This window comes from Scyliorhinus torazame, chromosome 4 (genome assembly GCF_047496885.1).
Source record: "Scyliorhinus torazame isolate Kashiwa2021f chromosome 4, sScyTor2.1, whole genome shotgun sequence".
NCBI lineage: Eukaryota > Metazoa > Chordata > Chondrichthyes > Carcharhiniformes > Scyliorhinidae > Scyliorhinus > Scyliorhinus torazame.
In genome coordinates, this window is record NC_092710.1 from 232,325,863 (window position 1) to 232,470,041 (window position 144,179).

At 48.9% G+C, this 144,179-nt stretch overlaps 2 protein-coding genes across 3 annotated transcripts; both read right to left on the minus strand.

Annotated features, from left to right (window-relative positions):
• Nucleotides 1-597: 597 nt before the first annotated feature.
• On the minus strand, nt 598-78,855 carry LOC140410809 (trafficking protein particle complex subunit 3-like). 2 transcript variants are annotated; one of them, XM_072499436.1, is made up of 6 exons: nt 78,698-78,855; nt 61,859-61,906; nt 49,940-50,037; nt 41,069-41,168; nt 3,377-3,559; nt 598-1,313 (listed from the first exon to the last, which is right to left on the minus strand). In XM_072499436.1, the coding sequence occupies exons 1-6, from the start codon at nt 78,737-78,739 to the stop codon at nt 1,173-1,175; spliced, it is 612 nt and encodes a 203-aa protein (XP_072355537.1). In that variant the 5' UTR covers nt 78,740-78,855; the 3' UTR covers nt 598-1,172. The 2 variants fall into 2 exon arrangements, with proteins under 2 accessions (XP_072355537.1, XP_072355538.1); XM_072499437.1 differs by lacking the exon at nt 61,859-61,906 and having other exon boundaries at nt 78,698-78,840.
• A 15,149-nt stretch (nt 78,856-94,004) lies between these two features.
• LOC140411714 (calcium homeostasis modulator protein 4-like) lies at nt 94,005-102,535 on the minus strand. The gene is made up of 2 exons (XM_072500728.1): nt 101,981-102,535; nt 94,005-95,260 (listed from the first exon to the last, which is right to left on the minus strand). The coding sequence occupies exons 1-2, from the start codon at nt 102,527-102,529 to the stop codon at nt 94,865-94,867; spliced, it is 945 nt and encodes a 314-aa protein (XP_072356829.1). The 5' UTR covers nt 102,530-102,535; the 3' UTR covers nt 94,005-94,864.
• Nucleotides 102,536-144,179: the final 41,644 nt, after the last annotated feature.

The window sequence follows — 144,179 nt, forward strand, 5'->3', positions numbered from 1 at the left end:
CGCATGCGCGGGAGTGTCAGCGGCTGCTGATGTCATCCCCACGTATGCGCAGAGGAGGGGGTCTCTTCCGCCTCCACCATAGTGAAGACCATGGCGAAGGCGGAAGAAAAAGAGTGCCATCACACAGGGGGCCCCGATCGCGGGCCAGGCCACCGCGGGGGCACCCCCCGGGGCCAGATCGGCCCGTGCCCTCCCCAGGACCCCAGAGCCCGCCCGCACCGCCTTGTCCCGCCGTTCAAAAGGTGGTTTAATCCACGCCGGCGGGAGAGCGTTGACAGCGGCGGGACTTCGGCCCATCGTGGGCCGGAGAATCGCCGGGGGTGGGCCAGCCGACCGGCGCAGCGCGATTCCCGCCCCCGCCGACTGGGGGCGTGATTCTCGCCCCCGCCGAATCTTTGGTGGCGGAGAATTCGGGACACGGCGGGGCGGGATTCACGCCAGCCCCCGGAGATTCTCCGACCCGGTGGGGGGTCGGAGAATCGCGCCCACTATTCCAGACCCACAGCAATGTGGTTGGCTCTTAAATGCCCTCAGGGATGGGATATAAATGCTGACCCAGACAGCGACCCTCACATCCCATGAATAAGTAAATAAAAATTATTGGGAGGAAAGAAGAGTTATTTATTCTTCATTTATATTACAGTCCATTTTCTGTGCTTGACACAATTCAGTTTGTGCAGATTAATAACATTTGCATTATTATTCATTAAATATTATCAATTAATATTAACTCAGTCAACACAGTTTCCCTACAGTCATCTTAAAGATGCCTAAAGCGAAGACACAGTGAAATCAAGCTACAGAAAAATATACATGATTTTTGCAAACATTAAATAATGTTAAAATATTACTCATTAATATGCTTGAATTCAAGCAGAACCTATAGTTCGGGTTTTGAATTTGCTGTGCATACATTTGCCCACAGGAGCTTCTTCATTGTTACTTATGTTGCTAAACCACAAATCAAAAATCAAACCAGAAGACTATGAGACAATGGGCAGAGACTTCTTCCATTGATACTGTAAATCTTCATGCTTCATAACATTGTCCAATTGAAATTGCAAAAACTGGTGCTATGAAGAATAAATGTAAAAGCATGCTCCAAAGCGCATTAAGATTTTTTCTGGCCCAACCCAATCTTTTGGCATAGCAACAGACACATAAGCTTGGTTTTAAGTGCCGACGGGGTGTTTTTGCTCTTTCTCAACTGTGCGAACAGCTTTGTGTCTTCTCATTAGCTTCATTCTAATTTCTGTGACCTTGTCATCATTGACTGAGTCGTGAAGAAGTTGGATATCCACCTGCAGACGCACCTGGGAATACAGATGTGCAGCCCTGTCAGTTACCGTCAGATTCAGCTGTGGCTTTGTTATTCGTCATGGGAGTTAAACCGCAACGGCTGAGGTTATTCATGAAGGCCCCACCTTCTCAACCTTGCCTCTCGCCTGAGGTGTGGTGATCCTCAGATTAAATCACCAGCAGTCAGCTCTCCCCCTTAAAGGGTAAAGCAGCATATGGTCATCTGGGACTATGGCGACTTTACCTTGCCTTATTTTAATCTCCTTAGGGCATCTCCTGTTTTGCTGCTTAAACTTTGGCAGAAGCTCACTCCATTTGTAAATGGGTTTCTGCTCAAATTATGGTGGCAAAGCAAGAGGCACTTCTATGAAATTGACCTCTGTTGCATAAGACCTGAAAACATCATATACAATAAGTTATCAGGTTAAGGATAATGCTCTGGAGTTTGCTGAAGTGGGGCAGCTTGAGGCATACGTGGTTAGTTAGATATTTTATCGCATACTTTCTCTTGAAAATTGTTTTGCCCTGTAAATTGCAGGACATGTGGGCTGATTACAAAGCAGGAAGATCAATGATGGATCTGGAACATTGTTGAATAATCAACATGCTATCGCCTCAACCAGTCAAATTAAAGGATTAAAAATAAATGGAGGAAAGACTGAATAGGAGGGTAAATTACAGTTGGTAAATTCAATCTCAAATCAGGTTCAGAAAATAGAGTAAGAGAGAAAAAATAGACATGAAAAATAAAATATAAGTAAAATTTTAAATTTGACAACTTTAGAATCATAATTCACCACCTGAAGGCATGGGATGTCAGTTTTAATTGTTCATTTCCTGGACCAGCGAAGGTGATTAGTAGTTATTAACAATTACCATGTTGTTAAAAGAGTATTTATGCAGTTAATTACTAGTTTTATCTCTCTGTGGTGAGTTTAATGGACAATGAATGCACTAATGCAGCAACTTCATGAATGATAGGATAGTGTTCTAATTTTCTGCTGGAACATCAGACTGGGTAAACCTGTAACAATTCTGCAACTGTATAAAATGTGTATTCAAATGACCCCATTCCAGGGATTTAGAATTAGGTCTAAAATTGGGAAAAGTGTCAGCTGAAAATCCTGCTCTTCCCTGTTGCATTTCCCCTTGCACAGGCCTTCAGAATTTGAGCCCTGAGAGTTTTTTCTTTCTATTTTCAGGCGTTTTTTACACATCAGCAGGGTAGAATGAGTAAACATTTCCCCAGTTGACCTATTGTTTGCAAAAATTCTTTGCATTTACTAAGCATTCCCAAATTAAGAGTCAACATCTCTCTCTTTTTTAACTTCTCTCTCCAAATTGTCTTTCCTGAAGACAGAGGTTTTCCTGGGTCTGCACCCAGTAGCACTGGATCACCTAGGCACAGTAAATTTCATAAAATTTTGAGCTGGTCATTGTGCATTCCTGTGAAGCATTTTGCTCCATTCATTTAAATAGAGAAAAATTGGGGGCCTAGCCTGGCCAGAATCTTGATTCTCCCATTTTCCAATATTTTCTGGAACAGCTGAACACCGAACCAAAAGATCTCCTCTCAGCACTTATTTCAGGGCACTATTTCACAGTATCTTGGCCAACTGGCTACCCTTTACTTGTGAATTTGGACAGTGGAAGCTAGCTGGCTGCTTGATCATGGAATGTATTCTAGCTGTAAATCCTCTCCTCACTTCATACTCATGCACAGGGATTTTCCAGAAGTTGTTACTGAGTGACAACCCAAACTGAGAACTTTTTGTTGATTTCCCCTCCCTAATTGAGGAATCCACTATAACTCCAGAACGGTTCTTAAGTCTAGAGTCTCACATTCAACCAAAAAGCCTTTCGAGACGATAACATTTCAACTATTATATCTGAGGTGATTCTTTGATAAACCGTTCCCACTGCACTAATCCTTTCGCCTTCAAAATATTGAGCTAACTTTCTCTGTAAAGCTGGTGTGTGCATCAAACATTCTCTGGGATAAAGTATATCTGCTGCAAGCAACACTTTGTGTTAAAACAAAATCTCCTATTTTCATAACTGCGGGTGATTTTTGTACCATTTTCAGTGCCCCTCTCAGAATGCCACAGATCATATTGGAGTACAGCAGATTGGAGTGCTTCTCAGGTATTTCCACATAGCCCCTCAGTGGATTCTTCTCTAGGAATAGTGAACAATCATCTCCAGCTTGGTTCCAGAAGGTCACACGAGGGGTCACTCCAAGGTACATCTTGAAAGCAACCTGCGAGTCACAAAAGAGAGCAACTTTATTCAGCCTTGCACCACAGCTGGCGCTGTAAAAAAAATACAATCATAAATGTCTTATCAGCAGTGGGAGATTTCTGTTATTATTTTTATCTTTTTTAGACAATTATTTTCTCCTTGCCGTCCTCTCCTGCCCAATATTCCCTCCATACCTGGATAATCACAAGAGCAGCAGGCTCTTTAAGATGTAAATATGCCCTGCTGAATAGTGTAAGGCCTCTTCCTGTTGATTCCTTTTTTCCCTTTATTTTTGCTCGTATCATTTTGATACATGGATGCTTAATGGACATGTGCCTTTAAGCCGAGCAAGGGAAGTGAGGAACTCAAAACTTACAAAGGAGAGCCCTGTGCTAGCCTTTGGTCAGCAGAGCTCAGACTTTTTGCCACCTGAGAGATTGGTGCGACTCGGTACGATTGGTTAGCTGGTGCCAATGAATTGGCCAAAAGGCCATATTCTGCCTGGTAACAGGCGGTGATTGGATCACCTCTTTTACCCTATGTGTTTGTCTGTCTTGTGTGTGTGTAGAGGGTTTGGTGAGCTTAAGGGGGGGGGTAGGAATTAGATAGTATTGAACCTGTTGTATTTTCTGACCATTTAATTATAATTATTGTTATTAATAAAATTAACTGTGTTTACATTTACAAACCTGGTGACTGTAATTACAGAGTACCCAAGGGCTAAAGACTTGGGGTGTTTTTCAAAGAATCATTTATTAATTTCAATTGTGTTGGAACTCCGGGTCAAGTGGGGCTGGAATTGACCGCGTACTAGACCAAGCGGGTTGTAATAATAGCAATCTTTTAAAAATACCACAGAATACAAGATACATTGGGATGATTCTCCGTTTGGGAAGCTATGTTCTCCCGCCAGAGATGAATTACACCAGTTTTACTATCCTCTTGCGGTTGTAAAGCAGGATGTAATTCAGTGTTCCATGCCATACATATTTATGCATGGCGTGGAATATGAGGGATTCCCAAGGTCCACCTTGAGTGAGTGTCCTGATAGTGAGATCCTGCAGTCCAACCCCACCCACCCCTCCGCAACGCAAATCAGCCCAACCACCCATCACAAATTGGCCCTTCCCCCCCCCCCCAACTGCAAATCAATCCAGACCTCCCCCCCACGGCACCGTAGACCCTCCACCCTATCCCAGGATTGCCTGGTGTTCCCCCACCCCAAAGTACGGGGGAGTGACCCGACCCACCCCACCCACCCCCCCCGGGACCACTGTAATAGGGGATCCCCCCTCAGGGTCCATGTAATGGCTTGCAGATAATGGATCTGTGGGAAGAGATGCAGCCACAGCTTCTCTCCTTTGAGGAATAGACAGGTGGAGCTGCCTGCTCTCTGGAGGGTGGGTTCTGTGTGCGGGGATCGGGGGTCAGTGTGTGTGGGTGTGTCTGAGTGGACAGGGGTCTGTGGAGGAGGTTCCTGAGGGGGTTAAGTTGGGTCACCCCCGTACTTTGGGGTGGGAGGTGCATCCAGACCTCCCCCATTGGACCGCAGCCGCCCATTCCCCCATCCCCAGATTGCCCCCTTGCACTCCCAACACCATCAGGGGAAAGATACCAAGGACTTGGAATCATCCCCTATTGACATAATAAAATACCAAATAGGCAAAATGCAAAAGAAAACACATTGCAAACATTGTACAAACATATGAAAAAACAAAAAAATTCCAACCAATAACCCTCTTCCAAACCCTCCTCCTTAATAAAGTCATTTGCCTCCTCAGGCATTGTAAAATAGTGCTCCTGTCTCTTAAAGGTCACCCAGAGTACGACACTCGCCTGGGTACAACACCCCAAACCGGACCTTGTTTCAAAAAAGCACCGCTTTGGCCCGGTTAAAACCCGCCCTCTGCTCGGCCCCAATGCCTTGATATATTCGGATATGCTAACCCTCCCAACTGCAGTCCCACGTTGTCCTCACCCATCACAGAATCATCTTCTCCTGGAATTTATGCTTTCAGACTACCACTGTCCGTGGCGGCTTCCTCCGTTTTAGTGGTCGGTGTGCTTGGTCCACCTCCAGGGCCCTTGCATAGACCCTCTTATCCACCAGCTTCGCATACACCTTTGAAACATAGGCCTTGGTACTCGGTCCTTCCATCCCTTCCAGCAGACCCACGATTCGGAAATTTGTCCACCTGGACCAATTCTCCTGATCGTTCACCTTTTTTTTTATAAAATATTTTATTGAAAATTTTTGGTCAACCAACACAGTACATTGTGCATCCTTTACACAATATTATAACAACACAAATAACAATGACCTATTTTATAAACAGAAAATGAATAAATAATAAATAACAAAAATGAAAACTAACCCTAATTGGCAACTGCCTTATCACAAGAAACACTCTCCAAAAATATAATTTAACAGTCCAATATATAATTATCTGTAGCAACGACCTATACATATTATACAGTATATATTAACAACCCTGAGAGTCCTTTTGGTTCCTCCTCCCCCCCCCCTCCCCCCACCCCTCCACCCCCCCCCCCCCCCCCCCCCCCCGATCCTGGGCTGCTGCTGCTGCCTTCTTTGTTCCATTCCATCTATCTTTCTGAGAGGTATTCGACGAACGGTTGCCACCGCCTGGTGAACCCTTGAGCCGACCCCCTTAGAACGAACTTAATCCGCTCTAGCTTTATAAACCCTGCCATGTCATTTATCCAGGTCTCCACCCCTGGGGGCTTGGCTTCTTTCCACATTAGCAATATCCTGCGCCGGGCTACTAGGGACGCAAAGGCCAAAACATCGGCCTCTCTCGCCTCCTGCACTCCCGGCTCTTGTGCAACCCCAAATATAGCCAACCCCCAGCTTGGTTCGACCCGGACTCCTACTACTTTTGAAAGCACCTTTGTCACCCCCATCCAAAACCCCTGTAGTGCCGGGCATGACCAAAACATATGGGTATGATTCGCTGGGCTTCTCGAGCATCTCACACACCTATCCTCCACCCCAAAAAATTTGCTGAGCCATGCTCCAGTCATATGCGCCCTGTGTAATACCTTAAACTGAATCAGGCTTAGCCTGGCACACGAGGACGACGAGTTTACCCTGCTTAGGGCATCTGCCCACAGCCCCTCCTCGATCTCCTCCCCCAGCTCTTCTTCCCATTTCCCTTTTAGTTCATCTACCATAGTCTGCCCTTCGTCCCTCATTTCCCTATATATATCTGACACCTTACCATCCCCCACCCATGTCTTTGAGATCACTCTGTCCTGCACCTCTTGTGTCGGGAGCTGCGGGAATTCCCTCACCTGTTGCCTCGCAAAAGCCCTCAGTTGCATATACCTGAATGCATTCCCTTGGGGCAACCCATATTTCTCGGTCAGCGCTCCCAGACTCGCGAACTTCCCATCCACAAACAGATCTTTCAGTTGCGTTATTCCTGCTCTTTGCCACATTCCATATCCCCCATCCATTCCCCCCGGGGCAAACCTATGGTTGTTTCTTATCGGGGAACCCCCAAGGCTCCAGTCTTTCCCCTATGCCGTCTCCACTGTCCCCAAATCTTCAGTGTAGCCACCACCACCGGGCTTGTGGTGTAGTTCCTCGGTGAGAACGGCAATGGGGCTGTCACCATAGCCTGTAGGCTAGTCCCCCTACAGGACGCCTTCTCTAATCTCTTCCACGCAGCTCCCTCCTCCTCTCCCATCCACTTACTCACCATTGAAATATTAGCGGCCCATAAATACTCACTTAGGCTCGGTAGTGCCAGCCCCCCCCTATCCCTGCTACGCTGTAAGAATCCCTTCCTCACTCTCGGGGTCTTCCCGGACCACACAAAACCCATGATGCTCTTTTCAATCCTTTTAAAAAAAGCCTTTGTGATCAAAGCACTTCTCTTTGCAGGGGCAGGCCAGTCGATTTCGGCGGCGTGAGAGCAGCTGGTTAGTCAGTTTCAGCGGGAGCATTGCGGAAGGAGGTTGCTGGGAGGTAAGTCAACCTTCAAAAGCACTTCTCTTTGCAGGGGAAGGCCAGTCGATTTCGGCGGGAGTGGAGCTGGCTGGTTAGTCAATTTCAGCAGGAGCTGAGAATTTTTCTTTTTTTTTTAAATTAGTTTTTTAGGCGGGAACAGGAAGTCGACCCGCGGACGTCTGGGAAGACCCTCACCAATAAATTCTGGTGGAGAGGAAACCCGAGACACTACACGTGTAGTGTCTCCCACCCGCCCTCCTCCTCTAACCTAATAATAAAACCCTTTGGTCTGAGGTAAGTACCATATTTTTATTATATTATTATTATTTTTTATAAAAATTTAATTTAGTTGTTAGCCAGATCTTGGTAGAAAGTTAGAGGAATGGCAGGGAAGGGAGTGCAATGTTCCTCCTGCAGGATGTTTGAGGTGAGGGATGCAGTTAGTGTCCCTGCTGATTTTACCTGCAGGAAGTGCTGCCATCTCCAGCTCCTCCAAGACCGAGTTAGGGAACTGGAGCTGGAGTTGGAAGAACTTCGGATCATTCGGGAGGCAGAAGGGGTCATAGATAGCAGCTTCAGGGAATTAGTTACACCAAAGAGGGAGATAGGTGGGTAACTGTAAGAGGGACTGGGAAAAAACAGTCAGTGCAGGGATCCCCTGCGGTCGTTCCCCTGAGAAACAAGTATACCGCTTTGGATACTTGTGGGGGGGACGACTTACCAGGGGTAAGCCATGGGGTACGGGCCTCTGGCACGGAGTCTGTCCCTGTTGCTCAGAAGGAAAGGGGGGAGAGGAGCAGAGCATTAGTAATTGGGGACTCTATAGTCAGGGGCACAGATAGGAGATTTTGTGGGAGCGTGAGAGACTCACGTTTGGTATGTTGCCTCCCAGGTGCAAGGGTACGTGATGTCTCGGATCGTGTTTTCCGGGTCCTTAGGGGGGAGGGGGAGCAGCCCCAAGTCGTGGTCCACATTGGCACCAACGACATAGGTAGGAAAGGGGACAAGGATGTCAGGCAGGCTTTCAGGGAGCTAGGATGGAAGCTCAGAACTAGAACAAACAGAGTTGTTATCTCTGGGTTGTTGCCCGTGCCACGTGATAGTGAGATGAGGAATAGGGAGAGAGAGCATTTAAACACGTGGCTACAGGGATGGTGCAGGCGGGAGGGTTTCAGATTTTTGGATAACTGGGGCTCTTTCTGGGGAAGGTGGGACCTCTACAGACAGGATGGTCTACATCTGAACCTGAGGGGCACAAATATCCTGGGGGGGAGATTTGTTAGTGCTCTTTGGGGGGGTTTAAACTAATGCAGCAGGGGCATGGGAACCTGGATTGTAATTTTAGGGTAAGGGAGAATGAGAGTATAGAGGTCAGGAGCACAGATTTGACGTCGCAGGAGGGGGCCAGCGTTCAGGTAGGTGGTTTGAAGTGTGTCTACTTCAATGCCAGGAGTATATGAAACAAGGTAGGGGAACTGGCAGCGTGGGTTGGTACCTGGGACTTCGATGTTGTGGCCATTTCGGAGACATGGATAGAGCAGGGACAGGAATGGATGTTGCAGGTTCCGGGGTTTAGGTGTTTTAGTAAGCTCAGAGAAGGAGGCAAAAGAGGGGGAGGTGTGGCGCTGCTAGTCAAGAGCAGTATTACGGTGGCGGAGAGGATGCTAGATGGGGACTCTTCCGAGGTAGTATTGGCTGAAGTTAGAAACAGGAAAGGAGAGGTCACCCTGTTGGGAGTTTTTTATAGGCCTCCTAATAGTTCTAGGGATGTAGAGGAAAGGATGGCGAAGATGATTCTGGATATGAGCGAAAGTAACAGGGTAGTTATTATGGGAGACTTTAACTTTCCAAATATTGACTGGAAAATATATAGTTCGAGTACAATAGATGGGTCGTTTTTTGTACAGTGTGTGCAGGAGGGTTTCCTGAAACAATATGTTGACAGGCCAACAAGAGGCGAGGCCACGTTGGATTTGGTTTTGGGTAATGAACCAGGCCAGGTGTTGGATTTGGAGGTAGGAGAGCACTTTGGGGACAGTGACCACAATTCGGTGACGTTTACGTTAATGATGGAAAGGGATAAGTATACACCGCAGGGCAAGAGTTATAGCTGGGGGAAGGGCAATTATGATGCCATTAGACGTGACTTGGGGGGGATAAGGTGGAGAAGTAGGCTGCAAGTGTTGGGCACACTGGATAAGTGGGGCTTGTTCAAGGATCAGCTACTGCGTGTTCTTGATAAGTATGTACCGGTCAGACAGGGAGGAAGGCGTCGAGCGAGGGAACCGTGGTTTACCAAGGAAGTGGAATCTCTTGTTAAGAGGAAGAAGAAGGCCTATGTGAAGATGAAGTGTGAAGTTTCGGTTGGGGCGATGGATAGTTACAAGGTAGCGAGGAAGGATCTAAAGAGGGAGCTAAGACGAGCAAGGAGGGGACATGAGAAGTATTTGGCAGGAAGGATCAAGGAAAACCCAAAAGCTTTCTATAGGTATGTCAGGAATAAGCGAATGACTAGGGAAAGAGTAGGACCAGTCAAGGACAGGGATGGGAAATTGTGTGTGGAGTCTGAAGAGATAGGCGAGATACTAAATGAATATTTTTCGTCAGTATTCACTCAGGAAAAAGATAATGTTGTGGAGGAGAATGCTGAGCCCCAGGCTAATAGAATAGATGGCATTGAGGTACGTAGGGAAGAGGTGTTGGCAATTCTGGACAGGCTGAAAATAGATAAGTCCCCGGGACCTGATGGGATTTATCCTAGGATTCTATGGGAGGCCAGGGAAGAGATTGCTGGACCTTTGGCTTTGATTTTTATGTCATCATTGGCTACAGGAATAGTGCCAGAGGACTGGAGGACAGCAAATGTGGTCCCTTTGTTCAAAAAGGGGAGCGGAGACAACCCCGGCAACTATAGACCGGTGAGCCTCACGTCTGTAGTGGGTAAAGTCTTGGAGGGGATTATAAGGGACAAGATTTATAATCATCTAGATAGGAATAATATGATCAGGGATAGTCAGCATGGCTTTGTGAAGGGTAGGTCATGCCTCACAAACCTTATTGAGTTCTTTGAGAAGGTGACTGAACAGGTAGACGAGGGTAGAGCAGTTGATGTGGTGTATATGGATTTCAGCAAAGCGTTTGATAAGGTTCCCCACGGTAGGCTATTGCAAAAAATACGGAGGCTGGGGATTGAGGGTGATTTAGAGATGTGGATCAGAAATTGGCTAGCTGAAAGAAGACAGAGGGTGGTGGTTGATGGGAAATGTTCAGAATGGAGTACAGTCACAAGTGGAGTACCACAAGGATCTGTTCTGGGGCCGTTGCTGTTTGTCATTTTTATCAATGACCTAGAGGAAGGCGCAGAAGGGTGGGTGAGTAAATTTGCAGACGATACTAAAGTCGGTGGTGTTGTCGATAGTGTGGAAGGATGTAGCAGGTTACAGAGGGATATAGATAAGCTGCAGAGCTGGGCTGAGAGGTGGCAAATGGAGTTTAATGTAGAGAAGTGTGAGGTGATTCTCTTTGGAAGGAATAACAGGAATGCGGAATATTTGGCTAATGGTAAAGTTCTTGGAAGTGTGGATGAGCAGAGGGATCTAGGTGTCCATGTACATAGATCCCTGAAAGTTGCCACCCAGGTTGATAGGGTTGTGAAGAAGGCCTATGGAGTGTTGGCCTTTATTGGTAGAGGGATTGAGTTCCGGAGTCGGGAGGTCATGTTGCAGCTGTACAGAACTCTGGTACGGCCGCATTTGGAGTATTGCGTACAGTTCTGGTCACCGCATTATAGGAAGGACGTGGAGGCTTTGGAGCGGGTGCAGAGGAGATTTACCAGGATGTTGCCTGGTATGGAGGGAAAATCTTATGAGGAAAGGCTGACGGACTTGAGGTTGTTTTCGTTGGAGAGAAGAAGGTTAAGAGGAGACTTAATAGAGGCATACAAAATGATCAGGGGGTTGGATAGGGTGGACAGTGAGAGCCTTCTCCCGCGGATGGATATGGCTGGCACGAGGGGACATAACTTTAAACTGAGGGGTAATAGATATAGGACAGAGGTCAGAGGTAGGTTCTTTACGCAAAGAGTAGTGAGGCCGTGGAATGCCCTACCTGCTACAGTAGTGAACTCGCCAACATTGAGGGCATTTAAAAGTTTATTGGATAAACATATGGATGATAATGGCATAGTGTAGGTTAGATGGCTTTTGTTTCGGTGCAACATCGTGGGCCGAAGGGCCTGTACTGCGCTGTATTGTTCTATGTTCTATGTTCTATCACCACCGGGAGGCACTGAAACACAAAGAGGAATCTCGGGAGGACCACCATCTTAACCGCCTGCACCCTCCCTGCCAGTGACAGGGATACCATATCCCATCTCTTGAAATCCTCCTCCATTTGTTCCACCAACCGCGTTAAATTTAACCTATGCAATGTGCCCCAATTCTTGGCTATCTGGATCCCCAGGTAACGAAAGTCCCTTGTTACCTTCCTCAACGGTAGGTCCTCTATTTCTCTACTCTGCTCCCCTGGATGCACCACAAATAACTCACTTTTCCCCATGTTCAATTTATACCCTGAAAAATCCCCAAACTCCCCAAGTATCTGCATTATTTCTGGCATCCCCTCCGCCGGGTCTGCCACGTATAGCAGTAAATCGTCTGCATACAAAGATACCCGGTGTTCTTCTCCTCCTCTAAGTACTCCCCTACACTTCTTGGAACCCCTCAACGCTATCGCCAGGGGCTCAATCGCCAGTGCAAACAATAATGGGGACAGAGGGCATCCCTGCCTTGTCCCTCTATGGAGCCGAAAATATGCAGATCCCCGTCCATTCGTGACCACGCTCGCCATCGGGGCCCTATACAACAGCTGCACCCATCTAACATACCCCTCTCCAAAACCAAATCTCCTCAACACCTCCCACAAATAATCCCACTCCACTCTATCAAATGCTTTCTCGGCATCCATCGCCACTACTATCTCCGTTTCCCCCTCTGGTGGGGGCATCATCATTACCCCTAACAGCCTCTGTATATTTGTGTTCAGCTGTCTCCCCTTCACAAACCCAGTTTGGTCCTCGTGGACCACCCCCGGGACACATTCCTCTATTCTCATTGCCATTACCTTGGCCAGAATCTTGGCATCTACATTTAGGAGGGAAATAGGTCTACAGGACCCGCATTGTAGCGGGTCCTCCTTCTTTAAGAGAAGCGATATTGTTGCTTCAGACATAGTCGGGGGCAGTTGTCCCCTTTCCTTTGCCTCATTAAAGGTCCTCGTCAATACCGGGGCGAGCAAGTCCACATATTTTCTGTAGAATTCGACTGGGAATCCATCCGGTCCTGGGGCCTTTCCCGCCTGCATGCTCCTAATTCCTTTCACCACTTCTTCTACCTCGATCTGTGCTCCCAGTCCCACCCTTTCCTGCTCTTCCACCTTGGGAAATTCCAGCCGATCCAAAAAGCCCATCATTCTCTCCCTCCCATCCGGGGGTTGAGCTTCATATAATTTTTTATAAAATGTCTTGAACACTCCATTCACTCTCTCCGCTCTCCGCTCCATCTCTCCTTCCTCATCCCTCACTCCCCCTATTTCCCTCGCTGCTCCCCTTTTCCTCAGTTGGTGTGCCAGCAACCTTCTCCCCATATTCGTACTGTACACCCTGTGCCTTCCTCCATTGTGCCTCTGCAGTGCCCGTAGTCAGCAAGTCAAATTCTACATGTAGCCTTTGCCTTTCCCTGTACAGTCCCTCCTCCGGTGCTTCCGCATATTGTCTGTCCACCCTCAAAAGTTCTTGCAGCAACCGCTCCCGTTCCTTACTCTCCTGCTTCCCTTTATGTGCCCTTATTGATATCAGCTCCCCTCTAACCACCGCTTTCAGCGCCTCCCAGACCACTCGCACCTGGACCTCCCCATTATCATTGAGTTCCAAGTACTTTTCAATGCACCCCCTCACCCTTAGACACACCCCCTCATCTGCCATTAGTCCCATGTCCATTCTCCAGGGTGGGCACCCTCCTGTTTCCTCCCCTATCTCCAAGTCTACCCAGTGTGGAGCGTGATCCGAAATGGCTATAGCCGTATACTCCGTTCCCCTCACTTTCGGGATCAACGCCCTTCCCAGCACAAAAAAGTCTATTCGCGAGTAGACTTTATGGACATAGGAGAAAAACAAGAACTCCTTGCTCCTAGGTCTGCTAAATCTCCACGGGTCTACACCTCCCATCTGCTCCATAAAATCTTTAAGTACCTTGGCTGCTGCCGGCCTCCTTCCAGTCCTGGACTTCGACCTATCCAGCCCTGTTTCCAACACCGTATTAAAATCTCCCCCCATTATCAGCTTTCCCATCTCTAGGTCCGGAATGCGTCCTAGCATCTGCCTCATAAAATTGGCATCATCCCAGTTCGGGGCATATACGTTTACCAAAACCACCGTCTCCCCCTGTAGTTTGCCACTCACCATCACGTATCTTCCCCCGTTATCCGCCACTATAGTCTTTGCCTCGAACATTACCCGCTTCCCCACTAATATAGCCACCCCCCTGTTTTTCGCATCTAGCCCCGAATGGAACACCTGCCCCACCCATCCTTTGCGTAGCCTAACCTGGTCTATCAGTTTCAGGTGCGTTTCCTGTAACATAACCACATCTGCCTTAAGTTTCTTAAGGTGTGCGAGTACCCGTGCCCTCTCTATCGGCCCGTTCAGCCCTCTCACGTTCCACTTGATCAGCCGGGTTGGGGGGCTTCCTACCCCCCCCCTTGTTGATTAACCATCCCCTTTTTCCAGCTCCTCACCCGGTTCCCACGCAGCTGTATCTCCCCCAGGCGGTGCCCCCCTGCCCATCCCCTCCCATACCAGCTCCCCCCTCTCCCCAGCAGCAGCAACCCAGTAATTCCCCCCTCCCACCCCCCCCCGCTAGATCCCCCGCTAGCGTAATTACTCCCCCCATGTTGCTCCCAGAAGTCAGCAAACTCTGGCCGACCTCGGCTTCCCCCCGTGATCTCGGCTCGCACCGTGCGACCTCCTTCCTGCTTCTCTATTCCCGCCATGATTATCATAGCGCGGGAACCAAGCCCGCGCTTCTCCCTTGGCCCCGCCCCCAATGGCCAACGCCCCATCTCCTCCACCTCCCCTCCTCCCCCCATCACCACCTGTGGAAGAGAGAAAAGTTACCTCATCGCAGGATTAGTACATAAAACTCCTCTTTCCCCCCTTTTTAACCCCCCTCTTCGCCCCCCACATTCGCCCCACCACTTTGTTCAAACGTTCTTTTTAATAACCCGCTCATTCCAGTTTTTCTTCCACAATAAAAGTCCACGCTTCATCCGCCGTCTCAAAGTAGTGGTGCCTCCCTCGATATGTGACCCACAGTCTTGCCGGTTGCAGCATTCCAAATTTTATCTTCTTTTTATGAAGCACCGCCTTGGCCCGATTAAAGCTCGTCCTCCTTCTCGCCACCTCCGCACTCCAGTCTTGATAAACGCGGATCACCGCGTTCTCCCATTTACTGCTCCGAGTTTTCTTTGCCTATCTAAGGACCATTTCTCTATCCTTAAAACGGAGGAATCTCACCACTATGGCTCTGGGAATTTCTCCTGCACTCGGTCCTCACGCCATCACTCGGTATGCTCCCTCCACCTCCAACGGACCCGCCGGGGCCTCCGCTCCCATTAACGAGTGCAGCATCGTGCTCACATATGCCCCGACATCCGCTCCCTCCGCACCTTCAGGAAGACCAAGAATCCTCAAGTTGTTCCTCCTTGCGTTGTTCTCCAGTGCCTCCAACCTTTCAACACATCATTTCTGATGTGCCTCATGCATCTCCGTCTTCACCACCAGGCCCTGTATGTCGTCCTCATTCTCGGCTGCCTTTGCCTTCACGACCCGAAGCTCCCGCTCCTGGGTCTTTTGTTCCTCCTTTAGCCCTTCGATCGCCTGTAGTATCGGGGCCAACAGCTCTTTCTTCATTTCCTTTTTAAGCTCTTCCACACAGCATTTCAAGAACTCTTGTTGTTCAGGGCCCCATGTTAAACTGCCACCTTCCGACGCCATCTTGGTTTTTGCTTGCCTTCCTTGCCGCTGTTCTAAAGGATCCACTGCAATCCGGCCACTTTCTCCTCCTTTTTTCATCCGTATCCAGGGGGGATTCCCTTCTGGTTTACCGCACAGTGTTTTTAGCCGTCAAAATTGCCGTTGGGGCTCCTATCAAGAGCCCAAAAGTCCGTTTCACCGGTAGCTGCCGAAACGTGCGAGTCAGCTGGTCATCGCAGCACCCGGAAGTCCTGATCGTTCACCTTGACCTCCAACTCCTTACAGGCCACTCTGAACATCGCCACCTCTGCCTCCAACTCCACATTCCAATCACTATGATCTGTTACCGCCCATTCCACCTTGCGGATCGTTGCACTTTGCAATTCCAGGTGGATGTCCACCCGCTCAAAAGTCCTGCGAAGAGGGGCTACTGCTCCCTCAATCGCCTGAAACAGTCCTCTTGCATCTCCAGCCGATGCTGCCAGAGCTCTCCCTTGATCAACACCATCAACTGCTCCACAGGCAGTGCTGTGGATGACAACAACACTCCCGACTCCGCCACAGTGTCTGTAACTGAGCAAAGCAGGTCCTCCACCTCTGGAGAGGCCCGCTGCCTTATTCGATTTCTGCCGGGTGTGGTATACCGCCAACTTTCCACTTCAGAGGAAAATTCAACTCCCACTCCCAAAGTGCACCACTTGTTTTGCAGAATCTCCAGCAAAAGTGCCCATTAACCAGGCAGAAATGGCCAAAAACCTCCAAGGTGGAGCCATCTTATGTATGACCGATCAGCTCATGGCAGCCACTGGAACTCCCAACATTAGCAATCTTAAAGGGACCACACCATAAGAAAAAGGAAATGAATAGGGGTCTTTCTTCTGTCATAGCCAGATATGTCAATCTAAATAAATGTCAGTTCTTGTCAGTTTAAATTTCAAAGATAACACACAGCAATAAATAAGGATAACCTCTTTCAAGATTGCTGTAATTCACCTGATGTTAATCATTAGTATGAATTCTGACAAAAACAATGTGGATGAAATTCCACAAGGATATGATGGGCTGAATGGCCTCCTTCTGCACTGTAAATTCTATGATAATCTATGATTTCAGCAAATACATTGTGATAATCCCCTATTGATAACCTCTGTCATTGACCCAGCTTCTCCTGGGATTGACTCATTTGAGTAAATAGTCTGTGTACCAACAGTCTAGATATTTCCAGTGAAGTTTTTAAAGCCTAGAGTTGGTTTATCCTTCAGATAACCTATGGAAGCAATCATAGACTGCAAGTCAAGAACAATGGTCACCCTTAGAACTGCTTCCTAATGTCTCATTGTTACAAAAACCAGGGACTGCAAGAACAATTAGGAAATTAGAACTTTAATATAATATAAATTTTAATGTATTGTTAGGATATCGGACCTCAGCTTTTGTTGGGATAACGGATGGGAACACCAAACATTTTTCCTATTTGTAAAACTGTGAGGAAAGGACACTTCACCCCAGGAGTGATGCCTCTGACCAACAGGTGTCTTTTATGTTAAAACAAACTATAATTTAAACACATAATTAACCACATTAATATCAAAGAAATAGCTTTACAATCATCAGTTATCTATACTCTATGTAACTATAAGACTCTTTCTGGAAGGTAACTCCCTAATTCTTCCACATTTCTCATTACTGTCTCATTGTCCAATCTAATTTGAGGAATGTCAAATTCAGAATCATCTAGATTGAACTATTTTATCTTAGTTATAATTACTATAATAATAATCTTTATTGTCACAAGTAGGCTTACATTAATATTGCAATGAAGTTACTGTGAAAAGCACCTAGTCGCCACATTCCAGCGCCTGTTAGGGTACACAGAGGGAGAATTCAGAATGTCCAATTCACCCAACAGCACATCTATCGGGACTTGTAGAAGAAAGCCTGAGCACCCGGAGGAAACCCACGCAGACACGGGAAGGACGTGCAAACTCCACAAGGACAGTGATCCAAGCCGGGAACCGAACCTGGACCCTAGAGCTGTGTAGCAACAGTGTTACCAAAATTCACTAGACTCTGGGGTGGTCCCTCCAGATTGGAAATTAGCAAATGTGACACCACTGTTTAAAAAAGGAGGTAGGCAGAAAGCGGGTAATTATAGGCCAGTGTGCTTAGCTTCGGTAGTAGGGAAGATGCTGGAATCTATCATCAAGAAAGAAATAACGAGGCATCTGGATTGAAATTGTCCCATTGGGCAGACGCAGCATGGGTTCATAAAGTGCAGGTCGTGCCTAACTAATTTAGTGGAATTTTTGGAGGACATTACCAGTGCGGTAGATAACGGGGAGCCAATGGATGTGGTATATCTGGATTTCCAGAAAGCCTTTGATAAGGTGCCACACAAACGGTTGCTGCATAAGATAAAGATGCATGGCATTAAGGGGACAGTAGTAGCATGGATAGAGGATTGGTTAATTAATAGAAAGCAAGAGTGGGGATTAATGGGTGTTTCTCTGGTTGGCAATCAGTAGCTAGTGGTGTCCCTCAGGGATCAGTGTTGGGCCCACAATTGTTCACAATTTACATAGATTACAGACAACACTAAGATGAGTGGTAAAGGAAAAAGTGCAGAAGATACTGGAAGTCTGCAGAGGGATTTGGATAGGCTAAGTGAATGGGCTAGGGTCTAGCAAATGGAATACAATGTTGACAAATGTGAGGTTATCCATTTTGGTAGGAATAACAGCAAAAGGGATTATTATTTAAGTGATAAAATATTTAAACATGCTGATGTGCAGAGAGACCTGGGTGTGCTAGTGCATAAGTCGCAAAAAGTTGGTTTACAGGTGCAACAGGTGATTAAGAAGGCAAATGGAATTTTGTCCTTCATTGCTAGAGGGATGGAGTTTAAGACTAGGGAGGTTATGCTGCAATTGTATAAGGTGTTAGTGAGGCCACACCTGGACTATTGTGTTCAGTTTTGGTCTCCTTACCTGAGAAAGGACGTACTGGCGCTGGACGGCGTGCAGAGGAGATTCACTAGGTTAATCCCAGAGCTGAAGGGGTTGGATGACGAGGAGAGGTTGAGTAGACGGGGACTGTACTCGTTGGAATTTAGAAGGATGAGGAGGGAACTTATAGAAACATATAAAATTATGAAGGGAATAGATAGGATAGATGCGGGCAAGTTGTTTCCACTGGCGGGTGAAAGCAGAACTCGGGGGCATAGCCTCAAAATAAGGGGAAGTAGATTTAGGACTGAGTTTAGGAGGAACTTCTTCACCCAAAGGGTTGTGAATCTATGGAATTCCTTGCCCAGTGAAGCAGTAGAGGCTCCTTCATTAAATGTTTTTCAGATAAAGATCGATAGTTTTTTTAAGAATAAAGGGATTAAGGGTTATGGTGTTTGGGCCGGAAAGTGGGGCTGAGTCCACAAAAGATCAGCCATGATCTCATTGAATGGTGGAGCAGACTCGAGGGGCCTGATGGCCTACTCCTGCTCCTAGTTCTTATGTTCTTATGTACCCACTGTGCTACCGTGCTACCTACTAACACTTCCTCCTTATTTCCTTCCCTACCATAATACTTTTTGAGCATATTAACATGACACATTTCCACCTATCTGGAGTTCTTCTCAATTAATTCACCTCATTCAATTTTCGTTCAATTTGACAAGGCCCACTAAATCTTGTTCTTAATGGTTCACCTACCGCGAATACTAATACTTTCTCCTACGAACAACACGTGTTTTTGATTTCTTATCTGCCTGTTTTTTCATCACATACTGTGACATTTACAAATACTTTCTACCCCTATTTAATCTCGCCCTAAAGTTTGACACATAATCCAACAAGGTAGTCTCAGAATGCTGACTCGACAATTTTTCCTTAATCAATCAAAGTTCTTTTTAGAAAATATTCTATTAAGGCATTTTAATAAACAACAAACATAAATAAGAGCAGAAGCAAAATTGTACAACATAATAAATAACCAGCACCCACACCCTCTTCCCTTCCCCTCTTCCCAACCTGCCTTCCCCATTTTTAACCCCCACTGAGCTCACAGAGTACCTGGCCGGCGGAAATGGCAGATGTACTGTCAACAATGCCCCTAAACTTGTTCCCCTGCAAGAAGTTGATTCCATCCGCCCCATACTGACCCCTCTCCCACTACCCATTTCCTTATCATAGTGATGTTAGCCACCCAGTAGTAATTCATTATATTCAGCAACACTAACCCTCCCCCTCCTCGCCCCCGCGCCAAGAAAACTCTCTTGACCCGCGGGATCTTCCCAGCCGATACAAACCCCGAGATCAACACGTTGACCTTTTTAAAGAATGACTACGGAACAAAGATTGTGATATTCTGAAATATAAACAAACAAGAAGCTTGGCAGCACCATCATCTTCACTGACTGCAGCCGTCCCACCAATGACAATGCACCACTGACTGCAGCACATCCCACCCTCTTCAACTACTCCACCTGCCGAGCCAAATTTAACTTATGCAGCTGCGCCCAACCCCACGCCACCTGGATGCCCAGGTACTTGAAACTTGCCCCTACCACCTTGAACGGCAGCTCCCGCAACCTCCTCTCCTGTCCTCTGGCCTCAATCGGGAACACCTCGCTCTTTCCCATGTTCAGCTTGTATCCAGTGAACCGACCAAAGTCCTCCAAAATCCCCATAATCCTGCCAATGTCCCCCAATGGGTCAGAAATATATAGCAACTGGTGGTCTGCATACAGCGAAACCCTGTGCTCGACACCCCCGCCCTCAACAATCCCTTTCCAACCCCTCGACGCTCTCAGCGCTATTGACAATGGCTCTTTGGCCAAGGCAAAAAGCAACGGGGAGAGCGGGCACCCCTGCCTCATCCCACGATAAAATCCAAAACATCCCAAACTCGCCCAGTTCGTCCGCACACTTGCAACTGGTGCCTTATACAGCAACCAGACACAAACCCCTGCCCAAACCCGAACCATCCCAATACCGCCTACAAATATTCCCTCTCCATCCAGTTGAAAGCATTCCATGCATCCATCACCACTGCCACTTTCACTTCCTGCTCCTCATAATCACGTTAAATAACCTCCTCACATTTACTAACAACTGTCTCCCCTTCACAAACCCCGTTTGGTCCTTGCCCATCACCCCCGGGACACAGTCCTCAATTAATGAAGCCAACACCTTTGCCGACAAATTACCATTTACATTTAAAAACGATATCGGACAGTAGGAACCACACTGTTCCGGATCTTTATCTTTCTTCAGTATTAGGAAGATGGATGCCCTCTCCCTAGCCTTGCTACATGCCCTCACCAGCAGCGGCCCCAGATCCCCCCAAAGAGTTTTATAAAATTCCACCGAGAACCTATCCAGGCCCGAGGCCTTCCCTGTCAGCATTGCCTCCACACTCTCCATCACCTCCCTCAAACCAATGGTGGTCCCCAATTCTTGCACCAGCTCCTCTTCTCCCTGGGAAACTCCAACCCATCTAGGGGCCGCTGCATTCCACCCCCCCCCTCCCCTCCCCCCCCCACCCCCCCCCCCCCACCCCCCCCCCCCCGACTGCGGGCTCCGACTCATATAACCTCCTATAAAAGTCCTCAGACGTCCCATTCACCCACAACGGGCCCAGCACCACCCATCCCGGCCCATCCTTCACTCTGCCACTCTCCCTCGCCGCCTCCTGTTTCCTAACTTGATGGGCTTTCTTCCCGTACTCGTACATTCCCATCTGGCCCTCCGCAACTGCCCTACGACCTTTCCCGTGGACACCAGGCCAAACACCATCTGAAGCCTCGGCCTCTCCCTTAGCAACCCTGCCTCTGGGGCCTCCGAATACCTCCTGACAACCCTAAGAATCTCTTCCACCTTTTTCCTGTGTGCCCAAATCAAAATAAACTCCCCCCTAACCACCACCTTGAGTGCAACCCACAGTGTGGCGGCCGTGGCCTCCCCCATATCATTGAGCTCCACATACCCCCGAATGGCAGTCCCCACCCGCTCGCACACCTTATCATCCGCCAGCAACCCCACATCCAACCTCTACTGCGGGTGCTGGGCCCCCTTTGGTCCACTCATCCATCCACAAATCCACCCAGAGCGGCGTATGGTCTGAATCCAAATCGACGAATACTCCGAGTCGACCATCCCTGCCAACAACGCCTTGACCACCACAATAAAGTAAATCCGGGAGTACACCCTGTGCACATGGGAAAAATATGAAAGCTCCTTCGCCCTCGGCCTCCCAAAACTCCATGGGTCCACACCCCTGATGCGCTGCATGAGCCCCTTCAGCTCCTTTGCCACCGCTGACACCTTCCTCGACCGGACCAAACTTGGCTCAATGACCGTGTAAAACCCCACCCCCTCACCATGATCAACCGGTGCAAGTCCAGGTCCGGGATCTTCCCCAGCACCCATGTCATAAACTTCACATCGTCCCAGTTTGGGGCATAAACATTACCAAAACCACCAACAATCGTCCAGCTTACAACTCACCATCACAAACCTTCCCCCTAAATCTGATACTATGTTCCCCACGTCAAACGCCACCCGCTCATTTACCAGCACCGCCACGCCACTCGTCTTCATGTCCAGTCCAGAATGGAACACCTGCCCTACCCATCCTTTCCTCAACCTTGTCTGGTCCCCTATCTTCAAATGCGATCTTGTAGAAAAGCCACGTCCACCATCAGACTCCTCAGGTGTGTGAACACGCTTGACCGTTTGGCCGGCCCATTCAGCCCCTCATATTCCACATGACCAGCTTGGTTGGGGGCTCACCGCCCCCTCCCCTGCCAATCAGCCATATCCCTGCTTGGGCCAGCCCCCAGCCCGTATTACGTGACCTTCCAGGCCCACCCTCATCCACCATCATCTCTCCCTTTCAAACTGCGCCACCACGACCAAACCTCTGTCAACGTCCCCCTCCCCCCAAACCAAACACATACCCCATCCCCCTCCCTGCACCAACGACCTGACCACTCCCCACTGAGTTCCCGTTAACTAGCCCACGCAGCTAGCATTGCAGGCCCCGCCCACAGCCTCCAAACCTCCTACGCCCCCCCCCCCCCGATTCCCCTCTGACCCCGTCCGCACTCCCTCAAGAAACAAAAGAATAGAAAACGGTGCACTCACCCTTGATACTCCCCAAGCACCTCGCTATCCAGCCCAACAAAACATTTCAAAGGAGAAAAAGCTCTCCAACAACCACCAAAAGCCATGATTGCATGGCGGAGCAGACTCGATAGGCCGAGTGGCCTAATTCTGTTCCTATGTCTTATGGTCTTATGGTTTAAAAGGAAATACCGCTTCACACCTCCTCAAAAGTTCAATATCCTCTTTCTCCTGCCATTGTCTCTCAAAGATTCCGTCGGCTCCTCTGGCGTACCAAATTTGATACTGGAATGTCACCCAGAAGTGGACCAGGTACAGCACTCCAAACTTCACCCCCTTATTAAAGAGGGCAGCCTTGACCCAGTTAAACCTGGCCTGCCTCTTCGCTAGTCTGCTCCCAGTTTCCAGTACACCGGCAGCTCGTTTCCCTCCCAGGTACACTTCCTCATCTGCCTCGCCCACCACAGAACTTCTCCTTGTCCCAGAAGCGGTGCAACTGCACCACCATCGACCTCAGCAGTTCACCCGCCTGATGCCTCCTCACCAGCACCCTGTGTGCTAGGTTAACCTCCAGGGGCTGGTCAAAGGCCCCCTCCTCTATCAGCTTTTCCAACATCTTGGCCACAAACATGCCGTCCTCTGCTCCGTCAATGCCTTCAGGTATTCCCACGATCCGCAAGTTTTGTCTTCTGGAGTGGTTCTCCAGATTCTCCACCTTATCCTTCACCCTCCTTTGGGCTCCCCTCATTACCCTTATCTTGGCCACCAGCGAGGTGAGCTGTTCCCCGTGCACCCCCACCGTCTCCTCCACTTTCTGGATTTCCTGACCCTGGGACTCCAGCCTCTGCTCCACACTCAACCCACTCCTAGACCGTGGAATCATGTACCTGCCACATCAGAAGAGTCACACTTTCTCCTGGCATGCCTACATGTTTTTCCATCCAAACTTCCACCCTGCAAATGAGGAAAAGACCAAACAAATCTACCTTGAGCGTGAGCGACCAAATGTGCGACCGCTTACTCCATGGCCACTGAGGGAAGACTCTTGTGGGTCCTCTTAACACATGACCAAAAATCAATCTGCCTGAATTTAGTTGAATCACTAAGTGTATCCTTAATTTCAAATAGTACAAGTGGAATTCCTTTATCCCAGTCCTCTCGATAATCCTGAGTATAGACCCTCAACACTATCTGCAAAACTTGATGCCACATTTCTGATGCTTCCTGTGCTTCTGGATGACTTGATTTAAACTGCTTTATTCCTAAGCTGTCCAAAGCTTCCCTGAATAACTTACACATAAAAATGGATCCCTGATCTGATTGGATGTGATTAGATTTCTTTCATATCTGGTAAAAGAATGTAGTTAATTCCTCCACAACCCTCTTAGATGTAATGCTGCATAATGGAATGGCCTCCAGAAATCTAGTAGACATATCCATCATAATAATCTTTATTATTGTCACAAGTAGGCTTACATTAACAGTGCAACGAAGTTACTGTGAAAATCCCCTAGTTGCCACACTCACCTGTTTGCGTTCACTGAGGAAGAATTCAGAATGTCCAATTCACCAAACAGCACGTCTTTTGGGACTTGTGGGAGGAAACCAGAGCACCCGGAGGAAATCCACGCTGACACGGGGAGAACGTGCAGACTCCTCACAATTAGTGACCCAAGCGGAAATCGAATCTGGGACCCTGGCCTTGTGAAGCAACAGTGCTAATCACTGTGCTACCCTACAGTGCCGCATTATAGAACATAGAACATAGAACACGACAGCGCAGTACAGGCCCTTCGGCCCTCGATGTTGCGCCGACCTGTGAAATCACTCTAAAGCCCATCTACACTATTCCCTTATCTTCCATATGTCTATCCAATGATCATTTGAATGCCCTTAGTGTTGGCGAGTCCACTATTGTTGCAGGCAGGGCATGCCACACCCTTACTACTCTCTGAGTAAAGAACCTACCTCTGACATCTGTCCTATATCTATCTCCCCTCAATTTAAAGCTATGTCCCCTCGTGCTAGACATCACCATCCGAGGAAAAAGGCTCTCACTGTCCACCCTAACTAATCCTCTGATCATCTTGTATGCCTCAATTAAGTCACCTCTTAACCTTCTTCTCTCTAACGAAAACAGCCTCAAGTCCCTCAGCCTTCCCTCATAAGATCTTCCCTCCATACCAGGCAACATTCTGGTAAATCTCCTCTGCACCCTTTCCAATGTTTCCACATCCTTCCTATAATGCGGCAACCAGAATTGCACGCAATACTCCAAATGCGGCCGCACCAGAGTTTTGTACAGCTGCAACATGACCTCATGGCTCCGAAATTCAATCCCTCTACCAATAATAGCTAACACACCGTACGCCTTCTTAACAACCCTCTCAACCTGGGTGGCAACTTTCAGGGATCTATGTACATGGACACCGAGATCTCTCTGTTCATCCACACTGCCAAGAATCTTACCATTAGCCCAGTGCTCTGTCTTCCTGTTATTCCTTCCAAAATGAATCACCTCACACTTTTCTGCATTAAACTCCATTTGCCACCTCTCAGCCCAGCTCTGCAGCTTATCTATGTCCCTCTGTAACTTGTAACATCCTTCCACACTGTCCACAACTCCACCGACTTTAGTGTCATCTGCAAATTTACTCACCCATCCTTCTATGCCCTCCTCCAGGTCATTTATAAAAATAACAAACAGCAGTGGCCCCAAAACAGATCCTTGTGGTACACCACTAATAACTGGACTCCAGTCAGAAAATTTCCCATCAACCACCACCCTTTGTCTTCTTCCAGCTAGCCAATTTCTGATCCAAACTGCTAAATCTCCCTGAATCCCATGCCTCCGTATTTTCTGCAATAGCCTACCGTGGGGAACCTTATCAAACGCTTTACTGAAATCCATATACACCACATCAACTGCTTTACCCTCATCCACCTGCTTGGTCACCTTCTCAAAGAACTCAATAAGGTACCGGAGACTTCAGCGGGGGCGGGGGCGGGATTCATGGCGGCCAACGGCCATTCTCCGACCCGGCGGGGGGTCAGAGAATGACGCCGCAGATGTGGGGAGGGTGCGAGGTGTCAGCCTGTGATTTGTCGGCGGGGGGGGGGGGGGGAGTCTGGGAATTTGAGTGGTGGCAGTCAAAACTGATGCCAGGTGGTAACTTACCTTTTCAGCTCATTGGTAATCGTTGGTCCTATTCCACCATTGGACAGCATTCCTCCTTGTCATGCTGCCTGAACTGATCACCACTGCCACTTCCGCCCAGGAAACTTGCTGACCCCGTTGCTGGTTCTCCGACCCTGTCTTACATCCATGGCATCGGGAAGCCTGACCAGGTTGGCATCCCCAAAACGAGGAGAAAATCTCCAGGCTGCCATGCTTGTGTGTTGACTGGGAGTGAATGGTACGGGAGAATTTAAAAGCAGCTTCCTCTTGTTTGCGGTGAGATGCTGAGGCGTGAGTCTGGTAAATCAGGTGGCAAGACAACCAGTGAGGGCTCATTTTTGGCACTAAGTGCCATTAATTATGTGTCACGATCTCGCCAACGCGGCCATCGAGGAACACGCTATCAACTGTGCCCAAAATGACACTTGGCAATCTTTCTGTTAAATTGTGTCCCATATCTCCTTATCTGTCATCATTAAAGATTAATTTGCTCCTGGATCCCTGAAGATCTTAACCTCCTTACCTACCCCACCTTCCACACATGAATAAACCTTACCCTCACAAATAATTTTTTTTTAAAGATTTGACAACTGCTTATCAACCAAACTCTGAACAGGCTTTGCACTCTTTGGCACCTCTTCCTCGGCAACCATGCTTTATGTTCCCACTTTGCTAAATCCCACCGGCATATCCTGTTTCAGAGTCTGTCTTCCCAGTACTTCTCTTAAGCCTCCAAAACTGTCATTTTGTGTGTCCAACTTTATTACAATGGAAACATTTGCATTTTCTTATCTCTCTTCCACCCTCATAAGTTTCCTTTTTAATCTGAGGAAAAATCTCTTCAATATTTCCAACTAGACCTCATTTGCCTTAATCACCTGTGGATTTCTCATTTCCCCAGTTTCTCACCTTCACAGATTGAAATTGATGTTGAATACCAAACCTTGATTTATGAACAAAGTCAAAACCACCTGCCATTTCTGCTGCTGATCTAGCAGTTTTAACCCTTTGCTATTCCACGTACGCTCTCACTACTGTGGAGAGTGAATCTTTAAATTCCTCCAAAATAACCATTTCTCTAAGAGCTTCACATGTTAAGTATATTTTTAATGACCTCATCTACCTATTATTTTGTTTCATTCTTACAAATTCTATTTACATCTGACCTGGTTCTTTCCTGACATTCTTAAACTTTTGTCTGTAGGTTTCTGGCACAAATTCATATGCACCTAAAATGGATTTTCTCACCTTATCCTAATCTCTAGATACCTCCTCTGATAACAACACAAGCACTTCACTAGCTCTACCTACCAACTTTGTTTGAACCAACACTACCCACATGGTATTGGGCCAATTAGAATATAGAAGATTACAGCGCAGTACATGCCCTTCAACCCTCAATGTTGCGTCGACCTGTGAAACCAAGCTAAAGCCCATCTACACTATTCCCTTATCATCCATATGTTTATCCAATTACACTTTAAATGCCCTTAATGTTGGCGAGCCTACTACTGTTGCAGGCAGGGCATTCCATGCCTTACCATTCTCTGAGTAAAGAACCTACCTCTGACATCTATCCTATATCTATCACCCCTCAATTTAAAGCTATGTCCCCTCGTGCTAGCCACCACCATCCGAGGAAAAAGGTTCTCACTGGCCACCCTATCTAATCCTTTGTTCTCCTTGTATGCCTCTATTAAGTCACCTCTTAACCTTCTTCTCACTAATGAAAACAGCCTCAAGTCCCTCAGCCTTTCCTCATAACCAGCCCCATTGGGGCTGGTTTAGCACAGGGCCAAAGAGCTGGCTTTTAAAGCAGGCCAAGGCAGGCCAACAGCACGGTTCAATTCCCGTACCTGCCTCCCCAAACAGGCGCCGGAATGTGGCGACTAGGGGCTTTTCACAGTAACTTCATTTGAAGTCTACTTGTGAGCATAAGCGATTTACATTTAATTTAATTTAATTTCATTTTTTTAAAAAATAATTTTTATTAAAGGTTTTCATAAAATATCAATAACAAAATGAGAAAGAAAAAAGAACCCAACAGGGTTAAGTACAAAACACAATCTAAAAAAGCAACCCCCCAAACCGCTCCCCCCCCGTACCTAAATAATAAATTAACATTAACACCCCGACTTAAGACAACAGGTGTATACACCCCCTCAGACCCTTCCAGTGGAAATAACATAAACAAAAATAAAGTAACCCCCCACCCCACCCCCCGAGCTGCTGCTGCCATTGACCAATGTCTATCGTTCTGCCAGAAAGTCTAAGAACGGTTGCCACCGCCTAAAGAACCCTTGTACCGACCCTCTCAAGGCGAATTTTACCCTCTCCAATTTAATGAACCCTGCCATATCGCTGATCCAGGATTCCACGCTTGGGGGCCTCGTATCTTTCCACTGAAGGAGAATCCTTCGCTGTGCTACCAGGGACGCAAAGGCCAGAATTCCGGCCTCTTTCGCCTCCTGCACTCCCGGCTCCTTTGCCACCTCAAATATTGCGAGCCCCCAGCCCGGTTTGACCCTGGATCCTACCACCCTCGACACCGTCCTCGCTATGCCCTTCCAAAATTCCTCCAGCGCTGGGCATGCCCAGAACATATGGGTGTGATTTGCTGGGCTCCCTGAGCACCTAACACACCTGTCCTCACCTCCAAAGAACCTGCTCATCCTTGTCGCGGTCATGTGTGCCCTGTGCAGCACCTTTAACTGCATGAGGCTGAGCCTCGCGCATGAAGAGGAAGGGTACACCCTCCCTAGGGCATCTGCCCACGTACCCTCTTCGATCTCCTCTCCCAACTCCTCCTCCCACTTACCTTTCAACTCCACCACCGAGGCCTCCTCCTCCTCCTGCATCACCTGGTAAGTTTCCGAGGTCTTCCCCACTCCCACCCACCCCCCCCGAGAGCACCCTGTCCTGTACTGTGTGTGGCAGTAGCCGTGGGAATTCCACCACCTGCCGTCTGGCAAACGCCCAATTTAATTTCATTTCATAAGATCTTCCCTCCATACCAGGCAACATTCTGGTAAATCTCCTCTGCACCTTTTCCAATGTTTCCACATCCTTCCTATAATGCGGCGACCAGAACTGCACGCAAGACTCCAAATGCGGCCGCACCAGAGTTTTGTACAGTTGCAACGTGACCTTATAGCTCCGAAACTCAATTCCTCTACCAATAAAAGCTAACACACCGTACGCCTTCTTAACAACCCTATCAACCTGGGTGGCAACTTTCAGGGACACCGAGATCTCTCTGCTCATCCACACTACCAAGAATCTTACCATTAGCCCTGTACTCTGTATTCCTGTTACTCCTTCCAAAATGATTCACCTCGCACGTTTCTGCATTAAACTCCATTTGCCACCTCTCAGCCCAGCTCTGCAGCTTATCTATGACCCTCTGTAACCTGCAACATCCTTCCGCACTGTCCACAGCTCCACCGACTTTAGTGTCATCCGCAAATTTACTCACCCATCCTTCTACGCCCTCCTCCAGGTCATTTATAAAAATGACAAACAGCAGTGGCCCCAAAACAGATCCTTGTGGTACACCACTAGTAACTGAACTCCAGGCTGCACATTTCCCATCAACCGCCACCCTCTGTCTTCTTACAGCTAGCCAATTTCTGATCCAAACTGCTAAATCACTCTCAATCCCATGGCTACGTATTTTCTGCAATAGCCGAGTGTGGGGAACCTTATCAAACGCTTTACTGAAATCCATATACACCACATCATCTGCTTTACCCTCGTCCACCTGTTTGGTCACCTTCTCAAAGAACTCAATAAGGTTTGTGAGGCACGACCTACCCTTCACCATTAAATTGTTTTATCACTTTCTCAAGTTTGTAAAAATAAAGCCTCCACAACTCTCTTGTCAAAGCTTGGCAGTGCTTGAATATATTTAAGCATATCCCCACTCGGCTTTTGATTAGGAGGGGTTAATACTTCCTCTCATCTTTCCTCAACATCTGCATTCAACTGCAATCTTTTAAGCTGATAATCACTTTGCAGTTCAATTTTCCGACGTTCAAAATCTCTCTCCTTGTCATTTTCCTCTGTCATTGTCGCTCTTTCCTTTTCATTTTTGTCCCTTGCTAATCCTTCCATTTCCACAAATGAGGGGCAAAATTCTCCGACCCCCCGCCGGGTCGGAGAATCGCCGGGGGCTGGCGTGAATCCCGCCCCCACCGGTTGCCGAAGTCTCCGGCACCGGAGATTCGACGGGGGCGGGAATCGGGCCGCACCGGTTGGCGGGTCCCCCCGTGCGATTCTCCGGCCCGGATGGGCTGAAGTCCCGCCACTAAAATGCCTGTCCCGCCGGCGTAAATTAAACCACCTACCTTACCGGCGGGACAAGGCGGTGCGAGCGGGCTCCGGGGTCCGCAGGGCGATCTGGCCCCGGGGGGGGGGGGGGGCCACGGTGGCCTGGCCCGCGATCGGGACCCACTGATCCGCGAGCGGGCCTATGCCGTGGGGGCACTCTTTCCCTTCCTCCTCCGCCACGGTCTCCACCATGCCGGAGGCAGAAAAGACTCCCTCCACTGGGCATGCATGAGAATGCTGTCAGTGGCCGCTGACGCTCCCGCGCATGCGCCGCCCGGAGCTGTCATTTCTGCGCCAGCTGGCGGGGCACCAAAGGCCTTTTCCGCCACCTGGCGGGGCGGAAATTCGTCCGGCGCCGACCTAGCCCCTTCAGGTTGGGGCTCAGCCCCCAAAGATGCGGAGCATTCCGCACCTTTGGGGTGGCGCGATGCCCGTCTGATTTGTGCCGCTTTGGGAGCCAGTCGGCGGAAATCGCGCCGTTTCCGGAGAATTTCGCCCCAGGTTTCCTCATTTCAATTTCCTTTTGAGAAGCTCTTTCTTTTTCCTGCATTACTAATTGTTTAATTTGTAATTGAATTTTAGCTAATTCCAATGATTCAGACTGTGTCTTTGGCAAATTTAAATGTGGAGCTATTGCTTGAATTATCTCCACCTTCCTTACCCTTACTGGTAAAGTCAACTGCAGCTAGACTGCAAACTCCAAGAGTTTTGTTTTAACCACCCTCTGTAAACCAACCAGTGTGACCTATTCAACACCCAGGAAAACCTTCGCCACTGAAAGAGTCATTTTAGAAGACACTTCGTTTTGAAACTGACAAGAGAATCAACACCTGAAAGAAAGCACCAGTTCCTCACACACACTGTCTTTAAGTTCAATAATCCAAAGCCAAACAAGGAATTAAACTTTTGAATTCTGGTAGGGTGCCCAATTTTGTTAGAATGCCAGACCAGACCCAGTTCAAATGCCTCTTATAAATAAAGTTAACAAAACAGGCTACTTGCTTAGCTGGGTAGAGACTTTTGGAGAGTGTTTCTTTCAAGAGCAGGTCCAATACACATCTACTCAACCTAAAACATGTGGCAAAGTTGTTGTTCAACTTAAAACAGACGGCAAAATACCAACAGATCTGGCTGCTTGCATGAATTACATCATCTGTATTCCACTAAGTTTCAGAACCTGCTTAGCTACGCCGAAATACAATCACTCAGAAATTATCTACACTCCAGTGAATCTCTAGCAGTCAAAACATGATTCCATTAGCCCTTTATTTGTAGCCAAGTAATCGGTTGTAATGGATGATGACCTCACCTTTACAACTCTTTAATTACAGCTTTAGCAGACACACAGTCTGGGCACCTTAACCTAGGTTCATTAATATTATTACTGCAACAATTATATACCTTAACTCAAGTTTTTTTAAATAACATTACTGCAACAGACTGTATAATATAATATATAATAATTTCTACCTTCATCACAGTAAGCTCAGAGGAAATAATGGAAGCATCAAATGTAATAGAATTAGTATTTAGGAAGGACAGACATTAAAGAAAAGGTGGTGGCATGGCACTGCTGGTTAAAGAGGAAATTAACACAATAGTGAGAAAGGATATTAGCTCTAACAATGTGGAGTCTGTCTGGGTAGAGTTGAGAAATACCAAGGGGCAAAAAACATTTGTGGGTGTCATATATAGACCCCCAAGCTGCAGTGGTGATGTTGGAAATGGCATTAAACACACAATTAGAGATGCATGTAATAAGGGAATATCGGTGATCATGGATAATTTTAATCTTCACATAGATTGGGCAAATCAAATTAGCCACAATGTCATAGACGAGGAATTCCTGGAGTGTATACGAGATAGTTTTCTTGACCAATATGTGGAGGAACCAACTAGAGAGCAGGCCATTTTTGACTGGGTACTGTGTAATGAGAAGGGAATCATTGCCAATCTAGCTGTGCGAGACCCCTTGGGGATGGGCGACCATAACATGATGGAATTCTTTATCAAGATGGAAAGTGAAGTAGTTGATTTGGAGACTAGGGTGCTGGATCTTAAAAAAAAAACTATACAGATATGAAGCGTGAGTTGACCTTGATAGATTGGGGAGAGTTATTTAAAGGGATGACAGTGGATAGGCAATGGCAAGCATTCAAGGAACGCATGGGGGATCTGCAACAACTGTTCATTCCTGTCTGGCACAAAAGCAAAATGGGTAAGAGGGCCAATCCATGACTTACAAAGGAAATTAGAAATAGTATCCAATCCAAGGAAGAAGCATACAGATTGGCCAAGAAAAATAATAGGTCTGAGGATTGGGAGCAGTTTAGAATTCAGTAAAGAAGGACCAAGGGATTGATTAAGAAGGGGAAAATACAGTACAAAAGGAAGCTTGCAGGGAACATAAATACTGACACTATGAGTTTCTATAGATATGTGAAGAGAAGGAGATTGGTAAAGAGAAATGTAGGCCCCCCTACAGACAGAAACAGGGGAATGCATAATAAGGGACAAATAAATGGCTGAGCATTTGAATACATACTTTGGTTCTGTCTTCACAAAAGACGACACAAATCAGATATTAGAAATGTTGGAGAATGAAAGGTTTAGTGAGAGGGAAGAACTGAGGGAGATCAATATTAGTAGACAAATGGTGCTGGGAAAGTTGATGGGATTGTAGGCAGATAAATCCCAGGGCCTGATAATCTGCATCACAGAGTGCTTGAGGAGGTGGCTCTGGAAATAGTGGATGCATTGGTGGTCATCTTCCAGCATTCTATAGACTCTGGAACAGTCCCTGCAGATTGGAGGGTAGCTAATGTCACTCCAATATTCAAAAAGGGAGGTAGAGAGAAAGCAGGGAATTATAGACGAGTGAGCCTAACATCGGTTGAGGGGAAAATTCTTGAATCCATTATCAAGGACTTTACAGCGGAACATTTAGAAAGTAGTGGCAGGATCAGTCAGAGTCAGCATGGATTTATCAAGGGAAAATCATGCTTGACAAATCTGTTGGAATTCTTTGAAGATGTAACCAGTACAGTTGACAAGGGGGAGCCAGTCAATGTGGCATATTTGGACTTTCAGAAGGCTTTTGACAAAGTCCCGCATAAGAGATTATTGTGCAAAATTAAAATGCATGGGATTAGGGAAGTGTATTGAGGTGGGTAGAAAACTGGTTGGCAGCAAGGAAACAAAGAACAGGAATTAATAGGTCCTCTTCAAATTGGCAGGCAGTAACCAGTGGGGTGACACATGGATCGATGCTGGGTCCCCAGCTATTCACAATATATATTAATGATTTGGATGAGGGAACAAAATGTAACATCTCAAAGTTTGCTGATGATACCAAATTGGGTGGGAGGGTGAACAGCATGATCTGGGCAGGTTGGGCAAATCAATGGCAGATGCAGTATAATTTGGATAAGTGTGAGGTTATTCATTTTGGAAGCAAAAACAGGAAGGCAGATTACTACCTGAATGGTTGTACATTGGGAGAGGGGAGTGTGCAGCAGGACCTGGGTGTCCTTGTGCACCAGTCGCTGAAGGTAAGCATTCATGCGCATCAGGCGGTGAAGAAGGCAATAATATCTTGGTCTTCATTGCGAGAGGTTTTGAATACAGAAGCAGGGATGTGTTGCTGCAATTATACAGGTGAGGCCACACCTAGAGCATTGCGTGCAGTTTTGGTCTCCTTTTCTGAGAAAGGATGTTCTTGCTCTCGAGGGAGTGCAGCGAAGATTTACCAGACTGATTCCAGGGATGGTGTGACTGTCACATGAGGAGAGATTGACTAGGTTAGGATTGTTCTCGCTGGAGTTCAGAAGAATGAGGGGATCTCATAGAGACTTATAAAATTCTAACAGGACTAGACAGGGTAGATGCAGAGAAGATGTTTTCAATGGTAGGTGTGTCCAGAACCAGTCTGAGGATTCAGGTAAACCATTTCGGACAGAGATGAGGAGACACTTCTTCACCCAAAGAGTGATGAGCCTGTGGAATTCATTACCACAGGAAGTAGTTGGCGCTAAAACATTGAATATATTCAAGAGGCTATTATAGCACATGAGGTGAATGGGATCACAGGCTACTGGGAGAAAGCAGGATTAGGCTATTGAGTTGGATGATCAGCGATGATCGTGATAAATGGCAGAGCAGGCTTGAAGGGCTAAAAGGCCTCCTCCTGCTCCTATCTTCTATGTATCTCTGTAAATAGAACAGAAAAGGAAAATTTTGTGCACTAAAAAAAATTATCTGGTTCAAATTAACTGGGCAGAAAAGTTACCAAACAGGTTGGGGAAGTGGAAAATCTTCCAATATAAGTTGCACAATAATACAAAATAAATATATTCCAGCAGGCAAATATGGGATGCATCAAGATTTAGAGATTCTTATGTAAATTGGAAGATTGCAACTAAACTAAATTTTCAAAGAAATGCATAGTAAATTTAAGGTTAGCCACACTAAAGATAATTATCACCGTTATGAAAAATATGAGAGGGAGATTAGAAGTGATTTAAAAAAGGAACATGATAAAAACTCAAAAGGTAACCCAAGAAGAATATGTGAGGGCTTTAATTAACACATAGGAAGTAAAAAAAACAGTTAGAGCGATAATAAAACTACTCGGAGCCAAACACGGGAAATTATTGCAGACGAAGTAGAAATGGTGCAGATATTAAACAAATAATGACATTGATTTTTACAAATGATGGTGCAAGTAAGAGGTGCATAGAACATGAATATTCATAGAATAGAATCTATTCATAGAATGCCTACAGTGCACAAGGAGGCCATTCAGCCGATCAGGTCTGCACCAACCCTCCAAAAGAGCACACTATCTCGGCCCACTCCACCGTCTTGCCCCCGTAACCACACCTAACCTGCACATCTTTGGGCATTAAGGGGCAATTTAGTATGGCTAATCCACCTAACCTTCACGTCTTTGGACATTAAGGGGCAATTTAGTGTGGCTAATCCACCTAACCTGCACGTCTTTGGACATTAAGGGGCAATTTAGTATGGCTAATCCACCTAACCTGCACGTCTTTGGACTGTGGGTGGAAACCAGAGCACCCGGAAATCCGTTGGCGGCCATGAGCTGAGCGATCGCACGTAAGGTGGCTCTAATCTAAGAACCTCGACCAAGGGCTTTTAACCCCAACAATTTGTCAAAAGTACTCTTAAGCCCCCAGGTTAACCCCCGTCGACCGCACTGCCAAGTAGGATGGGAAAGAATTAGACGCCCATATGAAAAGCCAATAAAGACGAGGGGAGGGAAACCTCAGCTTCAGAGCAAGGAATCGCACGTAGAGGCACAGAACCGGTGAGGATCGACCAACAGAGCTCTCAATACAGACCCAGATGCTGATCGACATGTTGACGGGCTTCAGTATCTCCGAGCTCCCAAGACATCCTGGCAGCCGTGGAGTTGCTAGTGGAGGCGTAATGGCCCCCATGTGGGAGGCAATGGACAATGTGGAGCAGAGGCTAGAGGCCCAGGAAAATATGACATGGGGCCTCGAAAAAGGCGCCTCAGACCAACGAGACCGGATCGCGGCACTCGACGCTGAGGTGACGAGCCTGGTCAAGACCCAGAAGGAGTTGAAGGATTAGGTCGAAGACAGATTGGGTTTGGAGAAGGGTTCACTGCCTGGGTGAAGATCCTGTTCAGCTCTCCTATAGCGAATATACGGACGAATGCCACCAGCTCCGAATACTATCTGCTGCACAGGGGAATGAGGCAGGGTTGCCGCTATCCCCACTCCTGTTCACACTGGCAATCGAATCGCTGGCCATCACCCTTAGGAGTGGTAGACGGGCATTCGGAAAGGGGGCAGAGAGAATAGTCCTGCCCTATGCGTATGACCTGCACCTCTATGTGCCCCAGCAACTCCCCCCCCCCCCCCCCCCCCCCACACACACATACACACTCCAGGAGCTTGGTGGTAGTGGCAAGGAAATGGAACAGTTCAGGCACCATTTCAGGCTTGGAGAGATGTCCATAGAGGCCCTCCATCTGCAACGACCATAGGTTCATACCGGAGAGGATAGATGCCATATTTTGGATGTGGAAGGACAGGGGGACACTAAGAGTGAAGGACATGTACGTAGGCGATAGACTGGTAACCCTGGGGGAATTCTCAGAGGGCCTCCAACTTCCGAAAGGGAACGAGCTCAGGTACCTGCAACTGCGCGACTTTCTCCGCAAGGAGACAAAAATGGTCCCCAGAGACTGGGACACACATTTCTGCGCACAATGGTAGGGCTGGATTAGTTAGGGGATGGTTAATGTGGCAAAATCTACGGACGACTCATAGAAAAGGTCAGCACCCCGCTAGATGTGATCAGATGGAAATGGGAGGAGGAGATGGGCAAGGAGAAAGGGGGCGGCATGATGGCACAGTGGTTAGCACTGCTGCCTCACAGCTCCAGGGACCTAGGTCCAATACCGGTTGGGTGTGACTGTGTGGAGTTTGCACGTTGTCCCTGTGTGTGCGTGGGTTTCCTCCGGGTGCTCCGGTTTCCTCCCACAATCCAAAGATGTACAGGTTAGGTTGATTGACCATGCTATATTGCCCTTAGTGTCCAAAAAGGTTAGGTGGGGTTACTGGGTTACAGAGATAGGGCGGGGGATTAGGTCTGGGTTGGGTGCTCTATCAGCGGGTCGGTGCAGATGGGCCAAATGGCTTCCTTCTGCCATTTAGGGATTCTATGACTTGGATCGAGGTGCTGCACAGGATTAACTCCATGTCCTCTTCCATGATGCACTTTACTAAAACATGCATGAGTGGGTTCTTCCCAGAGGTGAAGCTGGTCCGTTTCTGGACTACATTACACTCACATTTTTGGTACCTGTCCATCCAATGCAGCCAGCAAACCTGCTCCATCATTGTGTAGAAGGAGGCTGCTCTATACCCAATTGGCTCCATGTGCAAGGAGGCTGATCCAAATCTGTTCTTTTCAAACACATTTCTATTCCCTGGGTCTCTGGACTATTTCCGGCCATGAGCTGTTGCCCATGGAGGCTGGCATGTCTCATCTCACTTTGCATAGGATCTCTGATCCCACATCCTGACTGAGCCCAGGGAGCAGGAACCCCCGACTTAGCACATCTCAGTCTCTGAGATCACTTGGGCACTGGTTCCAGCCTTGCAAGGACCATCTGGAAAACCGCAGGAAAGACAGACCTGGTGATATTACAAAGAACAAAGAACAAAGAAATGTACAGCACAGGAACAGGCCCTTCGGCCCTCCAAGCCCGTGCCGACCATGCTGCCCGACTAAACTACAATTTTCTACACTTCCTGGGTCCGTATCCCTCTATTCCCATCCTATTCATGTATTTGTCAAGATGCCCCTTAAATGTCACTATCGTCCCTGCTTCCGCCACCTCCTCCGGTAGCGAGTTCCAGGCACCCACTACCCTCTGCGTAAAAAACTTGCCTCGTACATCTACTCTAAACCTTGCCCCTCTCACCTTAAACCTATGCCCCCTAGTAATTGACCCCTCTACCCTGGGGAAAAGCCTCTGACTATCCACTCTGTCTATGCCCCTCATAACTTTGTAGACCTCTATCAGGTCTCCCCTCAACCTCCTTCGTTCCAGTGAGAACAAACCGAGTTTATTCAACCGCTCCTCATAGCTAATGCCCTCCATACCAGCAACGTTCTGGTAAATCTCTTCTGCACCCTCTCTAAAGCCTCCACATCCTTCTGGTAGTGTGGTGACCAGAATTGAACACTATACTCCAAGTGTGGCCTAACTAAGATTCTATACAGCTGCAACATGACTTGCCAATTCTTATACTCAATGCCCCGGCCAATGAAGGCAAGCATGCCGTATGCCTTCTTGACTACCTTCTCCACCTGTGTTGCCCCTTTCAGTGACCTGTTGACCTGTACTCCTAGATCTCTCTGACTTTCAATACTCTTGAGGGTTCTACCATTCACTGTATATTCCCTACCTGCATTAGACCTTCCAAAATGCATTACCTCACATTTGTCCGGATTAAACTCCATCTGCCATCTCTCCGCCCAAGTCTCCAAACAATCTAAATCCTGCTATATCCTCTGACAGTCCTTATCGCTATCCGCAATTCCACCAACCTTTGTGTCGTCTGCAAACTTACTAATCAGACCAGTTACATTTTCCTCCAAATCATTTATATATACTACAAAGAGCAAAGGTCCCAGCACTGATCCCTGTGGAACACCACTGGTCACAGCCCTCCAATTAGAAAAGCATCCTTCCATTGCTACTCTCTGCCTTCTATGACCTAGCCAGTTCTGTATCCACCTTGCCAGCTCACCCCTGATCCCGTGTGACTTCACCTTTTGTACTAGTCTACCATGAGGGACCTTGTCAAAGGCCTTACTGAAGTCCATATAGACAACATCCACTGCCCTACCTGCATCAATCATCTTAGTGACCTCCTCGAAAAACTCTATCAAGTTAGTGAGACACGACCTTCCCTTCACAAAACCGTGCTGCCTCTCACTAATACGTCCATTTGCTTCCAAATGGGAGTAGATCCTGTCTCGAAGAATTCTCTCCAGTAATTTCCCTACCACTGAAGTAAGGCTCACCGGCCTGTAGTTCCCTGGATTATCCTTGCTACCCTTCTTAAACAGAGGAACAACATTGGCTATTCTCCAGTCCTCCGGGACATCCCCTGAAGACAGTGAGGATCCAAAGATTTCTGTCAAGGTCTCAGCAATTTCCTCTCCAGCCTCCTTCAGTATTCTGGGGTAGATGCCATCAGGCCCTGGGGACTTATCTACCGTAATATTTTTTAAGACACCCAACACCTCGTCTTTTTGGATCTCAATGTGACCCAGGCTATCTACACACCCTTCTCCAGACTCAACATCTACCAATTTCTTCTCTTTGGTGAATACTGATGCAAAATATTCATTTAGTACCTCGCCCATTTCCTCTGGCTCCACACATAGATTCCCTTGCCTATCCTTTAGTGGGCCAACCCTTTCCCTGGCTACCCTCTTGCTTTTTATGTACGTGTAAAAAGCCTTGGGATTTTCCTTAACCCTATTTGCCAATGACTTTTCGTGACCCCTCCTAGCCCTCCTGACTCCTTGCTTAAGTTCCTTCCTGCTTTCCTTATATTCCACGCAGGCTTCGTCTGTTCCCATAACAATCCCTAAGGAAGGGCCTAAAGGTGAACATTTTTAATACCATAAGCATTATTGATCTGATTTGCCAGTAAACAGTGGAAAGAATGATCTCTGCAGTTCTGAATTTCCACTAGGCATATTGCGCAGTTGCCAATGTACAGGAACAGCAGCTTTATTATTAATGCAAATGCACTTTATTGACAGAATTAATTGTTGAGCAGTTGCACAATGAAATTGAATGCTTTCAACGGCCACTAATATTTGAACTGATCTATGGATCGCTTCGGGAATCATAAATTCTGCAATATTTGGAGGAGCTGCTGCATATCTCATATTCCATTTCCTTCTAAATAACCGCGCTAATATTACAAGAGGGAGTGGCAGGACAGAATGAATTTCGTTCAGCTGCTGCTTAATGTAACGGTTGGATCTGACTGCCCTTATTTTAAGCCTGTATTTTTCTGCCAGTGCCAACTGGACTGAGATGCTGCCTTGCTGCTGCGCAAGTAGGCGGTAAGGAGAGAGGAGAGAATGTAAAGAGGGATTGGAGGGCAGGGGAGTGGAGGAGTGATGGAGAGCGATTGGATGCTGGGCTAGTAGTGGTGAAAAGGTTGGAATGGTGGAATGTCAGCAAGGGGGTCAGTTGGGGAAAGATCAGCCAGATGTGGGGGGGAGATCAGAGGGTGGTGTTTGGGATGTGGAGATCAGGGCTGGTATTGGGGGTTGGAGTGGGTGGGAGGGAGTGGCATGGAGATCAGTGGCAGTGTCCTGGCGAGAGATGGAGAAGAGATTGTGCTATTTTGGAGGCAATGATATTAGAAGGGTCAACTGTAGAGAGGAGGGAATGGGAGGTGATCGGGGGAAGATTGGAGGCTGAGGTGAGCGACAGTAAGACATCTTACAACAACACCAGGTTAACGTCCAACAGGTTTATTTGGAATCACTAGCTTTCGGAGCGCAGTTCCTTCATCAGGTGAGTGATGAAGGAGCTGCGCTCCGAAAGTCAGTCATTCCAAATACACCTGTTGAACTTTAACCTGGTGTTGTAAGACATCTGACTGTGCCCACCCCAGTCCAACGCTGGCACCTCCATGTCAAGGTGAGGGAGTGCAGAGGAGGGAGCAAACAGAAAGATAAGGTTGATGGCGGGGTGGAGGGGGGGGGGGGAGGGGGGTGCAGGGGGCAATTGCAGGCAAGGAGAGATCAGAAAGGTCGGAGTGATGAGTCAATGTAACACGGGAATGGTGAAAATGGAGGTCGGATTGAGGTAGGAAGACCCTGCTTCTAGGCAGAGTAGGCAAAGTGGAAGAGGCTGTGAGAGGTTGTGGTGGAATGGGGGTGGAGGTGGGGGGAGGGGAACAGTGGGGGGGATGGCCAGTCGCAAGGTTAGAGGTTGATGAGCTCGGTATTTGATGGTATTCCCGCCACTCCTGGCCCACAGCAGTGCTAGGAAAGTATTTACCTCATCCATGTAGCAGTCCTTGGCTCCCTTTAACTGTAAGATTTCCTGATATTCAGGGAGCCAAGCTGAGCATGATTAAACCTAAAATGAAGATAAACATCTGAGGTGTGTATTTAACTGAAAAAATTGCCACCAGGGAGTTGATTGGTAGCGTGTCCCTCATCCTGCCTCCGTTAACACAAATGGGACATACATTTGGTCAGTTGGATTGGGGTCTGATATTTCAAACATTTTAACATTTAACTTGATCCAGTTTTAAGAGTTATAACTTTCCCCCAGTGTGTTCAATAATTCTTACCTTCGCAATTACTTCTGCTGTTTCGTATGAATTACGACATTGCGTAATGTTTGATCGAGCCAGAAAATCTTCAACTAGCCTTGTACCAATATTGTGCCCCCTTTAAACAAATAATTAAAAAAGCAGTTACTAATAAATCCAATGGGCAAAGAAGGAAACATAGGCGGGATTCTCCGCCCCCCCGCCGGGCCGGAGAAACGCCGGGGTGCGATGTGAATCCCGCTCCATCGCCGGCTGCCGGATTCTCCGATGCCGGTTTTTCGGCGGGGGCAGGAATAGCGTTGCGCCGGTCAGGGGCCGTTGGCAGCGGCCCCCACGGTGATTCTCCGCCCCGCGATGGGCCGAGTGGCTGCACGTGTTCGGCGGCTCCCGCCGGCGTAAATCAAACCAGGTCCGTACCAGCGGGATCTGGCTCTGCGGGCAGCCTGCGGAGTCCTTGGGGGGTGCCGGGGGAGGGGCCCACGGTGGCCTGGCCCACGACCGGGGCCCGCCGCCCATGCCAGGGGGGCACTCTTTCCCTCCGCCCCAGCTGCTTTAACGGTCCGCCATGGCCGGCGCGGAGACGAACCCCCCTGCGCATGCGCTGGGATGACGCCAGTACACGCTGGCACTCCCGCGCATGCGCCAACTCGTGCCGACCGGCGGAGGCCCTTCAGCGCCGGTTGGCGTGGCACCAAGCCCTTCGGCGTGGCTGGCACGGTGCCAACCCTGCCAGCGCCAGCCTAGCCCCTGAAGCTGCGGAGGATTCTGCAGCTTCCGGGCTGCCCACCGCCGCTGGAGTTGTTCACGCCGCTCCTCGGCGCTGGTGCGGCCCGCCCCGCTGGTTAGGGGAGAATCCCGCCCCATGTCTTTATTCAGACGGTAGTTAGAATCAGGAACTCACTGCCACAGGGAATGGTTGAAGCAAATTACTTAAGTCATTTCAAAAGGAAATTGGTGAACACATGAGAGGAAAGGGAATAGAAGGGGACTGGGATGAAACAAATGTAATCGGAGGAGACTAGTGTGATGTATGAACACCAGCACAGACAAATTGGGCTAATGCTTTGTTTCTGTGCTGTACATTCCATGTAATCTTATGTCAATTGATATAATTACAATAAATATTCAGCAGCAGCTACAATTTGCCTTGGTCTCAATTAGCAATAATATAATCTCTGATGCCTTCCATTGACATGCCCAGCTCTCTTCTAACCCTACCTCCTTCCGCATTTGCCTCTCGAAAAAAAAAATTCCTTGGAAGCATTCCTGATCAATTGCAGTAACCTGAGTGGAAATCCCATTTATGTGTCTTACTGAGGATTCAGTCAACTTTCAGCCAAGATTGCAACAACCCTCAATAGGGAGATTTCTTGTGGAAATTCCTGATGAATCTTTTCAGCTGCCTCTGCTGCTTTAACCCTTTCTCCGTGTCCATCAAGCCAATCCTCCCCATATTACCACCAACTCTCCATAAGACATAGGAGCAGAATTAGGCCACTCGGCCCATCGAGTCTGCTCCGCCATTCAATCATGGCTGATGTTTTCTCATCCCCATTCTCCTGCCTTCTCCCCACAACCCCTGATCCCCTTATTAATCAGAATCTCACCTAGAAGATCAGAGGCATTTTCTTTTCCCATTTCCACCGATGCCCTCTGCAAGGCCAACTTGTTTTAAACCCTCCAAAAACATTTCAACCTCTCCCACAGAACTGAAAGGGGTCTAACTAAAGTCATTAACAACATTCTTTATGATTGTGGTTCATTATCATTTTTCTTCTTCCACAACCTCCAGCATCTCTCCTCTGTTGTACATCTTGATAATAGCACACGACTCTTATCTACGTAATCATATGCAGTCAGAATATCTCTACTCGTGGCTTCTGTCCCCACTGCAACAACATTACTTCTAGAGAACTCTATACAATCAACTTTCACATGTACACTAATGACACCCCTCTCTCACCACTCTCAACCTGCCTACTGTCTCTATGTGGATAGACTGCTTTTCAACATAATCCACAATTTTCTTAGCTAAGAAATTGAAAGACCACTTCCTTCTAAACAATTATCTGTGTGTTTGAGGACCCAAATTGGTGCTTAGTTGTCTCTGGGGCTGGTTTAGCACAGTGGACTAAACAGCTGGCTTGTAAAGCAGAATAAGGCCAGCAGCGCGGGTTCAATTCCTCTACCAGCTTCCCTGAACAGGTGCCGGAATGTGGCGACTAGGGGCTTTTCACAGTAACTTCATTTGAAGCCTACTTGTGACAATAAGCGATTTTAATTTCATTCAGTGTCTCAAATTTTAAATTCTTATCGATGCATTTAAATCAACCCATGTTTTGGCCGCTCCATATCTGTAAAGTCCTCTTGAGTTACAACAGCACCCCATCACTGAATTGTCTGTGTCTCAGATTCTGATACCTTGACTACGTTCCTTGCCTTCACCCAACCATTGGTGACTGCGCTTTCAGCCACCTAAGCTCAACCTAAATTCTTTCTCTAAGCTCCTCTCCCCTTCAAAATGGAATCTTGGCAGATGCTCTTCTGTCTGTTACTTTAATGGAGCCAGTTTAGAGTAATAGGTTAATGTTGCTATTAAAATGGGGGATGTAGGAATGCCACATCCGTCCCAATACTGCCATTTATAATTTCTAGCCGTATAATTAGTTACTATTGTGGGACAGGGCTAGCCAACCAATTAACTGAATCATTTGTCAAATGTTAGTCAGTGTGCTAATTAAGTGGCCTGAAATCTCCATCCATTTATCTCTCATCTGGAATCCTGTCTTCAGTGGACAAAATTTCAGCTGTGTGTTCAAATTCCACTCAACAACTGCAACAAAAAAATTACCCTGATTGAACCTCAGTATCCCTCTCCTTAGGAGCCCAGCCAACTTTCCACTCTCACTTGCTCACAACTGACCTGTTTTGGGTTTGATGTTTTTCCAGTTCGTCACTAACATTCTTTCATCTGCTAGTTACTGCCAGCTGCAGAAAACAAGCTGAACTGTGGTTTAATGCTGTTTAAGTCTGGGCTGTTATCTCCCATTGAGGGGAAATGTAGCCTTTTAATGTTTCCCAGCTATTTCATCATAGAAATGTTTTATGAATGGTTTACAGGAAATTCCTTATTACTGGAAATGTAATAAAAGCACAAGTTAAATTTGCAGCTTTTCTGCTCACTGACGATTTACTGTAAACAAAATAATAAATGAAAGGGAAAGTTTAAAATTCCCCAAACTGACTGAGCAATTACTGTCGATGAAAAATCCACTGAACATTCAAAGGCTGTGCAGCCTCTAATTAAGGCATGGTTAAATAAGATTCTACATTTATATGAATGGTGTTCGCAAAGCTCGGCTCTATCCTGCCAACTGATTTTGGTTGCAAAATGGCCTCTGTGCTGTAGAGTTTGTAGAATTTACCAACCCTGTTAAAGAGCACCCTACCTAGGCCCACTTCCCTGCCCTATCCCTGTAACCCCCAAACCCCATCTAACCTACACATCTTTGGACACTATGGGCAGGATCACTTTTTTGGCAAACCTGCATATTAGAGCGAGGCAGGAAGCCTCACTGTAATATGCAGATTCCTGAGGTACCTGAGGCTTTGGGATTCAACCCCTTCGCCTCAGAGACCTTCGATGGGTGTCATTCAGCACTGGTCCCACAAACGGGCACCAGCACTCGTGGGGATCTCCTGGGGGCCCCCAGCTGCATGCCCTTTGGATAGGATGGTGCCCTGGCTCTGCTGGGGCCACCTGGGTACCCTGGCAGTGCCAGACTGGCATCTTGGCAGTGCCGTGTGGCTGCCAGCCTGGCACTGCTAAGGAGCCCAGGTGGTACTGCCAGCTGACATGGGCACTGCCAGGGTGCCAGGTTGGCACTGTCAAGGTGTCAAACTGGCATTTTCAGCCCATGCACAATCGGGCTGGGATTGCCCGGTGTGGGTGTTGTGGGGGGGGGGGGGGGGGCGGGGAGGTGGAAGCTGTCCTATAGTGCATTTTGTAGAAGGTACACACAGCTGCCACTGTTCATAGGTGGTGGAGGGTTGAATGTTTGTGGATCAATAAAGCAAGCTCCTTTGTACTGGATGTTGTCAAACTTCTTGCATTTTGTGAAGCTGCACTCAACCAGGGAAGTGGAGAGTATTCAATTACATTCCTGACTTGTGCCTTGTCGATGTTGGCCGAATTTGGGGAGTCAGGAAGTGGGTTAACATAAAAGAATTCTGTTCTTGTGACCACAGTATTTGTATGGCTAGTCAAGTTCAGTTCCTGGTCAATGGTACTCCAGGATCTTGAGAGTGGGAGACTCAGCAATGCTAATGACATTGAGGGCATGATTTACAAGCCTTGTTGTGCCCAACTTGGTGTTGCGATGAGGTTGTTGAATCTCGCGAGAGGCCTCTCGCAAGATTTGCGAGATTTGGTAGGCTCATTTAAATATATCTGTGCCGGATTCCCCTGGTGCCTGGGAACAAATGGCATCCCCAGTGAGGCCTTGACTGGGCAGTGTTTAGTACTGGTCCACACAAACATGGACCAGACGTAACGGCACTTGCAGGATTTCCCAGGCCATTGGAGACCCCGGAGTGCTCAGGAACAGAACAGGGTGGCACCCCCTCTGGCATCCTGTCACATTGGCACTGCCAGCCTGACACTGTCGGGGTGCCCAGGTGGCAATGCCAGTGTGCTCAGGTTCCAGGATGGCACTGCAAAGGGTTGGGGCCATGCCCTTGAAATGGGGAATGAGGGGGTGGTGAAGGGTGGGGGAAGGGTGGAGATCCTGAAAGGGTGGGGGGGTTAGGATGGATGTGAGGGTCCTTGTGAGGTTGCAGATGGGATTTACCAGAATGGCTCTGGGGTAGGGGATGTTAGGTTGGAAAAGCTGGGCTTCTTTTCTTTGGAGCAATGGTGATTGAGGGGAATTTTTTTATTTTTTAAAAATAAACGTAGAGTACCCAATTCATTTTTTTTCCAATTAAGGGGCAATTTAGCGTGGCCAATCCACCTAACCTGCACATCTTTTGTGTTGTGGGGGTGAGACCCACGCAGACACGGGGAGAATGTGGAAACTCCACACTGACAGTGACCCAGAGCCAGAATCGAACCTGGGACCTCGGCGCCGTGAGGCAGAAGTGCTAACCACTGCGCCACCATGCTGCCTATTGAGGGGAAATTTGATAGAGATGGACAATATTAGCACAGGTTTGGATGTGGTAGATCATGAAAAACTGTTCAATAAGCAGAATATGGCAGATGCTAGGAATCTGAAATAAAAACAGAAAATGCGGGAAATGCTCAGAAGGTTATGATGAAAGATTACAATTAACTCCGTTTTTTAAAAAAAAATCTGAATTTAGTGTACTCAATTAATTTTTTCCAATTAAGGGGCAATTTAGCGTGGCCAATCCACCTAACCTGCACATCTTTGGGTTGTGGGGGCGAAACCCACACAAACACGGGGATAATGTGCAAACTCCTCACGGACAGTGATCCAGGGCCGAGATTGAAGCTGGGACCTAGGCGCCGTGAGGCCGCAGTGCTAACCACTGCACCACCGTGCTGCCCCATTAACTCCATTTCTCTCCACATTTGCTGCCATAACCTCTGAGCATTTCCAGCATTTCCTGTTTTTATTGTAAGGATCCTTCCTGATGATTCCCTTATTTACCCTTTCTTTATTTTTGCTGTTATTGTTTTGACCCATGGATGGCTCAATGGACTTGTATCTTTAAATCAAGCAACAGAGAGAATGAGGGCTTCGAAAAATTGCATAATAGTATATGGTGCTGGTTTTTCGAACAGGAGAACTCAGACTTTCCGGCAGCCGAGAGGCAGGGTGGGACTCAGTTCGATTGGTTGGCTGGTGGCCAATTAATTGGCCATAAGGTTGTATTCTGCCTGGTAACAGGTGGTGATTGCATCCTGCCTGATTGGGATTAGGAATTAGATAATAGATAACCAGTTGTATTTGCTGCATATTTCATTATAGTTCTTGGTATAAATAAAAAGTAATAGTGTTTAAATATACAAACCTGTGGACTGTAATTACTGGGCAGCCAAGGATCAATGACTTCGGGTATTTTTCTAAGAATTATTGGTTAATTCAATTGTGTTGCAACAATGGGTTAAATGGGGCTGGAATTGACCCCGCCCCAGCCCAGGGCGTTGTAACATTCTCATGGAAAACTGTTCCGATTAGCTGTTGACACAGAGACTCAGGGACGTAGGTTTAATGGTTGAGGTAAGATATATAGGAGAGAATGTGATGAAGATGTTTTTCACACAATGCTGATGGAACGTGCTGCCCACGAGGGGTGTAGAAGAAGGAGAAAAGATCAATCATTTCAATAGGAAATTGGATTGGAACTTGAAGGCAGTAAACGTGCAGGACTATTGGGGATCGAGCGGGGGAGTGTGATTGACTTGATTTCGCTGTGAAAAGCTGGCATGGGCTCGATGGGTGAATAACTTCCATCTCTGCTATGAATGACTCTGACTCTATGACTTACTTTGATGCCAGCAGCCTGGGTGTGCATATTAAGAATCTGTCCTTTCAGGGTAACATGCTCAGATCACATAACTTCAGCCTGCTGCACTCAAGCATTGGGGGCTTAGAATAATATAGAAGAAGGCCATTTAGCCCATTGAGTCTGCGCCGGCCCTCTATAAGAGTACTCTTCCTCGGACCCCCCCCCCCCCCCCCCGCCCCTCCTGCAACCCCAGAACCAAACCTGTACATCTTTGGAACTAAGGGACAATTTTTAGCATGGCCAATCCACCTAACCTACACATTTTTGTAATGTGGCAGGAAACTGGAGCACCCGGAGGAAACCCACGCAGACACGGGGAGAATGTGCAGATTCCACACAGACAGTCACCCTAGCTGGACTTGAACCCGGGCCGCTGGCCCTGTGCTAACAATCTCCACCCTGCCTTCTGCTAATGCTGTAATGGAAGCTGAAACATCTACCATCTGATTCTGCACTATGACTGCGACTATAAGTATTCTCATAGAGTTAAGTGGACCACTATTTTCATCCTGAAAATAGAAACATAGAAAATAGAAGCAGGAGGAGGCATTCGGCCCTTCGAGCCTGCTCAGCCATTCATTATAATTATGGCTGAACATCAAGTTCAATTCCCTGATCCCTCCTTCTCCCATATCCCTTGGTCCCTTTAGCCCCAAGAGCTATATCTAATTCCTTCTTGAAATCACACAATGTTTTGGCCTCAACTACTTTCTGTGGGTGAAGAAATCTCTCCTCACCTCAGTACTAAAAGGTTTACTCCTTTTCCTCAAACTATGACCACTAGTTCTGGACTCCCCTACCATCCAGAATGTTCTTTCTGAATCTGCCTTGTCCGATCCTGTTAAAATTTTGTAAATTGCTATGAGATCCCCTGTCACTCTTCTATACTCCAATAAATATAGTCCTAACCGATTTAGTCTCTCCTCATATGACAGTCTCGCCAGTCTGGGAATCAGCCTGGTAAACCTTTGCTGCACTCCCTCCATAGCAAGAATATCCTTCCTCAGATAATGACACCAAAACTGCACACAATTGTGGCCTCACCAATGCCCTATACAATTGCAGTAAAACATCGCTATTCCTATACTCAAATCATCTCGCCATGAAGACCAACATACTATTTGCCTTCTTTACTGCCTGCTGTACCTGTGCACTTATGATGTGTTCCAAACTCTGTGGAAAGTCTTGAACAAAGTTATTGCTTCCATGCTCCTTGATAGTAGCCATAGCATTTCTGTTAGGCCGACCAATGCATCAAACATTTGTTTGTTCAAGCCTTTTTCTGTACACTGCCCTGCCAAACTCTTCATCTGAGTCCTCCGCTACAAAAATCATGTGCGACCAGGGAGATGACACCTTCAGGACCCTTACTCTCTTCCAAGACATGGCAACCATGAAGGCAATCTGCTAATTGGCTGCCTTCTGTAAAATTAAACTGGCGAGTGTGCTGTGTCAGTGAGTGGGTTGAGAACCGAAAGTGGTGTCAGCTCCTAGTTATTTTCTATGTTGGCAAGGTCTGGCCCATATTGTTACAAGAAAAATAATGCTTGAATACTAAACCTGGAGGCATCTGTTTAGGCAAATCCAAATGATGGTAATCAGCAATTAAACCAACATTGACTTTCAAACAGGCTGGTCTTATTAGCACTGCACCCATTTAGTGACTGTTTTCGCCCACTGGCCAAAATAACTCTCAGGTGTTGAGAGATAAACATTGGCCAGCACACTAGGGATGCGTCCCTTGCTTTTCTTCAAAATAGTGCCATGGGATCTTTCATGCCTGGCTGAAAAAGCAAACTGGTCCTCTCAGCATGGGACCTTGCACATTAGAAATGCGTGGACACAAAGTGGGCAACGTTCTACTCCAGGGAAGTGATGTTTATAAAAGATATTTGAATGAAATGAAATGAAAATCGCTTATTGTCACAAGTAGGCTTCAAATGAAGTTACTGTGAAAAGCCCCTAGTCGCCACATTCCAGTGCCTGTTTGGGGAGGCTGATACGGGAATTGAACCGCGCTGCTGGTCTGCCTTGGTCTGCTTTCAAAGCCAGCTCTTTAGCCCTGTGCTAAACCAGCCCCTGATTTCTATAATATTTCGAACATGGGAGTAAAACCATCAATCTGCAGGATAGTAAAGTCCTCTCGAATGTTAATTGTATGGAAATTTGAATATTAGGGGCTATCTCAGGATGAGACATGTGTATAGCATAGTTCAAAGTGCATGCTGCTCAGGTGAAAAAGGAGTTATTTGTAAGACATTTTTTATTTACCTGGGCATTATATTGACCTAATATCTGTGGATTTATTCTCCTTCTTCCTCTGATAATGGATTACAGCACTATATTACTCACATTTTATCCAGCACTTTATTGATATCCTCATCCTTTTCGCAGTCTTCGCAGAGCTGTGCTACTAGAGTTCCATATGTGAGTATAAAGAGTTCAGTGCCCTGCAGGGTACAGTAACAACACTTTAGAAAAGTAATTGACCAGGTAGAAATAGCTTACACGTCATTTTTAGACCCAATCTAAATTATAGCATGTTATTCTATATATAATAAAAATAGTTAAATTTTTCCGATTGGTCAAGGCGAGGAATGGAAAAGTTTTGCACTTTGGTTTCTCAAAGTTATTGTCAAATACACAAAGGCCATGTATAGCACAGCCAGATGCTTCTTCATGTTCACAAAAGTCCATAAACAGTGCATTTTTATCTTAAAGTTTATGGGTGTACCTACACCTCATGGACTTCTTTTTTTTAATTAAATATTTTATTGAAAATTTTTGGTCAACCAACACAGTACACTGTGCATCCTTTACACAGTATTATAACAACACAAATAACAATGACCTATTTTATAAACAAAAAATGAATAAATAATAAATAACAAAAATGAAAACTAGCCCTAATTGGCAACTGCCTTGTCACAAGTAACACTCTTATAAAAATATAATTTAACAGTCCAATATATAATTATCTGTAGCAACGACCTATACATACTATACAGTATATATTAACAACCCTGAGAGTCCTTCTGGTTCCTCCCCCCCCCCCCCGGCCCCCCCCCCCCCCCCGATCCTGGGCTGCTGCTGCTGCTGCCTTCTTTTTTCCATTCCATCTATCTTTCTGCGAGGTATTCGACGAACGGTTGCCACCGCCTGGTGAACCCTTGAGCCGACCCCCTTAGGACGAACTTAATCCGCTCTAGCTTTATAAACCCCGCCATGTCATTTATCCAGGTCTCCACCCCCGGGGGCTTGGCTTCTTTCCACATTAGCAATATCCTGCGCCGGGCTACTAGGGACGCAAAGGCCAAAACATCGGCCTCTCTCGCCTCCTGCACTCCCGGCTCTTGTGCAACCCCAAATATAGCCAACCCCCAACTTGGTTCGACCCGGACTCCTACTACTTTTGAAAGCACCTTTGTCACCCCCATCCAAAACCCCTGTAGTGCCGGGCATGACCAAAACATATGGGTATGATTCGCTGGGCTTCTCGAGCACCTCGCACACCTATCCTCCACCCCAAAAAATTTACTGAGCCGTGCTCCAGTCATATGTGCCCTGTGTTATACCTTAAACTGAATCAGGCTTAGCCTGGCACACGAGGACGACGAGTTTACCCTGCTTAGGGCATCTGCCCACAGCCGCTCCTCGATCTCCTCCCCCAGCTCTTCTTCCCGTTTCCCTTTTAGTTCATCTACCATAGTCTCCCCTTCGTCCCTCATTTCCCTATATATATCTGACACCTTACCATCCCCCACCCATGTCTTTGAGATCACTCTGTCCTGCACCTCTTGTGTCGGGAGCTGCGGGAATTCCCTCACCTGTTGCCTCGCAAAAGCCCTCAGTTGCATATACCTGAATGCATTCCCTTGGGGCAACCCATATTTCTCGGTCAGCGCTCCCAGACTCGCGAACTTCCCATCCACAAACAGATCTTTCAGTTGCGTTATTCCTGATCTTTGCCACATTCCATATCCCCCATCCATTCCCCCCGGGGCAAACCTATGGTTGTTTCTTATCGGGGAAACCCCCAAGGCTCCAGTCTTTCCCCTATGCCGTCTCCACTGTCCCCAAATCTTCAGTGTAGCCACCACCACCGGGCTTGTGGTGTAGTTCCTCGGTGAGAACGGCAATGGGGCTGTCACCATAGCCTGTAGGCTAGTCCCCCTACAGGACGCCCTCTCTAATCTCTTCCACGCCGTTCCCTCCTCCTCTCCCATCCACTTACTCACCATTGAAATATTAGCGGCCCAATAATACTCACTTAGGCTCGGTAGTGCCAGCCCCCCCCCTATCCCTGCTACGCTGTAAGAATCCCTTCCTCACTCTCGGGGTCTTCCCGGCCCACACAAAACCCATGATGCTCTTTCCAATCCTTTTAAAAAAAGCCTTCGTGATCACCACCGGGAGGCACTGAAACACAAAGAGGAATCTCGGGAGGACCACCATCTTAACCGCCTGCACCCTCCCTGCCATTGACAGGGATACCATATCCCATCTCTTGAAATCCTCCTCCATCTGTTCCACCAACCGCGTTAAATTTAACCTATGCAATGTGCCCCAATTCTTAGCTATCTGGATCCCCAGGTAACGAAAGTCCCTTGTTACCTTCCTCAACGGTAGGTCCTCTATTTCTCTACTCTGCTCCCCTGGATGCACCACAAACAACTCACTTTTCCCCATGTTCAATTTATACCCTGAAAAATCCCCAAACTCCCCAAGTATCCGCATTATTTCTGGCATCCCCTCCGCCGGGTCCGCCACATATAGTAGCTAATCGTCCGCATACAAAGATACCCGGTGCTCTTCTCCTCCCCTAAGTACTCCCCTCCACTTCTTGGAACCCCTCAACGCTATCGCCAGGGGCTCAATCGCCAGTGCAAACAATAATGGGGCCAGAGGGCATCCCTGCCTTGTCCCTCTATGGAGCAAAATATGCAGATCCCCGTCCATTCGTGACCACGCTCGCCACTGGGGCCCTATACAACAGCTGCACCCATCTAACATACCCCTCTCCAAAACCAAATCTCCTCAACACCTCCCACAAATAATCCCACTCCACTCTATCAAATGCTTTCTCGGCATCCATCGCCACTACTATCTCCGTTTCTCCCTCTGGTGGGGCCATCATCATTACCCCTAACAACCTCCGTATATTCGTGTTCAGCTGTCTCCCCTTCACAAACCCAGTTTGGTCCTCGTGGACCACCCCCGGGACACATTCCTCTATTCTCATTGCCATTACCTTGGCCAGGACCTTGGCATCTACATTTAGGAGGGAATCCTTCTTTAAGAGAAGCGATATCGTTGCTTCAGACATAGTCGGGGGCAGTTGTCCCCTTTCCTTTGCCTCATTAAAGGTCCTCGTCAGTACCGGGGCGAGCAAGTCCACATATTTTCTATAGAATTCGACTGGGAATCCATCCGGTCCCGGGGCCTTTCCCGCCTGCATTCTCCTAATTCCTTTCACCACTTCTTCTACCTCGATCTGTGCTCCCAGTCCCACCCTTTCCTGCTCTTCCACCTTGGGAAATTCCAGCCGATCCAAGAAGCCCATCATTCTCTCCCTCCCATCCGGGGGTTGAGCTTCATATAATTTTTTATAAAATGTCTTGAACACTCCATTCACTCTCTCCGCTCCCCGCTCCATCTCTCCTTCCTCATCCCTCACTCCCCCTATTTCCCTCGCTGCTCCCCTTTCCTCAATTGGTGTGCCAGCAACCTGCTCGCCTTCTCCCAATATTCGTACTGTACACCCTGTGCCTTCCTCCATTGTGCCTCTGCAGTGCCTGTAGTCAGCAAGTCAAATTCTACATGTAGCCTTTGCCTTTCCCTGTACAGTCCCTCCTCCGGTGCTTCCGCATATTGTCTGTCCACCCTCAAAAGTTCTTGCAGCAACCGCTCCCGTTCCTTACTCTCCTGCTTCCCTTTATGTGCCCTTATTGATATCAGCTCCCCTCTAACCACCGCCTTCAACGCCTCCCAGACCACTCCCACCTGGACCTCCCCATTATCATTGAGTTCCAAGTACTTTTCAATGCACCCCCTCACCCTTAGACACACACCCTCATCTGCCATTAGTCCCATGTCCATTCTCCAGGGTGGGCGCCCTCCTGTTTCCTCCCCTATCTCCAAGTCCACCCAGTGTGGAGCGTGATCCGAAATGGCTATAGCCGTATACTCCGTTCCCCTCACCTTCGGGATCAATGCCCTACCCAGCACAAAAAAGTCTATTCGCGAGTAGACTTTATGGACATAGGAGAAAAACGAGAACTCCTTACTCCTAGGTCTGCTAAATCTCCACGGGTCTACACCTCCCATCTGCTCCATAAAATCTTTAAGTACCTTGGCTGCTGCCGGCCTCCTTCCAGTCCTGGACTTCGACCTATCCAGCCCTGGTTCCAACACCGTATTAAAATCTCCCCCCATTATCAGCTTTCCCATCTCTAGGTCCGGAATGCGTCCTAGCATCCGCCTCATAAAATTGGCATCATCCCAGTTCGGGGCATATACGTTTACCAAAACCACCGTCTCCCCCTGTAGTTTGCCACTCACCATCACGTATCTGCCCCCGTTATCCGCCACTATAGTCTTTGCCTCGAACATTACCCGCTTCCCCATTAATATAGCCACCCCCCTGTTTTTCGCATCTAGCCCCGAATGGAACACCTGCCCCACCCATCCTTTGCGTAGCCTAACCTGGTCTATCAGTTTCAGGTGCGTTTCCTGTAACATAACCACATCTGCCTTAAGTTTCTTAAGGTGTGCGAGTACACGTGCCCTCTTTATCGGCCCGTTCAGCCCTCTCACGTTCCACGTGATCAGCCGAGTTGGGGGGGCTTCCTAAACCTCCCCTTGTCGATTAGCCATCACCTTTTTCCAGCTCCTCACCCGGTTCCCACGCAGCTGTATCTCCCCCAGGCGGTGCCCCCCCGCCCATCCTCTCCCATACCAGCTCCCCCCTCTCCCCAGCAGCAGCAACCCAGTAATTCCCCCCTCCCACCCCCCCCCCGCTAGATCCCCCGCTAGCGTAATTACTCCCCCCATGTTGCTCCCAGAAGTCAGCAAACTCTGGCTGACCTCGGCTTCCCCCCGTGACCTCGGCTCGCACCGTGCGACGCCCCCTCCTTCCTGCTTCTCTATTCCCGCCATGATTATCATAGCGCGGGAACCAAGCCCGTGCTTCTCCCTTGGCCCCGCCCCCAATGGCCAACGCCCCATCTCCTCCACCTCCCCTCCTCCCCCCATCACCACCTGTGGGAGAGAGAAAAGTTATCACATCGCAGGATTAGTACATAAAACCCCTCTTTGCCCCCCACATTCGCCCCACCACTTTGTTCGAACGTTCTTTTTAATAACCCGCTCATTCCAGTTTTTCTTCCACAATAAAAGTCCACGCTTCATCCGCCGTCTCAAAGTAGTGGTGCCTCCCTCGATATGTGACCCACAGTCTTGCCGGTTGCAGCATTCCAAATTTTATCTTCTTTTTATGAAGCACCGCTTTGGCCCGATTAAAGCTCGCCCTCCTTCTCGCCACCTCCGCACTCCAGTCTTGATAAACGCGGATCACCGCGTTCTCCCATTTACTGCTCCGAGTTTTCTTTGCCCATCTAAGGACCATTTCTCTATCCTTAAAACGGAGGAATCTCACCACTATGGCTCTGGGAATTTCTCCTGCTCTCAGTCTTCGCGCCATCACTCGGTATGCTCCCTCCACCTCCAACGGACCCGCCGGGGCCTCCGCTCCCATTAACGAGTGCAGCATCGTGCTCACATATGCCCCGACGTCCGCTCCCTCCACACCTTCAGGAAGACCAAGAATCCTCAGGTTGTTCCTCCTTGCGTTGTTTTCCAGTGCCTCCAACCTTTCCACACATCGTTTCTGATGTGCCTCCTGCGTCTCCGTCTTCACCACCAGGCCCTGTATATCGTCCTCATTCTCGGCTGCCTTTGCCTTCACGACCCGAAGCTCCCGCTCCTGGGTCTTTTGTTCCTCCTTTAGCCCTTCGATCGCCTGTAGTATCGGGGCCAACAGCTCTTTCTTCATTTCCTTTTTGATCTCTTCCACACAGCATTTCAAGAACTCTTGTTGTTCAGGGCCCCATGTTAAACTGCCACCTTCCGACGCCATCTTGGTTTTTGCTTGCCTTCCTTGCCGCTGTTCTAAAGGATCCACTGCAATCTGGCCACTCTCTCCTCCTTTTTCCATCCGTATCCAGGGGGGATTCCCTTCTGGTTTACCGCACAGTGTTTTTAGCCGTCAAAATTGCCGTTGGGGCTCCTATCAAGAGCCCAAAAGTCCGTTTCACAGGGAGCTGGTCATCGCCGCACCCGGAAGTCACCTCATGGACTTCTGTGGTTCAAGAAGTTGGCAATGTCCAAATCCCGTGTAAGGACATGAAAAAAAAAGAGTTAAAATTTTACAAACTCAGAGGCAAGTAGGCCACATCTGTAATGGAGCCACAGTATAAAATGGACCTCTAAAAAACATTGGTGCTGGAAGACCTGCCAGGGTCTGGGTAGATTACCTGATTTCCTTTTTATTTCATAAATTTATGGGATGTGGGCATCGTTGACTAGGTCAGCATTCATTTCCATCCTGAATTGCCCTTTAGAGGATGGTGGTAAACAGCTTTCTTGAACCCTGTCCATGAGTTGTAGTCCACCCACTGTGCTACTGGGAGGGAATTCCAGGATTTTGCCCCAACGACAGTGAAGGAATGGTAATATATTTCCAAGTCAGGATGGACTTAAAGGGGCACCCACAGGTGGTGATGTTTCCTAGTATTTGCCTTTATCTTTCTAGATGGTAGCAGTAATGGTTTGGGAAGAAAACAAAAGCAGAAAATGCTGGCTTTGTTTCAGATTCCAGCATCCACAGTAATTTGCTTTTATCTATGGTTTTGGGCGGTGCTGCGTAAGGAGCTTTGGTGAATTCCTGCAGTGTACACTGCTGCCACTGTGCATTGGTAATGGAGGGAGTGAATGTTAAGGGTGGTGGATGGGGTACAAAACAGGTCAGCTGATTTGTTTAGATACTGTTAAGTTTCTTGAGTGTTATTGGAGCCGCTCTCCTCCAGGCAAGGACAGAATATTCCATCAGACATCTAACTTGTCCCTTATGGATTATGGACAGGTTTTGGAGAGTCAGGAGGCCAGTTACCTGCTGCAGGTTTCCTAGCCTCAAATATACTTTTGTAGCCACATTATTTATATGGCTAGGGGCAATGGTTAGGTTCTCCTTTTTGGGAAAGTCATTGCCTGGTATTTGTGTGGCATGAACATGACTTGCCATTTGTCAGCCCAAGCCCTAGATATTGTCCAGGTCATGCATTTGGATATGGACTGCTTCAGTATCTGAGGGATTGCGAATGGTGCTGAATATTTTGCAATTATAAACAAACATATGCAATTCTGGAGGGAAGGTCATTGATGAAGCAACTGAAGACGTTGGTCTTGAAAACAACCTGAGGAACTCCTGCAGTGATGTCCTGGAACTTAGATGACTGACCTCCAACAATCACAACCATTTTCCTTTGTGCTATGTATAACTCCAAGCAGAGTAGAGTTTCCCTCTGAATCCCATTAATTCCAGTTTAGCTAGGGTTCCTTGATGCCATACTCGGTCAACTGCTGCCTTGATATCAAGGGTAGTCACTCTGACCTCCCCCCTGGAGATCAGCTCTTTTGTTCATGTTTGAACTAAGGCTGCAACAAGCTCATGAGCTGAGTGATCCTGGAGGATCCAAATTGAGAATCAGTGAGTAGGTTATTGCAAAGCAAGTGCCACTTGATAGCACTGTGGATAACACTTTTCATCACTTTACTGAGAGAAGTAGGGCAGTACGGAGGCGCTGTGGTTAGCGCCTGCGGCGCTGAGGACCCGGGTCACTGTCCATGTGGAGTTTCCTCATTCTCCCCATGTCTACGTGGGTCTCACCCCCACAACCCAAAAATATGTGCAGGGTAGGTGGATTGGCCACTTAATTGGAAAAAAAATAATTGGGAAATTTAAAAAAAAGCTTTACTGAGAGTAGACCGATGGAGTGATAATTGCTGGATTGGATTTGTCCTGCTTTTTGTGTACAAGATATACCTGGGCAATTTTCCACATTGCTGGATAGATGCCAGTGTTATAGCTTGACTGGAACAGCTTGACTGGGGGTGCGACAAGTCCTGTAGGCTTGTGTCTTCAGTGCTATTATTGGAAAATTGTCAGGGCCCATAACCTTTGCAGTTATCCAGTGCCTTCTGCCATTTCTTGATAACATGTGGAGTGAATTGAATTGGCTAAAGACTGACATCTGTGATACTGAGGACTTCCAGAGGAGGCTGAGATGGATAATCCACTCGACACTTCTGGTCGCAAATGCTTCAGCCTTATCTTTTGCGCTGATGTGGGTGGTACCCACGCCATTGAGGGTGAGGATATTTGTGGAGCCTTTTCCTCCAGTGGTTGTCCACCACCATTCTTGGCTGGATGTGGCAGGGCCTCAGAGCTTAGATCTGATCCATTGGTTGTTGAATCGCTTAGCTCTAGCTATCACTTGCAGCTTTTACTGTTTAGCACACATCTAGTGCTGTGTTGCTGCTTCACCAGGTTGCCTGGTGTTGTTCCTGGCAAGCCCTCCTGCACTCTTCATTAAACAAGGGTTGATCCCCCGGCTTGGTGGCGATGGTAGTGTGGGGGATATGTCAGACAGTGGGGTTACAGATTGCGGTTGAGTACAGTTCTGCTGCTGCTGATGGCCTATATGCCTTATGGTTGCCCAGTCTTGAGTTTACAGATTTTTTTTGAAATGTATCCCATTTAGCACGGTGGTAGTGCCACACAACACGATGGAGGGTATCCTCAATGTGAAGATGAGACTTCATCACTAAGACTATGTGCTGGTCACTTCTACCAATACTGTCATGGACAGATGGATTGATGACAGGTAGGTTGTTGAAGAGAAGGTCAAGTATGTTTTTCTCTCTTGGTGTTTCCCTCACTACCTGTCGCAGGCCCAGTCTAGCAGCTATGCCTTTAAGGACTCAGCCAGCTTTGCCTGTAGTGGTTCCACTCTGGGATGTGGCGCCCAGGGGCTTTTGACAGTAACTTCATACTTGTGACAATAAAATATTATGAATTATTATTAAAGCTCTTCAGTTTGATCCTTGTAGCTTTTGGCATCCTCCTGGAAGATGGAACTGTGCTGAATCTTCTCTGCCAACTGATTCATCAGTTTGTTCAGAATGAGGTTAAATTAATTTTGCTTCTCTTCTTAATTTTGCAGTGGAAAAAGTTTTGTCCATGTCTTGTAGCATGTGAAGGTCTTTCAACACGTTTCCCCTTTCATTGCAAAGCTTGCTTGCCCCACCTTCAGTTTTCTGGGAATTTAGCAAAGTCTCCTCAAGTTTCTTGTGATGTGCTTGCATTCTGCTGTTTAAGACAGTTGTCATGTTGCTGAATGGAAATGCATTCCTTTTGCATTTGACCTTGAAGGACAATCAATTATTCTTTCAACTGTTTATGTTACTATTGTTTTCTTGCCAACTCATTCTAGGTTTCGTCTCAGCTTGAATCTTGCACTTAAAATCATCCAGTAATTATAATAATCTTTATTGTCACAAATAGGCTTACATTAACACTGCAATGAAGTTACTGTGAAAAGCCCCGAGTCGCCACATTCTGGCACCTGTTCGGGTTCACAGAGGGAGAATTCAAAATGTCCAATTCACCTAACAGCATGTCTTTCGGGATTTGTGGGAGGAAACCGGAGCACCTGGAGGAAACCCACGCAGACACGGGGAGAACGTGCAGACTCCACATAGACAGTGTCCCAGCAGGAAATTGAACCTAGGACCCTGGCGCTGTGAAGCCATAGTGCTAACCACTGTGCTACCATGCTGCCCTGATGCAAACATTTTCTTGTCAAAAAGCTTACTTTACTTTTTTCACATTTTCCTTTTCATTTACCTCAGATGGCTTTCTTTCATTCACAACCATCTGTGCACTCGCCAGGTGTTTGGCCTCTGTTTCGATCCCAGTAGGTGTTATAACTGGATAGGAAGATCCCAGAATGGAACCTTGGCTCAAAATACTGTCAGTGGGATTCTCTGTCGGCGGGATCCTCCACCCCGCCGGAAGCACACCCAAGCCCACACGTTTCCCGACCACGTGGTGTGTGGCCCACAGTGGGAAACCCCATTGGTCGGCTGCAGGAACGAAGAAGCCCGCTGCCTGTGGGGGTGCGCCATGCTGGAAAACAGGGCTGCAGGAAGGAGAATCCCACTCCATAACCTTTTCTTCTTTTTAAATAAAATGTGGAGGAACAAAGTCACAGGATGGCTAATTAGTCTTAACATGAAGAAAAATTACTGAACATGAAAAAATGGCATTATGATATAATACCCCTTTACTCCCCCCCTTATCTTAAGAATTACACACAGACTTTAAAATTAAAAAAAGATTACAAAGTACTTCTTAAGATACAATGGCCTTATTAACACACAAAGTCCCTTTCAGGCACACACGATGACTGTGGTCAGACACACTCCTCTGAACCCAAGTGAATGTCTGTGGATTTATCCTCAACATCCCCCAGATGATTCTTAAACCGTGAGCCACCTTGTCTCACTGAACTCCGGCTTCCACATGAGTGATTTTAAATTCCATTTCAAGTCACACTTTTAAATTTTCTTTTAAATTATGCTTTCCCTCCGCTGCTTCCATCAAGGTTTCACTTTCAGGTTTTACACCTCTCCTTCAGGTTTCCTGTGTCTTAAAGCTTTTAAACTCTGAGGTTCAGCCACTGATTTCCACAAATATTTCAAATAATGTCTTACAAACCTTAGCACTGCTGCAAATATCTTTCTGGCCTCTCATGATCCAATGCCTTTTCAACTCTCTCTGACTTTATTGTAAACTGTTCTGGTTCCCAGTTTCCTCTATTCCGTTAACTCCAGACTTCTTGGAACCTTCTCTGGAGCGCGATTTAACAGAGCAATTCTAAGTGTCATTTGGTGGGGTGTTTCTCGGCAGCCATGTTGGTGAGATCACAGCCTGTATTTAATGGCACTTAGTGCTGGAAATTAGCCCCCATGAGTTTCTTGCCATTAGTGGCTGTCTCGTTTGATTGGCCAGACTTGCGCTTTGGCATCTCGCCGCTAGCAAGGGGGAGATGCTTTTAAATGCTCCCTCACCGCTCACACCAGTTAACACAGATGCATGGCAGCATACAGACCTGCTCCTCGTGTTGGGGATGCCATCCTGCCCAGGCTTCTTGATGTGAATGAGAAACGGGACATCCTGTTGCCCTGAGGGGATAGGAGGACTAGCAGCAAGGCCACCAATGACAGCTGGGAGGCAGTGGCAACTGCAGTGAATATGGGCAGCATGATGAGCAGGATCGCCATCCAATGTAGGAAGTAGACCAACAACCTCCACCGAGCTGCAAGGGTAAGTTACCACCTCTCTCCTGGCATCAAATGCACCTGCCACTCCTCAAATCCCCCCCCCCCCAACAAATCACTGGCTGACACCTTGCACCCTCCCCACATTGGATCTTTGTGCTAGCTCCTCAGAACCCACTGGCAGCCATCAGCACAACCCCTTCACGTCCATTTGCGGTGCCCACACAGACCACTCCCTCCACCACCGACCCACAGTAGCAGCAGTATGCACCATCTGCAAGATACATTGCAGTAACTCGCCAGGGCTCCTTAGGCATCACCTTCCAAACCCATTATCACTACCATCTAGAAGGACAAGGGCAGCAGGTACATGAGAACACCATGACCTGGAAGTGCCCCTCCAAGTCACTCACCATCATGACTTGGAAAGAAAATCACCGTTCCTTCACAGTCGCTGGGCCAAAATCCTGGAACTCCCTCCCTAATAGCACAATGGGTGTACCTACACCACATGGACTGCAGGGGTTCAAGGAGCGGCAGCTCACCATCACCTTCTGAAAGGCAACTAGGGATGATGGGCAACAAATGCTGGCCTAGCGAAGCCCACATCCCGTAAAAATTAATTTAAAAAATGAAAATCATCCACTCCTTATTTTCCCATATCAGATCTAGAAACTGGAAACAGTGAGAAAATTAATATTGACTGAGAGAGAAAATAGATTGTGTTTTTTGTTACCTTTATAAATACTCGCTTCAAAATAAACTAAAATTAGTTATGATGACTGTCTAAAACTGCAAAATGGAAGTACAGCAGAATAAACGTAAGGAGCTAATTGATCTAAGTGAGCCTATTGCAGATTTCTCACATACCATGTGATATGCTGAACCTGTCGATGATGTAGATGGCAAATGCCAATCCTAAAGGAAAGGGAACATAAGAGAACAGTTTCTTAACAAACAAAAAGCAATTGCAGTTTTATCCACCTTAAAACATTTTCCGTGATGTGTTAAATATTGAAGCTAAAGCATGTTGGTACAAGTTACCACAAACTATTCATCCAAACTGCAGGGTTTGAGAAGTACTAACAGCTTCAGCTTATATTTGTGAAGATGATGTAACTTCACAATCAATAATAGGAATGGCTTGTATTTGATATATGTGCAGCAATTGAGATCAGGGGCGAAATTCTCCGTTATCGGCGCAAAGTCCGCCGATCGGCGCAAAAAACGGCGCAAATCCGACTTGCGTCACGCCGGAAAAATGGGTCAAAATTCTCCGGCCCGAAATGGGCTAGCAGCGACGTAACGGGATCCGCGCTTGCGCACGTGGTTCACGCCGTGCAGCATCATACGCGCTGCACGGCGTGACAGCTCATAAGGCCGCGCTGCTCCCCCCCACCCGACCGGAACACCCGACCGGAACACCCGACTGGATGGCTGGCCGCCGCTCAGCCCCGAGGATCGAGTCACGCGATGTGGAGGCGCTCCTGGACGCAGTGGAGCAGAGGAGGGACGCCCTGTATCCCGGGCACGGCCGCAGAGTTGCCCCACGCCACAGCCGGCGTCTGTGGAGGGAAGTGGCAGAGGCCGTCACCACTGTGGCCCTGACACCACGGACAGGCACCCAGTGCCACAAGAAGGTGAACGACCTCGTCAGAGCAGGCAGGGTGAGCCTCCCCATATCCCCCTCCCCCATATGCCCCCCTCCCCCATATCCCCCCTCCCCCATATCCCCCCTCTCCCATATCCCCCTCCCCCATATCCCCCCTCCTCATATCCCCCTCCACCATAGCCCCCCTCCCCCATATCCCCCCTCCCCCATAGCCCCCCTCCCCCATATTCCCCCTCCCCATATCCCCCTCCCCATATCCCCCCTCCCCATATCCCCCCTCCCCCATATCCCCCCTCCCCATATCCCCCCTCCCCCATATCCCCCCTCCCCCATAGCCCCCCTCCCCATATCCCCCTCCCCCTTATCCCCCCTCCCCCATATCCCCCATATCCCCACTCCCCATATCCCCCATATCCCCCCTCCCCCATATCCCCCCTCCCCCATAGCCCCCTCCCCCATATCCCCCCTCCCCATAGGCCCCCTCCCCATATCCCCCTCTCCCATATCCCCCCTCCCCCATATCCCCCATATCCCCCCTCCCCCATAGCCCCCTCCCCATATCCCCCCTCCCCCATATCCCCCCTCCTCATATCCCCCTCCCCATATCCCCCCTCCCCCATATCCCCCTCCCCCATATCCCCTATATCCCCCTCCCCCATATCCCCCCTCCCCCATATCCCCCCTCCCCATATCCCCCCTTCCCCATAGCCCCCCTCCCCCATATCCTCCCTCCCCCATATCCCCCCTCCCCCATATCACCCCCTCCCCAATATCCCCCCTCCCCCATATCCCCCATATCCCATCCCCAAGTGAATCCAGCCCTAACCGAAACCTCTGCAATGCACGCGCAACCGATGGCGTGCATTCATATACTTGCCTAACACTGTTGCCTTTTACCCCTGCCACCCCCCCCCCACCCCCCACCCCCAACAGGAGAAGCGCGCACACAACAATAGGGAGCATGTGAGGACTGGAGGAGGCCCCGCTGATGAGAGACCACTGACTGAACACGAGGAAAGGGCCCTGGAACTGGCTGGCGGACCTGATGACCGGGAGGTTGCTGATGCAGAGGTCGGGGGCGTACAAGCAAGTGAGCCACCGACAGCCCGTCCCCATATCCCCCCTCCCCCATATCACCTGATCACTGCCTGCGTGTCTAACCATGCATGCTTCATTGTGTATCGCAGGACCAAACGTCCAGGCACCCATCCCCGCAGATGCAGACCGCCTGGATATCCCTCGGAGGCCACGGGAGACAGAGAGACCCGGACCCTCCAGCATGCGATGCCCGCAGGATGCCCCTCGGAGGCCACGGGAGACAGAGAGACCCGGACCCTCCAGCATGCGACGCCCGCAGGATGCCCCTCGGAGGCCACGGGAGACAGAGAGACCCAGACCCTCCAGCATGCGACGCCCGCAGGATGCCCCTCGGAGACCACGGGAGACGGAGAGACCTGGAGCAACAGGGAGACGACACCCCCGCCACGTGCGGGAGCGACCACCCAGCGACGAGGGGGGCAGCCACAGGCCCCCGTCACATCCGAGCCAGGACACCACTACCCAGGACACCACTACCCAGGTCACCACTACCCAGGACACCACTACCCAGGACACCACTACCCAGGACACCCCTACCCGGGACAGCACTACCCAGGACACCCCTACCCAGGACAGCACTACCCAGGACACCCCTACCCGGGACAGCACTACCCAGGAAGACGAAATACCGGACAGTGACTCAGAGTGGATGGGTGGAGACGAACCCCCACCCCAAAGTGCCATGGACTCAGAGTGGGATGAAGAGCACGACACAACGCCACTGCTGTCACCAACACCCTTCACCATCGCAGAAACACTCACCTCGGTTGGGCACTTTAGTGATGAGGCGTCTGGTACACTCACTGGTGCGCACAACACAGCCGTCCCGGTACAGCAGGTGGAGGTAGGAGCAGCAGAGGGGCCGGGCGGTCGGAGGGCAGCCCAGGCCAAGCGAACATCTGCCGCCCAGATGGATCCCGGGTTCCTGGAGTTTCCACACCCACACATAGATCCGATGCAACCACCGACCCGGAGACGGGCGAAGAGGGTGACGGCCGGCTTGCGGTGGCTGCAGTCGCATGTGGAGGAGTCCACCCGCATCCAGGAGCTGGAAGTGATGCCGGTCATGCGTGTCACCCAGGCCGACACCGCACGGGTGGCGTCCGCGGTGGAGGCAATGGGTGCGACGGTGTCAGACATGGGGAACGGTTTGCGAGGCCTGGGGCTTTCCGTGCAGGCGGCGTCTGTGGCCCAGGACACGGCTGCCCCTCTCACAGGAGGCCATGAGCTAGTGCCAGCGCCAGATGGCAGAGGCGCTCAACACCATAGCCCAGTCTCAGCAGGCCATAGCCCAGTCTCTGCAGGCCATGGCCCAGTCTCTGCAGGCCATGGCCCAGTCTCAGCAGGCCATCGCTGAGGGCATCGGCGCCAGTGGCCATGTGCGAGCCAGCGTCGCACTGTCACAGACAGGGTTTGCCAACCCCCTGGGCTCCATGGCTGCAAACCTGCAGACCCCTGTCGATACCAGCACGGGCCTCCAGGACTGGCAGCGCCAGATGTCGGGGGGGCGTCGGATGGCCAGTCCGTTCGCATCCCCCACCCATGTAGAGGCCTGGGGGCCATCGGGCACCCCGAGGGAGGAGGAGGTGGTGTGGTCCGTCCCGGCTCCCCCTGTAGGGGAGGTCCCGGAACACCGCGACACCTCGGACTCCCCCCCTTCCGTCCCAGGTGCATCGGGTGGGCAACGGGCAGGACAGGCAGGCAGCTCGCCATCCCAGTCGCCCGGGCCGCAGCCTGGCCCATCTAGGCCAGGATGCCCCAGGAAACGGCTGCCAAAGGGATCCCATGTCAGAGGGCAGGAATCACAGGAGTCCACCTCCAGTTCTGCTGTACCGTCTGGGGAACCACGTAGACGTAGTCAAAGGGCCCGCAAGGGCGTGTCTTGCGTCACGCCGGAAAAATGGGTCAAAATTCTCCGGCCCGAAATGGGCTAGCAGCGACGTAACGGGATCCGCGCTTGCGCAGTGGTTCACGCCGTGCAGCATCATACGCGCCGCACGGCGTGACAGCTCATAAGGCCGCGCTGCTCCCCCCCACCCGACCGGAACACCCGACCGGAACACCCGACTGGATGGCTGGCCGCCGCTCAGCCCCGAGGTTCGAGTCACGGGATGTGGAGGCGCTCCACTGAGACACTGAGTAAGTTGGCATGGCTGCAGGGCACAGATGAGTTTTAGGGGCTAGGGCACGTGCATGAACTCCTTTGGTTATTAAAGTCAATGTTACACCTACAGAAGCTGCCTTTGTGCTCTGTCCAAAGCGTGCGGGGGTGTCATGTACGTTGAGCGCAAGTGTGTGTGTGAGGTGTGGTCTTACCTCAGCCCCAGGTGAGTCTGCCCCCTTCCCCCTGGGCCGCTATCAACATCCCCCCGGGCAGAGGACGGGACCGTGTGCTGCAGTGTCACAGCCGCATGCAGGGATGGTCCGGGTGGATGGTGGTACTGTGGCCATGGGTCAGACATAGTCCAACGATGTGGAGCCAGGAGCTCACCGCAGGGCGGGTTGTCAGCATCCTCCATGGCCTGCAATAGACACGCGTCCACCCGCAACTGTGTGAGCCCAGCCGTTGTGCCGCAGGTGGATCGGCAATGGGGGGGGGTGGTGTGCATGCGGGTGGGGTGTGTGGGGTTGGGGAGGGGGGTGAGGGTGCTGGGTGGGTGGATGGGTGGGGGGTGTGGGTGGTCGACTGTTGCCATGGTGTGCGGTCTGTGGCCATACTACCCGATTCCCACGCCCATCTAGTCAGTGAAGCGGGCGGCTATCAGTCTGTCCCGTGCCCGCTGGGCCAGCCGGTAACGGTGGACAGCCACCCGCCTGTGTCTACCCCGTCTGCCCTGACCATTGCCCCATCCCCCTCATCTGGGGAGGACTGCGCCTCTTCCTGCTGCTCCTCCACTCCGCCCTCCTCTGCCTGCGGCACATCGCCCCTCTGCTGGGCTATATTGTGCAGGACACAGCACACCACAATGATGCGGCTGACCCTATCTGACCGATACTGGAGGGCGCCCCCAGAGAGGTCCAGGCACCTGAAACGCATCTTCAGCACGCCAAAGCACCTCTCTATCACTCCCCTTGTCGCTACATGGGCATCATTGTAGCGGTTCTCCGCCTCATTGCGTGGCCTCCGTATAGGCGTCATCAGCCATGATCGCAATGAGTAGCCCCTGTCGCCCAGCAACCAGCCCCTCAGCCGGGGATGGCGTCCCTCGTACATGCTGGGGATGGATGACCGCGACAACACGTATGAGTTGTGTACACTGCCTGGGTAACGGACGCAAACTTGCAGGATCATCATGCGGTGGTCGCAGACCACCTGTACGTTCATCGAATAGGTCCCCTTCCTATTGGTGAACACGGCCCTGTTATCTGCAGGTGGCCGCACGGCGACGTGCATCCCATCGATCGCGCCCTGGACCATGGGGAACCCGGCCACGGCAGAGAAGCCCACGGCCCGGGCATCTTGGCTGGCCCGGTCCACAGGGAAGCGGATGTAGCGGTGCGCCATGGCATATAGGGCATCTGTCACTGCCCGGATGCACCGATGCACCGATGTCTGCGATATGCCGGACAGGTCCCCACTCGGTGCCTGGAATGACCCCGTTGCATAAAAGTTCAGGGCCACCGTAACCTTGACGGACACGGGGAGAGGGTGTCCCCCGCCAGTGCCACGCGGTGACAGATGTGCCAGCAGGTGGCAGATGTGTGCCACGGTTTCCCGCCTCATCCGGAGTCTCCTCCTGCATTCCCGGTCCATGGGGTCCTGGTATGACTGCCGGGGCCGGTACACACGGGGCGCCCTCGGGTGCCTCCGTTGCCGTGGGGCCGCGACGTCCTCCTCCCCCTCCTCGTCCTGTCGGTCAGGTGCCCCTCCAGCCAGGGCGGCTGCCGCCTGCCCCTCTGCGGCAGCCTGCGCCGCCTCTCTGGCACGCTCGTCCTCCTCCTCCTCCTCCTCATCCAGGACAACATGGACATTAGCAGCTGCCGCCACGGCGGCCAACATCGCTGGATGATCGGAAAACATGACGGCCTGGTTGGGGGGGGGGGGGGGGGGGACACGACAACGACATGTCATCATTGCCCATATCCCCTCCTTCCCCCCAGCCAGGTGGCATGGACCGCATGGGACCAACTGTTGGAGGCTGGCACCTGGCCAGGTGGACCAACTCACTTGACCCCCCATCCTCCTCCCCGGCACGGACCCCTCATCCCCCTCCCCGGCACGGACCCCAACCTCCTCCCCGGCACAGACCCCCCACCCCCCCATCCTCCTCCCCGGCACGGACCCCAACCTCCTCCCCGGCACGGACCCCCCATCCCCCTCCCCGACACGGACCCCAACCTCCTCCTCGGCATGGACCCCCCCCCATCCTCCTCCCCGGCACGGACCCCCCCATCCCCCTCCCCGGCACGGACCCCCCATCCCCCTCCCCGGCACGGACCCCAACCTCCTCCCCGGCACGGACCCCCCCCCCCCATCCTCCTCCCCGGTACGGACCCCAACCTCCTCCCCGGCACGGACCCCCCCCCCCCTCCATCCTCCTCCCCGGCACGGAACCCCCCCATCCTCCTCCCCGGCATGGACCCCCCTCCCGGCACTCCCCCGGAGCCCAGCCCATCTAACCCCGCCTCCCCCCCCCCCCCCCCCCCCGCCGCACACACACACACACAACCCGAGACACACCTCTCCCCACACATTCAGACTGCGGCCACGCCATCGCCTGCCCAGCGGCCAACCCCCCAGGCCGTCACTCACCTCCACGCTGGTCGGCGTGAACCTGGAGCACAGGTTCACGCCGATGAAAAGGAGGTTTGATTTACGTCGACGTGAACGGTCATCACGTCAACGGGACTTCGGCCCATCCGGAAGGGAGAATATCGGCAGTCCGATAATCGGCTGCCTTGCGCAGACCCGTGCTATTGTCCGACGTCAGCGGCGCCATTAACGCCCCGCCGACTTTTCTCCCTTCGGAGACTTCGGCAACCGGCGGGGGCGGGATTCACGGCGGCCAACGGCCATTCTCCGACCTGCTGGGGGGTCGGAGAATGACGCCCCTAATTTTTGGAGGCCTGTAAAATCACTCACTTTATACTCTTTAAAAAATATATTTTATTCCGCTATATACTCTTTTAACAGAAACGTGGTAGACACTTATAGAAAGAAAATCTGTTTCACAATTTGCCTGAAAATGTTTTAAAAACTCATTTACGGGATGTGGGTGTCGCTGGTTAGGCCAGCATTTCTCGCCCATCCTTGGTTGTCCTTGAGAAGGTGGTGGTGAGTTACCTTCTTGAACTGCTGCAGTCCTTTGGGTGTAGGTACACCCACTGTGCTGTTAGAGAGGGCATTCCAGGATTTTGTCCCAGCAACAGTGAAGGAACAGCAATACATTTCCAAGTCAGGGTGGTGAGTGACTTGGAGGGGAATCTCCAGGTGGTGGGGTTCCCAGGTATCTGCTGCTCTTATCCTTCTAGATGGTAGTGGCCGTGAGTTTGGAAGGTGTTGTCTAAGGAACCTTTGTGAGTTACTGCAGTGCATCTTGTAGGTGGTACACACGGCTGCTACTGTTCGTCGTTGGTTGAGGGGGTGAATGTTTGTGGAAGGGGGAGCAATCAAGCGGGCTGTTTTGTCTTGGATGGTGTAGAGCTTTTTGAGTGTTGTTGGAGCTGGACCCATCCAGGCAAGTGGAGAGTGTTCCATTACACTCCTGACTTGTGCCTTGTAGATGGTGGACAGACTTTGGGGAGTCAGGAGGTGAGTTGCTCACTGTAGGATTCCTCGCCTTTAACCTGCCCTGGTAGCCCCTAATAAACTGATAAATGCAAGTGGGCACATGTGTTGTGCAAAGTGAGTTGAGGAGTAATTCTGCATCTCAGGAAATAAAGAACGAGTAAGCAACATAGATTTTTTTATGTGTGTAGAAACACTCCTTGTGTGTGTTGGATATAAGTACATTGAAATTGTGATTTTATTCAGGTAATTAAGCATCTGGATGAAAATAATCTGAGTGATGTTCAATGTTACAGAAGTTTTATAATCTGGGACATGAGGTTCAGTTTAGATAACAGAAGATGAATATGGTTTAAGACATAACTTGATCATTTTCAACTTGACCAATGGTCAGTAACCTGATGAAGTGGATCACAGAATCACAGAAACACAGAATACCACAATGCAGAAGAGGCCTTTGGCCATCGAGTCTGCACTGACGGATGAAAGGCCCTGACCTGCCACTTAATCCACTTGCCAGCACCTGGCCCATAGCCTTGAATGTTATGGCGTGCCAAGTACCCATCCAGGTACTTTTTAAAGGATATGAAGGCTCCTGCCTCTACCACCCTCCCAGGCAGTGCATTCCAGACAGTCACCACCATCTGGGTAAAAAGGTTTTTCCTCAAATCCCCCCCATAACCTCTGACCCCTCACTTTGAACTTGTGTCCCCACGTAACTGACCCTTCAACTAACGGGAACAGTGCTCCCTATCCTCCCTGTCCATGCCCCTCTTAATCTTGTACACCTTAATCAGGCCATCCCTTAGTCTTCTCTGCTCCAGAGAAAATAACCCAAGCCTATCCAGTCTATTTTTATAACTTAAATGTTCCATCCCAGGCAATATTCTGGTGAATCTCCTCTGCTCCACGTCCAGTGCAATTACATCCTTCTTATAATGTGGAAACCAGAATTGCACACGGTACTCCAGCTGTGGCCTCACCAAAGTTCTATCGTGTTCATCATGATCTCCCTGCTTTGTAATCTATGCCTCAATTGATAAAGGCGAGTGTCCCATTTGCCTTTTACACCACCCTATTAACATGCCCTTCTGTCTTCAGAGATCTATGGACAAACACGCCAAAGCCCCGTTGTTCTTCGAACTTCCCAGTGTCAGACCTTTCATAGTATACTTCCTTGTTAATTACTCCTTCCAAAGTGTATCACCTCACACTTTTCAGGATTAAATTCCATCTGCCACTATCCACCCATTTGACTATCCCGTCTATATCTCCTGTAACCCAAGACACTCAACCTCACTGTTTTTTTTAATATATTTTATTGAAAATTTTTGGTCCACCAACACAGTACATTGTGCATCCTTTACACAATATTATAACAACACAAATAACAATGACCTATTTTATAAACAAAAAATGAATAATAATAAATAACAAAAATGAAAACTACCCTAATTGGCAACTGCCTTATCACAAGTAACACTCTCCAAAAATATAATTAAACAGTCCAATATATAATTATCTGTCGCAACGACCTATACATACTATACAGTATATATTAACAACCCTGAGAGTCCTTCTGGTTCCTCCTCCCGCCCCCCCCCCCCCCCCCGATCCTGGGCTGCTGCTGCTGCCTTCTTTTTTCCATTCCATCTATCTTTCTGCGAGATAGTCGACGAACGGTTGCCACCGTCCTTGTGAACCCTTGAGCCGACCCCCTTAGAACGAACTTAATCCGCTCTAGCTTTATAAACCCTGCCATGTCATTTATCCAGGTCTCCACCCCCGGGAGCTTGGCTTCTTTCCACATTAACATATCCTGCGCCGGGCTACTAGGGACGCAAAGGCCAAAACATCGGCTCTCTCGCCTCCTGCACTCCCGGCTCTTGTGCAACCCCAAATATAGCCAACCCCAGCTGGTTCGACCCGGACCCCCACTACTTTTGAAGCACCTTTGTCACCCCATCCAAAACCCTGTAGTGCCGGGCATGACCAAAACATATGGGTATGATTCGCTGGGCTTCTCGAGCACCTCGCACACTATCCTCCACCCCAAAAAATTTACTGAGCCGTGCTCCAGTCATATGCGCCCTGTGTAATACCTTAAACTGAATCAGGCTTAGCCTGGCACACGAGGACAACGAGTTTACCCTGCTTAGGGCATCTGCCCACAGCCCCTCCTCGATCTCCTCCCCCAGCTCTTCTTCCCATTTCCCTTTTAGTTCATCTACCATAGTCTGCCCTTCGTCCCTCATTTCCCTATATATATCTGACACCTTACCATCCCCCACCCATGTCTTTGAGATCACTCTGTCCTGCACCTCTTGTGTCGGGAGCTGCGGGAATTCCCTCACCTGTTGCCTCGCAAAAGCCCTCAGTTGCATATACCTGAATGCATTCCCTTGGGGCAACCCATATTTCTCGGTCAGCGCTCCCAGACTCGCGAACTTCCCATCCACAAACAGATCTTTCAGTTGCGTTATTCCTGCTCTTTGCCACATTCCATATACCCCATCCATTCCCCCCGGGGCAAACCTATGGTTGTTTCTTATCGGGGACCCCCCCAAGGCTCCAGTCTTTCCCCTATGCCGTCTCCACTGTCCCCAAATCTTCAGTGTAGCCACCACCACCGGGCTTGTGGTGTAGTTCCTCGGTGAGAACGGCAATGGGGCTGTCACCATAGCCTGTAGGCTAGTCCCCCTACAGGACGCCCTCTCTAATCTCTTCCACGCCGCTCCCTCCTCCTCTCCCATCCACTTACTCACCATTGAAATATTAGCGGCCCAATAATACTCACTTAGGCTCGATAGTGCCAGCCCCCCCCTATCCCTGCTACGCTGTAAGAATCCCTTCCTCACTCTCGGGGTCTTCCCGGCCCACACAAAACCCATGATGCTCTTTTCAATCCTTTTAAAAAAAGCCTTCGTGATCACCACCGGGAGGCACTGAAACACAAAGAGGAATCTCGGGAGGACCACCATCTTAACCGCCTGCACCCTCCCTGCCAGTGACAGGGATACCATATCCCATCTCTTGAAATCCTCCTCCATTTGTTCCACCAACCGCGTTAAATTTAACCTATGCAATGTGCCCCAATTCTTGGCTATCTGGATCCCCAGGTAACGAAAGTCCCTTGTTACCTTCCTCAACGGTAGGTCCTCTATTTCTCTACTCTGCTCCCCTGGATGCACCACAAACAACTCACTTTTCCCCCTGTTCAATTTATACCCTGAAAAATCCCCAAACTCCCCAAGTATCCGCATTATTTCTGGCATGCCCTCCGCCGGGTCTGCCACGTATAGTAGCAAATCGTCCGCATACAAAGATACCCGGTGTTCTTCTCCTCCTCTAAGTACTCCCCTCCACTTCTTGGAACCCCTCAACGCTCTCGCCAGGGGCTCAATCGCCAGTGCAAACAATAATGGGGACAGAGGGCATCCCTGCCTTGTCCCTCTATGGAGCCGAAAATATGCAGATCCCCGTCCATTCGTGACCACGCTCGCCATCGGGGCCCTATACAACAGCTGCACCCATCTAACATACCCCTCTCCAAAACCAAATCTCCTCAACACCTCCCACAAATAATCCCACTCCACTCTATCAAATGCTTTCTCGGCATCCATCGCCACTACTATCTCCGTTTCCCCCTCTGGTGGGGCCATCATCATTACCCCTAACAGCCTCCGTATATTCGTGTTCAGCTGTCTCCCCTTCACAAACCCAGTTTGGTCCTCGTGGACCACCCCCGGGACACATTCCTCTATTCTCATTGCTATTAACTTGGCCAGGATCTTGGCATCTACATTTAAGAGGGAAATAGGTCTATAGGACCCGCCGGGTCCTTTTCCTTCTTTAAGAGAAGCGATATCGTTGCTTCAGACATAGTCGGGGGCAGTTGTCCCCTTTCCTTTGCCTCATTAAAGGTCCTCGTCAATACCGGTGCGAGCAAGTCCACATATTTTCTGTAGAATTCGACTGGGAATCCATCCGGTCCTGGGGCCTTTCCCGCCTGCATGCTCCTAATTCCTTTCACCACTTCTTCTACCTCGATCTGTGCTCCCAGTCCCACCCTTTCCTGCTCTTCCACCTTGGGAAATTCCAGCCGATCCAAGAAGCCCATCATTCTCTCCCTCCCATCCGGGGGTTGAGCTTCATATAATTTTTTATAAAATGTCTTGAACACTCCATTCACTCTCTCCACTCCCCGCTCCATCGCTCCTTCCTCATCCCTCACTCCCCCTATTTCCCTCGCTGCTCCCCTTTTCCTCAATTGGTGTGCCAGCAACCTGCTCGCCTTCTCCCCATATTCGTACTGTACACCCTGTGCCTTCCTCCATTGTGCCTCTGCAGTGCCCGTAGTCAGCAAGTCAAATTCTACATGTAGCCTTTGCCTTTCCCTGTACAGTCCCTTCTCCGGTGCTTCCGCATATTGTCTGTCCACCCTCAAAAGTTCTTGCAGCAACCGCTCCCGTTCCTTACTCTCCTGCTTCCCTTTATGTGCCCTTATTGATATCAGCTCCCCTCTAACCACCGTCTTCAGCGCCTCCCAGACCACTCCCACCTGGACCTCCCCATTATCATTGAGTTCCAAGTACTTTTCAATGCACCCCCTCACCCTTAGACACATCCCCTCATCTGCCATTAGTCCCATGTCCATTCTCAGGGTGGGCACCCTCCTGTTTCCTCCCCTATCTCCAAGTCTACCCAGTGTGGAGCGTGATCCGAAATGGCTATAGCCGTATACTCCGTTCCCCTCACCTTCGGGATCAACGCCCTTCCCAGCACAAAAAAGTCTATTCGCGAGTAGACTTTATGGACATAGGAGAAAAACGAGAACTCCTTACTCCTAGGTCTGCTAAATCTCCACGGGTCTACACCTCCCATCTGCTCCATAAAATCTTTAAGTACCTTGGCTGCTGCCGGCCTCCTTCCAGTCCTGGACTTCGACCTATCCAGCCCTGGTTCCAACACCGTATTAAAATCTCCTCCCATTATCAGCTTTCCCATCTCTAGGTCCGGAATGCGTCCTAGCATCCGCCTCATAAAATTGGCATCATCCCAGTTCGGGGCATATACGTTTACCAAAACCACCGTCTCCCCCTGTAGTTTGCCACTTACCATCACGTATCTGCCCCCGTTATCCGCCACTATAGTCTTTGCCTCGAACATTACCCGCTTCCCCACATATATCGACACCCCCCTGTTTTTCGCATCTAGCCCCGAATGGAACACCTGCCCCACCCATCCTTTGCGTAGCCTAACCTGGTCTATCAGTTTCAGGTGCGTTTCCTGTAACATAACCACATCTGCCTTAAGTTTCTTAAGGTGTGCGAGTACCCGTGCCCTCTTTATCGGCCCGTTCAGCCCTCTCACGTTCCACGTGATCAGCCAGGTTGGGGGGCTTCCTACCCCCCCCCCCCCCTTGTCGATTAGCCATCCCCTTTTTCCAGCTCCTCACCCGGTTCCCACGCAGCTGTATCTCCCACAGGCGGTGCCCCCCCGCCCATCCCCTCCCATACCAGCTCCCCCTCTCCCCAGCAGCAGCAACCCAGTAATTCCACCCTCCCACCCCCCCCCCCCCCACTAGATCCCCCGCTAGCGTAATTACTCCCCCCATGTTGCTCCCAGAAGTCAGCAAACTCTGGCCAACCTCGGCTTCCCCCCGTGACCTCAGCTCGCACCGTGCGACGCCCCCTTCTTCCTGCTTCTCTATTCCCGCCATGATTACCATAGCGCGGGAACCAAGCCCGCGCTTCTCCCTTGGCCCCGCCCCCAATGGCCAACGCCCCATCTCCTCCACCTCCCCTCCTCCCCCCATCACCACCTGTGGAAGAGAGAAAAGTTACCTCATCGCAGGATTAGTACATAAAACTCCTCTTTCCCCCTTTTTAACCCCCCTCTTCGCCCCCCACATTCGCCCCACCACTTTGTTCAAACGTTCTTTTTAATAACCCGCTCATTCCAGTTTTTCTTCCACAATAAAAGTCCACGCTTCATCCGCCGTCTCAAAGTAGTGGTGCCTCCCTCGATATGTGACCCACAGTCTTGCCGGTTGCAGCATTCCAAATTTTATCTTCTTTTTATGAAGCACCGCCTTGGCCCGATTAAAGCTCGCCCTCCTTCTCGCCACCTCCGCACTCCAGTCTTGATAAACGCGGATCACCGCGTTCTCCCATTTACTGCTCCGAGTTTTCTTTGCCCATCTAAGGACCATTTCTCTATCCTTAAAACGGAGGAATCTCACCACTATGGCTCTGGGAATTTCTCCTGCTCTTGGTCCTCGCGCCATCACTCGGTATGCTCCCTCCACCTCCAACGGACCCGCCGGGGCCTCCGCTCCCATTAACGAGTGCAGCATCGTGTTCACATATGCCCCGACGTCCGCTCCCTCCGCACCTTCAGGAAGACCAAGAATCCTCAGGTTGTTCCTCCTTGCGTTGTTCTCCAGTGCCTCCAACCTTTCCACACATCGTTTCTGATGTGCCTCATGCGTCTCCGTCTTCACCACCAGGCCCTGTATGTCGTCCTCACTCTCGGCTGCCTTTGCCTTCACGACCCGAAGCTCCCGCTCCTGGGTCTTTTGTTCCTCCTTTAGCCCTTCGATCGCCTGTAGTATCGGGGCCAACAGCTCTTTCTTCATTTCCTTTTTGAGCTCTTCCACACAGCATTTCAAGAACTCTTGTTGTTCAGGGCCCCATGTTAAACTGCCACCTTCCGACGCCATCTTGGTTTTTGCTTGCCTTCCTTGCCGCTGTTCTAAAGGATCCACTGCAATCCGGCCACTTTCTCCTCCTTTTTTCATCCGTATCCAGGGGGGATTCCCTTCTGGTTTACCGCACAGTGTTTTTAGCTGTCAAAATTGCCGTTGGGGCTCCTATCAAGAGCCCAAAAGTCCGTTTCACCAGGAGCTGCCGAAACGTGTGACTCAGCTGGTCATCGCCGCACCTGGAAGTCCTCAACCTCACTGTTAACCACCCGGCCAATCTTTGTGTCATCCGCAAACTTACTGATCCTACCTCCTACATAGTCATCTATGTTGATTATAAAAATGACAAACAATAGTGGCCCCAGCATAGATCCCTGTGGTATGCCACTGGTCACTGGCTTCCAGACACTAAAGCAGCCATCTATCATCACCCTCTGTCTCCTATCACCCTGTATCCCATGCACATTTGCCTTCTTCATAAATCTTCTATTTAGGACCTTTTCAGAGACTTTGCTGAAATCCATGTAAACTACATCAACTGCACTACCCTCATCTCTACACTTGGTTATATGCTCAAAAAATTCAATCAAATTTGTTCGGCATGACCTCCCTCTGACAAAGCCATGCTGACTATCCCTGATCAAACCTTGCCTCTACAAGTGGAGATAGATTCTCTCCTTCAGAATCTTCTCCAGTAGTTTCCCAACCACTGATATCTGTCTATTATAGAACCAACTTAATATTACTCCATTGAAACCAATGGAATGAAAATTGGATGTGTTCTACAAAGGATGAATGATCTATTCTACCAGGTTACAGTTCCTAGAGCGAAGCTGAAAAATATTCCCAGTGCAGACGAAAGTGAATTTGTGGAGCCTAAGGAGCCAAAGAGGAAACATAGGTGCATGGAATATTCTTTTTTAGCAACAGAGATATTGAAAGGTGTCAAACAAGAAGTAGATAGGAAAGGTAATGCTGGGGCTAGTCTGATGATGGAACTGATCTTTTCTAGTCTGGGGATTCCTATACTCCTAAAGACATTTGAGGATATTGGTAGTTGGTGGGAAAGAGGTTAATTAATTTTTCTTCGTGGTGTATCATGCATAAATTGGTCTCTGGGGTTTAGTTGATTGCCTGATGGAACTGAAGAGGAATTTCCCAGAGTCTTGCCTGAAATTGGTCACTTTTTTTTCTGAATTTCTTTTTTTACCCCTTTAGAAGTTATAATCTCCAGCAGTTGGGGAGTATCATGTTAGGGTGAGCATTGGTGAACTTTAACTTTTTTGTCACTTCTTTTCATATGTACATTCATTTGTTTTTGGCATATAAACAGACCCAGCATTATTCCAAAATTCCCAATACATGGAGTTACAGCTGTCACTGATAACATCGACTGGATGACAGAATATTCCTATCCAATATTATTTTTCCCGAAAGAAAATTCAATTGAAATAGGATTGTATCTAAATTTCACGCAGTGAGTTGCTCCTTTTTATTCATCCGGTTAAAAATAGAATATTGACAGAAGTGGATGGGGAAATATTCTTTGATTTGTTGGTGTTACAACCCTGTCATTCTTGCAGCATCACTGTTTATTATGCCAGTTTATATATAAACAGAAGTAAACATATTTTACATGTTCAGTCAGTGGTAATACTGATTGCAATTCACTGCTGAATGTAAAACTAGTTTTTGCTCTGTCCCAAACGATTATTGTCACTGATTGCATCTTATATATCGTACTTCTTTCAGGCCATAGAGCAGAAGGTCTTGGCACCCCGATTACCACTGGATTAAATGGAATAGCATTTTTACAGCAATTACTGCTTTTTGATCAGATTTCAATGACAAGCTAAACGTTAATCTGCATTTGCTTAGCAAATGAGAGACAATTTGCAAAGTAAGTCCTCATCTGTACCTCAGGCAAAGCAGCACTTTGGATTTGATAGTATTTGTATCAATCAAGCAGCAACGAATAGCCAGACCTTAAACTGTTGGGGGTTCCCTGAAAAGGAGCAACTGAAGGCTACTGATTATTGATATGACAAAAAGCTGACAATTTAAAGAAGCATTTAAAATCAGGCCTAATAGGTCCCCAAGGGGCAACAGTGCTTACTGATGGAATTTCATCAAGTACATACCCAGCCCCAGAATAAAATAAATTTATCTCACTATCTCTTTTGTAACTTTCAGTTTTAATTCCACAAAAAGGTTTTAGAAAAATAAATGTAACACTAAGCTTGCTAAATAAGCCAGTACAACTCATTGCATTTCATTAACTGATTTTAACATCAACTTTTTCTTTCTTCCATTCTTCATCTTACTCAAGATATTACATTTATTTTCCAGTTTTATTCTGTCATAATTATTTGTTAAAATTCCGTTGCATCCACATTATCTACCTTTCTTCGGGTATCTATCTTCACCTTCACACCTACTGTAAATAAATACCACAATGTGGAAGCTGATTCCTATTATGAGACTAAAGCTACTGCAATCTTACAAGAATTAAACACAGTTATAGCAGTGGAAACATTTACATACGACAGCGCAGAAAGATCTTACTATTTGTTGCTTTTCTGATCTTCTACGTGATTGTCGAGACATTGTTTACTGAAATCTATCACATGATATGCATTATCCAGCTGCTCAGTTTAAAGCATCTCCTGTAGTTCCCTCCTCCTGTGATCGGTTGGAAGAAATGCTGCTCCTTCAGATTTTTTTTCTTATTAAAGGCACCAACAACACTGAAGAAGACAAGCCAAACTGGTAGCACAAATGAAGCCAATGAGAATCTCTGCAAACCAAAGAAACATCTCCCCCTATAGGTTAAAAGAACCTGTTGTCTGTTCGTTGTTTTGAAAGGGTTGGCATCAATAAGAATTAAAATACGTCAATGGAAAACTCACAAGATGAAGAACCATATGAAAATCATACATTATTGATTAAACATCCCGAGCATCTATGCAAAAAACATATTTCCCATGGTGGATCCAATAAATTTCACAAAGATCAACAGACAAAACAACACAGTTTTGGGCAGAACAGTGGCACAGTGGTTAGCGCCAGGGTCCCAGGTTCGATTCCCGGCTTGAGTCACTGTCTGCGTGGAGTCTACATGTTCTCCCTGTGTCTGCGTGGGTTTCCTCCGGGTGCTCCGGTTTCCTCCCACAGTCCAAAGATGTACAGGTTAGGTGGATTGGCCATGCTAAATTTCCCTTAGTGTCCAAAAAGGTTGGGTGGGGTTACTGGGTTGCGGGGATAGGGTGGAGGTTTCTCTTTCCAAGGGCTGGTGCAGACTTGATGGGCCGATTGGCTTTCTTCTGCACTGTAAATTCTATGATTCTATGAAGCCTTTATTTTACATTGTGCTAATAATGGTGGTATATTTCTGAATTTAATTTGTGTGAGAACTTTGCAATTCCTAAAGCATTTCTGAAAACTGAAGATGGTTGAACCAGTAATTATTTTTTTTTTTAAAATTTAGAGTACCCAATTCATTTTTTCCAATTAAGGGACAATTTAGCGTGGCCAATCCACCTAGCCTGCATACCTTTTGGGTTGTGGGAGCGAAACCCACACAAGCACGGGGAGAATGTGCAAACTCCACACAGACAGTGACCCAGAGCCCGGATCAAACATGGGACCTCGGCGCCGTGAGGCAGCTGTGCTAAGAACTGGTAATTATTGCCACTTGCATAAATAGACTACTTGTCTATAACTAATGCAATTTGAAAGTGATCATCCACTGTATCAGTTCATCTCCAAAAAGGAACTCTCTGATTGAAAACTTGATCACTAAAATTTCATGGTTTAAAAGCTGCAAAGGATATTCATCTGAGAATGGTTTAACTAAATGCTAAATTGATAAATAAAGAACCTGCATTTATTATGTCCTTAGTTTACTCTAAAATTCTTTGCACTTGAAGGGTTATTTTTGAAGAGTAGCCACTGGGGCTAATTTAAAGTACCTTGCCTGGCACAAATGAAATGGTAGCATCCTGAAAATAGTCTCCGATCACTTATGGCCCTCGAGCCACCACCACTTCAACTAGAATCTTGAGAAGGGTGGCAAGAGCACAAGCCGATTTCAGGAGGGAGGCTAATTTTAATTTTAGGCACACAATGGATGGTTGCCAGATGGGGAGTTTTCCCCATTTACTCACCAGCTTGAGAGCATGTGCAATATGCAAATAAAAAGGAAACCGCCAGAGGCTACTGAAAGAAATAGCCCACTGCCACCTATGGGAGATCTGCCCCATCACCAGAACACCTCTTCTTCTGGTCTGACCATCAGCTGCTCCACAAGGAAGTCAGGCAATTCTCCCTCCCTGACCCATCCAACTCACATCCTCAGTTAGCGAGTGGTCTCAAGATGCCAGCTTGACACTTGCATTCATTGGCAACATGCATATGAACCTTTGACCTCAAAATCTCTTGAGCCTCACAGCAACAATAATGAGCAAATTTGGGAGCATTCCGCATGGCAATTAACGGCCTACTGTGTGCCTCAAGTTAACATTAGTCCCTCTGTTGAAAGACCTGGATAACTGGTTACAGATTCAGAGAGCACTTTATGTTTAAGGGTGGATGGACAGCTCTAACCCAAGGATATATGACAAGTATTTGGATTAGTGTGTGTTGAGTGCCAATTTCTCCAGAGTCTATGTCAAAAATAATTCTCATCATTCTCTTTGAATTCCTCCAACATATCAATTTTCCTTTGGAAGGCAATGTACCCATGGACACATGAAATATTCCAAGTGACACCTCCCCCACCTGTGCAGGATAGATCTTGTTGACTGGCTACTTTTGATGAAGGATGTTGAAGTAATGTTGGTCAACTATTGCCACAAAGTGTTATTATTCTGATCTCATAAACTAGAAATTGTGACCTCCTTCAGAATTTTTATTGGAAAATGATACCCAGGTAGCAAATAGTTTAATGCACGGCAAATATGGAGATTTCAAAATTTACCGCATGTTGACCGACTGCCGCAATTCATTTCCTCTTGTGTATTTACCCCAAAGTACTTTTTCTGTTTCTTCTTTGTTATTGCAAATTTCCCATTGAAATAACATCAGCCATTTTACAATTAGCGATGCCCAGGCATTCAGTTTCAAATTGTTCCCTCTGTGGAGATTTGTAAATGGGAATAAATATCGCTGGGACAAATTGTGGTAAAAACAATTCAATAATGTTACTGCACTGTGACTTTAACGATTGTTAACTGCAGAATAAATACTATATGCATTTTTAAGTGCTAGATTCCTTCCTTGAATACTGCAGGACTGCATAAATATCAAGAGTAACCTTGAAAACCCATTACTCAGTGCACTACTGTGTATTGAATCTTGAGGCCAGTGCAGAGTGCTCTTGCAGAGCCTATACAGTGAGTCCAGTTCATTTTGTGGTTAATGGATCACTCGTGAGGAAATTGACTGCTTGAGGCACTTTTACTAAATGTTTTAGTTCTAATATCTTTCTGTGTTAATTCTGATAAATCCTTGGGGTAAGAAGGTTTCTAAATGCAAGCTTTTAGACTTTTTCATGTCAAAATAGTGTGTTGTAAAATTGGCAGAAGAACATATGACTCAGATATCTAATTGAGTGATGGAGAGGAAACGTTGAGTAGTTTTTTCTATGAAGGAAATCAGTGGCATTTGATCATTCTGCATTCAAACAAAATTCAGAACTATGGGCCCGATCCAACGGCCACCCAGCACCCGAAAAGCAGCTCCCCACAGCGCAGCATGGCTGATGAAAGCCAGGAGACCCTGCTCTTGGGATCTACCCGGTTCACCATGCCTCGTGAGATCCAACACGATCTCACAAGACGTTGTGCTGTGGATCCCGCCCATTGTGGGCGGGATCACCTATTGGCAAATCTGCATACTAGAGCGAGCCAGTAAGCCTCACTCTAATGTGCAGATTCCCGAGGTACTTGAGGCTTTGGCTACAACTCCTTTGCCTCAGAAACCTTGGATGAGGCTGTTCAGCATTGGTCCCCACATATGGGGACCAGACGGAAATGCACTTGTGGGGGTCTCCAAGAGGATTGGAGGCCCCAGCTGCATGCCCTTTGGGCAAGGTGGTGCCCTGGTGCTGCTGCTACCATCTAGGTACCCTGGCAGTGCCAGCCTGGCACTGTCAAGGTGCCCAGGCTTCACTGCCAGCTGGCATTTTTTGCCTGAGCGCGATCAGGCTGGGGTTGCCCAGTGTGGGGGTGGAGTGCAGGGGATTCTCCCATAGTGCACTCGGGCTGGGGGGGGGGAGGTCGGGGATTGTTTTGGGGAGCCTCAGAGATCGGGACGCCAATGGGGAATTCTGACGACTGGAGCTCCCTACTGTACAAAACAGGGCTATGTTTGGCTTTAGCGACTCCAGATGGGTCAGCCTCATCAGATGGTGAGCCTGCAAAGCAAGGGATTTGGGTTCAGTGAAAGGGGAGGACAAGGGTCTGGGACATCAACAATTCACTTCAGACAGGTCCACTTCTCTGGCGCAGGCCAACCTCACTTTCGGTCACTGCTCGCTCATTGGCCACCCTGGGATCTCCAGGCCCTTTCCTCAAAGGGGATGAGGACTCACAACTCATGGACGCCATCCCCCCTTCTCCCTTTCGCTCTAATTATGGACAATTTTCTCCTGCAGAGAAAAAAAGAGGACATGTGAACCACATGCTTGGCGGGTCGGGGGCTTTATAACAGGTGACATGTGTGGGCATGGCGCCCAGACAAAAAGGGATTGTGATGATGCGTGCCAGGATGGTTCTGGGAAACAACCTGGGAGGCTGTTTGTACGGAGGGTGCGAGGTGGCACCCAGTGAATTGAGGGGGAGAAATCCAGGAAGGATGGGTCTGGTGCCAGGAGGAAAGAGATGGTAACTTACCCTTGCAGCTCATTGGAGGTCATTCATCTTTTTCCTACATTGGATGCTGGATCTCCTTGTCATGCTGCAGCCACTAATTGCAGCTGCCATTGCGTTCCCAGCCAGCACTTGTCACAGTGCTCTGGGGTCCCTACAGGGAACCCACCTCTCCTGCAAGGCATCAAGAAGCCTGGCCAGGTCTGCATCCAGAAAGCGAGGAGCAGGTCTCCATGCTGACATCCTCCTGGCTTTACTGGGAGTGAATGCTGAGGGACCATTTGTTAGCTGTGAACTGCTGAGCCCCGGGGAGTTGGGCAAATCAGATTCCTGAGGATTCTGACTCAGTGTGAATCATGTGTGGGATCATTTTATTTTTTTGCACTAAATGTGGGTGAATTTCAATCTTGATTGTGCCCATCCACCCGACGGGAATCACCCCGCGCTTCCCACCCAAAATGGCACTTAGTCACTCGCACCCATCGACTCACCAGGCCATACTGCTGAGCCTCTTAAATTATTTACGTGGACCAAAATGAGCAAACATTTTTGGGTGCGATGCTGAGCATAACATTCAATGAACAGTTAATGGTGTAAGTTTTCAGGGCAGCACGGTGGCGCAGTGAGTTAGCCCTGCTGCCTCACGGCGCAGAGGTCCCAGGTTCGATCCCGGCTCTGGGTCGCTGTCCGTTTGGAGTTGGCACATTCTCCCCCTGTTTGCGTGGGTTTCACCCCCACAACCCAAAGATGTGCAGGGTAGGGGGATTGGCCACGCTAAATTGCTCCTTAATTGGAAAAAAAGAATTGGATACTCTAAAAATTTATTCATAAAACAAAATGGTGTAAGATTTCAAGTTGTCACGTGGATACAAAATCAACATTATGGGTTGATCAATCCAAATGAAAACTGCTTGCACTCCAGATTGCCAATTTGATATTGCCCATTTTGTGTCGAAGTTGAATTTCAATCCCTACAGCTGCTACTGATGTGTTGGGTAGGCTGGGTCGATGTGGACTGCACTTGATGCAGTGTAGCGAGAGACAGACCTCCAACACTTGATAAGATGCAACACAATTTTATTTAACATCTAAACTATTATACATGTTCAACTGTGGGTTGACACTATGCTGACTTGACTGGAGACCTGATACTAGGCTAACCAGACTTACTAGCTACCACATGGTGTTTGCACTGGCCAGCTCACTAACTCTGACTGTCTCAGAGGCTGGATCCCGAGAGAGCGGGAAAACTGGTGCCCTCTGGCTTTATAGTGGTCGTGTCCTGTCTGGTGATTGGCTGCTCTGTTCTGTGTGCTTACTGGTCATCCTGTGTGTCAATCACTGCCTGTCTGCACTCCATTGTATACATAGATGTATATTATGACAGCTACCAATGAATTATAGCTTTGTACAGGCAGACACACGGTAATCAATTAAATGGGCTGAAAAGGAGGACGAAGGATGACATACTGTCACAGAGAATGGTAGTTCCTCAGACTATTTTACATGAGAATTTCAAGGCGGTACTGGTTGGATACTGCACAACTGCTTGTGTGACACTGTAAATGTTTTTTTCCGTTTTAGTGCAATGAGTACACTTAACTGGATTCATATGTCATTGTGTAAAATGGATGAGATGTGGAGCGAAATTCTCCGGAAACGGCGCGATGTCCGCCAACTGGCGCCCAAAACGGCGCCAATCAGATGGGCATCCCGCCGCCCCAAAGGTGCGGAATGCTCCGCATCTTTGGGGGCCGAGCCCCAACATTGAGGGGCTAGGCCGACGCCGGAGGAATTTCCGCCCCGCCAGCTGGCGGAAACGGCCTTTGTTGCTCCGCCCCGCGCCCCCCCAAGGACCCCGGAGCCCGCCCACGCCGCCTTGTCCCGCCGGTAAGGTAGGTGATTTCATTTACGCCGGCGGGACAGGCAATTTATCAGCGGGACTTCGGCCCATCCGGGCTGGCGAATCGAGCGGGGGGGCCCGCCAACTGGCGCGGCGCGATTCCCGCCCCCGCCGAATATCCGGTGCCGGAGACTTCGGCAACCGGCGGGGGCGGGATTCACACCAGCCCCCGGCGATTCTCCGACCCGGCGGGGGGTCGGAGAATGTCGCCCCAGATCAGCAAGCTTGTTCATTTCTCACATAGTTCACCTCCATTGGCTTCAGTGGAAACAAAAACTGGAAAAAGTCAACTTGATCTGGGTTGTCAATTCGATCTACCGATTTTATATCATTGCCAAATGTCAAAATCTCCCCCACCTCGACGTGCAGCAGCCTATTAAAACGTATCAGTGAATAGCACGTTCTACTGTTTCTCAAATTAATTTATCTACTTTTCCCAGGGTAGGGGGGTCAATTACCAAGGGGCATAGGTTTAAGGTGCGAGGGCAAGGTTCAGAGGAGATATATGAGGCAAGTTTTTTTACACCGAGGGTAGTGAGTGCCTGGACATCGCTGCCGGAAGAGGTGGTGGAAGCAGGGACGATGGTGACGTTTAAGGGGCATCTTGACAAATACATGAATAGGATGGGAATAGAGGGATACGGTCCCCGGAAGTGCAGAAGATTTTAGTTTCGGTGGGCAGCATGGTCGGCGCAGGTTTGGAGGGCCGAAGGGCCTGTTCCTGTGCTGTACTTTTCTTTGTTCTTTGTTCTTATCCAAATAAATACAATGACTGAATGGTTCCACGTGAACATCCTCTGCAGGTAGAGTACATAGAACCAGCAGGTACAAATTTCCAACTCGTACCTATTTCTCAAGGAACAGCCAGTCAAAGGAGGCATGAATTTGGGAAAATTCCAGTTCTGTCAAATTTCCATGCTGTGATGGATAGGCTAGAAAATTCCACAGGATGATTGGAATTTTTAATTCAATTGGAGTCGGGACTCCTTGTGTTTTTGGAGACACTGGTGTTGGGTTAACCAACTGCCGCTCTCTTTGTGCTAGGACTGCTGATTCTTCAGCATTTAGCACCATTACGGGAGGCTATGACTTGCGAAGGTTTTCCTTTGTTTTGAGTTAGCTAGGCCAGTCTCCCTGTCCCCGTGGCCATTGTAACTTTGGAACTGCTGCAAGGCGTCAGGTGACCAATTGGAGTCATGTTGTTAGCTCAGCAATTTTCCAGTTTTAACAGTACAAAAAAAGTAACTTTATAAAATGGTCCAGCTGATGAATATATATATATTATTTATCTTTCACGTCGTGACCATGACATACCCAACAAGCCAAGAATTAATAAAATAATGAAGGGCAAACAGGCAGTTGGACTACCTTCTTTCGTAATGGAGTTGTGGACCAAGTGTGAGAATGGGTGACAGGCAGTCAATTCTACTGGCACTTAATGGATATTTGGGAAAGGGTGTGAGAGACCTATTTGACTTAAGTATTAAATTTCAGTCTTTAGTCAAGTTACACTATTGTTCTTTTGCTTCCAATTATTTTGGAATTCCAAGCTAACTGGTCGGGAAATTCCTGGGTGTCCAAATTGGCGGCATAAGTGTCACAGTGTATAACTTATTGACCGGGATTCTCCTAGCCGCCCGACAGCAGAGGGAATCCCGGTGAATCAGGTGTGAGGCCTAATATGGGTTACACTCGGGTCACGAAACCCGTTGTGAGTCTCCCGCCCGCCCCGATGATCTTAGTTACGTCCCCGGAGAGGTTCCCACCCGGAGCTGGTGGGAACATGCAAATAGGTCATTAGAGATGTTTTGAATCTAATTTATGAGCAGGCTTCCCAATTCACCTGCCTCCTGGGATGCAGAATGGTTCCACGTGAACATCCTCTGCAGGTAGAGTACATAGTACATAGAGGGGCTAGGCCGACGCCGGAGGAATTTCCGTCCCGCCAGCTGGCGGAAACGGCCTTTGTTGCTCCTACCGCGCCCCCCCCAGGACCCCGGAGCCCGCCTACGCCGCCTTGTCCCGCCGGTAAGGTAGGTGATTTAATTTACGCCGGCGGGACAGGCAATTTATCAGCGGGACTTCGGCCCGTCCGGGCTGGAGAATCGAGCGGGGGGGCCCGCCAACTGGCGCGGCGCGATTCCCGCCCCCGTCGAATATCCGGTGCCGGAGACTTCGGCAACCGGCGGGGGCGGGATTCACGCCAGCCCCCGGCGATTCTCCGACCCGGCGGGAGGTCGGAGAATGTCGCCCCAGATCAGCAAGCTTGTTGTTCATTTCTCACAGGCCTCCCAGCCAGGAGTCACTGGCGTGAATTGGTGCAAGTCCAGGGAAATGGGGACCTGGTGGTTTGCAGTCCAAGGGGTGGCAAGGGGGTGAGTACCATCCCTACAATTTCCTCAGGGTACTGAGGGGGGTCCTTCTTTGTTCTTTAAGATTTTAGTTTAGACGGTCAGCATGGTCAGTGCAGGCTTGGAGGACCATAGGACCTGTTCCTGTGCTGTACTTTTCTTTGTTCTTTGTTCTTAATGGGAGGTTGAGATCACGGGAGCTTGTGCTGAGCTGAAGGGGTTCAGGTCGGGTTATTTCCTGGGATTAGGATCATTTGACTGTTCATCTCTTCTGCAGCCTTTAAACCTTTGAAACAGTCTGTCAGTATCTCAAAAATGCAGTTCCCTGATAAGGGCAGTACCGTGGCACAGTGGTTAGTTCAGTTGCTTCACAGCTCCAGAGTGCCAGGTACGATTCCCGGCCTGGGTCACTGTCTGTGCGAAGTCGGCATGTTCTCCCCGCGACTGTGTGGGTTTCCTCTGGGTGCTCCGGTTTCCTCCCACAAGTCCTGAAAGACGTTTGGTAATTTAGACATCCTGAATTCTCCATCCGTGAACCCAAACAAGCGCCGGAATGTGGCAACTAGGGGCTTTTCACAGTAACTTCATTGCAGTGTTAATGTAAGCCTACTTATGACAATAAAGATTATAATATATATAAAGTGAAAGTGTTCCCATGTGCAGCCTTAAACCCTTTAAACTGTCTGTCAGCATGCCAAGTTCAAAGATCTGTGATATGAAGTTAAAAGTATCCCCTTTAATGTGGTGGAAACCTTGGAAGTGATCTTCTCACAGTAAATTTCATTGCCCTTTGATTTTTTTTCTAGCCTGTCTGTATGTATGTCTATAAGCCTAAAAGTTTGAAATGCATTATTTGCATTCAATTTCACAGACCATTGTCTTTAACAAGATATTTGATTGACAGGTCCAGGAAGGTTTAAAAGCAGGATAAAGTTTGTTTATTTATACACAGGGCTTCAATTAACTCAGGAGAGCAGCTGTCTTTTTAACTGCAGTTTTGTTAAAAGAGGCTTTGTTAAGAGGTTCCAGATGCAAGAGCAATGAAGGTTTAAGGCTGCAGATGGGAACACTTTCACTTTATTATCAGATTATTTATTTTTGAGATATTGACTGATTGTGGTTAAGAGGCAGGGCTTGAAGGGAAGTATCGGGGGGGGGGCAGAAGAGATGGTCTGGGAGGGTTGGGGAAATTGAGTAGGGGCTGAAGGGGGACTAGGGGCAGGGCTGAAGGGGAGATGGGGGCGGGCCACCTTGCAAGCGATTAGGGTGGGGGAGGTTTTGCCAGTGATCCAGAAGGGCAGGGTTACAGCAGCATGCTGAGATTGGGGTGCCCTTGAAAAATAATGCTCCGATCTGTAGGAGCGGGATCTGTCAGATGGATTAGGTCCCATCCCTCTCAGATCCAGTGAGAGCACCGATGGCCATTGAATGACACTGAATGTGCAGCATGGTAGCACAGTGGTTAGCACTGGGGCTTCACAGCGCCAAGTTCCCAGGTTCGATTCCCGGCTGGGTCACTGTCTATGCGGAGTCTGCACACTCTCCCTGTGTCTGCATGGGTTTCCTCTGGGTGCTCTGGTTTCCTCCCACAAGTCCCGTAAGACGCGCTGTTAGGTGAATTGGACATTCTGAATTCTCTCTCAGTGTACCCGAACAGGCGCCGGAATGTGGCGACTGGGTTTTTCACAGTAATTTAATTGCAGTGTTAATGTAAGCCTACTTGTGACAATAAAAGATTATCGTTATTATTATCTTGCGTAAACATTTTTCGAATGCACATCAGGGGCGAAATTCTCCCCAAACGGTGCGATGTCCGCCGACTGGCGCGCAAAACGGCGCCAATCAGACGGGCATCGCGCCGCCCCAAAGGTGCGGAATGCTCCGCATCTTTGGGGGCCGAGCCCCAACATTGAGGGGCTAGGCCGACGCCGGAGGGATTTCCGCCCCGCCAGCTGGCGGAAACGGCCTTTGTTGCCCCGCCAGCTGGCGCGGAAATGACATATCGGGGCGGTGCATGCATGGGAGCATCAGCGGCCGCTGACAGTTTCCCGCACATGCGCAGTGGAGGGAGTCTCTTCCGCCTCCGCCATGGTGGAGACCGTGGCGGAGGCGGAAGGGAAAGAGTGCCCCCACGGCACAGGCCCGTCCTCGGATTGGTGGGCCCCGATCGTGGGCCAGGCCACCGTGGGGGCACCCCTCCTGGGGCCAGATCGCCCCACGCCCCCCCCCCAGGACCCCGGAGCCCGCCCACGCCGCCTTGTCCCGCCGTTCAAAAGGTGGTTTAATCCACGCCGGCGGGCAATTTATCGGTGGGACTTCGGCCCATCCGGGCCAGAGAATCGAGCGGGGAGGCCCGCCAACCGGCGCGGCCCGATTCCCGCCCCCGCCGAATATCCGGTACCGGAGACTTCGGCAAACGGCAGGGGTGGGATTCACGGCAGCCCCCGGCTATTCTCCAACCCGACGGGGGGTTGGAGAATGGCGCCCCAGGTTTGGTCCGAACATCAGCACCGGCTTTCCTGTTGCCGGGGAGAAGGAAATCGGGAGAACCGCGCCCATTCTTGCTGAATTGATCCCTACAGCCAATTCCACATAAAAGACTAAAGGCCTGCAAAGGAAAACTTAATTTGAGCAACTTTCCTGTAAGCAATTACTTCTAACTTTATCAGCGGCTCCAAGCAACTGGATCTAATTTCTAGTGATTTACAATCAGAAGAATACATAGGGAGGAGGAGGTCAGGAAATTTAGGATGGGAGCTATCATCCCATCCAAACGTTGTGATTTACATTTTGTTATCGTTGAATCCTGCTGGAATTTTTAACAGTCGTTAAAGCCTTGTGAACATAGAACATTACAGCGCAGTACAGGCCCTTCGGCCCTCGATGTTGCGCCGACCTGTGAAAGCACTCTAAAGCCCATCTACACTATTCCCTTATCGTCCATATGTCTATCCAATGACTATTTGAATGCCCTTAGTGTTGGCGAGTCCACTACTGTTGCAGGCAGGGCATTCCACGCCCTTACTACTCTCTGAGTAAAGAACTTACCTCTGACATCTGTCCTATATCTATCTCCCCTCAATTTAAAGCTATGAGTTTAAGTTTTGCTCCACATATGGACAAATCTGATTTATGCCCTAATCCAACCTGGGAATTTGAAGGCCAGGAACGCCAATGTGTGAGGTTCAAGTCTGTAATGCAAGGTGGGACTTTCAAATTAGTAAGAAATTAAAGTAAAGTAAATCAAAGTAAAGGAATACCTGCAGCTTAGGGAAGCGTTAGCTGTCATCTCAGCATGATTCTTAAAGTTTCAGTTGAAATGGCAGTTGGAAACCTTTCCGCTCAAGGTTTTGCAACCACCATCTTAATGCAGAACCAAATCAGAAAGAGGAAACTTAATAGAATGAGTTTTAAAAAGTGAACCAATGTAACTGTAGCAATGCATGTATCAAGGTTTAGAGATAGGCAATTCTTAATTCACAAAATCTATTTAACCAGTACTTCAAAATGATCTGGAGGTTCCTACTGATCCACAGCTAGTTTTGTACAGGGTTTGGTCTAATGCCCTCTGATCTGTTTTGTTATGTTTCCTTTGTAACATAAGCGGCTTCCTTGTGTTGCATTTGTCAAGGAAGGTCGAGACATGTAAATAACTTCAACTCATTTATTTACACTATGTACACTTTTATAACTTGAGTTCGACACTACTGCTAATCCTATTATAGATAACTGACTAACCATCTGCTGTCTTCCACATGGTGGGTGTAATATTGAATCAACCCTGTGCCTCTCCTCACTGACTGTCTCCACTGGCCAAAAGGGCTGATCATGTGTGTGGTGTCCTTTATGTATGGGTTGGTGTAATGCCCCCCTGTGGTCGTGTCACCTCCTTGTGTATCGTGAATGTCCATTGGTCGCCTCCTATCTAACTTATCTATTGGTTGAGTGTGTGTGTGTGTGTGTGTTGTTTCTGGTGCTCCCTCTAGTGTCTGTCTAGCTTACATGTATTTACAGTGATGCACATCATAACATGATCTTTTAAATATCCCTGGAGTTTTCTGTCATTCACAGCCCCTGTTCTCAATCACCATTAGCTGTGTGAAATGTTTGCATGACAAAGCTGCGCTCAGTTGATAGCACTCTCTCACCTCTAGCTAACAATGTTGTGAGTTAAAATCCTACTCCAGAAAATGAGCACAAAAATCAAGGCTGACACTTCAGTGCAGTAGTGAGGGCCAGAGGATTGCACCATCAGAGGTGTCCATTGTCTGTAAATTATCAGACAATTGGACCAGTTTATTATTTGCGAGATGAACAAAGGACAAACACAGGTTCACGTTTCAACCCAAATTTATTCACAAACACAATGGGCAGGATTCTCCGGGCTCCGACACCAAAATCAGGTTCGACGATTGGCTGGAGAATCCCCGTTTGCACCGAAATAGGGGGTGGTGCCGCTTTTGTGATGCCCCCTCCAAAACGAGTACGCTGCACGCCATATGGACAGGCCTCAGGACATCACCTGAGGCCCTACCCCGATGCTCCGCCCTCAAATGGGCCAAGTTCCCGATGGTGTGGGACACTCATGCTATTTATTGTTGCGGACTGAGTCCAGTGCAGCCACAATTGGGTGGAAGCCGTTCCACGGGCAAGGGTGGATATGGCGAGGGCTAGGGGCACTGGTGAGGAGTGGTATGGGGGTGGTGAGCCTGGTCAAAGGGGGGCAGTTTTTGGCAGGCCGAGCCCGCACGCGGCCAGTGCCAGATTGCACGGCGCAGCTGCTGCAGGCCGCCGCCCTGCGCATGCGCGGCTATGGAGCTGGCAACTCTCAAGCCGTATCCGCAGATAAAACCAGGGGCTTTACGCTGTGTGCCTGCAAGCCCCCCACCTTTCGAAGGATTGGTGCAGCTTTGGCGCAGTTTTTTTCAGGCCTAAAACGCCACTGTTCCCATGCCGGTGTCAGCGTTTAGTCTTCAAATCGGAGAATCCAGCCCAATAAATCAGTTATTTGCCCAAATTATCCCAAATATTATGTGCCCAAGATTCTAACACTACCCATGCTGATGAACTTGATTGAGCTTGGGCTCAATCCTCTGAGCCTCAGTCACCTCAGGGCCCTCGTCTGCAAAGGTGGGTCTCGCACTCCTCTTTTGCCTGTTCTCTGGTCTTCTTCATTGTCTCTGTGGGAAGTCTTCACTGGGAAGGGTCTCTGAGTGTCTCTTCTTAACCCCTCTTCGCGCCCTTCCAGAGTTTTCTCTGGCATTCAGCCAATGAGGTCACTGGGCAGGGGTCACAGTACCCAATAGAATTGCCGATTCCAGCTCTGCAGGACCCCAGGAACCCCCCCCCCCTCCAAGGGTCCATCCTCAGGTGCATGGTCTGCACGTAACCTTATCCCATATACGTTCACGGTGGGAAATCAATGTGCCAGAAAGTCTGGCTGCATCTGGGCAATCCACAACAATCAATCAATCTAAATAGCCGACTATCTCCAATCTCTTGTTTACAGGATAAGCCCAGCCTTGCACTGGCTTGTCTGCCTCTGTCCAGTATATTCAAAAACTTGGATGTTTGAGTTCCCATAAGACCTGTCTGTGGTTCTGACTGGTTTAATTTAAAATGTCCAATTCTGAATTTAGTGTCTAATTCTGTCAGGCCTAAGATTAATTTTGCCGCACGCCGTACATCTTTTGGGTGCAATATTAAATTGAGGTCCTGTCTCTTCTCTTAGGTTGATGTAAAGTATCCCACGGCACTATTTCCAAAAAGAGCAGGGAGTTATCCCTGTTGTATGGCCAATAGTTAATCCTCAAACATCATCACAAAAACAGATGATTTGATCATTATCACATAACTCTTTGGTGATCGTTTGTCGTTTGCAAATTGGCTGCTGCATTTCCGATGTTACAATGGTAACAATGAAGACAAGGATCATGGTTAACCAGGCAACAGCGATCCCGAGCCCTTGAATGCTCCAGAGACTTGGGCAGCCTACAGCATGCACTTCAAAAATATTGGAGCAGTTCCATCACTGGTGCTTTTGCACGATCCTCCAAAACCCAATGACAAGAAAGGTTGTCCAACAGCAGCGTCCTCTCCCAAGCCAATTTGCTCACCAACAAGGTGCTAATTATTTAAAACCAGCTCCGCAGGGCAAAAAATGTAATTATCTGCATGACAGCAGACTCAAGAAACTGCTCTACTTGGAATGGGGTCCAGATCGGAGACTCCCAGGAATATAGCAGAAGCACATTGGAGAAGTCCACAAAGCATCCTGCAAGAGGTCAAACATCCCTGCTGATTCCTGGGAAACCTGACTTTTGATCAACAAACATGGAGAAAGCTCATTAGGAAAAGCACTGAACACATCGAGAGACTTTGTTGGAAATGTGCAGAGGTGAAGTTGAGGCATTGGAGGAAGTACCAAATCTCTAGACAATCCATCTGCAAAACCCTTCAAGCACCACCTCCCCTGCATGTGGCAGAGTCTGCAGATCGGATATTGGTTTAGCCGCCATCCGGAATCCTTCGAACAAAAGTTGAAGCAAGTCATCCTCAACTTTGAGGGACTGGCTAAGAAGTAGAGACGTACCCTCGCACGTTGTGAATGAGAGATGAAAATGTAAAAAGGGGAACATAATCATTATAAATCTTACTGCTATGAACATTAATTTCTCTCATTTCCTGCATATTTATGGCAATGAAATAAACTACAAGATCAGAAAGACACTTTTTCAAGAAAAGGCTGGATATTTAATGTATGCACATTTTAGTTTATAAAAATGGTATTCTGTTTACATTAAAATTTACAATTACTCAAGATATGGTCCATCTCAATATAACAGCAAATACCAATTAATAAAAGTTTCTAAGTGGGTATTAAATTCTTTGGTGAAAATCCTTCTGCAACCTTAGCAGAAATCGTCTAGAATGTCACTAACCCCCATTAAGAGCCAGATACGCATGGCCCTGCTCCTATGTCCAAATTCCTGGGATAGCCGTGTGGTTGCAAAGCCTCTGGCTATTCCTACAGGGCCATCAGCATTGTTGGGGGGTTGGGTGCACAGGGGAAGGGTACGGAAGGGTGTGGTATGTGCAGGGGGAAAGTGTAGGGACTCACTAAGCCAGGAGCTGCTCTCCCTGGAACTCAGTTGGGACCTTGTGTAAAGTTGGTAGAGATAAACCTGGGCTTAGCAGGCACAGGACCCTGACATCTGGTGGAAAGAATACTTCCGATGGTCCAGGCAGGAATTGTGGCTTGGACCACCTCCTAATTTTTTTCTATATTGCAAGTAATTCTCTGACAGGGAAGTGGGGAGCAGAGGCCTGGACCCCACCCCAACCCAATTCCAGCAGATAGCAAGGTGAGAAAGGATAGAACCAGTATGAACATAATGGTCTGCATGGACTCTTTTTGTGCTACGGCCATTCTATGATTATATAAGATTACTTTGCACAATCTTGTAATGCTCATCCGCACCATGTTAAAGGTCCCCTCCTCATGAACCCTTCCCTTGACCTCACGAATTTCAGCATGGTCAACAGCAGTGGGTGCAATTCTGGGGTAACTGGTGGGATTGCATTCACAAGGAAATTGCAGGCAATTGTTTTATGCTTCAAATGCCACATCATCTACTGGAATATATTTACTCTCTGAAGTTGATTCATCAGCCCAAGTGTGCAGGAGACTGTACTGACAAGGGTCATGCTCCAATTTACTGAACACATTAATGCCTGAGATCATTTTCCAGTCATTTCTGGCAGGCAAGCGGATTTTCTTCACATCTTTTTCCTCTGGAGTAAGCCCCAAGAACTTTTTAATGTGCTTCAAAGCATACAGTTGAGAATGTTTCTTAACTGCCCTCTGAAAGAGCAAATCTTCATTTTCTAGGTACTGTGCCCAGTAGCTTAGGTGCAGAAAACTAAGAGGAGAACAATATCTTGGAATACAGACAGCCAGAAAAGCAATGATGGTCACCGACATAATTAAAATCCAGCCAGTCACCTAAAGGAAAAAAAAGGAAAAAAAGATTACTCAGAAAGCATTTGCAGTCAATTTCATGAAGGTTATATTCATCTAATTTGCTCACTGGAGAACAGAAGATGCAATCATAATATGTCTAGTGGAAAGTAAAATTAGGTGGTGTATGAAATGACAACTATTTGATTTGAACATTATTGAGGATAATTTTGAATTTGCGTGACAGGGCACAGTGAGCCGACAGCATGCTTTACAACTTGTTGATTTTTATTTCCATCGATGCTATTAAACACTGAAATTGGGAAAGGTTTATGGCCTCCCTCTTAACCACAAATGTTCTGGGTTTCTGTGTAACACAAACAGCCCATTCACTATCATCCATTTTACACTCAGGGGCAACTTAACCTGAGGATTCATAAGAACATAAGAATTAGGAACAGGAGTAGGCCATCTGGCCCCTCGAGCCTGCTCCGCCATTTAATGAGATCATGGCTGATCTTTGTGGACTCAGTTCCACTCTCCGGCCCGTACACCATATCCCCGAATCCCTTTATTCTTTAGAAAGGCATCTATCTTTTTCTTAAAAACGTTTAAAGAAGGAGCCTCAACTGCTTCACTGGGCAAGGAATTCCAGAGATTCACAGCCCTTTGGGTGAAGAAGTTCCTCCTACACTCCGTCCTAAATCTACTTCCCCTTATTTTGAGGCTGTGCCCCCTAGTTTTGCTTTCCCCGACCAGTGGAAACAACCTGGACAGTCCCAGTCTACTCAACCTCTCGTCATAATCTAATCCCCTCAACCCTGGGATCAACCTAATGAATCTCCTCTGCACTCCCTCCAGTGCCAATATGTCCTTTCTCAGGTAAGGAGACCAAAATTGAACACAATACTCCAGATGCGGCCTCACCAACACCCTATACAATTGCAGCATAACCTCACTAGTCTTGAACTCCATCCCTCTAGCAATGAAAGACAAAATTCGATTAGCCTTTTAATCACCTGTTGCACCTGCACACCAACTGTGCACAGATTTGTGAAGATGGCAGAACAGAGAGTAGTTAGCAAAGCATATGGGATCTTGGGCTTCATAAATAGGGGTATTGAGTACAAAAGCAGGGAAACTATGTAATTGCTCACATCTGCCAGCTGTCCCAGTGCAAGCTGCGGCTGCAAGGACCCTGGAGGAGTAATGCGGAGATCCTGGCCTGCAATGAGTGAATGGCTGTCTGGGTGCCCCCTTTAAATATAGCACAGGAACCTTGGATCTGACTGCCCGCCCCGCTATGAGATTTGCCGTGTTCCTCGCAGGTGCATAATTAAAAAGCTGAACAGTGGAAGATTGTGCCTGCTCAGCAGTGTCACCTCCCAGCGGGAATCATTCTGACTTCCCTGCCCGTCTCCAGACTTAAGACTCCAGAATGGATGATTACACTCATTGTCTTAAGTTAAAACTTGGCAGTAGGATAAATTTAAAGTAGAGAAACGCAAATTTAGAACTGATGGTAGCAGCAGCTTCCCCACACACCGATAGATCTTGACTTTGGGGTCATAGAGTGATAGTAGTACAGAAGGAAACCATTTAGCCCATTGAGCCCACTCTGTAGAGAAATCTAATCAGTTCCATTCCACCCTCTCTATCCTTGTATTTTTGTTGATTCAGTTAGAAAGTTATTAAACCTTCCTATCAAGCAATGCAACACTAGGAATGGGAACAAAGCAGTTGAGCAACACAAAAGCAGGGGCGGGATAGGGCCCAAGTTGGAGCGAGTAAATTTCATGTTACCTAGCAATTGGACCCAGGAAAATCAGCAATTAAAAGAGGCATCTATGATTTATTATATTATTTTTCAACAACGAACACTATATGAGTTAATCGTAATGCCAATAGCAATCTAGGAAAATTACACATTTGTAATATTTTCTAAAGCACAGATAGGTTAAATAAATTATAAGTTCTCACTCATCGTGCAGCCAGTTAGAACTTCTGAGCTCCAGAAATATTTATGATAACATTGTAGATTAGTCCACTTTAGCTCAGTGCCAGAGTTCAGGCCTCCCAGTTAAAAGTTCATGGTTCAAATCCCATTCCAGAGACCAGAGTGCAAAACCTAGGCTGACACTCCGATGCAGTACTAAGAATGCCTGATTAGATTAGGAGTTAAATCGGGTTCGTATCTTCCCTCTCAGGTGGATGTAAAAGATTCCATGGCACTATTTCAAAGAAGAGTGGGAGAGCTCCCCCGGCCGCCCTGTCCAATATTTGTCCTCTAACTAAATTCACTGAAACAGATTATGTGGACAGTACCTCATTGCTGTTTGCGGGAACTTGCTGTGTGCAAATTAACTAGCATATTTCCTAAATTACATGGTGACAACTCCAGAATGTTTTGTTTTAACAAATTGCATTCAGATACAGAGGCCTTGGGTTTGTCCTTTTATTATTTTTTGCCCCTTCTTGTTTTGACTGCTGTTTTGCTCTTAGAAACATAGAAATATAGAAAATAGGAGCAGGAGGAGGCCATTTGGCCTTTCGAGCCTACTCTGCCATTCATTATGTTCTTGGCTGATCATCCAACTCAGTAACCTGTTCCCACTTTCCCCCTCTATCCTTTGATCCCTTTCCCCACACGAGCTCTATCTAACTCCTTCTTGATAGCATACAGTGTTTTGCTTCAACTACTTTCTGTGGTAGAGAATTCCACAGGCTCACCACTCTCTGGGGGAAGAAATTTCTCCTCAGCTCAGTTCTAAATAGTTTATCCCATATTCTTAGACTGTGATCTCTGGGTCTAGACTGCCTCACCATCAGGAATATCTTTCCTGCATCTACCCATCTAGTCCTGTTAGAGTTTTAGAGGTTTCTATGAGATCTCGCCTCATTCTTCTAAACTCCAGCAAATATAATCCTAACCAACTCAAGCTCTCCTCATACATCAGTCCTGGCATCCCAGGAATCAGCCTGGTAAATCTTTGCTACACTCTCTACAGCAAGATCATCCTTCCTCAGATAAGGAGACCAAAACAGCACACGATATTCCACGTGTGGTCTCACCAAGGTCCTGTAGAACTGCAGCAAAATATCCCTGCTCTTGTACTCAAATCCCCTAACTATGAAGGCCAACATACCATTTGCCTTCTTTAACACCTGATGCACCTGCCTGCTTTCAGCAACTGGTGTATCAGGACACCTAGGTCTCATTTCCCTTTCTCAATCCCTAGCCATTCATGTAATAATCTGCCTCCCTGGTTTTGCTACCAAAGTGGATAATCTCACATTATACTGCACCTGCGTTGCATTTTCCCATTCACTCAACTTGTCCAAATCTCATGAAGTATCTCTGCATAATCATACAGAATTGTTATTGCAGTGAGCATTTTTAGCCCGGGAGGTGATTGATAACTACATTCTTGATATTGGAGAGCCGGTGATTAATGGTAAAAGACAGCATATACGTGACTTTGCACCTATTGGATATTATAATTAAATAAGTGTGCACTTGTTGTAATTGGTTCATTATTCTCATATACTATGCATGATGTAGACCTAATCAATAGTCATGACTGTACATGGATAACTAGGAAAAATGATTGGTACATGCTAATTTCTTGTAAGTGAATCTCAGGTATATCTGTCACTACAATTCTTGAATCTCTACTTTTTGGTGTGCCAACTTGGAATACCATCAGCTCATGCTATAGCATTGTAATAAAGGCCTAGTTTGTAACTCCAAGAGTCTTTGTCTGGTTTCTTGTGAGTGGGAGAGTGAAGTACACTAAAGCTGAATAGCTGTACTTTTTCCCTGCATCGGCGGGGGGGATGGATTTGATGGTGGCATCATGCTGGTGGTGGCAGAAATGGTGGAGGTTGATCCTTTGAATTTGGGGCTGGTGGGGGGAGAACATGAGGACAAGGGGAATCCTATTGTGATTCTGTGATGGATGGGAAAGGGTGAAAGTAAAAGTATGGGAAATGTGGAAGAAATCCTTAGTTGAGGAAAAAGGAAGACATAACAGAAACACAGTTTGAAAGTTAGCATAAATGTGACGGAAAAAGAGAAACTGGGAGAATGGAATGGAGTCCTTACAGGAGGCAGGGTGTGAGGAGATGTCGTCGAAGGAGCTGTGGGAATCAGTCCCCAAAAACGGAGACTGAAGTCGATGAAGGGGAATTTCAGAGACAGACCATGTGAAGGAGTGAGAGAGTTGGGAATTTGAAGCAAAGTTCTGGGTGACAGCAGGAAATGACACCAATACAGTGATCAAAGTGCTGGAAAAAGAGTTGGGGGAAAGGGCCCTGAGTAGCACTGGAACAAGGAATGCTCCACATACCCTCCCAAAATACAAGTATAACTAGGACCCATGCAGATACCCATAGCAATTCCTTTTATTTAAAAGTGAGACAAATTAAAGAAAAAATAGTCCAATGAGAGAAGGAATTTAGCCAAGCGGAGGAGGGTGGTGGTGTTCGGGCCTCTATTAAATGAAGAAGTTGAGAGGACTCAGGCCACCCTGGTGGGGGATGAAGGTGTAGAGAGATTCAACATCCATTGTGACAAGGAGAGGGTTAGGGTCAGGAAACTGGGATTTGTTGAAATGATGTAGGGCATCAGAAGAGTCACAGCAGGAGAGAGGAAACTGGGCAAAGGGAGAAGGAAAGAATCAAGATAGGAGGAAAAACGTTCAGTGGTGCAGGAACAGGCTGAAACAATGGCTGCGATCTATGCCTGACTGGGACCCGACTAGGCTGTTGAATCTCACAAGAGGCCTTTTGCAATAGTCAAGGGCTTCGTTATGTCTTGTGTGTAGATGTTCACGCTGGAGTTCCCCAAGTCACGGGATCTAATGCCCATGCCTCGGAGACCCCGGGCAAGCGCTGTCTTGCACTAGTATCCACCAACATGGACCGGCATTTGGGGGTTCTCCCTGGTTCCCGGAGGACCATGTGCGGTCGGACTCTAGACAGGTGGTACCCTGGCACCTCCGAGGCCACCTGGGCACTGTGGAGCTGCCAGCCTGGCACTGTGGCAGTGCTTACCAGGCATGCCAGCAATGCCACCTGGGTGCCACCCTGACACTGCCAGCATGCCCAGGTGGCACTGCTAGGTTGCCAGGCTGGCAATGCCAAGGAGCCCAGGTGGCACCTTGCACACGCAAGATGCCACTTCTTCAGACCTCTGCCTGGACTATGACCCAACCACCAACCTTCAAGCCATTTTTCCCAGATCGGGGCTAGGGGTTCCCAACCCTTATGAGGTGGTGTGTGGGGGACTGAAAGACCCCCTCATTGGTAAGTTGGGGTAGTGGTGGTGGTGGGGAGGGTCCGGAGGCCGAGGTGGAGGATTCTGAGTTTGGGGTGTCATTTAAAAATGTTGCTCCGATCTCTTCCTGCACTGGCGAACTGGGTCCATTGGTACAGGAAATGGGACTAAGTGCGGCCTCTGCGGTATTCTTCACCAAGACCCAGAAGTAAAGCAGAGTTCCATTTTAATAGCGGGGCCATTCTCGGTGTGGCCAGTACCGGGAAACACCCTGCCAAACGCACCCAACACGGGATTATTGTTTCATTTCTATTAAATTGCGCTCAATGAGTCTACCAGGATAGTCCTGCTTGTGGATTTTGGAAAGGTGATAGAAGCAGTTGTTCGTGGTTGGGGCAAAAATGAGGTTTGAGGCTGTAGCGGGAAGGTCTTCAGAGGAGTTGTGGTCAATTACTGTTCTGGGAACAATGGCTTGAAGGTTGGTGGTGGGGCATAGTCCAGGTAGAGGTTTGAAGAAGTGTCAGAGAGTTGCTGCTCAGCCTCCACAAGTTAGAGGCTAGTACACCAGACAACAACAGCACCACCCTTGTCAGCAAATTTGATAACTATGTCAGGTTAGACTTGAGAGAACAGAGTGAGGGAGTAAGTTCAAAGGGAGACAGGCTGGAGTAAAAGAGTGAGGGGAGCAGAGAAATTAAGACAGATTGGATTGGATTGGATAATGTTACCCAGATAGTTCTCAATGAAACGTCTACTCTGGCTCCTCCCCGTCCCTCCCAAATCCGCAATAGTGTTCCCCTTGCTCTCACTTTCCAGCCATCAGCCTTCACATTCCAAGGATCTTGCTCAATCATTTTCACCACCTCCAGTCTGATGCCACCACCAAAGATAACTTCTCTTTTTTTATTTTTCCAATTAAGGGGCAATTTAGAATGGCCAATCCACCTATCCTGCACATCTTTTTGGTTGTGGGGATGAGAGCCACACAGACACGGGGAGAATGTGCAAACTCCATACAGACAGTGACCCGGGTCCTCGGCACCGTGAGACAGCAGTGCTAACCGTGCCACCATACATAACTTCTCAACAACACAAATACTTAACAGCAAAGTCATAGAAATGCATCAAAGAGCTTAGTACTATAAGTAACTATCACGTTAGCTTCATATTTCTGAGGCAATGCTAAATTGCTCAGATTGAAGCAATTTTGTGAGAATGGTCTTCACGTTACATCTGCAAGTTTAGTGAACCGAGCTAGTTTTCTGAAGTGGAAAGACATGCTTATTATCTGGTATGATTGATTTGTTATCATTACAACATGATCAGGTTGTGAACTGGCACTTACTATTGATGAACAACTAGAAAATAAATAGATTTTAAAAACTATTTTAGAAAACTTCAATATCATCATTCATTTTACTACCCGAAATTAAAGTCAGTACACAATTGAAATGGTAAAAAAAAACCACTTGTTTAGCCATACGTACCTGGGACTGAAACAGAAGTAAGCGATTGCCTTCATTTCTTATTTCACTGATGTTGTTTATCTCCCGAATGCTCACTTTAGGACAGGGAAAGCGAGCGAGAATATTTTTCCGTTCTTGAAGAGTCAGATTCTCAAACACTTTCCAGCTATCAACTGATAAAAACTCACTCATGCCGCACTGGTAATACATGCCATTTAGCAGAATAACTGCCACCCAGGTTACTGGGGCGATTACAGCTGTCCCTGTTATGCTGGAAAGAACATAGCAGATTAGTTTGAAATTATTAAACTTCAATTTGGGGCCGTTTCTAAGACTCATTATTAATTTCCAGGTCAGATCATTAAGGGCGTATCCAAGGATCAGCAACACGAATGCAGGAACCAGGCTAAAAGCCAGACTGTAATATAGATTCACTGTCGCCTTGCATGGACAGCTGAAGGTAAAGAAAGAGAATGCTTGCTGACCACAGATGGTTACCAATGAAATTATTATATGTAGAATTGATCTCTGCTTGTCTTTGAAAAATGACCAGAGATCAGTAAATACCATTTTAAAAGCTTTTGACTTTCCTCTTTGGTCTTCACTCCAGCGAAGAGACCACAGTGAGTTGAGCATGCAGTGTCACTTCCTTTGTTGAAATCTTTAGTTTGCTGCTCATTAACACGCCAAGATGTTGTGTAATTGATAGAGGGCAGGAAATACATGAGTTTGCCTCTGTGAAGTCCATTTGTATTCCTTTTGTTTTTGATTTCCCCCTTTATTTAAAAAATCTATATTTTTATTGGTATTTTCAATTTATACCCAGTGGCACTTTATGTTTAATATTTACAGCACACGTGGTTCTTATATACATATTGCCAGTCTTGGTGTTTCCCCCACCCCTATCCCTTCTCCCCCCCCCCCCCCTTCCCTGGCCCCTCCTTGGCACCAGGGTGTTCTGTCCCCTAGCTCCTATTCTCCCCCCCCCCCCCCTCCCCCCACACCTTCCCTTTATGTTTTCTGTTGCCGGCCTTTTGGGTTTGAGGGGGGGCCTTCCGCTCCCTCCCCCCGCTCCCCCGCTCCTCCCTGAAGTTCCCCTGAGTTCCCTCTGATGCGACCATCAATTCACACGGGACGAAGAGTTGAAGTGAACAGTGGTTTTAATAAGCTAGATCTGTGCCTGCCTGCGACTGCTCGGTACTGAGTGCCGCCTACAGGCTGCAGATCGAGATACCACCCCCGAGGGGATGGAGCCATAGGCGGAGCCCACAAGGGCATCAACATAATACAATAAAATACAGTGGTGAATTGTAGCAGCAATAAGTTCACCATATTTACCCCCTGTTAAAAAATTGAAGACCAGCAGAGGTGAAGTGGGCTCACAGATCGAGTCTGTCCGGCACCTTGATCGTTCTCTGTGATCGCCTCAGCTCCGGCTTCGCTGCGGTCATAGGTGTTGGGCTCGTTGACTCCGGGAGCGTGTCATCTGGAGCATCATCATGGTGGGTCGGCGATGGGGGGAGGGGGGCTGTAGGCCATGTAGGGGCGGGGCCGGTGTTCGGTGTAAGGGGGGGCATAGGTGATGGGGAACCGGTGGGTGCCAGATCCCGGAGGGAGACTGTATCTTGTCGACCATCGCGGTGCGCCACATAGGCATACTGAGGGTTGGTATGTAGGAGCTGGACCAGAGAGTCGGCCTTATCTCTCCTCACGTGCTTCCGGAGGAGGACAGCCCCGGTGTTGTCAGCCAGGACGGAAACGAGACCCCGGAGGTGGATTTTCTGGGGAAGACAAATAGACGGTCGTCAGGGGTCTCGTTCGTGGCTGTGCAGAGGAGCGACCGACTGGAGTGGAGCACGTCGGGGCGGACATCCTGCCAGCGGGAAACCGGGAGACTTCTAGACCGTAGGGCCAGAAGGATGGCCTTCCATACCGTCACATTCTCCCTCTCCACCTGTCTGTTTCCCCGGGGGTTGTAGCTGGTAGTCCTGCTCGAGGCAATGCCCTTACCGAGCAGATACTGACGCAGTTCATCGCTCATAAACGAGGAGCCCTGGTCACTATGGACGTAAGCGGGGAAACCGAACAGGGTGAAGATGCTGTGCAGGGCCTTAATGACAGTGGCCGTGGTCATGTCGGGACATGTACGACGAAAGGGAAACGGGAGTACTCGTCAACGACGTTGAGAAAATATACGTTGCGGTCAGTGGAGGGGAGGGGCCCTTTGAAATCGATGCTGAGGCGCTCAAAGGGGCGGGATGCTTTCACCAAGTGGGCCTTGTCTGGCCGATAGAAGTGCGGCTTGCACTCCGCGCAGACTTGGCAGTCCCTGGTCATGGCCCTAACCTCCTCGGTGGAGTAGGGCAGGTTGTGGGCCTTGATGAAGTGGAGAAGCCGGGTGAGCCCCGGGTGACAGAGGTCATTGTGGATGGCCCGAAGTCGGTGATCTTGCGCGCTGGCGCATGTGCCGCGGGACAGGGCATCTGGGGGCTCATTGGGCTTCCCCGGACGATACACGATATCGTAATTATAGGTGGAGAATTCGATTCTCCACCTCAAGATTTTATCATTCTTGATCTTGCCCCGCTGTGTGTTGCTGAACATAAAGGCTACCGATCATTGGTCAGTGACAAGGGAGAACCTCCTACCGGCCAGGTAGTGCCTCCAATACCGCACAGCTTCCACAATGGCTTGAGCTTCCTTTTTGACAGAGGAGTGTCGAATCTCGGAGGCTATGAGGGTACGGGAAAAGAAGGACACGGGCCTGCCTGCTGGTTAAGGTAGCGGCCAGGGCGACATCCAACGTGTCGCTCTCCACCTGGAAGGGGATGGACTCGTCCACCATGTGCATCGCGGCCTTGGTAATGTCTGCCTTGATGCGGCTGAAGGCCAGGCGGGCCTCAGTCGTCAGGGGAAAATGGTGGCTTTGATAAGTGGCTGGGCTTTGTCCGCAGAGTTGCGGACCCACTGGGCATAATATGAAGAGAACCCCAGGCATCTTTTCAGGGCCTTGGGGCAGTGGGGAAGGGGAAGTTGCAGGAGGGGCACATGCGGTCGGGGTCGGGCCCTAGGACTCCGTTTTCCACGACACAGCCGAGGATGGCTAGTCAGGTATTGCGGAGAATGCATTTCTCCTTGTTGTAGGTGAGATTAAGGGCTTGGGCGGTTTGGAGGAACTTCTGAAGGTTAGCGTCGTGGTCCTGCTAATCATGGCCGCAGATGGTGACGTTATCCAAATACGGGAACATGGCCCGCAGCCCGTACTGGTCAACCATTCAGTCCATCATTCTTTGGAATACCGAGACCCCATTGGTGATGTCAAAGGGGACCCTGAGGAAGTGGAAGAGGCGGCCGTCTGCCTCAAAGGCAGTGTAGTGGCGGTCTTCCGGGCGGATCGGAAGCTGGTGGTATGCGGACTTCATATCTACCGTGGGGAAAACCCGGTAGTGTGAAATCTGATTAACCATGCCCACTATGCGGGGAAGGGAGTAGGCGTCAAGTTGCGTGTAATGATTTATGGTCTAGCTGTAGTCAACAACCATCCGGTTCTTTTCCCCGGTCCTGACGACACAACTTGGGCTCTCCAGGGGCTATTACTGGCCTCGATGATCCCCTCACTCAAGAGCCGCTGGACCTCTGACTTGATAAAAGTCCTGTCCTGGGCACTGTACCACCTGCTCCTGGTGGCGCTGGGTTTACAGTCGGAGGTGAGGTTCGCGAAGAGCGAGGGAGGGGCGACCTTAATGGTCGCGAGGCTACATACGGTGGGAAGGGGTAGGGGTCCGCCGAACTACAGGGTCAGGCTTCTGAGGTTGCACTGGAAACCCAGTCCTAATAAGAGAGGAGCGCAGAGCTGGGGAAGGACATAGAGTTTAAAATCGGCGTACTCGGCATCCTGTATCGCGAGGTTCGCGACACAATGCCCCCGGATCTGCACTGAATGTGATCCGGATGCAAGAGAGATTGTTTGGGATGCGGGGGAAATCTGGAGGGAACAGCGCCTTACCGTGTCCGGATGGATGAAGCTCGCCGTGCTCCCAGAGTCAAACAGACAGGGCGCTTCGTGCCCATTGACGCGGATGGTCATCATGGAGTTCTTGAGGTGCTTGGGCCGTGACTTGTCGAGAGTGACAGCGCCAAGCTGCGGGTAGCCGGCGTGGTCGGTGGTAGCGGGGTGGTCCCAAGATGCTGGCCCCCATCGGTCGCACATGTCGGGCGGCGTTGAAGATGGCGGCCCCCGTCGGTCGCACGTGTCGGGTGGCATTGAAGATGGCGGCCAAGATAGCGGCCCCCATGAGTCGCACGTGTCGGGTAGGGTTAAAGATAGCGGCCCCCACGGATAGCACGAGGCGGATGACACGTCAGAAGGGGGCGTTACCGGCAGGCATGCAGCCACACTGCGGGGTCTGCGGGCCTGTGAGTCGGGCCTGCGATTTTGGAACTTTGGGTCGGGCCAAGCAGCCTTTGGCAAAATGTCCTTTCTTGCCGGAGTCGCTGCAGTTCGCGTTCCGAGCTGGGCAACGCTGCCTGGGGTGCTGGTTCTGACCGCAGAAATAGCAAGGCGGCCCCCCGGGTTGGGCGGGCAGCCGCGCGGCACAGGCCTGGGAAACCCCGGGTTTGGTTATGGTCACGCCTCCGGCGCCCACGAGGAAATTGCGTGGTCGGAGGGGAAAGCATTTAGGCTCTGGAAGGCTACCTCTAATGAGGTGGATAGTTTTACCGTCTCTTCTAGGTCAAGGGAGCACTTTTCGAGCTGGTGCTGTCTGACATAGTTGGATCGGACTCCAGCCACATAGATGTCCCGGACGGCGAGTTCCATGTGCTGCGAGGCCGTGGCGTCCTTGTAATTGCAGTTTCGAGCGTGTACCCTCAGCTCGCGTCGATATTCCTCCAGCAATTCCCCGGGGTGTTGACGACGTGTGGTGAGGAGATGCCACGCGAACACTTCGTTCACCGGCCTCACGTAATGCCTTTTCAGGATCGCGACTACGTCTGCGTACGTGGTCGTGTCTTCGATTAGTACAGAGATTCTGTGGCTCACCCGGGTGTGGAGGAGACTCAGCTTCTGTGCCTCGGTGACGGCGGGCGAGGGGGAGGCGGCGAGGTAGGCCTCAAAGCAGCGGAGCCAGTGTGAAAAAATTCCTTTTGCTTCAGCTGCCTGTGGGTCGAGTTCCAGTTGATCAGGTTTGAGGGCGGCTTCCATTGCGATATCTTAGCTTATTAAATTGATGCGACACGAGACGAAGAGTTGAAGTGAACAGTGGTTTTAATAAGCTAGATCTGTGTCTGCCTGCGACTGCTCTGTACTGAGTGCCGCCTACAGGCTGCAGATCTATATACCATCCTGAGGGGGCGGAGCCACAGGCGGAGCCCACAGGGGCATCAACATAATACAATACAATACAGTGGTGAATGGTAGCAGCAATACGTACACCACACCCTCCTCTCTTCCTCCTCCTTCCCCCAAGAGTTCTGTGTCCCTGTCTGTCTTCTCCAATCTCTTACTTTTTCCCTACTCGCTGTTGGCTTCAAGCAGGTCTTGGAACAGGCCGACAAACTGTCCCAATGCTTTGAGGAAGCTATCTTCCGACCCTCGGATGGTGCCTTTGATCTTCTCCACGTGGAGAAATTTTGCCAGGTCTGCCAGCCAGTCTGCAGCTGTGGGTGGTCCTGCTGATCACCAGCCGAGCAGGATTCTCCGGCGTGTGATTGGGGAAGCAAAAGCAAGGGCGTCGGCCCTCTTCTCCCTGTAGCTCTGGCTGTTCTGATACCTTGAATATTGCCACACACGGGCACTGATCCACCCTCACCCCACAGCCTTGTACATTGCCTCAAAGAAGGTTGTCCAGAACCCAGCAAGTCTGGCGCAAGCCCAGAACATGTGGGTTTGGTTGGCCTGGCCTCCACCTCAGGAAAAAACCTATTCATTTGGGTTCTGGTTAAGTGTGCTCTGTACACTTTAAACTGCATGAGGCTAAACCTTGCACAGGAGGAGGTGGAATTGGCCCTGATCAGTGCTTCACTCCAGAGTCCCCAGCCCACTTCCGTCCCCAGTGTGGTGTTGGGTGCTCTGACACACAGATGAGCCAACACGGTTGCATATGGTACAACGCTACTTTATTTAAACTTACTATTTACAGTTTGGTCTTTGCACTCTGCACGTGGGGGTTCCCTGCTTGTGATGTTTTAACAGCTCTTTCTTGTTCCCTTCTCCCCAGACCTACTGACCACCAGGTGTCGTGCTCGTGCTTTTTATGTGGTTGGTGTTCTTGTCTGTGATTGGTTGTGGTGTTGTGTACTCTGATTTGCCTGTTAGTGTGTCCATCATGATGTGTGTGTTTGAATATCATGACATCCCCCCTTTTTACAAAGATATGTGCCTACGTGGTAATAAATATGATCGTGTCGTGAGTGCATCTAAGAGTGTGTGTGTCGTGTGCAGCATGTGCATATGACGGAACTATGTACATGGGGCGATGTCGGGTGCGTCACATGAACCAAGTTGTACCATAACATAACATAAATGCGAACGAGAGAAGAAGAAAAAAAAACTTGAACAGTTGTCCAGTCAGACGACATCTGGAACGATAAACAACAACAGGTTATCATGTAAAATTGTGCAACTTGTTAAACATATGAACGGTATTATAAGTCCAGTCTGATGGGCTTGCGACGAGTTCGGGTTGACCGCCTTAAGGGTGGATCAAGAACCACCGGCTGCTGTGCAGGCATGGCCATGGGTGGCGATGGAAAGGGCGTGATGTGTGGCAGCTCCACAAAGTCATCCTCGGAAGCCTGTTGAGGATCTGGCGTGTGCGTGCTGTGTGGCTGTGAGCGTGGAAGTCGGCGAAGGGCGCGCCGATTGCGGCGACGCACGGAACCATCCGGCATGCGAACCAGGAACGAGCGGGGAGCCACTTGTCGGAGGACTTCGGCCGGTGCTGACCAGCCACCATACGGTTGATGGACGCGTACTTTGTCTCCGGAGGACAGGGGGGGCAGGTCCGTCGCTCGTGTGTCGTACCGACTTTTCTGGCGATCACGCTGCAGTTGCATGTTCCGAAGAACCGCCTCATGGTCTGTTGTTGGTGCCAGGATGGAAGGTACCGTCGTCCTGAGGGAGCGACCCATTAGTAGCTGCGCTGGCGAGAGACCCGTGGATAGCGGGGCCGATCGATAGGCCAGCAAGGCAAGGTTAAAGTCCGATCCGGCAGCAGCCGCCTTGCACAGGAGCCGCTTGGCGATGTAGACACCCTTTTCAGCCTTCCCGTTCGATTGTGGATGCAGAGGGCTGGATGTCACATGAGTGAAACCATATGCTGCGGCAAAGGACGACCATTCACGGCTGGCGAAACAAGGTCCATTGTCTGACATGACAGTCCTTGGAATGCCATAGCGAGCAAATGTTTCCTTGCAGGCCCCAATGACTGCGGACGACGTCAGATCATGGAGAGGCATGACTTCCGGGTAGTTTGAGAAGTAGTCTATAATAACAATGTAATCTCTGCCGAGCGCGTGAAATAGGTCAACACCCACCTTCGCCCAGGGGGACGTCACCATCTCGTGTGGTAGAAGTGTTTCCGGAGGTTGCGCCGGCTGAAACCTCTGACAGGTTGTGCAGTTGAGCACCATGTTGGCTATGTCTTCATTAATACCCGGCCAATATACCGCCTCCCGGGCCCTTCGTCTGCATTTTTCGACGCCCAAGTGGCCTTCGTGTAGTTGATGAAGAATCATCTGGCGCACGCTGTGCGGAATAACGATCCTGTGTGATTTCATAAGGACCCCGTCTATGTTGGTGAGATCATCTCGCACATTATAAAACTGGGGGCACTGCCCTTTTAGCCACCCTTCCGTCATGTGGCGCATCACTCGCTGCAGAAGGGGGTCAGTCGCCGTCTCTGCGCGTATGTGGGCCAGACTAGGATCATCAGCTGGCAGATTTGCTGCTGTCAGAGTTACGTGTGCCTCAATTTGACGCACGAACCCCTCCGCATCTGGTGGTGTGCTCACTGCTCGGGAAAGAGTGTCCGCCACGATGAGCTCCTTCCCCGGAGTGTAGATCAGTTCAAAATCGTACCTCCTGAGTTTAAGTAAGATGCGCTGGAGGCGAGGAGTCATGTCGTTCAGGTCTTTGTTAATGATGTTGACCAGGGGGCGGTGGTCAGTTTCGACCGTAAATCGTGGCAGGCCATACACATAGTCGTGGAACTTGTCCAGTCCAGTTAACAAGCCCAGGCATTCTTTTTCGATTTGCGCGTAGCGCTGTTCGGTAGGGGTCATGGCTCGTGAGGCATATGCAACCGGGGCCCATGACGACGTGCTGTCTTTTTGCAGGAGTACCGCTCCAATACCAGATTGGCTGGCGTCTGTTGAGATCTTTGTAGGGCGAGTCGTGTCAAAGAAGGCCAGCACTGGTGCCGTGACCAGTTTGTGCTTGAGCTCCTCCCATTCCCGCTGATGCGATTGGTGCCAGTTGAATTCTGTCGATTTTTTTACGAGATGGCGCATATTTGTTGTATGAGAAGCCAGGTTGGGAATGAACTTCCCAAGGAAGTTGACCATGCCCAGGAATCTTAAGACAGCCTTCTTGTCAGCCGGTCGTGGCATGGCTGTGATGGCGCTAACCTTGTCTGCATCGGGACGGACCCCTGACCTTGAGATGTGGTCCCCGAGGAATTTCAGCTCCGTCTGGCCGAAGGCACACTTCGCACGGTTGAGACGCAGGCCATTTTGTCGTATGCGGGTAAAGACACGTCGTAGACGATGCATGTGTTCCTGCGGAGTGGTGGACCAAATGATGATATCGTCCACATATACACGTACCCCTTCGATGCCTTCCATCATCTGCTCCATAATGCGGTGGAAAACTTCAGATGCCGAAATGATGCCGAATGGCATCCGGTTGTAGCAGAATCTGCCAAAAGGGGTGTTGAATGTGCATAGTCTTCGGCTGGCCGGGTCCAGTTGGATCTGCCAGAATCCTTTGGACGCATCCAATTTAGTGAATATTTTGGCTCGCGCCATCTCGCTGGTGAGGTCTTCTCGTTTCGGGATGGGATAGTGTTCCCGCATGATGTTGGTATTCAGATCTTTAGGATCTATACATATACGGAGCTCGCCAGAGGGCTTCTTTACACAGACCATGGAGCTGACCCATGGCGTGGGCTCCGTGACCCTGGATAGGACCCCTTGGTCCTGAAGAATCTGCAGTTGTGCCTTGAGGCGGTCTTTGAGTGGCGCAGGAACCCTGCGAGGTGCGTGAACGACAGGGATGGCGTCCGGTCTGAGTCGAATCTTGTACGTGTATGGCAATGTCCCCATGCCTTCAAAAACCTCCTGGTTGTGAGCAAGGAGGGAATGGAGATTTGCGTGGAACTCAGCATCCGGGAAGTCGGATATCTCATCTGGAGAGAGAGACATAATGCGCTGTACCAGGTGAAGGACCTTACACGCCTGTGCGCCCAGTAACGAGTCCTTTGATGAGCCGACAACTTCGAAGGGGAGTGTGGCCGTGTACATCTTGTGAGTCACCTGTAGCTGGCAAGATCCTATGGACGGGATGACGTTCCCGTTATAGTCAACCATCTTGAGCCGGGATGGCGTGATGGGTGGTTTGACCTTCATGGCCTGGACTGCAGAGTAAGCAATCAGGTTGGCGGATGCGCCGGTGTCCAGACGGAAGGCGACGCGCGATCGGTTGACCGTCAGGGTGGCACACCACTCATCGGCTGGATTGATGGCATTGACCTTGTTGACATCAATGACGGAAACGCGGAAGGCATCCTGGTCATCTGCATCACTTAACTGGAAGTCTTGATGCGTGGGCTGGACGGTCCTGACTTGTCTGCGAGATTGTCGAGGATGCGCCGGATCCATGGGTTGAGCCGAACGACAGTGGGCTGCGTAGTGGCCCATCTTGCCACATCTGTGGCACTGTCGGTTTTTTGCAGGACATTGCCCTTTTAAATGTAGAGCTCCACAATTGCCGCACGTCATGACGTCACGGCGTTCGTTGCGCCACTGCGCATGCGCAGTGCGATCTTGCGGTGGGCGCGCCTGCGCAGTGCGTCCCTCGTTGTGGCCGTTATTTTTGGCGCGCACCTGCGCGGGAGACCGCGAAAAGCGCGGGAAGCGGCCGCTGTCGTCCGGGCCGTGGGTCGGGAAGCAACCGACGGCCTGGATGCGTTCGACGTCGTGGGCGGCCTGGCTTGCCGATTCGACGGCTGGGGACCCCCTCCGTGCCAACTCGGACGCCTGAAATCGGGCAAAACGGCAGGTAGCATTTTCGTGGAGGACACAGGCTTCCACAGCAGACGCTAAGGTGAGGCTTTTTATTTTAAGAAGCTGCTGGCGTAGGCCACTAGAGGCAACGCCAAAAACAATCTGGTCCCTGATCATGGACTCTGTGATGGTGCCGTAACCGCAGGACTGCGCTAGAATCCGGAGGTGCGTCAAGAAGGGTTGAAAAAGCTCCTCCTTACCTTGCAGGCGTTGCTGAAAGAGGTATCTTTCAAAACTTTCATTTACTTCAACTTGAAAGTGCTGGTCCAGTTTGAGGATGACCGTGTCATATTTGGCTTGGTTTTCGCCTTCTTCGAACACCAGTGAGTTGAAGACGTCGGTGGCGTGCAGACCTGCGTAGAAGAGGAGCATTGCAATCTTCGTGTCATCCGAGACATTCTGTTTTTCGGTGGCACGGATGTACAGGTCAAATCGCTGCCTGTAGAGCTTCCAATTGGTGCCTAGGTTCCCCGCGACTTGCATCGGCTGCGGTCCGTCGGTGTGGTCCATGTCCAGAATGGCAGGTTAGTAGGCAGGTATCGATCCACTCCTGTACCATGTGGTGTTGGGTGCTCTGACACACAGATGAGCCAACACGGTTGCATATGGTACAACGCTACTTTATTTAAACTTACTATTTACAGTTTGGTCTTTGCACTCTGCACGTGGGGGTTCCCTGCTTGTGATGTTTTAACAGCTCTTTCTTGTTCCCTTCTCCCCAGACCTACTGACCACCAGGTGTCGTGCTCGTGCTTTTTATGTGGTTGGTGTTCTTGTCTGTGATTGGTTGTGGTGTTGTGTACTCTGATTTGCCTGTTAGTGTGTCCATCATGATGTGTGTGTTTGAATATCATGACACCCAGTTCATCTCCCCATTTTCGTTTGGCTTTGTCCAGTGGTAGTCCTGCCCTGTCCAGTAGCTGTCTGTAGATTTTCCTCCAGTTCCCCCCTTCCTTGTTGTTCGTGTTTATCAGGTCCTCTAGTAATGTAGTTCCTGGGGGCTTGGGGTATCCTACTGTCTCCGTGGGGAGAAAGTGTTTTACCTGTAGGTGTCTAAGTTCCTGTCCTGTCGGTAGTTCCAACTCCATCTTCAGTTCGCCCAGTGTTGCTAGCCTGTCCCCTATGTAAAAGTCCCTGATTGTCAGCGTCCCCCCGTCCTGTCACCATTTTCTGAAGGTGGTGTCTGGCATGGCTGATGGGAACTTGTGGTTTCCGCAAATGGGGACCATGTGGGACATCTTGGTCAGACCTAAATGTTGCCTCATCTGGTTCCATGTCCTTAGTGTGGCTACCACCACTGGGCAGGATATACGTTTCGTCCGGTAGGAGGGCACTGCCATGGCAAGGGCCCAGAAGGTTGTTCCCTTGCAGGAAGGCTCCTTCATTCGCACCCAATCTGTGGTGGGTTCGCATATCTATCACTTCACTCTCTCTGCCGTAGCTGGCCAGTGGTACTATTGTAAGGTTGGTCGTGCCAGGCCACTCCTATCTTTTCTCCTCTGCAGTGTTGATTTGGGGACTCTTGGGTTCTTACTGCCCCCCCCCCCCCGCCCCATCCCCCAACACACAAATGCAATGATCATTTTGGCTATGTTGTGGAAGAAGGCCTTGGGGATGAAGATCGGTAACAATCTGAACAGGAAGATGAACCTCGGCCATACGTTCATTTTGATTGTCTGCACCCTCCCCGTCAGGTCCTCCTCCAGGCTGGTCAGATTCCACTGATGGATCTGTGTCCAGTCCCGGGCTATTTGGATCACCAGTAGCAGAATTTGTTTTGGGTTAGTTTGAATGGGAGCCTCTCCAGCTCTGTCCCTCCCCCGTTTGGGTTCACCGGGAATGCCTTGCTCTTGCCCAGGTTGAGTTTATAACCGGAAAAGGTTCCAAACTCTTTCAGGAGCTGTATGATTGCTCTCAAGCCTTCCTGTGATTCCAAGACATAGAGTGAGGTGCCGATATTGGGAACGTGGGTCCCTCTCCCCGCTGAAATAACCCCCTCCAGTATTTTAAGGCAAAATATCTCATTCGGGTCAAGTCACTCCACCTAATGAGTGAGATTCTGTGCTCTCTACCTCCTCTTTGGATGCCCTTCCAGCTATTCGCGTCTCGCAGAGCGATCGCCAGGGGTTCGATTGCTGGGGCAAACAGGAGCAGGGATAGTGGGCATCCCTGCTGAGTGCCTCTTACAGCTGGACGTATTCAGAGCTGATGGTGTTGGTTTGAGCGCTCGCCTTGGGGCCGTTGTACAGGATTTTCACCCAGGCGGTGAACCCCGCTCCTAGCCCAAACCGTTCCAGTACCTCGAGGAGGTATTTCCATTCAACTCTGTCGAAGGCCTTTTCTGTGTCCAGGGAGACGATCACCTCTGGTGTTCTCTCCCTGGGGGGGTCATTATTACATTCAACAGTCGCCTGATGCTAGCTTGGAGGCAGGGTGCCCCTCGCCAGTGTATCTGCAAACATGTCCCTTAAATGTGGGGCCAGAGCCGGCGCGAAGTCCGTCCATTTGTATTGCAAACCTGGCCACTTCTGAACTTCTTTACCAATGAATGGGCTAACTGCTGGTCTATCTTTTTAAAAATTCAAATATTTAGTTTTTAAAAATATATTTTGGGTACTGTGGTAGTCACCACTGATGTATATATTGTATGTATAGGATGTTGATATAGTTTATCAGAAGATGGACCTCCGCATCAAGCCGGATCGCCTGCAGCTGTATCCGCAAGCAGACAACGCCAAAAAGGACTTTGAACATTGGCTCGCCTGGTTTGAAGCGCACATCGGGTCTGCGGCAGACAAAATTCCAGAAGCTCAGAAGCTCCAGATCTTTTACACGCGGCTGAGCTCCAATGGCCATGGCGCGACTGAAGGAAAACTCAGCGGACTAAGACACTCTATGCCAGGCACCTCCTCTCCACGTGGCGTCAACTTCCCGGTGAGTTGGTGGAAGATTTCTGGCTCGCCCTGCTCCCCCTAGTTAGAGACTGTGACTGTCAGGCTGTTTCGGCCACGGAACACTCAAATTTGCGAATGAGAGAAGCATTTGTTATGGGCATAGAGTCTGACTACATCCGCCAGCGCCTCTTGGAGGGGGCCACGCTCGACCTCGCGCCGACCAAAAAATTAGCGCTTTCACTTACAGTCGCATCACGCAACATTCAGGCCTATGCCCCCGACCACGCGGCCCACTGCCCCTGTGCATCGTGGACTGCGCAGACAGCCACCCCAGCGTGGACCCTATCAGCGACCGCCCTCAGCCAATCCCAGGCCTGTGTCGCGCGGCCGCCAATCAACCCCGGGTGGCCCAAATGCTACTTCTGTGGGCAGTCAAAACACCCCAGACAGCGCTGCCCGGCGAAGAGCGCCCTCTGCAAGGCCTGTGGCAAGAAGGGACCTTTTGCTACAGTGTGCCAGGCCCGTTCAATCACCGTTATTGTCCCAGCAACCCCCACGTGCAGCCAGTGGGCGCCGCCATTTTCCCTTCCTAGGACCACGTGCGGCCAGTGGACGCCGCCAGCTTGCTTGACTCGCAACATGTGCAGCAGTGGGCGCCAACATCTTACCCGACTCAGGACCCATGCCCGTCGGGCACCTCATCCGGCCGCTCATCACCTCCAACTGCCAACGACCAGCCGCGTCTCGCCTCGGTCGTAATTGACCAGTCTCGACAACACAACCTCGCGACTGCTTCAACTAAAGTGAAGGTCAATGGGCACAAGATCTCCTGCCTGCTGGACTCTGGGAGCACTGAGAGCTTCATTCACCCTGATACGGTAAGGCGCTGCTCCCTCGCGGTACACCCCGCTAATCAGAGAATCTCCCTGGCCTCCGGGCCCCAACCCGTGGTGATCCGGGGGTACTGCATCACCACTCTCACTGTCCAGGGCGTGGTGTCCAGCGGCTTCCGCCTCCACGTCCTCCCCAACCTCTGCGCTGCCTTGCTACTGTTGCTCTCTTTCGTTGGCTCTGAATACGGCAGTCAATATGGTCACCTTCCTTAATTCTAATTACGCTTGCTCTAGAGTCGCCAGGTATCTTTCACAAGGTTCAAACCCGAATACTGATCAAAGACTCGATACACCAGTTAGTTAGTTCAAAGTCAATACTCATTTATTTACACACACAGTTAAATATACTTATGCACAAAACTCTACAGACTAAACTATCACTACTGCTAAAGCCTGTACTTAGCTTCGGGTGCCCACTCAGTCAGAGGAACAATGACCGTTGTTTGGTTCTGAGGCTGCTGGGGTCGAACTGGTACAGGGGAACAGTCAAGGTCGTCTATCTGGTAGCGAGCGCTGACCTTGGACTTACTTGCTTCTGGTGCAGCTGGTGGACGGGTCTCTCCTCGGTGAGAGCCGGGTCCAAGAGAACGATTCTGTCTTGGGGGCTCCTTCTGATACCAAAGGGCCTTGGCGCTCTTTTGGGCGGGCCTTGAACTTGGCCCCAATCAATTGGGCCGTTTCTTGATCATTCATGTTGGTCTCGTCCAATAAAGGGGTGGGTGCCCTGATGGCTGGGCGTGTCCTAGGTGGCCATTGGCCTGCTTTGATTTGGTCTCCTCTGGTGCCGGGGTGTCTGCCTTAGTATCGGTTACTCAAATGTTACTCTTTTGCTACAGTGAACCTTGGATGACGAGTGATATTGTAGGCCTCGTCAAAAAGAAAAAGGAGGCATTTGTCAGGGCTAAAAGGCTGGGAACAGACGAAGGCTGTGTGGCATATAAGGAAAGTAGGAAGGAACTTAAGCAAGGAGTCAGGAGGGCTAGAAGGGGTCATGAAAAGTCATTGGCAAATAGGGTTAAGGAAAATCCCAAGGCTTTTTACACGTACATAAAAAGCAAGAGGGTAGCCAGGGAAAGGGTTGGCCCACTGAAGGATAGGCAAGGGAATCTATGTGTGGAGCCAGAGGAAATGGGCGAGGTACTAAATGAATACTTTGCATCAGTATTCACCAAAGAGAAGGAATTGGTAGATGTTGAGTCTGGAGAAGGGGGTGTAGATAGCCTGGGTCACATTGTGATCCAAAAAGACGAGGTGTTGGGTGTCTTAAAAAATATTAAGGTAGATAAGTCCCCAGGGCCTGATGGGATCTACCCCAGAATACTGAAGGAGGCTGGAGAGGAAATTGCCGAGGCCTTGACAGAAATCTTTGGATCCTCGCTGTCTTCAGGGGATGTCCCGGAGGACTGGAGAATAGCCAATGTTGTTCCTTTGTTTAAGAAGGGTAGCAAGGATAATCCCGGGAACTACAGGCCGGTGAGCCTTACTTCAGTGGTAGGGAAATTACTGGAGAGAATTCTTCGAGACAGGATCTACTCCCATTTGGAAGCAAATGGACGTATTAGTGAGAGGCAGCACGGTTTTGTGAAGGGGAGGTCGTGTCTCACTAACTTGATAGAGTTTTTCGAGGAGGTCACTAAGATGATTGATGCAGGTAGGGCAGTAGATGTTGTCTATATGGACTTCAGTAAGGCCTTTGACAAGGTCCCTCATGGTAGACTAGTACAAAAGGTGAAGTCACACAGGATCAGGGGTGAACTGGCAAGGTGGATACAGAACTGGCTAGGCCATAGAAGGCAGAGGGTAGCAATGGAGGGATGCTTTTCTAATTGGAGGGCTGTGACCAGTGGTGTTCCACAGGGATCAGTGCTGGGACCTTTGCTCTTTGTAGTATATATAAATGATTTGGAGGAAAATGTAACTGGTCTGATTAGTAAGTTTGCAGACGACACAAAGGTTGGTGGAATTGCGGATAGCGATGAGGACTGTCTGAGGATACAGCAGGATTTAGATTGTCTGGAGACTTGGGCGGAGAGATGGCAGATGGAGTTTAATCCGGACAAATGTGAGGTAATGCATTTTGGAAGGGCTAATGCAGGTAGGGAATATACAGTGAATGGTAGAACCCTCAAGAGTATTGAAAGTCAAAGAGATCTAGGAGTACAGGTCCACAGGTCATTGAAAGGGGCAACACAGGTGGAGAAGGTGGTCAAGAAGGCATACGGCATGCTTGCCTTCATTGGCCGGGGCATTGAGTATAAGAATTGGCAAGTCATGTTGCAGCTGTATAGAACCTTAGTTAGGCCACACTTGGAGTATAGTGTTCAATTCTGGTCGCCACACTACCAGAAGGATGTGGAGGCTTTAGAGAGGGTGCAGAAGAGATTTACCAGAATGTTGCCTGGTATGGAGGGCATAAGCTATGAGGAGCGATTGAATAAACTCGCTTTGTTCTCACTGGAACGAAGGAGGTTGAGGGGCGACCTGGTAGAGGTATACAAAATTATGAGGGGCATAGACAGAGTGGATAGTCAGAGGCTTTTCCCCAGGGTAGAGGGGTCAATTACTAGGGGGCATAGGTTTAAGGTGAGAGGAGCAAAGTTTAGAGTAGATGTACGAGGCAAGTTTTTTACGCAGAGGGTAGTGGGTGCCTGGAACTCACTACCGGAGGAGGTAGTGGAAGCAGGGACGATAGGGACATTTAAGGGGCATCTTGACAAATATATGAATAGGATGGGAATAGAAGGATACGGACCCAGGAAGTGTAGAAGATTGTAGTTTAGTCGGGCAGTATGGTCGGCGCGGGCTTGGAGGGCCGAAGGGCCTGTTCCTGTGCTGTACATTTCTTTGTTCTTTGTTTGTTCTTTTGTTCCCGGAGATGGGCCATTAGTATGCTAATGGGCCTGCAGTTTTGGTCTTGTCTGGGAGCTGCGGCTCCAATATACAGACAAGCTCTGAACCTGCTTGTTTTCTCAGCATTGTCCATTTTCCCTGCAATCTTTGCAAAGTGTCCATTTTGTAATCGGGAAGTGGCCATCCCAGATGGCTACAGACCCTCCTTGTGATCCTCAATGCAAAGCGTGAAGGATAACATTACCGCGCCGTCTTCATTCTCTGACCAAGCGGGGCACCCATAAGCTCTTCACGGGCTCTACACTGCCCTATCCTATGAATCACAATTTTTACCTAAAATCATTTTACATACATACATCATTATAAAACTCTACAGGGTCTATGACATTCAGGCATGCATTACAAAATAAAAAACTGGAACCTCTAACTATCCTAAATAAACTATCCTCACTCAAACTATCAAAAATTATCTACAACATTTTAAACTGTACAAAAATAGCAGCAACACAAGCTTCTCTGGCTTGGCAGTCAAGCACAGAGGTTTACATTTCTTTATTGAATGAACAAAACACACACAAAGAAAAACGGGTGCACTTTAACTAACTGAAAGAGGTTGGGGGGTTTGTTGGAGTCCGAAAATAGGGGACCTAAACGTGTATACCGGGGTGCGAGAGCGGGAGACTCTCCTTCGCCATTTCCTGAGTCTAAGTGTCTGCCCGACACTGCAGAGTATCGCCAGTACTAAGAGTGCTTCTACTATGTAAGATAGTGAATACCAGGTGATAAAATTGTCACACCAGGTCGGGGTGTCGGTAACTGTCTCGGGGTTAACTATCTCGGGGTACAGTGTATGACAGGGGTGGGAATCATTCACGGCCTGTGTGGTAGGGGTCAGGGGGGTAGCGTCCGTGCGCAACTGAAGGGATTCCGCTAAGATCCAGGTGAAAAACGTGAAGGTTGTCTTCATCTTTCCTTTTGTCGGTCTTCTTCTTTCTCTTTCTCTGGGGTTCCTGAGATTCCGGAGTTCTATGGACACAAGCATAATATCTGTTATTACGTTGCTTAAGATCTCGTATGTCTGTCTGTCTGTCTGTCCTTTGTTGCCAATTACCCATTATAATTGGTCACCATCTGTGACTCCCTCATTTTTCTTTTTAAACCGAATATTTGGACAAGACATCCGAGAAAAATACTGACACAGTGCGAGCCATCTCGCAGCCTGTGCGATCTACCATCCTAGTGTTTGAGGATGTAAATAGCATACGGAAGCAACCTAAGGGTCGCCAGAAACAAACAAACAAAATGTCAAACTGAAAGTGCCAAAATGGGGTGCGTATGGGCCGCGGCAGGTAAGACATGGGTGGAATCCCCGGGTAGGATGGTGATCAGTGCCGTTTGTGCTCTACCCGAGCGTAGCTGACCATAGGGGGGTCCTCAGCCATGGCGGGGACCAGTGCCGTTTCTCCACTGTCTGAGCGACCGGCAAGAACGGGTAAGAATGTGGTTGTCGTGGGGGCTGCCTCTCGTGATCGAATAAGAAGAGTAGCTATGAGTGGTATCTGCTGACAAACTTGTTCCATTAACAGCCATTGGGAATCAAAAGGGGAGTGGCGTGGGGCCATGAAAGCTTTTAAGTTCACAAACAACATTTAACATGTACATGAAACGAACAAACATACAACAAACATGGTGCAGGTTCCATCAGAAAGGACACCGTATCTCTCCATCGGTTCCTTTTTGCCATCATGTGGATACCTCATTGCTCAGTAGCGAACAGAGTCGCAAAGGGATTCGTTTGGTGGGAGTCAGACTCTATGTCATCATCTTCACCCGGCTGTCATACTCTTGACTGGAGTAGTTTGGCCAAAGCTGCTTGGGGCGAATTGGGGTCCATCTCATAATTCCGGATGAGCCTGAACGAATTGTCTCGGTGCCAGAATCGTATGTTGAGGTTGGAGCTACTCGGCTTTAATCCGTAATCGGCAGGCGGTGGGTCTGGCTCAGGGCCTTTGATGTACGTGATTTCGAAGGGGTCACTGGAATCATGTTCGGATTTACTGGGAGTGGGGCCTGGTGCAGGGGTATAATCATAACATGGTGTGCTGTGGCTGTCGTCATTGCTATCGCTATCATTGTCGCTGTCGTTGCTGGTTGAAGGAAGGGAGAGGTGGAGTCCTGCCTCTGGGAGTGGAGTTGAAGATGTGTCTGAGGACAGGCTGGGCTGGCTGGGGGAGGGTACGAATACGTCATCTGTGGGAGGGGCGTGCTCGTCTGCTGCTGCGAGCGAGATGTGGTGTGCATGGTTGTTCTGCGAGCCATAAACCTTAAGCTGGTTTATGTGAAACCACGCAGACTTGCCATTGGGATATGTGATCTTGTATACCGAGGGGCTGACTTTGTCTGAAATAGAGTACGGTCCGGAGAATTTGGGGGAAAGGAATGAACTGGGGTTGTATAGGGATAGCATCACTTGCTGCCCTACTACAAACTCGGTGGCGTGTACCGTTTTATCGAAATAAGCTTTGCTTTGTTTCCTCCTGGCCCCAAGTCTCACAGCTGCTGCGAGCTGGGCTGCCTTTATATTCTCAATAAGCTGTTGTATAACATTTTCATGTGTGAGGGCGGTGACTACGGGGCTGGCCAAATCCAGTCCAAATAAAAACTCTGTCCCTTTCATGGGGCATCTGGTCATGAGGGTGTGGGGGGTGTATCCTGTGGACGTGGATACCGTGTTTCATAAGAACATCAGTGCAAAGGGGAGAACTGAATCCCAGGTGCTGTTGTTCTGTTGCACCATTTTCCTGAGAGTGGCTTTTAGAGTTCTGTTCATCCTCTCTACAATGCCGCTTGACTGGGGGTGGTATGCTATGTGAAACTTCTGCCTAATTCCGAAAATTGTGAGGACATTCTTCATTACACGTCCTGTAAAATGGGAGCCTTGATCAGACTCCATACTGTGTGGGAGGCCCCATCTTTTGAAGATGTGCTGTGTTCGGATTTTAGCTGTAGTTTTGGCTGTATTCGTTCTGGATGGAAAAGCTTCCACCTATTTTGTAAAGGTGTCGATGACCACCAACACATACTTAAAACCACTTCTGCAGGGGGGTAGGGGTCTTATGTAATCTATCTGCAAATTCGTCCAAGGGCCATTAATAGGGTCGGGTGTGACTAAGCTGAGCCTTTCTTGCATATCTGTCTGGATTGTTCTGGGCACAGATCAAACAATTTTCAATGTAATGGGTAACATTGGCTTTTAAATCAGGCCACCAGCAGAGAGGTCTGAGGTGGGCTAGGGTGGGTTCAATGCTTTGGTGTCCATGATTGTCATGGAACTGACAAATAATGTGGTTCCTGTCCTGGATGCGAACTACATAAATGCCGTCTTTCAAAATCACACCGTCATGTGTGGTTATTGCGTTCTTAAACTTATCGCATGGGGCTGGGAAGGTTCCTTTTAAAACTTCCCTGAGCTTTTCATCTTCTTTTTGGACTTTCGCTAGATCCTGAATGCTGGTCTGTGAGACCGGAACTGCATGTACTGGGGTGCTCTCGGGGGGGTTCCAAAAGTAACCAAGTCTGGAACCTGCCTTCGCTAGGGCGTCTGCTTTAACGTTACCGGGTGGGGGGGGGGGGGGGGGGGGGGAGAACGGTGATGACGGCGAACTTTAATAATGCTGTATTTCCTATCTTTAGCTGTCTGTGCCAGAGTAATGGGGCTGAGGGTAGCGGCTTTCCGTCTGCGGAAACAAATCCTCTAGTTTCCAACAGGGTTAGGAATTCCGTTAAACTATTGCAGACATATAAACTGTTCGAATATATGTCTGCTGGGGTCGGAAACGAGTCAGGGTGATCAACAATGTAAGCTATGGCTACCAGTTCTGCTGCCTGCGAGCCTAGATGTCCTGGCAACTTTAATGAAATCTCTTCAAGGGCGCGTCCCTGCGCGTCCTCTACATAAATGCCGCAACCGGTAATTCTCTTTCCATTCAAAACTGTGCGGGAGCCATCCACATAAATTTTCAGGGATGCGCACGTGTCTGTGGTCTCTGGGGTCTATTACCTGCTTTCCTGGGAGCTGACTTAGGTATAAATGGGCCTGAATTATGGTTTGTGGTGATGATCTCACACTCATGTGGGGTACCTGCATATTGCAAATTGTTGGCTAGGAAAGTGTGGGTCTTGGTTCTTTTAACTGTAATGTCCTGTCCCTGTAAAAGAAGGGACCAACGGGCTGCGCGGATTTGGCTGACTGCCATCGGTAAGTCGACCGCCTAACAATAGCTGTGTTGGTGTGTGTTCAGTGAGCATGGTGATGGGGTGAGTCCTGTAATGTAGGCGAAGTACTGTACTGCCCAAAAAACTGCGAGCTGGTGCCTTTCGCAGGCAGAAAATCCTTGCTCGACAGGGTCTAACATGCGTGAGGTGTATGCTACGGGGCGTAATCGGTCATGGCATTCCTGGAGGAGCACGGCCGAAAGGGTTCAGTCGGTGCTTGCTACTTCGATTGCGTACAGGGAAAGTGGATCTGGGAACTGTAATGCGGGCGCTGTGCTGAGGGCTCTCTTTAAAGCATCCACGGCATCCGTGTGCTGTGGAAGTCATTCCCAAGGTGCCTGTTTCTTGAGAAGGTTGGACAGGGGCGATGCTTTTGTGGCGAAATCGTCGATATGGTTTCTGCAGTAGCCAACCAGTCCTAGAAATGACCGGAGGGTTGAGACATTGTGGGGAAGGGGCAATTTGACGATTGAATCAATTCACTTTTGCTCGATCTCGCGTTTACCATGAGTGATTACTGTACCCACGTAAATCACTTTTTCCTGCAAAATCTGGGCCTTCTTGGGGTTGACTTTACATCCAATCTGTTTTAGGAGTCCTAGGAGTTTGGCGAGAAGCGAAATGTGCTCTCCCTTTGTGTCTGTCTGTAGTAGCAAGTCATCTACATACTGGACCAGACAATCGGGTCTGGAAAATTTTGCTAGTCCATTTGCCAGTTGTCGGTGGAAAATGGAGGGGGAATTGTGGAAGCCTTGTGGAAGGTACGTCCACGTGTATTGTTGTCCCTGGAATGTAAAGGCGAATTTGTACCGGCACGCTTTATCCAATGGAATGGACCAAAAGCCGTTGCTAATGTCCAAAACCGGAAAAAAAATTTCACTGGAGTCCCTGTTTGAGCATGGTCATTGGGTCGTGGCTACGGTAGGGGCTGCTACGAGGGTTACTTTGTTCAGTTCCCGGTAATCAATGGTCAGTCGCCATGATCCATCGGGTTTCCTGACGGGCCAAATTGGTGCGTTATTCGTGGAGACTACTGATCAGAGTACGCCTTGATCAAGCAGACTCTTTATTACTTTGGAGATCTCTCCCTCTGCTTCTTGGGGAAAACCGTACTGCTTTTGGGATCTGGGGTTGGGACCTGTAATGTTCACTAAGCCAGCTATCTTGCCACAGTCGTGCTTGTGCTGTGCAAATGCTGCTTTGTGTTGCTGCAGGACGTCCCTAACATGTTTGTCCTGACTAATGGCTCGGGGGTCGAACCAGAAGTCTCCTACTGAGCTAATCCTGTTTTCATACTCTCCAACTGTGAGCGTTGCAGGTGCTCGTGCTGTCTTTGCCATTTACCAAACACATTTATTAACCGGATCAAATGAGAGGTTGTGGGAGCTCATAAAACCGATTCCTAGGATGTGTTCAGCTGTCTGGGGTAGATCGACCAAAACTACATAGAACATAGAACATAGAATATTACAGCGCAGAACAGGCCCTTCAGCCCTCGATGTTGCGCCGACCTGTGAAACCACTCTAAAGCCCATTTACACTATTCCCTTATCGTCCATATGTCTATCCAATGACCATTTGAATACCCTTAGTGTTGGCGAGTCCACTACTGTTGCAGGCAGGGCATTCCACACCCTTACTACTCTCTGAGTAAAGAACCTACCTCTGACGTCTGTCTTATATCTATCTCCCCTCAATTTAAAGCTATGTCCCCTCATGCTAGACATCACCATCCGAGGAAAAAGGCTCTCACTGTCCACCCTATCCAATCCTCTGATCATCTTGTATGCCTCAATTAAGTCACCTCTTAACCTTCTTCTCTCTAACGAAAACAGCCTCAAGTCTCTCAGCCTTTCCTCATAAGATCTTCCCTCCATACCAGGCAACATTCTGGTAAATCTCCTCTGCACCCTTTCCAATGCTTCCACATCCTTCCTATAATGCGGTGACCAGAATTGCACGCAATACTCTAAATGCGGCCGCACCAGAGTTTTGTACAGCTGCAATATGACCTCATGGCTCCGAAACTCAATCCCTCTACCAATAAAAGCTAGCACACCATACGCCTTCATAACAACCCTCTCAACCTGAGTGCCAACGTTCAAGGATCTATGTACATGGACACCGAGATCTCTCTGCTCATCCACACTGCCAAGAATCTTACCATTAGCCCAGTACTCTGTCTTCCTGTTATTCCTTCCAAAATGAATCACCTCACACTTTTCTGCATTAAACTCCATTTGCCACCTCTCAGCCCAGCGCTGTAGCTTATCTATGTCCCTCTGTAACTTGTAACATCCTTCCGCACTGTCCACAACTCCACCGACTTTAGTGTCATCTGCAAATTTACTCACCCATTGTTCTACGCCCTCCTCCAGGTCATTTATAAAAATGGCAAACAGCAGTGGCCCCAAAACAAATCCTTGTGGTACACCACTAGTAACTGGACTCCAGTCTGAACACTTCCCATCAACCACCATCCTTTATCTTCTTCCAGCTAGCCAATTTCTGATCCAAACTGCTCCTTGAATCTCATGCTTCCGTATTTTCTGCAGTAGCCTTCCGTGGGGAACCTTATCAAACGCTTTACTGAAATCCATATACACCACATCAACTGCTTTACCCTCATCCACCTGTATGGTCACCTTCTCAAAGAACTCAATAAGGTTTGTGAGGCGCGACCTACCCTTCACAAAACCGTGTTGACTATGTCTAATCAAATTATTCCTTTCCAGATGATTATACACCCTATCTCTTATAAACCTTTCCAAGATTTTGCCCATAACAGAAGTAAGGCTCACTGGTCTATAGTTACCGGGGTTGTCTCTACTCCCCTTCTTGAACAAGGGGACAACATTTGCTATCCTCCAGTCTTCTGGCACTATTCCTGTAGACAAAGATGACTTAAAGATCAAAGCCAAAGGCTCAGCAATCTCCTCCCTAGCTTCCCAAAGAATCCTAGGATAAATCCCATCCGGCCCAGGGGACTTATCTATTTTCACCCTTTCCAGAATTGTTAACACCTCCTCCTTATGAACCTCAAGCCCTTCTAGTCTCGTAGCCTGAATCTCAGTATTCTCCTCGACAACATTGTCTTTTTCCTGTGTGAATACTGACGAAAAATATTCATCCTATCTCCTCGGACTCCAAGCACAACTTCCCACTACTGTCCTTGACTGGCCCTACTCTTACCCTAGACATTCTTTTATTCCTGACATATCTATAGAAAGCTTTAGGGTTATCCTTGATCCGACCTGCCAAAGACTTCTCATGTCCCCTCCTGGCTCTTCTTAGCTCTCTCTTTAGGTCCTTCCTAGCTAACTTGTAACTCCTGAGCGCCCTTACTGAACCTTCATTTCTCATCTTTACATAAGCCTCCTTCTTCCTCCTGACAAGTGTTTTGACTGCCTTAGTAAACCACGGTTCCCTTGCTCGACCACTTCCTCCCTGCCTGACAGGCACATACTTATCAAGGACACGCAGTAGCTGTTCCTTGAACAAGCTCCACATTTCCATTGTGCCCATCCCCTGCAGTTTTCCTCTCCATCCGATGCATCCTAAGTCTTGCCTTATCGCATCATAATTGCCTTCCCCCCAGATATAACTCTTGCCCTGCGGTATATACCTATCCCTTTCCATCACTAAATTAAACGTAATCGAATTGTGGTCACTATCACCAAAGTGCTCACCTACCTCCAAATCTAACACCTGTCCTGGTTCATTACCCAGTACCAAATCCAATATAGCCTCGCCTCTCGTTGGCCTATCTACATACTGTGTCAGGAAACCCTCCTGCACACATTGGACAAAAGCGGACCCATCTAAAGTACTCGAACTATAGCGTTTCCAGTCAATATTTGGAAAGTTAAAGTCCCCCATAACAACTACCCTATTGCTTTCGCTCCTGTCCAGAATCATCTTTGCAATCCTTTCCTCTACATCTCTGGAACTTTCCGGAGGCCTATAGAAAACCCCTAACAGGGTGACCTCTCCTTTCCTGTTTCTAACCTCAGCCCATACTTCCTCAATTGACGCGTCCTCATCAAACGTCCATTCTGCCACCGTAATACTGTCCTTGACTAACAATGCCACGCCTCCCCCTCTTTTACCACCTTACCTGAGCTTACTGAAATATCTAAACCCCGGCACCTACAACAACCATTCCTGTCCCTGCTCTATCCATGTCTCCGAAATGGCCACAACATGGAAGTCCCAGGTACCAACCCATGCCGCAAGTTCACCTACCTTATTCCGGATGCTCCTGGCATTGAAGAAGACACACTTTAAACCACCTTCTTGTCTGCCGGTACACTCCTGCAACTTTAAAACCTTACTCATGACCTCACTACTCTCAACCTCCTGTATACTGGAGCTACAATTCAGGTTCCCAAGCCCCTGCTGAACTAGTTTAAACCCTCCCGAAGAGCATAGCAAATTTCCACCCCAGGATATTGGTACCCCTCTGGTCCAGGTGTAGACCATCCCGTTTGTAGAGGTCCCACCGACCCCAGAATGAGCCCCAGTTATCCAGAAATCTGAAACCCTCCCTCCTGCAACATCCCTGTAGCCACGCGTTCAACTCCTCTCTTTCCCTATTCCTCATCTCGCTATCACGTGGCACAGGTAACAACCCAGAGATAATAACTGTTTGTCCTAGATCTAAGTTTCCACCCTCGCTCCCTGAATTCCTGCTTTACATCCCTATCCCTTTTCCTACCTATGTTGTTGGTACCTATGTGGACCACGACTTGGGGCTGCTCCCCCTTCCCCTTAAGGATCCCGAAAACACGATCCGAGACATCACGCACCCTGGCACCTGGGAGGCAACACACCAACCGCGTATCTATCCCCCTAACTATGGAGTCTCCAATGACTAATGCTCTACTCCTCTCCCCCCTTCCCTTCTGAGCAACAGGGACAGGCTCTGTGCCAGAGACCTGCACCCCATGGCTTACCCCTGGTAAGTCCCCTCCCCCAACAGTATCCAAAGCGGTATACTTGTTACTAAGGGGAACGACCACAGGGAATCCCTGTACTGACTGCTTCCTCCCAGCCCCTCTCACCATCACCCATCTATCTTTATTCTTCGGAGTAACTACATCCCTGAAGCTTCTATCTATGACTACCTCTGCCTCCCGAATGATCCGAAGTTCATCCAGCTCCAGCTCCAGTTCCCTAACGCGGTTTCTGAGGAGCTGGAGATGGGTGCACTTCCCACAGATGAAATCAGCAGGGACACTGTCGGCGTCCCTCACCTCAAACATTCTGCAGGAGGAACATTGCACTACCTCCCCTGCCATCCCCTCGATAAAAAAAGAAAAAGAAAGCAAGAGCTTACCTGTTATTCACTCCCCTTCTCAGCAAGCACTCGTTCAGCAACCTCTGCGCCCTGCACGATAACACCTGAGGGAATATAAAAGAAAAACTACTTACCAGTCACCAGCCAATCCCTTACCTGCAGGCTGTGGTGTCACGTTCAACTTCTACCTGACCTCGACCCTTCCTCTTGATCTTTACAGCGGTTGTTTTTTTTTGGTTAGAGGAGGGGGTAGGGAGGGAAACACTGAAGAGGTGTTTTGGGTTTAAGTGTCACTTGCCAACAGCTCCTCCACAAACTACCTTCAAATTAGGGTGACCACGACGAATTATGGAAATTTCCCTTACAACATCAATCAGCAGCTCCGCTCTACTGCCCTCTGCTGGATGGTTGTCTTCACTCGAACAGCTAGGGTCTTTAGCTCAGGTACACCTTCAAGTTAGGGTGACCACGACGGAGGTATGCAAATTTCCCTTGCAACACCAATCAGCAGCTCCGCTCTACTGCCCTCTGCTGGATGCTTGTCTTCACTCGAACAGCTAGGGTCTTTAGCTCAGGTACACCTTCAAGTTAGGGTGACCACGACGGAGGTATGCAAATTTCCCTTGCAACACCAATCAGCAGCTCCGCTCTACTGCCCTCTGCTGGATCAATACTACGGGGTGTTTAGTCGTAATGTTCCCTATTTGTATCGCTACAGGGGCTGTGATGTGTCCTTGTTGTAAATGACCTGTACAGCCGCTGAGTGTGATGGTGTCTGTTGTGGGTCACGTGTCTCGTTGAAACATCGTGGAGGAATTGAGCGTGGTGCGGGACCCTCCTGTGTACCAAAGACATTCTACGGGGTGACCCCGGACCTTGCCTCCTACTACCGATCTACCGGACTTGTCCCAAAGGGTGTCGCAGACCCAAGTTGTGGAGCCCGAACACTGTCAGTCTGTGCCATTCATGTCTGCATTCTCTAAAAGGGCGCTAACGCTATGGATTGGCTTTGTCCTATTCTTATTTAGGGTCCCTGTCTGTTGGGTTTTCTGCTGCTTTTGGGGCACGTTGCACTCTCGTGCATAGTGTCCTAATTGTCCACAATTGTAGCATTTCTGGGATTTAGGCTGCGGTGGGCTGTTCCTGCCCTCATTTACCCATGCGTGGTTCCGGTGCGTTCTAATTGGATGCATGCCTGCCTGTTCTTCCTCTGGTTTTGCAAATGTGGTTTTCCTTGGACGGATTGTTCCCAAGTGTGGGACAATCTGTTCAAAACCCATTTCTCATTGTGGGCCTCGTCTGAGGGGTCATAATTTGCGCAAGCTCTCTGTCCTGCCTCTGTCGCATGAGATGCTAGGATTCGAGTCCATTTGGCCATATTATCCACGGACAAATGGGCGCTGGCTAACTCTCCGAATACTGCTGTGAAATATATCCACAAGCATCCAGCAAACGCTGTGGGGTGCTCTATTTTTTTTGCCTGCACTTGTTTAGGCCTTCTACTAGGCCTCCTCTGTTATAGCCGATCGCATCCAGGATCGCTGTGTGCATTTCTTGGAGTGTGCCTCCTCCTACATTCTGTAGGTCGGGAAGGGCTGCCACGACTGAAGGGTCGAGGCTTAAAACTGTGAGATTCACTTGCTCCTTTCCGTCCAGGCCGTACATGGTAGCCTGCTGTTTAACTCTAGCGAAAAACTGGTGGGGGTCTGATGTGGGAAGGAATGGTGTAACTTTTCCACACGCGTCCTGTAATTGGGTCACGGTTAACAGGGTTGTATATAGGAAATCTGCGTTTCCTTCTGCTGCGGCCCTGCGGTGTGTGGTTACAGGCTTCATGGGGGTGTGTTCTGCCTGTTCAGTCGCTGGGTTGGGGTGCTTTTCTCTTTTGGGGTTTTTCTTGCGTACATGTCCCATGTACGTATCTGTGGGCAGTCTCATTTAACTCCTGCCAATCGGAGCCGTTTTCCTGGTCTAACTGGGGTCCAAACGTACTTTGAAACCCATTCAGGACAGAAAGCAGAGATTGCAATTCTGCAATTTGCTTCCGGCACTTTGCGTGATCTACGGAGCTCTGCCTTTGTTCCGTCGTGGAAGTGTGGAGCGCTCGTAGGGCTGCTTTTAAATCATTGCACTGTTTCTGCAATTGCTCCACCTGTTGCTCGGTTTCTTGTCTTACCAAGACCCCGCGTTGCGTGTCCTGGTAGGCCTTATCGTACTGGGTCTGAAAACTACTCAAATGGGTGAGACAAGACTGGTGTGCCCACTTGGCATCATCCACCTCTCTGTCCCTCGCTGCTAACTGTTCTCTTAACTCCTTATTCTCCTTCTCAAATTCGCTCACATCTCCCTCACTATTTCTGTCTCTCTCCTCAATATCTTTACGGAGCATCCTAACGACCTCCTCTGTGCCTCGCAATTGTGCCAAGCAGGACACGATTGCCATCGGCTTGAGAGCTTTCCCAAAGCTCTTCTTATGAATCTCTGACAGGTTCTCCCACCAAGTGTGTCCTATACTCCCGGGATCTGTTTCGTCATTGGCGCAGAATTCACTCCAAAGGGGCCATCCTTTCCCTTTGAAATATTTCCTGATCTCTTCTTCCCATACAGGACACTGTCCTACTCTACTGGTCGCTGCGACCTCAAATTCATGGGGGTTCATAAGGCGTTCCATTGCCTTCATTGTCATTATCTCTGTCTCTGGGTTCTCGACTGAATTTGGAACAGGGGGTGATAAAGTGGTGATGTAAACATGGGTACGGCTTACGATATTTTCCGGACTACAAAACTCACGGCGGTTTTACGCAACAAAGTCTCTCAGGTTTACCTTATATCCCTGTTAGTACGCATGCATTAACACACTTCCGAATCTTGGAGGTTTGATCAGTATCGTTCTCACACTTGTGGTTTTTCTGTTTCCAATTGGGTTCCAATTCAAATTTGGGTTCTCTCGGAGTGACGAGGCCACTTCTAGGTCGAATCCCGTCAGAGGTCGCCAGTAAATGTTGCTCTCTTTGGTTGGCTCTGAATATGGCGGTCAATGCAGTCGCCTTCCTTAATTCTAATTACGCCAGGTATCTTTCGATACCGACACAAGTTTCAAACCCGAATACTGATCAAAGACTCGATACATCAGTTAGTTAGTTCAAAGTCAATAATCATTTATTTACACACACAGTTAAATATACTTATGCACAAAACTCTGCAGACTAAACTATCACTACTGCTAAAGCCTATACTTAGCTTCGGGCGCCCACTCAGTCAGAGGAACAATGGCCGTTGTTCAGTTCTGAGGCTACTGGGGTCGAACTGGTAAAGAGGAACAGCTAAGGTCGTCTGTCTGGTAGCGAGCGCTGACCTTGGACTTACTTGCTTCTGGTGCAGCTGGTGGACAGGTCTCTCCTTGGTGAGAGCCGGGTCCAAGAGAGCGATTCTCTCTTGGGGGCTCCTTCTTATACCCAAAGGGGCTTCACGCTCTTTTGGGCGGGCCTTGAACTTGGCCCCAATCAATTGGGCCGTTTCTTGATCATTCATATTGGTCTCGTCCAATAAAGGGGTGGGTGCCCTGATGGCTGGGCATGTCCTAGGTGGCCGTTGGCCTGCTTTGTTTCGGTCTCCTCTGGCGCCGGGGTGTCTGCCTTAGTATCAGTTACTCAAATGTTACTCTTTTGTTCCCGGAGATGGACCATTAGTATGCTAATAGGCCTACAGATTTGGTCTTGTCTGGGAGCTGCGGCTCCAATATACAAACAAAGTCTGAACCTGCTTGTTTTCTCAGCATTGTCCATTTTCCCTGCAATCTTTGCAAAGTGTCCATTTTGTAATCGGGAAGTGGCCATCCCAGATGGCTACACTACTCAGCCTGGACTTCCAGTGCAACCTCCAGAGCCTAACCCTGAAATTTGGCGGGCCCCTACCACCCCTTACTGTGTGCGGCCTCGCGACCCTTAAGGTCGACCCACCTTCCCTTTTTGCAAACCTAACCCCGGATTGCAAAACCGTCGCCACCAGGAGCAGACGGTACAGCGCCCAGGACAGGACCTTCATCAGGTCTGAAGTCCAGCGGCTGCTTCGGGAAGGTATCATCGAGGCCATCAACAGCCCCTGGAGAGGCCAAGTGGTAGTGGTCAAAACGGGGGAGAAAAACCGGATGGTTGTTGACTACAGTCAGATCATCAATCGGTACACGCAGCTCGACGTGTACCCCCTCCCACGCATATCTGATATGGTCAATCAGATTGCACAGTACCGGGTCTTCTCAACAGTAGACCTGAAATCTGCCTACCACCAGCTCCCCATCCGCAAGGTGGACCATCCATACACTGCCTTCGAGGCAGACGGCAGCTTTTACCACTTTCTTAGGGTTCCCTTCGGTGTCACCAATGGGGTCTCGGTCTTCCAACGGGAGATGGACCAAATGATTGACCGGTACGGGCTGCGAGCCACTTTCCTGTAGCTGGACAATGTCACCATCTGCGGCCCTGATCAGCAGGACCATGACGCCAACCTTGCCAAATTTCTCCACACCACCACTCTCCTTAACCTCACGTATATAAGGAGAAGTGCGTGTTCAGCACGAACTGCTTAGCCATCCTCAGCTACGTGGTCCAGAACAAAGTTCTGGGACCCTACTCCGATCGCATGCGTCCTCTCATGGAACACCCCCTCCCCACTGCCCCAAGGCCCTCAAATGTTGCCTGGGGTTCTTTTCGTATTCCGCCCAGTGGGTCCCAAACTATGCGGACAAGGCACGCCCACTCAGTCAATCCACTGTTTTTCCTTGGCCGGCCGAGGCTCACCAGGCCTTTAACTGTATCAAGGCCGACATCGCCAAGGCCGCGATCCACGCGGTCGACGAGACACTCCCCTTCCAAGTCGAGAGCGATGCATCAGACGTCACTCTAGCCGCCACCCTCAAGCAGGCAGGCAGGCCTGTGGCATTCTTTTCCCACACCCTCCATGCCTCTGAAATTCGTCATTCCTCCGTCGAAAAAGAGGCCCAAGCCATCGTTGAAGCTGTGCGGCATTGGAGGCATTACCTGGTCAGCAGGAGATTCACTCTCCTCACTGACCAACGGTCGGCTGCCTTCATGTTTAATAACACACAGCGGGGCAAGATCAAAAACGATAAAATCTTGAGGTGGAGGATCGAGCTCTCCACCTACAATTACGAGATTTTGTATCGCCCCGGTAAGCTCAACGAGCCCCCCAATGCCCTATCCCGAGGTACATGTGCCAGCGCACAGGTGCACCGACTCCGGACCCTGCATGACAACCTCTGTCACCCAGGGGTCGCACCCCTTTACCATTTCATCAAGGCCCACAACCTGCCCTACTCCATTGAGGAAGTCAGGGCGATCACCAGAGACTGCCAGGTCTGCGCGGAGTGTAAACCGCACTTCTACCGGCCAGACCGAGCGTACCTGGTGAAGGCCTCCTGCCCCTTTGAACGCCTCAGTGTGGACTTCAAAGGGCCCCTCCCCTCCACCGACCGCAACGCGTACTTTCTCAGTGTGGTCGATGAATATTCCCGATTCCCATTTGCCGCCCCATGCCCCGACATGACATCTGCCACCGTCATCAAAGCCCTCAAAACCATCTTCGCTCTGTTCGGTTTCCCCTGCTACGTCCACAGCGACCGGGGATCCTCATTCATGAGGGATGAGCTGCGCCAGTGTTGATTCCCAAATTTCTTTCTCTGTCAGTCTGGCCTCAATAAAAGTTGAGACGGATTCGCACGTAAACAGAAGTTATTTATTTAGCTTGCAAGCTTGAATCATCTTACAGAAATGTAAGAGACATCCAGCTTCTTACATCCCAGAAAACGACTGAACTAAAAGACAAAGGGATCTCTGCAAAATCAATTCAAATGGTATCAAGTTTCACATACTCGACGGACATAGGTCAGCCTATGTCCCTCCTGACCTGTTCGATCTATTCTGATTGGCTCACTTCCAATCCCTTTCTCTGGCCCCTATCAATGCAGCATCACTCTCATAGACCCACCTCTTCCTGCTTTTTCCATGCGGTCTCAAATTCCTTTGTCCCTAACTGCAAGAATCAAAGTGGCTTATTTCTACATTACATTAACTAGTAACTCTAAAGTAACTATTTTATATCACATTCGTCACCAGTACCTGCACAACAGGGGCATTGCCTCGAGCAGGACGAACAGCTACAACCCCAGGGGAAACGGGCAGGTGGAGAGGGAGAGTGGAACGGTCTGGAGGGCTGTCCAGCTAGCCCTACGGTCCAGAGATCTCCCGGCCTCCCGCTGGCAGGAGGTCCTCCCCGACGCACTTCACTATTTTCGGTCGCTCCTGTGCACCGCGACTAACGAAACCCCCCATGAACGTCTCTTTGCCTTCCCTAGGAAGTCCACCTCCGGGGTTTTGCTCCCGACATGGCTGGCAGCTCCAGGACCTGTTCTCCTCCGTAGACACTTCTGACTCCACAAGGTTGACCCATTGGTTGAGAGGGTACAGCTACTTCACACCAGCCCGCAGTATGCCTACGTAGCGTACCCCGACGGCCGCCAAGACAGTCTCCCTCAGGGACCTGGCATCAGCTGGTTGCACACACACACCCCCCTCCGACCCGGCGTCACCCTCCCCTCCCCCGGCGCACCCCACTGCAGCCCCCGCTCCAGGACAATCCGTCCTCCCCTTGCTCACACCCTGGGATGAAGAGGATTTCGACACACTCCCGGAGTCACCGAAGACCAAGCCGCTGCCGGAGTCGCCACCAGCACTGCGGAGCTCTCAACGACAGATCAAGGCACCGGGCCGCCGGAATTTGTAATATTATCTGTACTTTTAAAACACAACTTTCTGTATATAGTTCTCCACCACCCCCGCCGGACTCATTTTTAACAGGGGGTGAATGTGGTAGTCACCACTGATGTATATATTGTATATATAGGGTGTTGATATAGGTGCTTTACGGTAAGGCCCCTGTACTACAGGTACGGGGGTAGATCCCTGCCTGCTGGCTCCACCCAGTAGGCGGAGTATAAATATGTGTGCTCCCAGTACAGCAGCCATTTCATCAGCTGCTGTAGGAGGCCACACATCTCAGTGTGATAAAGCCTCGATTACATCCTACTCCAGTCTTTGTGTAATTGATCGTGCATCACCCTGGAGCTGTGAAGCAAAAGTGCTAACCACTCTGCTACCAAGAAAATAGGGTCCAGAATAAAGTGTTTCAAAATGTTTCATGTTTTATATCAGATTCCAGCGTTTGCAGTATTTTGCTTTTATTTCAAAATGCTTCATTTGGCACTCATGAAATCAAAAAGACTTTACTTTGTGCATAATAAATGTATTTATGTTAAGTTTGGTCGTGCCAGGCTACCCCTGTCTGAGGGTTGCACCATCCGGCAATCTGCCCTCACCCCACACCCTCCCCCACCCCACCAAACGCCCCCTCTGCAGCCACCTCCACCATCCGCTCACCAGGTTGGAACGTTTGTGCACAGGTGTTTATTTAAAAAAGTACAAGTGAACATCAATATAAAGGCCTGTGCCCTCGCCCCTCACGCTGTTGTAAGTGGCGCACCTGTGCCATGTTTCTGATCTTATGGGTCCTAATGCAGTGTTCAGGTGGATCCCCAGGCGGTACGTCAGAAGTTGAAGCTGCCTGCTGCAAATCCCGCCCTGTGACCTGGTTCCCCTTTGTCCTCTGGAGTGGCTGGGCCGGGATGGGCCCAGCTGTTGTGTGGGTGTCTCAGGCGATGTGCTGCCACCCTGTTTGACCCATTGCCAATTAATTGCGCCAGGGAGAGGAGGGTGTGGGTTGGGGGTGGCAGGGTGGGGGGTAAGGGGGGGGGGGAGTCTGAGGCACTGTGTTGTTCCAGCAACTCCCCTGTGGGAGTCGCTGGTATGGTCCCCATCACCTCCTCCCTCAGGGTTCCCGATGGCCACCCGGCAACTTCATGGAAAGGGAGTGTGACCGAAGGAAACTCAGGGGGCTCCCACAACACCTGGAGCTGCCAATCCTGGAGGCCCACTCTCGTGTTGACCAATGTCTCCATGCTCACAGCCATGGAGCACAGAGACTGGGGCACCTCCTCTGGGACTGTGACATGTCACTCATTGACTGTGCCACCTCCCTCCAGGACTGGCGCAGGCCAGCCAGTGCCTGGGCAATGCCGATGACGCCCTTAACATTGTGTCTGGGCCAAACTCTGGTGCGCCGTTGCAATGTCCATCTGTCCCTGGTACATAGCACTTCTAACTTCACCTGCAGGCACTGGGTGGTTGTTGAAAACCCCTTGTGTAATCCCTGCATCTCCATTATCGATGTGAACGCCCTTTCCAGAAGCCAGCTAGTCCCTGTGACCCCCGCCCCCTCGGGGGTTCCTACATCTGCCTGATGTACTGCAACACATGTGTGGTGCTCACCAAATACTGCCTCAGGAGCCTCTTCACTAAAGTGCCCAAGCGCAGTGAGTGTCTCTGGGATGGCGGAGGATGTTGGAGACAGCTGTGACAGGAAGTCAGTGCCGTCCCCGGATTGGTGCTCCGGGGCTCTCTTCAGTATGGTGTCCTCCTCATTGCTGGTATCCACTTGTGGCTAGGGCTGGGGACAAGGGGACACCAGAAGGGCCCACCTCATTGCCAGGCGATCCTGTAAGATTTGATGCATGATTGGATCGTAGGTTGGGGTGGTGGTGCTGAGGGCTTGGTAAGGGGGGGGTGCGGTGGTGGTGAGGGGATGGGGTGGGGTGGTGTGAGGTGGGGATGGTGAGAGGATGGTCGGGGGCGGTGAGGGGAGGGTGTGGGGTGGTGCTGGTACCACGCATGCCGTGGGAAAAAGCAACACAGCGGGATCTCACTTGATTCTTCGATGCTGCCCTCCACCTTGGCAACTGCCTTCTCTCCCACTGACCAGGTCCAATGCCCGTTGTTCCACTGCAGTGAAAGACCGCAGGTCCGGTGGCCCCCCTCCAGTTTTCTCCTGCTCTCCGTGATTATGTGCCGCGTTCTTCTGGCGGGGGGGGGGGGGGGGGGGGGGGGGCTACAGGAAGCACACAGTGTTAGACAGTCAGACATGGGCAGCACAGGAGGTGGACAGCTGGTGTACTTCATGGCCAGGGCATCTGGCCATGGCGGCTGGTATGGGTGCTGGCATGTGATGCAGGATGGGGAGCCCGCACACTACTGGCGGGTGGTGTTCGGTTACCCTCAGGGTGGGGGTTACAGGTGTGTGGGCCGGGGATTGGTGCCAGGGGCACTGTGCTGCCTACTCGCCCTGGCCGCCCTGAGGAGGTTGTGGAGCTGCTTCCTGTACTTCAACACTTAGTTTCTGAAACGGAGAATTTTGGCAGCTCAAGCCCATACTCCCCACTGCAGCACTTACACCACTTCAATAGTGTGAGGCTGGGTAAACGGAATTCAGGCAATTCATTTGATCAGTTATAGCTGTGCAAATGAGTCAAGGAATTATTTTAAACACGTGCGTCTTACTCAATGGGAACAAACAAATTAATTTAATCATGTATGCCTCAGTGAATTCAGAGCAGAAAATCAATTATATAATGTTTGGTGAGCCAGCGGAATCAACCAAGTAAGTTGTGTGAATGACAGCCAGCAAACTAATTTGATAACTATCTGGTCTGTCACGCTGTTGCACACAGATAACAATTGGCATGCAGATGCTATTCAAGACCTGTTTGAAAATGGTATATTCTGCCCTATTTTATATTCCATATTGATGCTATTTTATTATTTATGGTTAAAAAGCAAAACAGATGACCATTTGGGAAGTAAAGAAGCAGAACTGACTGAAGTACAGGCACTTCATTGCATTATAGGCAAGGAGCTGGAATACGCAAGCTCCCACATTTTATCACTGAATTTAAAAAACTGTATGTTAACAAACTTTTTATAATGGGAAGAATTTACATAAAAGTTTACACTAGGAAGAAAATCTTTGAGGAACAGTATGTGCACAAGTGGTGTGCATGGCTTTATGTTTTTTTTAAATTTTGCTTATTGGCTAATCCATTCCCCCAAGATACTCAGTAATACAGTATTCCTTTCCCCTTCAGTTACTCACTGCACCTCAGTTTTCCTATGACTCACAACCCATTTCTCTACATCGGAAATCCTTTTCCTAGACTCTTTCCAGCCATTCTCTTTGTTAAGTATCAGAGAATACATCCCTGCTGGTAAAGCATTATGTGATGTGCAGTGACGTCAGCAGGGTGTTTCTGCGGGCTTTGCAGATTTTCATCTGAGATTGTATGAGCAACACCTCTCATCTCATCATGTTTGAAAGAATCCAGAATGCGGACACCTTCATACCTTGTCTCTTTGCTGCTAACCATGAAATATAACAAAAGAGAAAACTGGCGATGAGGATTGAGGCAAGAAAAAGCAAAGGAAAGCTCTTGGCACTAGACTCACACAAGTTGGGCGAAACACAGCCGCCGATGCTGAAGGGTTAAAACGTGCAATTACATCAGTGAGTAAAGAAGATCGACAATTTGAGAAAACGTACTTGCTGTTGAAATCAGTAGAGTCTGAGCCGCAGGGACAATGCATGTGGTGAAGCTAAATGGGCTGTGGAGAAAGGGGATTTGGACGTCTGTCCACTCTGTGCAGACCACTACTCGGTGAAACGAACCACAGTCAGGCAACACGGAAAATAATTCTAGTTGCTATGGATAAGGGGATTGTTTGTGTCATGTTTCCAAAGAATCAGAAGAGAGGAAGTTGGTTGAAGTCTAGACCCTAGGAGCCAGGAACCGAAATGGTAGGAAATACAGCACCATGGATGAAGACTGTGAGATGCGAAACTCATATGTGGAAATTTTTAAATTGTATCTCATAGCAAATCAAACTCTGGAAGATCTAAAGGCCGAAACCTTTCTCAGCTCAGTTGGGTGTAAAACATTTATGCTGTGACAAAATTTATTTCACCTTGCAAAACCAGGAGATAAGTCCTATATCGAATTAATGAAAATCTTAGAAGGCATTTCTCTCCTAAACCAGTATTGATTGCGGAAATGTTTTATTTTCACTACCATAGTCAGGAAGAAGGAAGAAGGTCAAAGCATTTTAAAATTCGTAGTGACTTTAAGAAGGTTCGCAAAGTTTTGCAAGTTTGGTGGAACACTTGATGACACTTTGTGATAGGCTGGATTGTGAACTCCATAGTGAAGCTATTCAGAGGAAGCTGATTTAACTCTAAAAGCTGCTGTGGTATTGCCACATCTATGGAGCGAACAACAAAAGAAGCTTCACAGACAAGGGCTGGAGCAAAGACACATTAAATGGATACCACAAGGAACAAGGCTGCCAAGGTGCAATCATGTCACCAATGTACACAGGTTGGACGCTCAGTGTATAATTGCTGGAGTTAAACAAACCATGCAAGAACTGTACAAGTCAGGGCCGCATGGCGGCACAGTCGTTAGCACAGCTGCCTCACGGTGCCAAGGACCCGGGTTCAATCCTGGATCTATGTGGAGTTTGAACATTCTCCTCCTGTCTGCGTGGGTTCAACCCCCACAACCCCAAAAGATGTGCAGAGCAGGTGAATTGGCCACACTAAACTGCCTCTTGATTGGGAAGAAAAAAGAACTGGTGCTCTAAATTTATTTTAAATAAAGAACTGTGGCAAGAAGGGCCATATTGCCAAGGCATGTTGGGCTCAGAAACTTGCCCTATAAGAATATGCAAGAAAACAAACATCTGAACAGATTAGTCATGTCTATCAACTAGTAGATGAAGCTCAAGATTACTCAAAAGACAATGGGATGAATTCTCCGCCGTCGGGATTCTCCATTTTGCTGACAGCACAGAGGTTTCCAGACAATGTGGGGCTGCCTCACAATGGGAAACCCCATTGACCAGCCGGCGAAACGGAGCATCCCAACGGCGTGCCGCACCAAAAATCTGGTGTGGCGGGTCAGAGAAACCCGCCCAATGTAACTGAGCAACTGCAGGAGCTGAGGCTAGGTGTCTTGTCAGTGCGGGGTGATCAACAACAGTTTTGGGCATATCCGAAACTCAAAGGTCATGAAATTAAAATGGATGTGGAGACAGGCACAGCTGTATCGTTAATACCTGAGAAAAATTATAATCAAAAACTGAATGTGATCCTAAGGACATACACTGAAGAGGTTGTTCCATTACAAGGGTGCATCATGGTGAATGTGGAACCAAATGGACAGACAGCAAAGTTTCCTGTTCACGTTGTCCATGGGCATTTTGCTGCTTTATTTGGCAGAGGATGGCTGACAAAGATTAGACTCAACTGGAATCAGGAAATCAACTCGTGGATTCAATGAGCAACTTGCAACAACTTCTGATGAAGTATGAGATGGTCTTCCAGGATTGGCTAGGCTCGATGACTGAAGTTAAGGTGCACCTAAAAATAAAGCCAAACCGAGCACCAAAATGTCTCAAAGCTAGAACCGTACCATATGTCATCAGCCAAAAATTTAAGAACTAGAAAGACTAGTACAAGCGGGAGTCATTGGACCAGTTGCTACAAGTGATTGGGCAACACCAATAGTTCCTGTACTGAAACGTGATGGCTCAGTGCGAATATGTGAAGATTTTCTCTGTTAACCCAGCATTTTGCGCAGATCATTATCCATTGCCACTGATTGAAGACTTGTTTGCTGGGCTTTCTGGAAGGCAGAAATTCACTAAAATAGATTTCTCACAGGCATATTTACAAATGTATGTGGCTGCAGAATCACATCCACTATTCACCATTGTGATGCACAAAAGATCTGTTTCATTACAGAAGACTTCCTTTTAGAATAACGTCTGTTCCTGCTCTTTTTCAGGAGGGCCATGGATCAAATTCCAAGTAGGCTGAATGGGGTGCAATGTTATTTCAATGACATACTTAATCACCGGTTCAAGTGAACAGGAACATTTGAAGAATTTGGAAGCTACCTTGAAGCATTTACAGAGCCACAATCTGAGAGTTAAAAAGGAAAAGTGTGACTTTTTCAAGACACTCATAAATTACCTTGGTCACACCATCTATAAAGATTGCTTACACAAGTAGCCGAAGAAGATATCAGCAAGCTTAGAAGCACCATGTACTCAAATGTGACACAATGAAGGACGCTTTAAGATTGATCAATTATTATGGTAAATTTGTGTCAAATTTAGCAACACAGTTGAAGCCTTTACACACTTTGTTAATGTGTCAAACAGAGAATGTGAAATTTCATACAATGAGGTAAAAGGTGCTTTACTGAAGTCAGAGCTGTTGATTCATTATGATCCCAAGCTTAAGTTACAACTTTCTTGCAATGCATCACTCTATGGGGTTGCTGCAGTTGTCTCACACATAACGCCCCTCTGGAGAGAAATGATCAATAGCATTTGCTTAACAAACTCTTATCAATGCAAACAATTTATGCTCAGCTAGAAAATTAGGCTTTGAGCATCATTTTCGAGGTAAGAAGGTTCCACCACTACCTTTATGGATGCCATTTTACTCTTTTGAAAGATTGTTGACACTTGATGACAATCATTGGGTTGTATAAAGATATACCTTCTTTGGCAGCTAGTAGGTTACAAAGCTGGTCCTTGATATTGTTGTCACACATGTGCAATATCTAATATCGCACATTAGAGCAGCGTACAAATGCTGATGCTTTATCATGTTTGTCATTACAAGTCAAGCATCAACCTGAAGAACATTTTGTCAACATCCTCGCTCGTGGATAGTGTGACTTCATCTCAAGGTCAAAGATACACAAGTATCGATCCAGTGATGGTGAAGGTGATGGATATGGTCTAAAAAGGAACACCGTCAGACGGTTGTAGGAAAGGTCCAGACCTCAAGCCCTACATGACATGAAGACTTCAGTTGACAGTGCAGAGTAGAGTCCGATTATGGGAAATCCATGTGATTATTTCTCCTTGTTTATGTAATGGAGTCCTTGACCAACTTCATGAGGAACATCTTGGTTTGTTGAGGATGAAGGAACTGGCACAGTTATTTTTGGTGGCCAGGTTTAGATGCTGAAATAGACCAGAAAGTATGGCAATGTCAATCCTGTGCAAAACTAAAGAACACTCCACCATTACAACCATTACAGCCTTGGGAATGGCCGGCACAGCCGTGGCATGGAATACACATAGTTTATGCTGGTCCAATGGAGGAAGGGGTTCTTGCCCTTAATGATTGTGGATGCACACTCTAAATGGCCAGAAATCGCAATCATAAAGTCAATGAGAACTTAACGGACCATTGAGAAATTAGATGAAACCTTTGCAAGATTTGGAACACCGGAGCAGTTTGTAATGACAATGGTTGTCCGTTCACTTCAAAGGAGTTCAAGGATTACTTGAAGGGAAAATGGTATATGCCATATCAAGTCAACTCTGTATCATCCTGCAATGAATGGATTGGCCGAACATTTTGTGCAATCGTTGAAACTTCCTTCAAAGCGTCGAAGGACAAGGGGACATTTTCAAAAAGAGCGAACAGTGTCTTACTGGGACACACAGAGTTCACCAACAATGCTGTTGTACAAAACAAAACTGCAAACACAGTTTGATTTATTAATTCCGCTTGATACTTCAGAGATTATCAAAGGACAACCACAAGCACAAATTGTCAGGAGGGAGCAAAATTCCCAAAAACAAATATTCAGTCAAAGCGAGCAAGTGCTAGCAAGAAGCTACACCACCAAGGAGAAATGGATCCCTGCTGTGATCCTAGCAAAGGCTGGTCCAATATCATAGACTGTACAGACGGATGATGAAAGAGTTTGGCGACGGCATGCTGATCAGTTATTGGCTTCACAAAGTGAATCTAATGAAACTTCTCAACAGGTTGTTTCCGAGGTACAGTAAAACGTATTCGGCGTACAGTCCAGACAGATCGGTCCATACTAGAAAAACATAGGACATATAATAGGTACACAGTGTAAATACATAGACATAGACATCTGGTGAAACATATGGAGTGTAATGCTACTCAGTAGAGAGGATGCGTGGAGAGATCAGTCCAGTCCATAAGAGGGTCATTCAGGAGGCTGGTAACGGCGGGGAAGAAGCTTTTTTTGAATCTGTTGTGCATGTTCTCAGACTTTTGTATCTCTTGCCCAATGGAAGAGGTTGGAAGAGGGAATAACTCAGGTGGGAGGGGTCTATGATTATGCTATCCACTGTCCCAAGGCAGCGAGAAATGTAGACAGAGTCAATGGATGGGAGGCGGGCTCTTGTGATGGACTGGGCTGTGTTCATGACTCTCTGTGGTTTTCTGCAGTCTTGGACCGAGCAGTTGCCATACCAGGCTGCGATGCAGCCATGTAGGATGCTTTCCAGGTGCATCTGTAAAAATTGGTAAGAGTCAATGTGGACATGCCGAATTTCCTGAGTTTCCTGAGGAAATATAGGTGCTGTTGTGCTTTTTTTGGTCGTAGCATTGACGTGCATGGACCATACCAAATTGTTGGTGATGTGCAAACCTAGGAATTTGAAGCTGTCAACCATCAGTAGAGCGGACCTGCTGATTGGCTGTTGCGGGGGAAATTTGCATCAGTGCCTTGCGGTCACTGCATCCAGAAAGTGTACCTGAGCAAGACATCCTAGGTGTTCAAGTCAAAGCAAGCATCCAGCAGAGTCAGTCGAGCGGAACTACTGATTGGCTGTTGCGGGGAAAATTTGCATCAGTGCCTTGCAGTCACTGCATCCAGAAAGTGTACCTGAGCAAGACACCCTAGGTGTTCAAGTCAAGGCAAG

Coding starts and splice junctions, on each gene's coding strand:
- LOC140410809 (XM_072499436.1), bottom strand. CDS start 78,739: ATGTCTCGACAATCACGTAGAAGATCAGAAAAGCAACAAATA. Junction 3,560..41,068: donor CAGCAGAAGTAATTGCGAAG/GTAAGAATTATT, acceptor TGTGACTCGCAG/GTTGCTTTCAAGATGTACCT. Junction 1,314..3,376: donor TGAGAGGGGCACTGAAAATG/GTACAAAAATCA, acceptor CTGTATTCCCAG/GTGCGTCTGCAGGTGGATAT.
- LOC140411714 (XM_072500728.1), bottom strand. CDS start 102,529: ATGGTATTTACTGATCTCTGGTCATTTTTCAAAGACAAGCAGAGATCA. Junction 95,261..101,980: donor TACTTCTGTTTCAGTCCCAG/GTACGTATGGCT, acceptor TTTTTCCTTTAG/GTGACTGGCTGGATTTTAAT.